Source organism: Theropithecus gelada, chromosome 3 (genome assembly GCF_003255815.1).
Source record: "Theropithecus gelada isolate Dixy chromosome 3, Tgel_1.0, whole genome shotgun sequence".
Lineage (NCBI taxonomy): Eukaryota > Metazoa > Chordata > Mammalia > Primates > Cercopithecidae > Theropithecus > Theropithecus gelada.
Window position 1 is genome coordinate 49,379,688 of NC_037670.1, and position 140,604 is coordinate 49,520,291.

The window sequence follows — 140,604 nt, forward strand, 5'->3', positions numbered from 1 at the left end:
GCCGCCGCGGGCGTCCTGCGGATTTCGGCAGGTGCTGTTCCCATCCGTGTTAGCTTAACACAAACTATGATGCCCCTTTTGCTCCTTCAAAACCCGGAAATTACATATGAGTGTTTTTATTTGTGATATTAATTTCCAAGTAGACTTTTTTTTTTTTTTTTTTTGAGATGGAGTCTCACTCTTGTCACCCAGGCTGGAGTGCAGTGGTGCGATCTCGGCTCACTGCAACCTCCGCCTCCCGGGTTCAAGCCATTCTCCTGCCTCAGCCTCCCAAGTAGCTGGGATTACAGGTGCCCGTCACCACGCCTGGCTAATTTTTTGGAATTTTAGTAGAGACAGGGTTTCACCATGTTGGTCAGGCTGGTCTCAGACTCCTGACCTCGTGATCCGCCCACCTCGGCCTCCTGAAGTCCTGGGATTACAGGCGTGAGCCACCGTGCCCGGCCCAGGTAGAAATATTTTTAAAGTCAGTTTTTGTTTCGTTATACCACACTGTGTCTACGAACAAGCTGTAGACTGTGCGTGTGTGTGTAGACGCCGTGACAGCCTCTAGATTATCTGCCTTTTGGAATTTCTTGATATTTTTAGGACGAGCAAAATGTGGTCAGTTTTTGTGGATACTCCATGTGTAATAGAATGTGAATCCTGTATGTGAGGGATACCAAATAAAGTCAAGATTTACATTGTTTTATTCTTGTGTTTTCAGCTTCTTGATCTGTTGCTTTTAATGAAAACAAATGAGTTATCTTTTCAGAGACCCTCAGACTGTGGATGGGGAATGGGTAGCCCAGGAGTCCAGCGTCGGGGCGGACTGGCCGGCCGGCCAGCGACAGCAGCCAGAGGGACCAGCGCCACCCTGCCCAGCCACCCCGCGTCCCTCGAACCCAGCCCAGCAGATGCAGAGCTCACATTTCTCCTGCTAGCAGCTCTCCCGACTCCCCTGTGAGCCCCGATAGCCAGGCCCATTCCCTGTCAGCACCTGCAGCCAAGCGGGAGGCCTGGGGACGGAGGAATATTGTCCTGTTCTGGCTTCGCCAGGCCAGGATTAGAACTGCATGCAGTGCAGCATCTGACGCTCGCTGGACGCTCAGGAAGGACGAGACGGCCCTCCTCCTCCTGCCACCCAGAGCCCCAGCCTCCTCCCAGCCCCCCCGGGCTCCCAGAATAGCCTGCGGCCAGAGCTGGCCTGTGGTAAACAGCTCCAGAGCCTCTGGGTAGGTCTTGGATGAATAATCCTTAGCAAAACATCGTGGGATCCAGAAAGGTGCAGGTGCCAGGCCTGAACTGTGTGGGCCCCTCCAGCGCCCCCACCCGGACCCTCCGCTGGGCCACTCCAGGCCAGGCGTGAGTAGAGGCACAGGCGGTGCTCCCCTCTGTCCCATCCCAGGAGGGCATCCAGGAGGCTGGGACGTCCCCCATCCATGTGGGAAGGAAAACCCGCCATCCTGTTGCTGATGGGGCCTCAGGGCGTTGTGGGGGGCCCCTGGGAGGAGGTGGGAGGCACATAAAACTCCATCTGCGGGTGGACTGCACACCCCTCTGGCCACAGCCCCCAGGAGGCTTTCTCCTCCACGCCATCACACACCCCAAACTTTGTGGCCCAGCATCTCTCTCCCACCCTTGTCCATACATTGTGGTGCACCCTTCGCAGATGAGCACTGTGTGAGTTCCTTCAGTTCTCTTCCAACATCCCCTGCGCAGCCATTCAGACAGGCTTCCTTCTCTCCCCTTCTTACCCAAGTGGCACGGCTCTGCGCTTCCTCTCACACCTCACTACTTACGCACAGCGGCCTCCTTCTCCTGGGTCAGCCAGGCCAGCTGGCTGCTCAGGGCTCAGGCGTTGGCTCCTCTGAGGAGTCCTGGGCTCCGACCAGCTGCTGGGCAACGCCGGGACGACAGCCTCTCCTGTCTTAAAGGGCAGGAGGTACTGCGGCTTCTTCCCCTGCCACAGCCCCAGGGACCCGACGGGGACACTCTGCCTCTGCCTCTGTGCGGGGTCATGCTCTGCCTGGAAAGCTCCTCCTTCCTTCCTGGCCCATTGGAAAATCGCCATGTGTCCTCTGGCCAGTCCCAGCACCCCCAGGTGGGACCCTAGCAACCCTGCACCTCCCACTGCAGCCCTGTCTCCCTCCTCCTCGCAGGGCAGCTGCCAAGCCTCGCCCAGTCCAGGTCTCCCCAGGCAGGATCCCTTGGGGGAAACCTGAGGAGGCAGCTGTTTCCCCCACCCCGCAAGTGTCCTCAGAGAACCCCTTCCAGACCCCAAAGTCCAGAGCTCAGCCTCAGGTTCCCTCACTCGGGTCTGGGAACTGGAAGCCGGTCCTGCTCCCCTCCCCAGCCTCTGCCCCATTTTTCTGTTCGCTTCCATGTAGAGCAGACCAGAATATGCCACCCCAAAATATGCCTCTTTGGCATAAGCATTATTTTGAGCTGCTTATTTTGAGAAACTGCAGCCACAGGAGAAACTCTGCAAGCAAGCATGGAAGCTGCTCTTCTGTGAGAGAAAGTCATATCCGTACAGGAGGTGCCTCCCTCCCTGAGCCAGAAGGCCGGCTGAAGTCACCAGAGATGCTCATCCACGGAGAAGGCCTGACCCCAGTTTGGGGTAATTTCTTGGGCCCCTCCCCATACCCTTTCTCTGTTTCCGTTGAACATGGTATTTAAGCCTGAGCTCCAAGCCACGTCTCTGAGACATAGTCTGTCCCCTGAGTACGTCCCGTGCAGACCAAGGTGTACATGCTATTAAGCTTCTGTTTGTTTTTCTCCTCTTATCTGTCTTGCATTACAGGGGTCTGTCCCAACTTCAAGGCCTGTGAAGGCTGCAGAGAGAATTGCTTTTCCACCTTGCAGCACGAAGCCTCCCCCCGGGATCCTCCACACCCCTAGCTGCTCCAAGACTTTCAATTACGAGCACCCGTGCCCTCCTGGAGTCTGGTGGTGCGGGAGGGGCGGGCCTGGTCCTCAGCCCTCGGGTCTTCTGGCCCTTCATTCCTGGGGAGCCCGTCTGTCCCCCTCATTCCTGGGGAACCCGTCTGTCCCCTCATTCCTGGGGAGCTCGTCTGACCTCTCATCCCTGGGGACCCCGTCTGTCCCCCTCATTTCTGGGGGCTCCGTCTGTCCCCCTCATTCCTGGGAGACCCCGTCTGTCCCCTCATCCCTGAGGACCCCATCTGTCCCCCTCATTCCTGGGGAGCCCATCTGTCCCCCTCATTCTTGGGGAGCCCATCTGTCTCTCTCATTCCTGGGGACCCCATCTGTCCCCCTCATCCCTGAGGACCCCATCCGTCCCCCTCATCCCTGGGGACCCCGTCTGTCCCTCTCATCCCTGGGGAGCTCGTCTGTCTCTCTCATTCCTGGGGACCCCGTCTGTCCCTCTCATCCCTGGGGACCCCGTCTGTCCCTCTCATCCCTGGGGAGCTCGTCTGTCTTTCTCATTCCTGGGGACCCCATCTGTCTCTCTCATTCCTGGGGAGCTCGTCTGACCCCTCATTCCTGGGGACCCCATCTGTCCCCCTCATTCCTGGGGAGCTTGTCTGTCCCCCTCATTCCTGGGGACCCCATCTGTCCCCTCATTCCTGGGGAGACCTTCCCATCTGTCCCCTCATCCCTGGGGACCCCATCTGTCCCCCTCATCCCTGGGGACCGCATCTGCCCCCCCTCATTCCTGGGGACCCCATCCGTCCCCTCATTCCTGGGGACCCATCTGTCCCCCCCTCATCCCTGGGGACCCCGTCCGTCCCCTCATTCCTGGGGACCCCATCTGTCCCCCCCTCATCCTGGGGAGCCCATCTGTCCCAGAGCTTTGCACACTGAGGCCTCGGAATCCACAAGCTTTTTCCTAATTCCCAACACATCCACATGACAGCAGCCCGTCCGGGGCTCCGGCTGGACCTCCCTCCGTCCTCACCACACAGTTGCTCTCCCTGCCCCACCCTCAGCCCTCCTCAGACCCACCCACCCGGACCCTAGGTGAGCCTCTCCCGACCCAAGCCCCAGGGTCATCCCTCTGTCCCCAGCCCCCCCACGGCCCCTCACTCGGGACACAACCCACAGCCTGGCCCCACCTGCGGACCTTACAGAGGCTACTTGGGCCCTCACCCAATGCCCACCTCACAGGACTTCTCTCCCCGCAGAGGGTCAAACATGCCCCTGCCCCAGCCTTGGCACCTCCAGCCCCACAGGCCTCCAAGGGGCTGAGCCCTCAGGTACAAGCTTCTGTGCAAAGCCATGCCCGGAGGCCTTCCCAGACCACACGGTCTAAGACAGCAATCCCCTCACGCCCAGGGCAGGCGGCCCTCCCTGTCCAGCCCCAGTGTTATTTACCTACGTCACTCCTGTCACCACCTGGCACTCACCTTGGCTAACCGGAGCTCCAGCCCCTTTGGAAGAAAAGTGTTCCCAGAGCCACTCCCTGGTCTCTGACGGGGCCACGTGTCCTCCCCAGGTGCCCTCCCCGACAGCCAGCCCCTCTGCCTCCGCACAAGGGAGGGCCCAGGGAGGCTCAGGACCTGTGTGGCTGTGTGTGTCTACGTGAGTGTCTGTGTGTTTCTGTGTATCTATGTGTGTATCTGAATGTGTGTGTATCTGTCCATGTATCTATGTGTATATCTGTGTCTATGTGTGTGTGTCTGTGTGTATATGTGTCTGTGTGTATATATCTGTGTATATGTGTGTATATCTGTGTGTACCTGTGTCTTTGTATGTTTATGTGAGTATTGGTGTGTGTCTGTGTCTGTCATGCATTGACGTGTATCTGTGTTTTTGTGTGCATCTATATGTATCTGCGTGTATGTCTTTGTGTATCTATAGATCGGTGTCTATGTGTAGATTATCTGTGTGTCCATCTGCGTATTGTATGTCCATGTGTGTCTACGCGTGTATCTGTGTGTCCGTGTGTGTGTGTGTCCATGTATCTGTGTCTATGCAGGTATCATCTGTGTGTCTATGTGTATTGTGTGTCCATGCATATATCTGTATCTACGTGTATGTCTATGTGTGTGTCCATGTGTTTCTGTATCTACGTATCTGTGTCTACGTATCTGTGTCTATGTGTGTATCATCTGTGTCCACATGTATCTGTGTGTATCTGTGCGTATCTGTGTTTCTGTGTGTGTCTATGTCTGTATCTGTGTGTCCACATGTGTATATCTGTGTTTCTGTGTATTTCTATGTGTGTATCTGTGTTTCTGTGCGTATCTGTGTGTATCTGTGTTTCTGTGTGTCTATGTGTGTATCTGTGTGTGTTTCTGTGTGTCTATGTGTGTATCTGTGTGTCCACATGTGTATATCTGTGTGTGTTTCTGTGTGTATCTATGTGTGTATCTGTGTGTTTCTGTGTGTATCTATGTATCTGTGTGTTTCTGTATCTATGTGTGTATCTGTGTGTTTCCGTGTGTATCTATGTATCTCTGTGTTTCTGTATCTATGTGTGTATCTGTGTTTCTGTGTGTATCTATGTGTGTATCTGTGTGTTTCTGTGTGTGTCTATGTATCTGTGTTTCTATATGTGTCTATGTGTGTATCTGTGTGTTTCTGTGTGTCTATGTGTGTATCTGTGTGTCCACATGTGTATATCTGTGTTTCTGTGTGTATGTGTGTATCTGTGTGTGTTTCTGTATCTATGTGTGTATCTGTGTGTGTTTCTGTGTGTATCTATGTGTGTATCAGTGTGTGTCTGTTTTCTCTTTGTTTTCACAGTGTCCACAGACGGGCAGACTGAACCACCAAATTCCTCCTCAGAGCCCAGTAAAGGCACCAGGCAGAAGGGTCCGGCCGAGGGCTGGCCACTGTCTCCTCACTCCTCAGTGGGGTCCTGTCTTCCGACTTTTGTCACGTGCTGCCGCAGCCTGTGGACGCCTGGTCCCCACGTGGAGACGGGCTTGTGGTCCCTCCTCTGAGAGCCTGCTTTGTGCCCGGCCCCGGGCCGAACTTTGAACGAGGCTCCTGTCTTACTCGAGTGCTTATGTTTTGGGGAGATAAACAATAAACAGGAACAGAAGAAAGTGTCCTCAGACCACGGTGGGTGCTGTTGGGAAAACAGTGGTGGGGCAGGGAGGGGCGCTTCTGAAGGATCTGGCGAGGTCAAGGTCAGTGTTCTGAGGGGGCGACAGACGAGCTGAACTAGGATCCTGTGCAAGGGAGGGAGGCGTCCAGTGGTGCAAACGGGTGCAGATAACAGCCGGGCTCCTGAAGAACCTACTCTGGGGAGGGGTGGGGGGCAGGAGGCGAGTGGAGGTAAGTGCCCAGGGAATCTCCACGAGGCCCCACACTGGATAATGGTGTTCCATGGGGTCTGGTCACCCCCATATCTGCCCCGAGACACTAGCCACAGCTCTGCGTCGAGGTCCTGCAGGCCATGGGAGAGATGGGGGGCAGGAGCCTACAGAACCCCAAGTCCAAGGGAGACCCTTGCTGGGCTGGGAGAACACAGGCCAAGACCTTCCTTCCTGCCACAGGCTTCTGTCCCTGCTGTCCGCTCCCCCGGGACTCTCCCTGCACCCGGGATCTTCCCCCTCACCCTCCTTGGCCTCTCTCGGTGACCCTATCTACACACAGATGTGCTGTCCATGTGAGTGGAAGGAAGGATGAAGTCCACTCACAGGGATGAGGCTGTCTCCCCGGGGGGGGGCGGCCCACCTCCAGGTCACACCGCCCCACCCAACACAGCCTCCAGTCCAGCTCCAGGTGGGCGGCACCCAGCCCTTCACTCACTTCAGATGGCCCGAGAGACATGGATTCCACTGACCAGCCCCACTTCTCCCCTTATAAGTATCTAGTGGGTGCCCACGGAATGCCAGGCATTGGGTCAGGCTCAGAGATGAGTGAGTCCTCAGGAACAACGAGCTCAATGTCCTGAATTCACATAAAGGAAACTGAGGCTCAGAGAGGGCAGGGTGGGCCCAGGTAACAAGCCAGCGAGTGAAAGAAAGAAGGGGGGCCCAGGCCCTGCTCCCAGCCCACAGGCCTGGACTTGCTGCAGAGGCTGCTGGCCCAGGCAATCTGGGCACTGGGGAAGCAGCTGGCTTGGGGGACAGGGGGTGTGGCCTCCTCCCACACACTTACCTCCCTGACTAGGATCTTAGGCTGACATCCACCTCCCCTTATATTCCCTACTGGGGGCTGGGGGGCCAGAAGCTGCTGCTTGCAGAAGCCACGTTGTACAAGCACCGCTGCCCTGGGTGTGGGTGACAGATGAGATGCACTCGCGTGCACACACATGCATGTGCACGCACATACAAACACACACGCACGCACACACACACACTCATGCACATGCACACACACACACTCATGCACACGCACACACACAAACACACACTCATGCACACGCACACTCATGCACACGCACAAACACGCACACGCACACACACGCACACGCCTGCACTCACACACCCCGTCGGCCCCAAGCAGGAAGGCGCCCCCCGCACACCAGCCCCTCTCTGCGCCCCCAGCGGGCCCGGAGTCCGGAGGGTTAAGGCGGGCGCGTCCCCCGGGCGAGGCCGGTGCCGGGAGCTCCACTGCCCTGGCGTCCCCTGGGTCCGGGCCCAGTCGCTCCCCGGGTCTCCCGCGAGGCCGCCTCCGCCTCCTCTTGCCGAGACGGGCGTGGGGCACGGGGTCGCCGCCCGGCGGGGAGCTCATCCGGCGGCGCAGACGCCCCGCGGCTCCGGGGAGGGACTTGGCCCGGGCCCCGGCCCCGGGCTCCTCCGGGGAGGAGCCGAGAGGCTGCAGCTGGCGGCGGCGGCGGCGGCCCTGGGCGGGCGGGGGTCCCGGGAAGCGGCCAGGCCGGAGCCCCCCACTGGGCCGCAGCTGCTGGCCCGGCCGGAACCGAGCGCGCCCCCACCCGGCCTCCGCCGCTTCCCTCTGCAAACCGCGGGCCGGAGGCGCCCTCCCTCAGCGGGCCCGGAGCTGCAGCGGCGTCGCGGGGCGCGGCCGAGGGGAGGAGGAAGGAGAGCGCAGCGCAGCCGGCCCGGGCCCAGCAGTGACTCGCGGGGCGGCGGCTCCGCCAATCTGCGGGCGCTGACGCGGGGGGCGGCTCCGCGGCGCTCGATATCTGCCCGCCCGGGGCGCGGGGCGCCGAGAGGCTCGGCCAGGCGGGAGCTGCTCTCGGGGCGGACGCTGCACCTGCCCGGGACCCCGCCGGCCGCTCCGCGCCCACCCTTCCGCCCTTCGCCCTCCCAGCCCCGGTCTCCCGGGCGCGGCGTGAGAGCAGAGCCCGGCCCGGAGGAGCCGCCCCTTCCCCGCCCGCCCGTCCGGCGCCTGGAGCGGACCGCGCTGAGGATCGGGTCGCCTGCGGCCGCCGCCACCGCCCAGGCCCGTCGCGCCCCGGCCGGGATGGACCCGCGCGCCCGATGAGCCCCGCGCCGGCCGCTGCGAGCGCCGAGCCTCCCCCTGCTGCGGCCCCCGCCGCCCCCTGCGCGCCCGGCCCCGCGGACCAGGACCCCTGCGCTCCCCGGCTGAGGGCGCGGCCGCTCCGGAGAGGCCGAGCGGGGACGGCCCCGAGATGGCGCGGGGACCCAGCGCTTTGGCGGCGGGCGCCCTGCACACGGTCCGGGCCCGGGCACAGCCCCGGAGCTGGTAGCCGCCCGGCGCCGATGGACCTTGACCCGCGAGGCGGCGCCGCGCTCGTGCCCAGCCGCAGCTAGAGGGGCGCGAGGGGAACGCGCTCCAGGCCCGGGCCGGCCGCGCGGCCATGAAGATGATCCTGGTGCGCCGGTTCCGCGTGCTCATCCTCATGGTCTTCCTGGTGGCCTGCGCGCTGCACATCGCCCTGGACCTGCTGCCCCGGCTGGAGCGGCGCGGCGCGCGGCCCTCGGGGGAGCCCGGCTGTTCGTGCGCGCAGCCCGCGGCCGAAGTGGCCGCGCCCGGCTGGGCCCAGGTTCGGGGCCGCCCCGGGGAGCCCCCGGCCGCCTCCTCCGCCGCCGCCGACGCGGGCTGGCCCAACAAGCACACGCTCCGCATCCTGCAGGACTTCAGCTCTGACCCCTCCTCCAACCTCTCGTCCCACTCGCTGGAGAAACTGCCGCCCGCGGCGGAGCCGGCCGAGCGCGCCTTGCGGGGGCGGGACCCCGGTGCCCGGAGACCCCACGACCCCGCGCACCGGCCGCTGCTGCGAGACCCCGGCCCGCGTCAGTCCGAGCCGCCGCCCGGCCCCGGCGGAGACACCTCGCTCCTGGCCAGGCTGTTCGAGCACCCGCTTTACCGGGTGGCGGTTCCGCCGCTCACGGAGGACGACGTCCTGTTCAATGTGAACAGCGACAGCAGGCTCAGCCCCAAAGCGGTGGAAAGCCCGGACTGGTGAGTGGGGGCTGGCAGGTGCCCACCACCAGCACGGGAGCCGTGAGCCCAAGGCACGGCGGAGAGAGGTTCAGGGGCCCCGAGAGGCCGCCCCCCAGGGAAGAGGCCGGGCAGGGAGTGTGGTGTGGGAGGAGGCAGCCGCCCAGCTCAGGGCACTGCCTTTGTCTCCAGAATAACCTTCTCCTTGGGAGGGGCTGCCGGGTGGTGGGAGCTGTGCCCCTGTGGCTGCTGGTGAGGAAGCCAGACCCTGCGCCCTTTAGAAGCGCGTCCTGGCCATCAGCTTGGGAAATGGGGGTCAGGCAATGAATGAATGGGTTGGTGAGGAAAGGAGAATGGCCTTTCCCAGGGAAGGGGCCAGGCTGCTGCTTGGCTTTCAGACACTTGGCGAGGGTGCTCTGGGTGGGCACCTTGGAGAAGGTCTGGATGTGCCTATTGAGTCTTTTAAACCCAGTGGCTGGGGCAGAATGATCAGAGGGGTTTGCTGGCAGCCATGGGGTGCAAAAGGGGCCCACCCAACAAGGGCGGGGGTGTGCTGGTTGCAAAGAGAGGATGGCTGGATAAAGGGCGAGAAGCCACGCAGGGAACATCTCTTTAAACTGTCCTGGCTGAGTCCTTTCCCCACCCCCCAGCCCTTCCCTCCGCCACGCAGATCAAAACAAGCAGATGCTACAACCCGAGGCAGTGGAACATTAACCACGGCAAGGCCGGATAAGTAACTCCCTGCAGAAGGTTACCCCAGCGGCAGAGGGGAGACCAGCCTCCCAAAAGATCTCACTGCAAATCCCTTCTCCCCTGAAGTGTGACCAGGCCCAGTGCCTTCTGTCTGGACACACTGGCTGTTTGGAAGCCTCTGAGCCCTGCCTGCTGGTCAGGTTCAAGGAAATGCTTGGAAATTTGAGAACCAGAGCAGCGGCCTGGGCTGTGGCTCTCGGCAGGGCAGGGAGAGACGGCCACCCAGAGCAGTGAGTGGCCAGGAAGTGGATCCTAGCCCCCCTCCCACGTCCACCGCAGGACAGAGCTTGGGCAGAAACCTTCTCCGCTTTAGGTGAATTCGAGCTAGGACAAGTTCCACATTTCCCTCCAGCCCAGCAGGCAGACGGAGGGTCTGTCCTTCCTCCAGTACCGTCCCTTGACCCCAGAGATGTGAGGACAGGCTGCGTGGGCGGCGGGTCATCCATGGGAGCCTGGGCTGGAGAGAGTGCTGCCTCTTTCCTCTCTCCCCACCCAAACTACTCTCATTAAAATCAAATTTAGCCTCTTGCATCATTCTGCCCCTGGTTGTTGGAACAAAAGCAGAGAGCCGGGGAAGGTTCCTGACAGACTGGGCGTGTCTGTGATTTTCATGCAGTCTGCGGTCAATGGTAGGTTCTCCCCTCTACTCCAAGGGAGAGCCAGCAGCCCCTGGTACCCCCAGCTGACATCATGGTGGGGCCATTTCAGTGACCCCGGGACAGACGTGGCGGGGACGGCAGGGCAGTGCTGACGTCCTGGGATTAGTCTTGCTGTAGTTATAGCTGTCTGTGGCATCTCCAGAGGGTGAATAAGAATTACAGGCCTTTCACCGTGTTATTAGCTGGCAGCAGAGCAGCCACAGAAGAAAGTGCAGACATTGCAGGGCCCTCTTTAAGCAGAGGCACCTTCCACAACATCTGCACTGACTTGAACCCAGAGTTAAAAACATTGGCGTCGGTGGCCTCTCCCCCGTCATCCGGCTCACGGGCCTGTTCCTTCTGTGCTGATGTTCATCCCCGCTGCTCCCTGCAGGCCGCATGTGGGTGCTGAAGGTGCAGAATTCCTCTCCACCGGGGAGGCAGCCGCGGACTCCTATCCCAACTGGCTCAAGTTCCACATTGGCATCAACCGGTACGAGCTGTACTCCAGACACAACCCAGCCATCGAGGCCCTGCTGCACGACCTCAGCTCCCAGAGGATCACCAGCGTGGGTAGGTGTCCTTGGGCGCACTTGAGGGCCATCTGTGTGCCGGCTGGGGCTGGCGTCAGGGCTGCCGGGGCAGGCTGTGCGTTAGAGAGGTCTGGGAGGCCGTTGTTCGTTGTTCGTTACCGCAGCATTAACCTCCTGCAGCGATCTGCACGGGAAGCGCGGAGGGACAGAAGGCTCACGTCTGGTGTGCTCTCACACCGGATGTGCCCCTGATCTGCTGCACGATGAGCTGGGAGATGCCTGGACAGCCTGTCCGCTGTGCTCTGCCTCCTCACCTGGGTGGTCCTTGGGGTGCCAACTGAACAACAGCGTCTTTCCCTCCTGGGGTAGAAGACTAGAGGGGCATCCTCGGCGGCGGTGACCCCTCCACCGAGATCGTGTGCGTGGGACTCTCCTGCTTTTCTGCACACGACCCTGGCTGGGTGGGGAGATAGCCTTGAGCCTGCTTCTTGTGGTTTTGAAGCCGTCCTTCGTCAGAGCTCAGCAAGGCGCTGTGCGATTTCATACTGAGGAGAGGTAGGCAGGGCTCAGGATGGAGGCCTGGGCCTCCCAGATGGAGGAGTTTGAAGGCAATGTCTCCAGGTAGTTTGGGATCTGCTGAATTGGACAAAAAAGGGCATCGGGTTGCTGATTTCAGGAAAATGTACCACTGCAGCTTCTGAGCGTGGAGGTTTGGTGCCGTTGTTCTCAGCTTGTAGGCAATTGTTTGTGAAGCTCCCGTTTGTCACCAGGGCTTGGAGAGGCAGTGAGGGCAGGGCTGAGGCCCTTTGGTGGGAGCGGCTGCTCCCCAGGGATTGCAGGGAGTGGGCCTGGGTGCACACAGTGGGCAGGTGCAGAGGCTGGGAGAGCCTGAAGGCAGGGCTTTCTTTGCGCTGTGTGATGAGGCCAGCCGTCCCCGCATTAGCTGCGTGTGTGTCTCAGAAGCAGCCCTGGGGCTGAAAGGGTCCTGGCAGCCTGGGGTTCTGTCCAGTTGCTGACACAGGACTTAGGTGTCGCCTTTCAGGCTGGCAGGTGGGTTTTCCAGAGCCCTGCAGGGCTGTTCCTGACTGTCTCTGCCCGGTGCCGAGTTGTTCGCTGGGCATTCACCTGGTCATGGGAAGAGAACTTGCAGCTTTCTCCCCACTCCGTGATCAGCTCACCTCATAAGAGAGATCAGCTGGACAAGCTGGGGGTCCTCTTCCCTCCATGCCTGGGAGGAACCTGAACACCTCCCCCTCCCTCGAGGCCCCCCTCCTTGAAAACTCTGCCTTTCTCCTGCCCTGCAGGGGTCTGAGGGCTTCGAGCTGCGCTGGGGAGCAGTCCTGTAGACAGCCACAGCCGGAACGTCCCTTCTGCCCCCGAAAGTGAGCGTGGCCATTAAGGAACTATCCGATGCATTGATCAATGTGTGGGTCCATCCAGCAGATTTTACCGGCACCTCCTGCATGTCAGGCCCCGTTTCTGGATGGTGGGGAGTTGAGGATGAGTTCAGCCTCAAGGAGATCCACTGCCTCTGTGGACCGGACGGCCCCCGGAAGAGACGCACACACAGTGCCCGGTCCTGAGAAGGAACGAGCACTTCAGAGCCACACACGCTAGGCAGGGCGTGTGGAGAGGAGGGGGCTCCACTGGGAGGGGCTGAGGACCTTCCACGGGGTCCGTCGGGCGGCTCACCTTCCAGGTGGGGTCCGTCGTGGCAGGGAGAGGAATGCAAGAGCATTGCACACCAGCCAGGGCGTTCGGGAGGCGCAGCACTCACGTTTGGAAGCCTCCCATGCCGCTGTCCATGTGAGCTTCTCTCCAGCTCATTTTCCCCGTCTGTCCAGCGGGGTCTCCCCACGTAGGATCGATGCAAGGATAGGATGAGATGGTGCATGTGAGCAAGCTTGTAAAATATTAACTAGTACTTCGTGCGTGGCCTTCCACAACAGCCCCCTCGTGTGCACAGGCAGGGTCTGGGCAGAGGGAGCGCTTGGTGGATTCCAAAGGCCACTACGCCCTTGGCGGGCACTGCAGCTCGCCGCATCCCTCAGGGACCAGTCAGCTTTCCAACACCAACACTGCAGAGGTGCGGGAGTTCTGTGCCCAGGAGCTCCTAGAGCGGCTTCAGGGAGAGTGCGGGGCCTCTGGGACCTGGGGCAGCTTTGCCCACCTTAGGAGCCCTTTGTCCATCTGGACAGGCTAGCCCTAGGTCACTGCTACCCCCTTTGGTCCAGCTGCCCCAGGGCAGTGGTGCCCAGGCTGCCTGACATTGCGGTAGTGTGGACAAAGCCTTTGCCAGGGAATCCCTGGCCCAGGGTTCTGGTGTGGCCTCCTCCTGGGTGTGCCCTGGTAAGTCCTGTGCCTACTGAAGGGCTGCCCGAGCTGATCTCGCTCGCCCGCCTCCTAGACCACGTTGGCCACACTGGTTCTAATCCTGTCTTCTTGGGTGGGGGCCCATCTGAGGACAGGCTTGGTGCTGACAGTCATTCTGCAGGGCCTGCAAGGAGGGCGAGTGGACACAGCCCCGTCACCCAGGCGGGACAGCAGGCTCTGGCCCAAGAGATCTGGGGGTGAATCCTGGCTCTGCCGGCCACTAGCCAGAGCGGAACTGGGCAAATGGATTAACCCCTCCAGCACCTGGCTTCTCGCTGAGAACATAGAGACAGTTATAATCCGGACCCCATAACCTCTGACTTACAAATCTGAATGCCAAACAAAACCCATTCATTAGCAAAACCTGACTCAAGCTGAACGGATTTGGGGGCAGAACACCGAGGCTAGTTAAAAATCCTTATTTTTCTCTCTTACAGTGAATATTCACATGTTCCTCTGAGGAACATGAGTGTGTTTGATTGTGGGGTTCTGCCCCAGAGCCGTGTGGGCATGCCACGAGCGGCAGCCACGTACCACCTGTGCTTTCGTCATCGAAATACTCGCAGTCCCCAAATACTTCTGCCCCCAAAGATGTTGAAGGAGAGCCCGGACCTGTGGTGCCGGCTTCACGAGGTTGTTCAGGCTTAAATGTGCAAATACGAGTAAAGACATGAGAGCAGAGCCTGACAGCTCACCTGCTGGGTGGGGTCTCTGTGTGGCAGCAGCATTTCGGGGCAGCTCACCTGCTGGGTGGGGTCTCCAACACTGCAGTAGTATTTGGGGGCAGCTCACCTGCTGGGTGGGGTCTCCAACATTGCAGTAGTATTTGGGGGCAGCTCACCTGCTGGGTGGGGTCTTTGTATGGCAGCAGCATTTCAAGGCGGGCTGATCCTTCTTCTCTGGGGAAGCCAGAGCTGGGCAGGTGCCTGAGCCTCGTGAGGGTCTCGGACTGGATGCTGGGCCCTGTACTCCCCCTGCCTTGGGCTTGGAGATGCTCACAGGTGAGTTCTCATTTTTGAAGAGGTCTGTCTTCCTAGGAAGCAGAGATCCCTCACCTGGGAACCAAGCGTCCCACTGGAGTTGCTCCATGCCCAGGCCCAGGTCTCCTGGTCTGCAGGGCACGGCACAAGGAGGCTGGCCTAGGCCAGGCCAAGTGTCCCTGGAGGATGTACTCTGTCCCAGAAGGGGCCTGACCTGCTTGCTGACCCCGCTTGCTGCTGCCTGGCTGACCTGACTCAGCCACGGCTGTTCTGAGGGCCCTTCTGAGTACGAACTCCCAGTTGGAGGTTCTGGGTGAAGACCAAATAGCTTGAGATAGCAGCCTCTGGCTGGGCCCTTGGCATCGCCAAGCCAGTCAGGCAGGTGTAGAGCCTGATGCCCCTAGACAGGTCCTGCAACCAAGAACAGGGGTAGCCTTCAAAGGCCAGCCCTGCCTTCCAACCACCGCTCCACAGCGAGGGAAACCCAGGCTCTAAAAGCAGGAGGTTTGTCCAAGATTAGCACCTGCGTGCTCCAGGCTCTGAGTTCTGTCCCCTCAGCTGTCTGGCCCCTGGGTGCTCGCTTTCATTTCAAGTCACTCATCTTGCTATTAAACATGAGCCCAGAAATATTGTTGTAATGGAGAACGAGGCCTGAGAGTCCCTCAGAATGGTTGCATGAAATCTCCCCTGCTCAGAACCACCCAGTCGAATTCATGGTGCTCCACGTGGCCTGCAGGACGGCTGGTTAGAGCTGGCAGAGGTTTATTTATAGCCGGGCTCCTGGCTGCCTGGTAACGGGCCACTGCCACCTTTAAAGAATCTTGGGATATTATCTACCTCTATTCAGCTTGAAATCCGGCATGCGGTGCCTTCGGCTGGCGCTGGTGATAATTAAACTGCCATCATGCACAATTATGGATGCAAATAATAAATGACATAATTAACGACTCTGAGCTGGGCGCGGTGGCTCAAGCCTGTAATCCCAGCACTTTGGGAGGCCGAGACGGGGGGATCACGAGGTCAGGAGATAGAGACCATCCTGGCTAACACGGTGAAACCCCATCTCTACTAAAAAATACAAAAAACTAGCCGGGCGAGGTGGTGGGTGCCTGTAGTCCCAGCTACTCGGGAGGCTGAGGCAGGAGAATGGCGTAAACCCAGGAGGCGGAGCTTGCAGTGAGCTGAGATCCGGCCACTGCACTCCAGCCTGGGCGACAGAGAGAGACTCTGTCTCAAAAAAAAAAAAAAACGACTCTGTACTTGGAATTACTTTTTTAAAAAGTCATCCCACTGGCGTGTGAGGATTTGGGCAGCTTCTGGACTGAAATACAGAATTGCTCCATCCGGATTGGGTCAAAGCCTGTGGTTGGGAGAACATGCCTGCACAAGGAAAACTGACCCCACGGGACGAAAGTCCTTGACACGAACTGATCTGCCGAAAGGGGAAGAATGGGTCTAGCTAGAATCCAGGACTAACCGGCCGGTGAGCTTCGAGGAACAAAGGGCCTTCCGCTGGGTCAGCCCACAAGAGGGAGCTGCCTGCAGGTGCCCGGGAGGGCACGGCCACCCTGTCTGTCCATTGGGAGCAGAACTCCTTGGAAGGCAGCACCAGCTCCAGAAAGGTCACCGTCCCCCCCGTCCTGCCCACCGCAGGTGGCAACTGCCTCTGCAGGTCACAGTCCCAGAGCGTGGCTCGGCCGACCTGGAGGAGAAAAGGGAAGATGCCCAATTAGCTGGAGGCCCATGGCCTCAGGGCTGGGGGACCGTGGGTCATCCTGAAAGAAGGACAATGACCGCCTGGAAAGGACGATTTCGGGTGGAGCCTGGAGGAGGCGGCCAATAGCTCAGTCCGCACTCAACTCCCTTCCCAGCCGTCTGATGGAAGGCGAGGAGCTAAAGCTCATGCTGCTGAGGCCTGGGGTCTCCCAGGCACCGGCCTCCACACGCCCAGCAGAGACAGCAGCCGCCTAACTGCAGGAGTGTGCCCCGACGTGCTCCTGCCGACGTTCCTTCTAATGGCAGACGTGGTCCCCACTGGGGCAAGGCTGCAGTTTTCTTTTAAAAAAACAGATCTTTCAAAATAAAAGGGGCCTTGAAGAAAATCGGGAAATAAGTAACAGTCTGGGCTGGAGGCAATTCTGGCGAAAGTGTCCCAAGGGTGGTGTGTGATGGACGGGACTTGCAGGGCTGACGTGGCCTTGCCTGTCACTTGAAGCCTCCAGGAGAGTCGAGGACTGGCAGACCCAGGCCCGGAGCAGGTGCGGGCTCTCAGCTCTTCCGGCCCCTTACCTTGCAGTGGGGGCCCACAGTTCTCGCCTCCTTGATGCCAGCCCCAGAGTGCTCACTGCTGGCCAACTCTTTCCTTTTCCGTCTTTTCCTCAGAACCGGCTCCTTCGGTGCCCACGGTGAGTGGGTATATGAGGCTGTGTGTGGGCACCTGGGGTCTGGGACACCCAGCAGACCTCTCTGGCTTGGAGATGTGTGGCGTGGGAAGAACAGGGTGACCTGAACCCTCCTGGTGTCACATTCTTCACATCTGAGCCCTCCTTGGGTGAGGCCCTGCTTCCAGCACACACAGCTGACCCCGTTCGTCTTCAGGCATAACTGCTTCACTCTGACACTTGAAGCCAGACGGTGGCTGTGAACAGCAGGGGCCTGTGAACAGCCTGGCTGTGACCCCCAAGGATGACGCTGGCCCTCTTCACAGACGAGATGACCCGGGCCAAGGGCAGCAGCATGGTGGCCCACACCGACTGCAGCATCTCACACCTGGATGTGTTTGTGTGATCCACAGGCCTGTAGGAGGTGGAACTGGTTCATTTAGTCAGGTTGAGGATCTTGTTAGAAAGGGTTCCTGCTCCCACCCGAAACCAAGGCTGAGTGGTGGTTGCACCCGGTCTCCATTCCCGTGAGCATCAAGCGGGGTGTGGGGACCCCCAGCCCCGGGCCACACACCTCTTTCCTTCGGGGCCGTCTCTCCCTCTCTCTCACCAGAGCTGCTCTGGGTTCTTCCTTACAGAACTTCCCAGCGGGTTGCCGGAGCTGTCTGGGGTTACGTGGCTTGCCCGGGGCCACACTGACTGGGGCCAGGCACCGAAGTCCATTCGTATTTCCGTGACAGCAGCCATCTTTCTATATATTTCTTATTTCATAGGAGATGCCAGCGTCTCCTGGAGTCCTTCTGAGGAGACACCTGCATACTGACATCGCCTCACCCAGGGAGAGACCATGGGCAAAACCTAGTGATGTCCGAGGGTCTTTGTGGCGCTGAGCTCTTAGTGCTGACAGCAACTTGAAATAATGAAAGCACAGGGCACTCTGTGAGTGGCTATTAACTTGTGTAACTAGTGGATGTTAATCACGTTAACTAGCCATGTTACCTAGTGATGTAGATTAATATCATTAATCAATATGAATGAATCACATACACTGACGGGTATCTGGGCGATGGGATTCTTCAGGGAGGCCAGGGAAGAAGCGGACCTGTCACCTTTGGTCTAAAGGTGGTGAGTTCAGTGGTGGGAGGTGCTCAGGGCAGGTGGGTCGCAAGGGGAGAGTGTTCCAGATGGGAAGAAACTATTCGAAAGGCAGTGGACATCTTCCCGTGTGCACAGAGAGGACGGGTGGCCGCTGGGTGAGATTGTACTGGGGAATTGGGGGGCTAGTGGACATCTTCCCGTGTGCACCGAGGACGGGTGGCCGCTGGGTGGGACTGCACTAGGGACTGGGGCCTGTGGAAATCTTCCCGTGTGCACAGAGAGGACGGGTGGCCGCTGGGTGAGATTGTACTGGGGAATGGGGGGCCCTGTGGACATCTTCCCGTGTGCATAGAGAGGATGGGTGGCTGCTGGGTGGGAATTGGGAGAACTGGGTGGGGAGGCCCTGTGGATATTGTCCTGTGTGCTTAGAGAGGACGGGTGGCCGCTGGGTGGGAATTGGGAGAACTGGGTTGGGGGGCTGGTGGATATTGTCCTGTGTGCATAGAGAGGACAGGTGGCCACTGGGTGGGAATTGGGAGAACTGGGGAATGGGGGGACCCATGGACATCTTCCTGTGTGCACAGAGAGGACGGGTGGCCATTGGAGCAGTGCAGACGGGACCTGCTTCCAGAAGAAGGACTGAACTGACCAGATTTGCATGTTTTTATTGCCCTGGGAATTGGGGCTTGGAGGCCTTCTGGGGTCCAGTTGTGCTGTTGGTTTGACAATGGCCTGTATTTGGGGGGGGTGGCTACAGAGGGAGATGGAGGGAAGGTGGTCGGTGGGAGGGGGCTTAGCAGGTGAGTCTCTGAGACTTGTCCACGGTGCGGGGTGACTCTGGGGTCTGTGCCAGGACGCCCCCGTCTCAGCCAGCTTCACGGGCATCAGAGGGATCAGCTCTCAGTGGGCCCCTCCCCAGGCTGGGGCTGGGCAGGCTCTGACTGACCCCTGTCCACTGGGGGCACAGGAGGCTGCATCAGGGAAGGCGTCTCCGTCAGTCCCGTCCCCAGGGCCTGTGCCCATGCTCCTGGGCTTCTCCTACCAATGAGGTGAGATTTCCAAGCGTCGTGAACCTTGGTCTGTCTTTAAGAAAACCCAGAATGGCACCTTTTCGTTGAGGCCTGCCCTGCGTCCTGGCTCTGCCACCTGCTGACCCCTTCCTGGGTGTGAGGGCAGGATGACCCGTTCAGTGACAGGAGGGTGGACGTCTGCACCTCCCAGCCATCCCAATGTGCGCCGAAGGCCTGAGACGCCGGGCGGCTCGTGTGCTGGTCTTTGTGGGGAGATCATATCTGATTTTAGAGCGGAATTCTAAACATCCTCCAGCAGAAGACCCACTTGGTAGACTGAATGGTGGGCTCAGGTGGGCGGCACGGCCCACGGTCCACAGGCAGCGGAGTCCTCAGTCTTGTGAGATCTTCATGCCCTTTAATTTCTAATCGTTTATTTGCTCCGTGGGGAGGAGCTCGCCTCACAGCTGAGCACAAGGGCCAGGGAGACCAGACCGGCTTCCGGAAGAAGAAGGACGGAACCGACCAGATTCAGATAATATGGTTTCTGTTTGTTTGTTTGCTTGTTTGTTCCTGAGACGGAGTCTCGCTCTGTCACCCAGGCTGGAGTGAGTGGCACGATCTCAGCTCACTGCAAGCTCTGCCTCCCGGGTTCACGTCATTCTCCTGCCTCCAGAGTAGCTGGGACTACAGGCGCCCGCCACCGCGCCCGGCTAATTTTTTGTATTTTTAGTAGAGATGGTGTTTCACCGTGTGAGCCAGGATGGTCTCGATCTCCTGATCCTGTGATCTATAGGCCTCGGCCTCGCAGAGTGCTGGGATTACAGACGTGAGCCACCGCGCCCAGCCAATATGTTATTTTAAAAAGCAGGGTTACGAGCCCTGGAAGGAGCTGATACACCTGGTATAGGAAGGAACCCTTAAATCCTGTGACCCCAGTTACTAAATGGAAATGGGAACGTCCAATGGAGCTTAATCCAGCCGCTAATTTTTTAATCGTCACTTCTTTTTTTCTTACTAAAAACTGTACTCCCTATTCGTTGTGGAAATTAGAAACACAGTTAAGGAAAAAAATGGAAAACTAAAATCAACCACAGTTTTACTTTTGGGAGAAAACTACCCAGCTTCAGGTGCCCATCCAGGCATCCCAGTTTTAAAAATCCGTGCACTGTATTCAGAAGAAAATGGTTATGGAGTCTAAGTTTTTAATGGGCTGCCTTGATTATTGGTAAAATCATACGCTGTTTGCTGTCATTGAAAACCCCCGTGCCCAGTAAGAAGCCGGGATGGAGCCCGTCCCGGTGCCCAGTGAGAAGTTGGTCGGAGCCCGTCCCGGTGCCTGGTGAGAAATCGGATGGAGCCCGTCCCGGTGCCCGGTGAGAAGCTGGGACGGAGCCTGTCCCGGTGCCCGGTGAGAAGCCGGATGGAGCCCGTCCCGGTGCCCGGTGTGAAGCTGGATGGAGCCCGTCCTGGTGCCTGGTGAGAAGCCGGATGGAGCCCATCTACGGTGCCCGGTGAGAAGCTGGATGGAGCCCGTCCCGGTGCCTGGTGAGAAGCCGGGATGGAGCCTGTCCCAGTGCCCGGTGAGAAGCTGGATGGAGCCCGTCTACGGTGCCCGGTGAGAAGCCAGGATGGAGCCCGTCCTGGTGCCCGGTGAGAAGCCGGGATGGAGCCCGTCCTGGTGCCCGGTGAGAAGCCGGGATGGAGCCCGTCTACGGTGCCCGGTGAGAAGCCGGATGGAGCCCGTCCTGGTGCTCGGTGAGAAGCCGGATGGAGCCCATCCCGGTGCCTGGTGAGAAGCCGGGACGGAGCCCATCTGCGGTGCCCGGTGAGAAGCCGGGATGGAGCCCGTCCTGGTGCCCGGTGAGAAGCCGGGATGGAGCCCGTCCTGGTGCATGGTGAGAAGCCGGATGGAGCCCGTCCCGGTGCCTGGTGAGAAGCCGGGACGGAGCCCATCTGCGGTGCCCGGTGAGAAGCTGGGATGGAACCCGTCTATGGAACCTTGAGCTGCTGGCCCGCCTGAGGCCGGCGTTCAGATTCTGTGCAGTGTTTTGGAGAGAAATGAGATTTGTTGCTGCTTCCTTCACCTGCGGAGGGCACGGCCTCAGACAGTTTCATTGACAGACCTGACTGCACAGTGGTCCAGGGCGCTGAGCCCAGCCCCAGTCTTGACCATGGCCTGTCAGTCGTGGTTCCTGACAGGGCAGTGGCTGGAGCAGACGCTGCCTGGAGGGAATGAGCACGTGACCTGGCCAGGCCGGGGTGTGAGCTGTGAGCTCAGGGGCAGCAAGAGCATCAGAAATGGGGAGGGCACATGGCACCTGAGTGGCCATTGCGGTGGCGAGCCCCCACTGCTGCTGCTCTCACACTCAGGGAAGAGACGTGGCACTCACGCAACCTTTGCCGTGTAGAGTGCCCACGTCGTCGCTGTTTTTGGTGCTCAGGGAGGGGCCGTGGCACTCATGTGGCCTTTGCTATGGTGAGTCCCCACATTGCCACTGTTCTCAATGCTCAGGGAAGGACGTGGCGTCTCGTGGCCTTTGCCGTGGTGAGCGCCTACGCCATTGCTGTTCTCCGTGCTCAGGGAGGGGACGCGGCACCTGTGTGGCCCTGGCCATGTTGAGTCCCCACGCTGCCACTGTTGTCAGTGCTCAGGAAGGGCACGTGGCACTCATGGCCTTTGCCGTGGTGAGCACCCACACCGTTGCTGTTCTCTGTGCTGGGGGGAGACGTGGCACCTGTGTGGCCCTGGCTGTGGTGAGTCCCCACACTGCCGCTATTGTCAGTGCTCAGGGAGGGGCTGTGGCACTCATGTGGCCTTTGCTGTGGTGAGTCCCCGTGCGTGCTCTTGCTGTTCTCAGTTCTCGGGGAGGGGACGTGGCACTCGTGTGGCCCTCGCCACGGTGAGTCCCCGCACGGCTGCTGTTCTGACCACTCATAGCACTGTCCCCACGTAGTCCTAAGGGTGGTCCTGGATGAGGCGTGTCACCCCCATTCTACAGGAGCAGCCGAGGTTCTGGCAGGTCACATGAGGCACCAGCCAACTCACCAGGACCCTGGAAAGGAGGCGGGACAGGTGTCCGTGTCCTGAGCCCCATTGTTTTGTAGAAACGGGGTCTCTGTTGCCCAAGCTGATCTTGAGCCCCTGGCCTCAATCTTCCCACGTCAGCCTCCCGCGTAGCTGGGACAGACACACACCACCACACCGTCAGCCTCCCGCGTAGCTGGGACAGACACACACCACCACACCATCAGCCTCCCGCGTAGCTGGGACAGACACACACCACCACACCAGTTAATTTTTAAAGTTTTTGTAGAGATGGGGTCTTGCTATATTGCCCAGGCTGGTCTCAAACTCTCCGCCTCAAGCAAGCCTCCTGCCTCGGCCTCCCAAAGTGCTTGGATTTCAGGCGTGAGCCGCCACACTCGGGCACTGGGCCCTATTTACAGGAGGGAAAACTGAGGAGAGGGAAGTGCAGACCTCTCAGAGACACCTGGCCGCAGGAAGCCGAGCACACTGCCCTGAGGGCGCATCGGAGGCCATTGACTGTTTCTGTGTCTGTGCTGGGCTCGGGCTCTGTCTCCCTTCTGCCTGGGGCCGGTGCCAGCTCCTCCCTTGTGCCCAAAGTGACATCCCGTGGATGGTGGGGACTCTGCTTTCTAGTCCATGCTCCCCAGTGCCCCTGGCCTTCCTGGAGGATTCAGTGTCCTCGGGAAGCATCCACGGCACCCTCAGTCCCTCCCCGAAGCCCGCTGTCCTCACGCTGACCCTCCCTCCCAGCCAGCCGCCACCTGAGACCTCGGTTCCTCTGGGGCAGTTCTTCCTGTCTGAAGGGACTGTCTTGAGCTCTCTTCCACCAAAGCTACAAACCCATCTGCAGGCGGCTCCTCCGTCCCACCATCCCCTGCAGGGCTAGGCCCTCCCCGAGTTCCACGCCCTCAGCACACGCATGTGCCCTCCAGCCATGTGGAGGAACCGTGAGGTCCCTGGAGCGTCTCCATCATCCGGGGCTGGCTGGGTTCGGTCTTCCGTCCACGCCATTCCTTCTCTGGCCGTCTCCCTGCTCCATATCCCACGTCACTCCACCAGATACCTTTCAGATCCTCAGATATTTCTTGGATTTTTCCATTTTTCCATCTTTATCTTCAACCAAACCGCCACCGTCTCCTGCAGCTGCTGCAGCCCCAGCCTCCCCCACCTCCAGCGTCCACCGTTGGTTCCGGGTCAGCAACAGCAGCCAGGGACAGCATCTGCACCGGCCCCTCAGCCCTGCTGCCCCGCGCCGGCCGCCCTTACCTTCTTCTGGGAACCCCTGTGACCTGCTGGCTCACCAGCCCCCATCCCACCTTTTCACCCTCCCGTCCACTGTGATGCGTTGGCCGTGGCCCCCTCAGCCCTGCTGCCCCACGCCGGCCGCCCTTACCTTCCCCGGGACCCCCTGAGACATGCCTGGTTCACCCACCCCCATCCCACCTTTGCACCCTCCTGTCCACTGTGATGTGTTGGCCCTGGACCCCCTCAGCCCTGCTGCCCCGCGCCGGCCGCCCTTACCTTCCCCGGGACCCCCTGAGACCTGCTGGCTCACCGGCCCCCATCCCACCTTTGCACCCTCCCGTCCACTGTGATGTGTCAGTCATGGCCCCCTCAGCCCTGCACACGTGCTCACTGTCTCCTTCAGGGACTGCACTTGCTCTGCCTCTCTGGGGTTGTGCGGTCCCCTGTGGGGCCAGGGCCAGCCCTGCCCCTCGCTCCGAAGGCAGCTCAAATGTTAGTTCCCCAGGGAGGCTGATCCTGAACCGTGCCCAGGGCCCCGTCCCACTTCCCTCTTCACCTTTGCACGCGAGCACTCGCATGCCACCCCACCACGTTCTGTTTACGTCTCTCCCGGCAGGGACGCCCGGCTCCTGTTCACGCCCTTGATGTTAGCATGTGGCCAGTGCCTGGTGTGGCCCCGTGAGGCCCCTCACACTGGACAATCCCCCGTGTGGCCAGGACCTGGCCAGTCCACACCGTGTGATGACCCCCCGTCTCGGGCGGCCTGGAGGCCCTCGCTGTGGCCAACTTAGCTCCCAGGGTGCCCCAGGCTGAGGCCAGCCCCTTCCCTGCTGTGGGAAGCCCCCAGTAGCCTCCTTCCTTCTCCGTCAGCAAAAAGAAAATCCCAAAGTGGTTAAAGGAGGGTTTTATTGGGAGTTCTTGAGCCTCCTGGACTGGTGAGGTGGCCAAAGCTGGAGGAGGCTTCTGGAGGCTTCCACACCCCCACCGAGTCCTTGCAGAGCTGCAGGAGCTGCCTCCAGTGAGACAGGTGCTTTCAACCCCAGGTCTCCCCAAAGTCACCCTGCTCAGGCTCCTTGTAGCTCCCCAGAAACGTGGGCGGGAGGCGCCACTCCCCGTTCTTAGGCAGGTGCAGGGGATGCAGGGTGTGTGTGGGTGTCTGCGGGGGTGTGAGTGGCTGTGTGTGGTTGTGCAGGTGTATGTAGGGGTGTGTGGGGGGTGTCTGTGGGTGTGTAAAGGTATGTCGGTGTTTGTTGGTGTGCAGGTGTGTGCAGGTGTGAGTGGGTGTGTGAGGTGTTGCAGGCAGGTAAGCACACCTGGCTGTCCCTTCTGGGGTCAGGCCCTGTGTCTGTGGGTGTGTAGGTGTGTGGTGTGTAGTGTATGGGTGTGGTGTGTGTGGTGTGTGAGAGTATGTACATGGCTGTGTCTGTGGGTGTGTACGTGTGTGTGGTGTGTAGTGTATGGGTGTGGTGTGTGTGGGTATATACATGGCTGTGTGTGGGGGTGTGTACGTGTGTGTATACGTGTGTGTCCAGGTAAGCACAGCCGGCCATCCCTTCTGGGGTCAGGCCCTGTGTCTGTGGGTGCATGTGTGTGTGTAGGTGTGTGGTGTATAGTGAGTGGGTGTGGTGTGTGTACCTGAGTGTGAGTGTGTACATGGCTGTGTGTGTGTGTATGTGTGTGTCCAGGTAAGCACACCCGGCCATCCCTTCTGGGGTCAAGCACTGTGTCTGTGGGTGTGTAGCTGTGTGTGGTGTGTAGTGTACGGGTGTGGTGTGTGTGGGTATGTACATGGCTGTGTGTGGGGGTGTGTACATGTGTGTATATGTGTGTGTCCAGGTAAGCACACCTGGTCGTCCCTTCTGGGGTCAGGCCCTGTGTCTGTAGTCAGCAAGGAGAGATCTGCCCCAGTGCTTAACCCTGAATATCAGGCAGGGAATCCATCAGCCAGGTGAGAGCTTCACTGTAGAAAACTGAAACTTCCCAGGCGGAATGGGACGCCTGGACCGTGCCCAGAGGACCTGGCTGGCCTGTGTGTGTGGATTGCAGCCAACAGCCCTCGTCCGCCCAGGAGAAGAAGGGGCGTGCGGCCAGAGAGTGACCCTGTTTCTCTCCCTCCTTCCTGCAGCCATGAAGTCGGGGGGCACGCAGCTGAAGCTCATCATGACCTTCCAGAATTACGGGCAGGCGCTGTTCAAACCCATGAAGTAAGTGCCGAGGCCTGTGGACCGGGCTTTTGCCGGGGGGCCGTGTCTTCTCCCAGGGTGTTTTGGGGAGACGGTGGGTGACCACTCTCCACTCTCCCCCATCGTGGCAAACGAGGAACAGAGGTGGCCTCATTTTCTCTCCTCTCCCACGGCCTCCCCACCTCATCCCTTTTTATAGGACCGAAAACCTACTGCTGGTGTTTCTTACCCTGTGAGAATGAGCATTTGTATTTTAAACAAGTAACCTGGGATGTGGACACCAAAGAATGCCTCTCTGAACGGGGTGACGTCCGCGCCCTCCCAGCACGCCTCCGCAGCCCGTATACCTTTCCCACAAAGGGCCGGACGCAGCTGTTTCAGGCTTTGCAGGTGCATGGTCTCTCCCCAGTATTCAGAGGGTGTTCCCAGCCCCAGAGCAGCCACACGCAGTCCGTGGCGACAGGGGAGGCCGAGTTCTAATAAGTCTTCATTTATGCAACAAAACGGGCTGGATGTGGTCCAGTGAACAGTGCGCCCTGTTCTGGATAAAATAGAAACCATGTCACCAAAACCAGTACCACAGTGCTCCGTGGCACGTGACACCTCGTGGCGAGGGGTGTTTGGACACCTGGCCACCCCAGGAGGTTCAGTGAAGTGGCTATGGTGTGGGTCTCGGGCTTACTACCTCCAGTGGGCCAAGGTTGTCCTGCGATCTTCTGTTAGTCCCAAACGAGGCCATTTATGCACTGGCAAGAGAGATTCACTGTGTTTCAGGCACAAATGCCCTGAGGGACGTGCAGGTCATGCCAGGGAGGCTGCTGGGCTGGGTGCAGCCTGTGGCAGGCCGAGGGGTGTGCGTCCCACAGGAAGGGGTCAGCGGCCTGTCGGTTCACCAGACCTTGGCCATCTGGCCTGATTTCTAACTTTCCAGAGAAGCTAGAAATATGAATTTTTTTAATTGTTTAATCTTAGTAGTAACTAATTCAGAAGCTCGTAATATGCTTTGCAGGTCAAACAAAATATAGCTGCCTGCTTGCAAGTTGTGGCTGGAGGCAGATGTTTGCAGTTGGGCTTGGTTTCTGGGCCCCTCATTTCTCTGGACAGAGGTTCTGGAGGGACTTGACAGAGGGAAGTGGCCCTGCTCCGGGCTTCCCCCAAGACCCACAAGACTGGCCTCAGACCCAGGGCTGCCTGGAGCCGGTGGGTGAGTCACAGTCCCGTGCCCGAGCCTGGGGCCAAGGGCATCCCCGCTCACCCAGGGCCGAGGAGCAGCCGTTCACCAAAATTACACAGGGGCTATCAGAGCTCAGGGCCTGAAGCTAAGGGCTGCTGCCAGGGGTGGGATGAACACGTGGGAACTGACCCCCTGCCCCCACGGGTCTCACGGCCAGCCCTGCGTGGGGCCTGAGATCACAGGTGCTTCCTTCGCCGTTTCTGTGCATGGATGTGAAACAGCCTCCTCGGGCCTCTCATGGCCTCTGACCCCGTTGAGGAGGCTCAGCTGGGAGAGACGGCATCGCCCGGAGACCTGAAGATCTCCTGGGTTACGTGAAGGAGCTGTTTGAAGACCCCTCCTTTCAGGGTGCTGTGGTGTGGAGTGGCGGGTGGGCAGGAGACAACAGAGCCTGGGCGGCTGCTGCTGGGTGGACCCTCCCCCTGGCAGTAACGGGAGCAGAACAGCCACCGAATGGCAGCGTCCGGCGTCTTCATCTCCCTTGAGCTGGCTTCGAGCCGCAGGCGTGGTTCCCACCCGTGGGTGCGTTTTCCAGCCTAGCAAATGTTTCCAGGTTCATTCAGGAGCGTCCCCTGGAGGGGTGGCCTCGTCACCCTGAGCTACGGGACCTCGGGGTGCTGTGCTCCGGCCACGGAGAGAGTGTTCCTGGGCGCCGGCTTGCCCGGCCCCTATTTCATGGTTTGTGTGAATCCCTGAGGCCCCATTTCTCATCTCTGAGGAGGTGGAAAGTCCAGCTGTGGCTGGCAGCAAAACAGTGACATTTGCGGGGCCACTGCTCTGCGCCAGGCCCCGCAGTAACCAGCGTCTCGGGCACTCGGCGGCTGTGGGCCCGGCCTGTGCTTGGGGCTTATGTACAGAAGCCTTTATGTTTGTCCATCCTCACGTGTGAGTTGTAGGAGGTGGCGTTTACTGCCATTCCCAGAGCTGAGGGAACTGGGGTTTGGAGAAGGAAAGTAGAGACCAGGATCCAGTGTCCCCTTAAGCCCAGGGTGCCCGACCTACCCTCCACCCCCCCCCGCCTTCTCCCTTCCTCCTCCCCCGTCAGCCTCCCCTGGGCCTCCTCCCAGCCTCCCCCCAGCCTCCCCCAACCTCCCCCAGCCTCCCCTCAGACCTTCCTGTGTCTCCTCCCAGCCTCCCCCTACCCTCTCCCAACCTCCCCCAGCCTCCCCCAACCTCCCCCATCCTCCCCTCAGACCTTCCCATGCCTCCTCCCAGCCTCCCCCAACCCTCTCCCAACCTCCCCCAGCCTCCTCCAACCTCCCAGCCACCCCCGAACCTCCCCTTGGACATCTCCCCACCTCCTACCACAGTCCCTGCAACCTCCCGAAGCCTCTCCCAGACCTGCCCCAGCCTCTTCCAACCTCCTGGCCTGCCCCCAACCTTCCACCTCACCTCCCCCACCTCTTCCTCCTCAGGCCTCCCTAAACCTCCCCAGCCCCCCACCATGGTGGGCACCCACGTCCCCAGCGTGGCCACATGTGGGCTGACTGTAGAGGTCAGGAGACCTCCCATGGTCCTGCAGCGGGCAGAGGTGGTGCCAGGCTCCCGAGCCGCCTCCCCAGGACTCTCAGCCCCCAGCCGGTTTGTCGGGGCCCTGCCATCCCAGCTTGCCTGAAGGCCAAGGCCACTGACCGATGGGCAGGGCAGGGCTGTGCTGTCACCTGGGGAGGCCGGTGTGGCGCATGGGCTGAGCGGGGAGGTGGGGGCCGGGTTAGAGCATAACCAGGAAACAGGCCTGGGAAGCTGCAGTTGGGGAAACTGAGGCCCGGAAAGGGACAGGATGTGTCCAAGACTGTGGCGTCCAGAAGCTGGTCCGGGACTCGGTCTTCCCACAGGGCACGTGGTGGGCGGAGGCAGGGACCCCACACCTCAGGCGGGCGTGTGCGAACCTTTTGCAAACCTCCCAGCTCGGTCCTCTCACCACCACCCCCAGGTCAGGTCAGGGCGTTGCTGGTGCCTGACCTGCTTTGCCGACCAGGGCCTGGGTCTGCCGTTGATCGAGGTCCTGCAGCCAGTCGTGCCCCTGATGACCTATGGGGGCTGTGCCCAGGGCCTGGGGGATGCACGTTTTTCTTCCCCAAAGGCTGTAGTTTAAATACGAAAGCAGCTGTGGTTCATGACCGCGGCATGAATGAATTAAGATCCATGATTAATAGGTCTCTTTAAAGGCCGGGCACAGCGGCTCGCAGCTGGAATCCCAGCACTTTGAGAGGCCAAGGCAGGCGGATCACTTGAGTCCAGGAGTTCCAGGGCAGCCTGGCCAACATGGTGAAACCCTGTCTCTACTAAAAATATAAAAAGTAGCTGGGCATGGTGGTTTGCGCCTGTAATCCCAGCTACTCAGGAGGCTGAAGCAGGAGAATCGCTTGAACCCGGGAGGTGGAGGTTGCAGTGAGCCAAGATCACGCCCCTGGACTCCAGCCTGGGGGACAGAACAAGACTCCGTCTCAAAAAAAAAAAAAAATAGTTTTCTTTAATAAAGGAATTTGCTCTGTGCACTCATCATGGCTTGGTGAGTTCTCAGTACAACGTCTGAATTAGTTAGATGGACGCAGTGTTGCTCCTCTGAGCTGCTAGACGTAAGGTGAGAGGGTGTAGACGAGGGGCCGGTGAGGTGGGGGCCAGGCCTGGGTGCTGCACCGTGTACGTGGGGCGGGGTAACCAGTGGAAGTTTCAGGGTCTCCATTTCTGATAGACCCTGGAAAGCACACGTGGCCGGCACATTAGCCCAAGAGCTCCCGGGTGCGTTTACTTTAGGGTTACATGAAGGTATTTAAGTTCTTTGTCTAAAGTCAGCTTTACTGAGATATAATTCACATGCCAGGCAGTTCTTAAAGTCTGCAGCTCAGTGGCGTTTAGCTCAGAATTGTGCATATTCATCCCCACAGTCGATTTTAGCCCATTTTCCATGACTGCACAAAGAAATCCTTCGCCCTTCTGTCATCGCTCCTCAGCCCCTTTGTCCCCCTCCAGCCCCTGTCAGACACTAGCCTCCTTTGTGCTTCTTGATATTAGTAAGTTACTTATTCTGGATTTTCATACAAATGGAATCACGCATTGCGTATTCCTTTGTGAGTGACACATTTCCAAGGCTCTGGAATCCTGCAGTGTGTATTCCCTTGTGACTGACATGGGGGGCTCTGGAGTCGTGCACTGCGTAGTGTTTTGTGAGTGACACGTTTCCAAGGCTTGACTCCTACAGTGTGTATTCCCTTGTGACTGACATGGAGGGCTCTGGAGTTGTGCATTGCGTAGTCCTTTGTGAGTGACACGTTTCCAAGGCTCTGGAATCCTGCAGTGTGTATTCCCTTGTGACTGACATGGGGGGCTCTGGAGTCGTGCACTGCGTAGTGTTTTGTGAGTGACACGTTTCCAAGGCTTGACTCCTACAGTGTGTATTCCCTTGTGACTGACATGGAGGGCTCTGGAGTTGTGCATTGCGTAGTCCTTTGTGAGTGACACGTTTCCAAGGCTCTGGAATCCTGCAGTGTGTATTCCCTTGTGACTGACATGGGGGGCTCTGGAGTCGTGCATTGCGTATTCCTTTGTGAGTGACACGTTTCCAAGGCTCGAATCCTGCAGTGTGTATTCCCTTGTGACTGACATGGGGGGCTCTGGAGTCATGCACTGCGTAGCGTTTTGTGAGTAACACGTTTCCAAGGCTCTGGGGTCGGTCGCCGTGCAGTCCTTTGTGAGTGACACGTGGTTCCATCGCCCATCGGTGCTGCAGCACGGGTAGGTGCCTCGCTGTTTTTCATGGCTGAGTAATATTCCACGGTGTGGCTGTTCATTTGTTCCTCTGTTGACGGGCATTGTTTCTGCTTTTTGACACTCGAAGCTAATGTTGCTTTGGACGGCTGTGTGTGAGTTTCTGCGAGGGCAGGTGTTTTCTGCTCTCTTGGATATATTCCTGGGAGCAGCTGCCAGCTCACGTGATAACTGTGTTTAGCGGTTTGGGGAACTGGCTGTCCGTTTTCCGCAGCGGCTGCACTGTCTTGTAACCCTGCCAGCTCGTTCCCGGGTTCCAGTTTCTCCACTTTCTCGTCAGTGTGTGCTGTTGTCTGTCTTTTTGATGACCCGTCCCGGCGGGGGTGGAGAAGTGGTTCGTGGTGGTTTTGACTCACGCTTCGCAGTGACTAACACTGGAGCGTCTGTCCATGTGGGCACGGGCCATTTACGTGTCTTCTTTGAAGAAATGTCTATTCAGAGCTTTTGCCATTTTGTTCAGTTAGGTTGTCTTTTTGTTATTAAGTTTTAAGACATCTGGGCCGGGCACAGTGCCTCACGCCTGGAATCCCAGTACTTTGGGAGGCCGAGGCAGGCAGATCATCTGAGGTCGGGAGATCGAGACCAGCCTGACCCACAAGGTGAAACCCCGTCTCTACTGAAAATACAAAATTAGCCGGGGCGTGGTGGTGCACGCCTGTAGTCCCAGCTACTCAGGAGGCTGAGGCAGGAGAATCGCTTGAACTGGGGAGGTGGAGGTTGCCATGAGCCAAGATCACGCCATTGCACTCTGGCCTGGGCAACAAGAGTGAAATGCAGTCTCAAAAAAAACAGAAAAGAAAAGAAAAAGACATCTTTATATGCTCTGAATACAAGACTCTTACCACATACACAGTATCCTTTGAAGGACAAGCTTAATTTTAGGATGTCCAATGTAGCTACTTTTGTTGTTGCTGGTGCTTTTGGTGTAATGATGTTTGAATGTTGAAAACAGGTATGTTAGGTAAGGAGGGGTGTAGGAGGTGACACCTGGACCTGGCACAGTCAGCGGGACAGGTGCAGCTTTAGGAAATGCCATGTCGCCACAGAGCGATGGGCCTGGTGTAGCCACTGTTGCTGTCTGACCTGGCTGAGTGCCCTCCCCTTCTGGGACTCGGCGTACCTGTCTGTCAACAAGGGCGTTGGAAGAAGAGGTCTCAGACGCTTGCAGGGCTGAACCCTTTTGACCTGGCCTAGGAGACCGGGCACTGACTTTCCAGCTTGGAGAAGCGGGGGACTGAGCATGGGTTTGAGGCCGGTGGACACACCAAGCCGGCTGTTGGCTGCAAATTCCATCTTGCGTCCCGGAAAGAACCTTCCAGGCGTGTGGTGGCTGCCCATGACGCTGGCTGTGACCGCCTCCAGGTGGAAATACTTATTTCGTCATCCCGCAAACACGGAGTGCCTGGGCCTGGCCTCCCGCCAAGCCCTGGGAACACAGACATGACTCAGACTCGATGCCTGCAGGGGGTCTGACCTTGAGGTGGGGAGGCCCCAGCCACAGGTGCTGCCTAAACACTCCTCATCACTATGCGCTCCTAGGCTCTGGGGGAGATAGGCAGCTACATGTGTCCGTGTGTCCAGCCTCCCAGCGTGGCCCAGGAGGACAGGGCATGGTTAACAGTGGGAGCCCTGTACTGAGGGAAAGGAGAAATGTACAAAAGAGGCAGAGTGAGCGAGTGAGCACCGTGCCGTATAGTTCAGAGGCTCCAGCTGGGTGGGGAGCAGGGCCCACGGTGGTGTGGAGAGGATGGGCTGGGTGGGGGGACCAGGGCCTGTGGTGGTGTGGAGAGGATGGGCTGGGAGGGGACCAGGGCCCGTGGTGGTGTGGAGAGGATGGGCTGGGTGGGGAGCAGGACCCATGGTGGTGTGGAGAGGATGGGGCTGGTGGGGGAGCAGGGCCCGTGGTGGTGTAGAGAGGATGGGGCTGGGTGGGGACCAGGGCCCGTGGTGGTGTGGAGAGGATGGAGATGAGTAGGAGGAGCATGAGTGACTGGGTAGTTATGTGGCTGTGAGCATTTGGGGGCTATTGGTGGCTGGGTGGCTGTGGGTCATTGGATGGCTGTGAGCGGTTGAGTGTCTGTAGGTAGCTGGGTGCCTGTGGATGGTTGGGGGCCATGGCAGTTGAGGGGCTGTAGGTAGCTGGGTGACTGTGGATGGTTGGGGGCCGTGGCGGTTGAGGGNTGGGGACCGTGGCGGTTGGGGGGCTGTAGGTGGCCGGGTGACTGTGGGTGGTTGGGGACCGTGGCGGTTGGGGGGCTGCGGGCAGTTGGGTGGCTCTGAGCAGTTTGGGGACTGGATAATTGGGTGGTGGTGGGCAGTCGAGGAGCTTTGGGTAGCTGGGTGGCTGTGGGCAGGGGACAGAGCTCACCAGCACCCCTTTGTCATTGACGTTTAGGGGCATTCAGGTGGAGGTGTGGTTTTATTTTCAAGTCCCATTCACAGAGGAGGAAACTGAGGCCCAGGAAGTTTGAACACAGTGCGCCGGTGGTGGGCCCGGGCGTTGAGTCCAGGTCCTGACTGTACATTCCCAGCCTGTGGGGTGACATCTCGCTGAGGAAAGGCCAGCTGGGAGCCCTGGTCCTTGATGCTGGCCCGGGAGCCTTTTCTCCGGAGGCTTCTGCCTTCCCTGCTCTTTCCAGCCGGGGAATTTCTGGCCGTCGCCGCCTGGTGATGGGGCTTAGCCATTCAGATGTGTCTCGTGTTTGCCAGGCTGGGTTTACGGTGTCGGGGGCGAGGTTCCTGCCCACGGCATCCCTTTCCCTTCATGTCCCAGTCCTGCTGTCCGTGCCGGGGCTCAGCGTCGGGGCCTGATGCTCCGTGGTGGATCTCAGGGCTTGCAGCCCTTCTCTGTTACAGTCTGCTTTTCTTTCCTTTTGCAAAGAACAGAAACACGTATGCGTGTGTGTGAGTGTGTGTGTGTCTACATCTCCCAGAGAAACTGTCTGCAAACAGCTGTCCCCAGGCCCAGGAATTCCTCCCAACCAAGATATAGGAACAGAAGCAGTTGCAGAAAGGCTTGCGGACTGAAACTTCAGCCCTCCTTCCGGGCTCTGACAACACATGGCCCGCCAGGGCCTGTCTCCGGGCAGCAGAGCGTGAGCAGTGAAGAAGAATTAAAGGCAGGAGGGGACCCACTCTGAACGGCCCCATCCCACGCAGCATCGTGCTGGTGTGAAGAGGCCCCGTGTCCTGTCTGACTGGCTTCCTGTGACCCAGGCACAGCACCAGGGCCAAAGCCAGATGACTCTTTTACCGAGCGAAGGGACCCAGGGGAGGATGGCCACCAGCAGCCCCCTGGGGTGAGCAGGTGCGGCTTGGACAAGCCTTTCCCAGCTGTCCTGGGGCTGCCGACCACCCGAGGCCTGTGGGGGAGGCGGACACAGCCTTGGCCTCAGCCTTGCACCTGCGTGGGGCATTCTGCGTGGCCTGTGTCCAGTGCGGGTGTTACTGGGGTCAGAGAATTGCCCAGGCCCCTCCTGGGGTCGTCGTCCCTGGCTCCTGTCGCCTCCTCTAGGTTGGGACATGGTGGTCACAGACTGGCTGTGGGTGAGCTCCAGCCCCTCCCAGTGCCCCCCTTTAGGGCAGAGCTGCATCTGGCTTTTTGTGTATCAAGGGGGTAATGTGCACCTGGACCTGGGGGAGTTTCGGGGCCGTCCTGGGAGACGCTGCTGAGATGGTGGCCTTGGGTTCGGCTTGAGGTTAAGTGTGTCCAGGTCCTGACTGTAGATTGGGTGGCAGACAGCAGCCTGGCACAGGGCAGCCCTGTAGAGGTGCCGGCTTCCCCTGAAGCTGCTCCCGGGGCCTCCCTCTCGCAGCTGTGCCTCAGGGCCTGGCAGAGGTGCCCTCGGGGTTCTCCACAGTCCCACGTGGCCACGTCCAGGGAGGGCAGCACAGATGCAATTTTAATAAGAAAGACAGCAGAACGATGACCCGGGGCCCATGCGTCCCTGCAAAGCGTGTGCGGATTCCTTCCACTCTCCGTTTGTATGAGGAGGGGACTGAGAGGTTCGATGAGCACGTGGCTGGGGATGGCCGCAGTGGCCACCCTCAGAGGAAGAGGGGCCTGGCTGACGGTCCTCGGTCCTCATTGGCTGGGCGAGAGGAGGCAGCTGCTCTTTAATTGACGTTCTGTCGACGTTCCTGTTCGATAAGCCACCTGGGGTCCTGTACAGCGGGCCGAGGGCTGCCCGTCCCCGTCGGCCCCGGGATGCTTCGTTGGGAGGACGTGTGAGGCCAGGAGCGGTGGGGTAGGGGTTGGACGCTCAGGCCTGCCACCTGTGGGCTGGCTCTCGAACTTCCCTGGCCTCAGTCTCCTCATCTGTGAAATGGGGTCACACGAGCTGCCAGGCAGGCCACAGCGTTCACTGGGTAGCTCAAGCCCAGCCACAAAACCACACTGGCTGCTTTTCTCAGTGAAGCACGGAGTCTACCACGTGGCTAGGGCCTTTCTAGCAGCTCCTCACCCTGCAGGCCTGGGCTCGGCACTTCCCGGCGGCTGGGGCCCCTTTCCGGCGCTCCCGTCCTGGAGGGCTCCTTCCGTGTGCCCTGTGGGGCCTCCGTCCAGCGCCGGGCCACGTGCTGCCACCTCAGTTCACCCGCACTGACTCCCAGGCGCGGCCCCTCTGACGCAAGTGCATGAGCTGCTCAGCGTCCTGGTAAGCTCGTGGCCAACCCGGAGCCGAAGAGAGGCTGGGACGCCAAGCTCCAAGCCTGGTCAGAGGGAGGGCAGGGCAGGGTCTGAGTGATGAGTGTGGGGGCGTCGTTGTGCGGCTTCACCGCCGCGCTCTGACCCCTCCTGGCTCTCTGGACGTGACCCGTGTCCACCGCGTGGCCCAGCCGAGGGACAGGGCTGGTCACTCCTCCATCCCACGGCTCACTCAGCCAACGCTTATTGATTGGTATAGATTGGGAAACTGAGGTGGGAGAGGTGACGGGAGCTGACACGGGCCCAGGACAGGCAGATCACTCCAGTCCAGCCCAAACCCAGTGGCATGGACGGGACTCACTCAGAACCTCTTAGCGGCTCAGACGGGACATACAGTGAGGGTTCCCCAGTGCTCCCCACCGCACAGAGGCTGCAGAGGACAAGGCACCCCGCCTCTGGGCACCATGGGTGGTCGTGGCGTTTGGAGGCATGGTTGCGTCTCCTCGGTTCTTATCCTTTCTCTGTGACGCAGGAAGCCAGGCTCCACCTGGGGCGAGGTTTGAGGGGAATGTGTGACTTCGTTGTCCAGGGCTGGGCAGGTGAACAGGTGGAGAATGGGGGGAGGGGCTGGGGTCACTGTATGAACCCCACCGTGGATGTGCATAGTCCACACTTGCTGAGTGCATGGATAAAAAGTGAAGGACGCCCAGCCCAGGACAGCATCGGCCAGCCCAGGACAGCAACAGCTAGCCCAGGACAGCAACGGCCAGCCCAGGACAGCATTGGCCAGCCCAGGACAGCAACAGCTAGCCCAGGACAGCATTGGCCAGCCCAGGACAGCATCGGCCAGCCCAGGACAGCAATGACCAGTCCAGGAGAGCAACAGCCAGCCGGGACTGTCAGCGGTGTCTGAGGGAGGCAGGTTCCCTCTGAGAGTGTGGGCTTGGTTTCGAATCCGGTACCTGAAGCAGCAGGAGGTGCCTGGGCCATGGCTGTGCAGACCCTCCTGAGGCTTTGGCCGAAGGCCTTGGGACCCACAGGAAAAGCAGATCTGGCCAAGAGGACTGTCCGGCAGTCAGCCCAGGGTGTCCTGCAGAGACTCTGGGGTGAATCCCGCCCAGGCAGGGTCCATGCCTCCAGGGCCGGGGTGAGGACGGGGAGGGCAGGGGAGCTGGGCTCACGCTGGCTCCTCTCCTAGAGTCTGCGGGAGCTTGGACTACCAAGGCGGGGCCTCGCCTGTGCCTGACGCGGGGTGGGCAGTGGGGCTGCCTCTGAGCTGGGAGCTCCTGCGGGCAGGGCTTGGGCTGATGTAGTCCACTGGGGGCCCGAGGGAGACACGGGTGGTTCCTGCCAGGGGCCCTGCAGCGCCTCAGTCCCCTCAGGGGTCCCAGGGCATGAGTTTCCCATTCCCAAAAGAGGGCCGCTGGCCGGCCTGGAGCTGAGGGGATCCCCGGAATTCAAGATAGACACTTCTGGCCAGCCAGCCTCAGACCCCGGGCTCCATGGAGGGGGAGGTGGCAGCCGCAGGGGAGAGGGGGTCAAGCGCCGGGCACCGCAGGGGAGAGGGGGCCGAGCGCCGGGGTGCCGCAGGGAGAGGGGGCCGAGCGCCGGGTGCCGCAGGGGAGAGAACTGAGCGCTGGGTGCTGCAGGGGAGAGGGGGCCGAGCGCCGGGCACCGCAGGGGAGAGGGGGCCAAGCGCCGGGTGCCACAGGGGAGAGGGGGCCGAGCACCAGGTGCGCAGGGGAGAGGGGGTGAAGTGCCAGGTACCACGCAGCAGCCTTTGCTGGCCCTCCCTGCCCCACCCTTGGTGACGTGTGGGTGTCCAGCCTAGGTGTGGAAGGGCTGAGGACAGGCAGCGCAGGAACCCTTGGCTGCTGCAGGGCTGTCCAAGGAGCTGGGTGTGGAGCACAAGGTGGCAAGCGTCAGGCCCTGCTCCACACCGGCCAGTCCCCATCAGAAGGACCGGAGTGGACATAGATGGCACAGATCAGAGGTCAGAGCCTGTGCAGAGTCCAGCCTGGCGTGGCCCAGATCCCCTAACACCACTACCTCTGGCAGAGATGCAGGACAGCGCCTGTGAATAGCCGGAGACCCTGGGGCGCCCCTGGGCAGCTGGTGTCTCTCCTCCCTGGGCTCCAGTGGGGTCTGGAGATGCAGCGGGACAAAGAGGTCTGTATTTCCACAAGGCCTCCTGCTCCGAGTGCATCCAGGGCAGTGGAGAACCCTGAGAAATTGCACAGCCTGCCAGAGCCGCAAAGAATAAATCCTCCTGGCAGGGGACAAAGCTGGCCATGGACTTGGGAAACGGAGGTGGGGGACTGACAGGAGCCTCGCCATTATCTGTGGGCTTTGCCGTGCTGGACCAGATGCCAACCTGGAGAGCATTGGTGGGCGCTGACGGAGCATGGCCGAGACCCGCCGGCATGGACCCCCTTGGTGGCCCACGAGGGCCCCAGAGAAATCGAAGCCGAGACCCTGAGGGTGAAACTGGGGAGTGTGAATGAGCCCTTGGGGTGGGGGGGATGCCTGGAGACCAACCTTGCCAGGGGATGGTCCCCTGATTGTCAGGAGAACCTGGGGATGGTGCCTGCTCTGTGCTCACTGGGCTGGGCCCTCAGGGTTGGGCAGACGCAGCCCTGGGAGTGAGAGCTCAGGCTGATGGGTCTGCAACCCCTGCAGACATCAGGACCCTTTGCTGAGGGCTGTGCAAGGCGGTAGGAAGAATGGAAGGGGGTCTCTGCTCCTGAGCAAACTCTGGGGAAGACTTTTGAGTGTCTGCGGGGTGGACGGGAGGCCCTCAGATGTCTGTCAGGTGGACGGGAGGCCCTCAGGTGTCTGTCGAGTGGACAGGAGGCCCTCGGTGTCTGTCGGGTGGACAGGAGACCCTTCAGTGTCCGCGGGGTGGACGGGAGGCCCTCGGGTGTCCGCGGGGTGGACGGGAGGCCCTCGGGTGTCTGCGGGGTGGACGGGAGGCCCTCGGGTGTCTGTCGGGTGGACGGGAGGCCCTCGGGTGTCTGTCGGGTGGACGGGAGGCCCTCGGGTGTCTGCGGGTTGGACAGGAGTTCTCCAGGGACACCCAGCTTGGGAAACCTTCCAGGCACACGCCCCCCCCAAACTAAGGCTTGGGGAAACAAAATGGTCTTGAGGACCAGTGAGGGATCGGTCTGCAATTTCGAAGGATTTTCTGTTCTGGTGTTAAAAATTCATGTTTCTCTCCCCTGTGGCCTCGCCGGCTCCAAAGGCAAACAGATTGCCCAATGGGCTGCGTGGGTGTGGACCCAGCAGAGGCCTGGACCTGACCAGACCTGGACAAGGACCCCTTTGTGTCCACACTCGGTGTGGGCCGGCCTCCAAGCCTGCTCCTCACCCTGGGTCTGGCCAGGCAGAACTGCCTGGCGCTCAGGAGCCCCTGCTGGCTCCCTGCAGGAAGCTAAGCCAGGGTCCCTTGCAGGAGTATTGATCGACTTCGTCGGAAGCTGCTGGGACCCCCACATGCCGTCCTCACTGCTGTGCCCAGGGGGTCCCTGTGCTCAGAGCTGCTGGCTCCTGGCGTGCCAGTGGCCTCCTGGGTCCTGCCTGAGAGGCTGTCCCTCACAAATCTCCGGCAGTTAGGCCCTCGAGCAGAGGCCAAGTCCCTTCTCCTCTCACCCCTGCCCTGCCCAGCAGGGCCGCTGGGCCACCACTGGGCACCTGCTGTGGCTGGGAGATGCTGCTCATGCAGGACCCCACCTCGAGTGGAGCCTAAATGCCTAGGGGCATGGGCAACGCACATGTGAACAGATACGCAGGAACGTTTCAGAGAGGGGTGACGCGTGGAGGGACTGAAACGAAGGAGTGTGGCAGAGACAGGCTTGGCGAGGGGGGCATCGTTCCACTGACCTTCTGGGGTCTCTCCCACAGATTAAGTTAAGCATGGCCTCTGTGTAGGCACCGCCTGGGGAAGTCCTAGGAGGCCGCGTTGGAGCTGAGACCTGAACAGCAAGGTCGGCGGCATGGGGAGGTCTGGAGCGGAACATTCCTGCAAGGGCCTGCGCTGGCCGCGTGTGCAGCGGGGAGAGGCCCGAGGGAGGGCGGGACACCTGCGCACAGGGAGCTCCACGTGGTGTGCAGGTCATGTGGTGCTGGAGCGCAGGAGGCCTGGGCCGTCGGCTGCATTTTCCCTGGGCACCCAACTCTCACGCCCTGGGAGCGAGGACAGGAGGCCTCCCATGCCTGGGAAGTGAGAGCCCGGAGGGTGGGCCTGGGGCACGGGGCGGAGCCTCGTCTCTAGCAGGGCAGGGAGCTGCATGAGCCCTTCTTAGCATCCGGGCACTCGGGAGGGAGGGGCCTGCGCAGGGCCGGAGCTGCACAAGTCAGGAGACAGGGCAGGGCTGGGGCCACACAGGGGTGTCAGGAGGTCCAGGGCAGCTGTGCTGTTGTATTTTGTTTCTCAGAAAGCGTGTGTTTGAGTGTGCAACGCTCGTGTGGTGGGTGGGTGTGCAGGTGGGCATGCCTGTGCGTGCGTGTGTGCCTGTTCAGGGCTAGTGGGCACGAATGTGTGTGAGCATGGGGGTGCGTTCCTGTGGGGTGGAAGTGCACATGTATGTACATGTTTGTGTGCACGTGTAGCACTGCAAATGTGCTCATATATTTGTGTGGTGGGTGAGTGTACGTATGTGTACATGTGTGCTTGTGCGGGTCCGTGTTTGGACGTGCATGTGTGGGCATGTGTACACACGTGTGTATGAGTGTGTAAGGGTATGTATGTGTATGCATGCATGTGCTTTTGTGGGTGCATGTGTGGGCCTGTGTACACACATGTGCATATGTGTAAGGGTGTGTGTGTGCATGCCTGTGCTTGTGTGGGTGCACGTTTGGGTGTGCATGTGTGGCATGTGTACATGTGTACACACGTGTGTAAGGGTTTGCATGTGTGTGCATGCATGTGCTTTTGTGGGTGCATGTGTAGGCATGTGTACATGTGTGTGCCTGTGCGTGTGTACGTGAGGGCGTGTGTGCACACGTGTGTGTGTGCATAGTTTGCACACCCATGCGCGTGTAGGCTTATGTGGATGTGGGGGAGTGTGCACATGTGTATGGATGAACCCGTATGTGTTCCTATGAAGGGCAGTTAGGACCAGGGCTGGTCCCCAGTTCTCAGGGAGAGGCCCTGGGGCAGGCTCCCTTTCGTCTGAAGCCTGAAGTGTGGGTATGTAAACTCGTCCCAGCCTCACAGGGACGGGGACTTGGGGATTTGTGTTGTCGGATCGTCCACGGAGCGACAGGCTCCACGGGGGGTGGGTGCTGAGTCTTCACTTAGCTCGACATTGTGTCCCCAGCACAAGCCACACGGCAGGTGCTCAGTGTGTGGTTCTGAGCAAGCGAATGAGCACAGAGCCTGCGGGGTAGAGGCCGAGGAGCCTGTCTCGCCCTCCAGGGCTGTCCTCGCGGCCATGGGCCCGGCAGAGGCAGCAGCTGCAGGTGATGCAGGAGGAGAAGGGGACAGGCGGGCGCGTGGGGCAGGTGTCGTGGGGGTGGACGCGTCCCTGCAAGTGACGTCTGCAGCCGGCTTGTCTATGTGGGGGGCGTCCCAGCCGCTGCCCCGAGCCCCGTGGGGACGGCACCTGGTACCTGCAGAGGGGTCACCCTCAGCCCCTGTCGCAGGGAGAGGCCCTTCTGTGGACGCCACAGGTGATCCCGGCAGTGGCCTTGCCAGCCCCAGGTAGAGGACTTTCGCGTTGCTTCCCATTTCATGGCTTATTTTTATAATCAGAAGAAAAATAAACTTTCTTCATTTGAAGAACAATCCTGAAATGAGCTTTTGAGAGACTTTGGTGCCCCTCCCCCCCAGGCATCTCAGAAGCATGGAAGGATAAGGAGGCTGAATGGGGGCCGCCCCTGAGGGGCACCTGGGACCCCTGAGCCTGCCCAGCCCTCCACCCCAGGATCATCCTGTGTCTGCCCCGGGCTCCTGGCCCGCGGGGACCATCACGGGGTCGCACGGCGGCTGTCTGCCTGAGCCTTCTCAATTCACAGAATGGCACCCTCACGGGGTGGCACGGCGGCTGTCCGCCTGAGCCTTCTCAATTCACAGAACGGCACCCTCACGGGGTCGCACGGCGGCTGTCCGCCTGAGCCTTGTCATTGCATGGAACACCCTGGGTTTCACTGAGCTCCGTGAGACCAGATGGGAGGAGAAGCAGGGATGATCTTGGGGGCAGACGCCGGGGCTCACCCTGACTTGCCAGGGTCTGTGGCCTGGAGTGCGATGGAGGCCTTTGGAGAAGGAGCTTAACCTCCCAAACCCGCTGGGTTCAGCCTGCGCCCACTGCAGGCCGCCCTCTTGGTGTCCACGTGGCCGTTGTCCCACCATAGAGCATGCATTCCCTTCCTCTGCCTCGTGACGGGTTGAGCTCTCTGAGTCCCAGGAGAAGGCCGACTAGGAGGGGCCCTGAAGGGTCACAGTGCGGGGAGTGGAAAGTTTGAAAACAAAACCAACGTGAACGGCGTGTCTCCTGCATGGGCTGACTCAGACGGGCGTGCTACAAGGCCTCGGCACCCTCACAAGAGCTCCAGCACTGACCAGCCAAGGACAAGGGCCCAAGGCTCAGGGAGGAGGGAGTCGCTGTCCCGCAGCCACAGGGCCGCCCAGCTGGGCCTCTCAGGTGACCCTGTGTGCCCCCCGGTCATGGCCCTGACACCAGGTGGTGACTCCACCCTCTCGCAGGTCTGTGGGGACAGGCACAGGCGGCCGCTCCACCCCAGTGCCCACCACAGGCCCAAGTCCGCCAGGGCTGGAGCCTCTGGCTGCTGAGGTCACTCTGGCTTGTCCAGACTCCCCGGTGATTTACTGGTGGCCAAAGTTACATCACCTGAGGCTGGCCACAGAAGGTGGCTGTATTCTGCCCTCGCCTGGCAACTGGACATTTCTTTGCTTAATAAGTAAAAGGAAATTATTAACAATCAGGTAACCATTTCAGAGAATCGGATGGGGAAATAAATAAATGGTAAAAACAGCAAAACCCTCAGAAGGTGCGGTTCTAGGCCCTGCACCCACTTGACAGATGGGGAAACTGAGGCCTGTCCCTCCAGCCGTCCAAGCCCGCACTGGCTCCCTCCCCTCGGCTGTTCCGATTAGACCTTCTCAACCTCCCCAGGCCGTCCGACTCTGGCCGACTGAGGGCGCGTGTTTCCGTGGGGCTCCTGGAAAAGCTGATCCCCTTTGTTGAAAATCAAAGAAAGTCATTTTTTTCCCCAAAAACATTCCCCTGAACGGCAATATCGAGGGTCTTTTTGTATTTTCTCCAGTTATGACAGTCGCCGGGGGTGCCGCGAGCGTGTGGGCTGTCGTTCTAATTGTCGAGAAAGGGAGGGAAGATGAAAAGGATGGGAAAGAAAATACGGCCTTCATTTTCCCTGTACTGGGGACGAAAATGGAAGCCAGGGGATTTCGTTCAAAAGCAGTTTGATCGGGGCTGGTTGCTTTTAATGCCCCAAAAGGAAACTGCAGATTTAAGATCTCCTTAAACATGCAGAGAACAGGCTCAAACACAAACCCCTAACTATGGATTTAGTTTATTTTTTTTAACTGATGTTTTTTTAAACATCGAGGGCTCCATGGAGGAAAAACAAGATTATAACAGTAACCTTGGTGCTAAATATTTAATCCTGGTTGAGTAGTTAGTAGCAACTTACCCTTTTATTACTTTGAAATGAAAGGAAGAATCACAGGGGCTTCTGTAAGAAACACGTGTGCACCTGTGTTTTCAGGGCTCCCGGAGAGTCCGCGTTCCTTTCCACTCTAATCCAGCTCCCCTGAGTCCTGTCCATGAATACTGGATGAGCCGACAGCAGCGTATTTAAAAATATAGTAGGGCTGAAACTTTCAAGCAATTCTTCTTCCCTGTTTGCTTTTGAAATAAAGTCTAAACCATCACGATTATTTTTAAGTGGGAATGACTTTAGAGTTTCTTCACAGTTACAAATCATTGAATGATTTTGAAACGGGTTTTCATTAAGTTGACCGCTTAAGAGGTTGAAGAGCCTCTTCTGAGATGATTTTCCAGCCAGAGAAATGATTTTCTCCCTCTTCTGTGTCTCATGTTGAAGAGCTGGTACAGAGGTTTCCTGCAGACCGGGGAGGGGTACGTGGGGCCAGTTAGGAGGGTCCTGGGGTTCACCGGAATGGTTCGGGAGCCCTCGCCGTGCCACACTGACCCGTCAGAGCTGGTGGGGGACGCCAGGCACGGCCAGGTGCACAGGCCTTAACGAAGCACCAGGAGGAACACCCATCCCCCTGGCACGGCTGTGATGAGGTCCGTGGCCAATCAGAGAGATTCTGAGAAAATGAAAGATAGGTCAGTCGGCAACCCCTGCCCTGGGCAGGGTCTTGGCTCGGTGCTGCCTGCCCCCGTGGGTTCTGAAGAAGGCGGGTTCGTTGGAAAGGCTCGGAAATCTCTAGTCCTTAGATCGTAGGGGCTCTCGTCGGTGTGGCTGTCTCAGACTGTGAGGACTCAGGCCCTCAAGCCCCTCTGCTGGGTTGAGGAGACCCCCAGAGACTGGCCACCCAGGGGGCTGGTGTCACGGCTCAGTGTGGGTTCAACAAGCCAGGTCCATGTCCCTGTCCCTCCCCTGTGAGAGGCTGACACTGCCATGGGGGCCGTGGAGGATGGAAGGGGAGACACCCGCTGCCTTCACCTCCAGCTCTCCACTGAGGGCGGCATTTCCCCCGAGCCGGTGTGAGCCGGGGAAGGACGTGTCCCAACAAGAAGCTCAGGTTTGGACGATGGGTGCTCGGAGCTGAGGTCCTTAGCATCTCGGCACAGCCTCCAGCCTCCGCGGCACCTGTGGGTCCATCCCACGTCCTCCACCAAGGGTGACCTCACTGAACAGCCGCCACGACTCTCAGCTCCCGCTGACGGCATGAGCGGGGTCCTGGGCAGCCTCCTCAACGTGACTGTGGTCCTGACCTGGAACAACTGCAGGGCGGTTCGAGGGTGCCACGCTGGGGGTTCCTTCTCCTGGAACTCAGCACTGGGAGCCACTTCCAAGCCCGCCCACCAAGTATCTCGTTCATGGATGGGGATCACAGCCAGGACCCAGGGTCAGGCCACACCGTGCCCCACCCATGCACCCACCACCCCCACCTCCGAGATGCCTCCCTGTCAGCCTCACGGAGGCCACTCTAGGACCAGAAGCCGGGAAATGTCCCACCCAGGAGGGGCCCTTCACATCCGGACGAGGTCTTGGCACAACCTTCAGCACCTCCAGGTTCGTGTGAAACAGGAGGACTGTCTGGGCTCCGACGCGTGGGGAGTTAGTTCGCTTCCACATGCACAGGAGGCAGCCCCCTTTGCTGTAAGGAATGCGTTTTCTGGGAAGTTTCCTGCAATGTGTTCTGGCTGGTGTGTAAATAATTGTGCACATCGCCGCCCTCCAGTCCTTCCTGGGCCCTGTGCCCTTCCCATTCCCAGTTCTCCTGACTCGTACACGGCAGCCAAAAAAGAACCCCTGTGTTGAGCGGGGATGCCCTCGGCTGCAGCTGGTCCAGGTCACAGCCGGGCCCAGCCGTGCCCCTCCTGCCTGCGGCCCTGTTGCTGGAGAACTCGCCGTCCTCACGCAAACAGTCCAGACCACAGCGGTGGCGCATCGTGAGAATGACAGATGGGGGATGAGCAGGTGCCAGGGGTTTTAAATAAGACGGCTGTGTTTTGCCAAACGGCTCCCCCACGGGGCTGGAACAAGTGACACTGAAATGGGCAGGAAGTGTGGACCGCGGACTCGGGGACCCAAAGGTCAGGCTGGAGTCACTGCCAGGGAGAACCCCTTGCCTTCCAGAGCTCTGCCGGCTGAAAGCCTGGCATTAAACAGCTTAATATATCTCGTTCATGACAGGTGGTGGTTTTCTGCTGTGTGAGTGATGAGAAGATTACCCAGGATAGAAAGGCTAATTTTTGCCTCCGTGCCTTCATTTAGTAAGTCAGGGATCTATTGTGTGTTTGGAGGAATAGAAAGTGTCTGTCTTATCTAGTTTTTGGACTCCCTGAGTTTGGCCCTGGGGAAGGGAATACAAGAGAAATGGGATAGAAAGATGGGGCGGGGGGTGGGGAAGGACCGGCTTGTGGCTTCTATGACTCTGAGATGCCCCGAGCATCTCAGGCCCTAGCCGTGGAACCTGTAAACGTCACCTTCTTTGAAAAGGAGTCTTTGGAGATGTGATTAAATTAAAGACTTCAAGATGAGCACTTTCCCTGGGCCCGAAATGCATTCCCCTGTGCTTAGAAGAAGGAGGTGGAGGGAGATTAAACGCAGAGGAGGAGACCAAGGGAAGCGGTTGCAGGGATGTGGTCACAGCCCAGGAGCTCCTGGAGCCCCTGAGCTGGGAGAGGCAGGAAGGATCCGCCCTGCAGTCTCCACAGGGAGCTTGGCCCCGCCCACACCTCAGCCTTGGATTTCTGGTCCCCAGGACAGGGGAGAACAGATCCCCGTGGCTTCAAGTGCCCCTGTCTGTGGTTATTTACTACGTTGGAGCCTTGTGGCCTCTGTGTCCCAGCGTTCGGAACACCAGGAGCCCTTCACGAGGCTCACGTGGGGCTGTGGGTGGACGGAGGGTGGCCGGGCCGTCTGGTCCGCATGCCTCACCCTGGCCGGCGACCTCAGACAGGTCCCTGGTGTCTCCCCAACTCAGTGTTCCCATCTGTAGAATGGGTAGAAAAACACCTGCCCCGTAAAGCTTGGTATCCGATGAGTCGCGACGTAGGAAGCTCTGAGGACAGAGCCTGGCACGTGGAAAGTCCTGTGTGTTTACTGCTCTCAGTAATATACTGAAGAAAACCCACTGGTGAATACAGGGAAAAGCAGCACATCCACCTGGCTTCCGTGTGGACCCACTGCTGCACCCTGGTGGGTCCTGTAGCCCCAGCTGCTCGGGAGGCTGAGGTGGGGGGTTCGCTTGAGCCCAGGAAGTTGAGGCTGCAGTGAGTGATGAAAGAAAAGCCGGCGAGGGAGATGATGCTGGAGGACACAGACCAGGGTGGTCCCGGCCAGGGCAGCCAGTGCAGAGGCAGGAGCAGCAGCCCCAGCAGGACCCTCCCATCCGAGCAGCAGGACGGTGCTGACCCCAACCGTCACGCAGACGGGAGACAGGAGTGGGTGCACTGGGGGGTCTGTTCCAGGGCAGCCAAGACTCCTGGAGGGCAGAGCGGGAGCAGCAGCAGTGTGTGCCGGGAGCCCGGGGTGGTCGGGGCTGGGGATGGCGACTGACACATGGGTAGTGGTGGATGACACGCATCGGCAGGGCCCCATGGGAGGAGGGTCCCGGCATCAATGAGGCCCCGTGGGAGGAGGGTCCCGGCATCAGTGGGGCCCCGTGGGAGGAGGGTCCGAGCACCAAGGGCCCGTGGGAGGAGGGTCCCGGCATCAGTGGGGCCCCATGGGGGGAGGGTCCCGGCATCAGTGGGGCCCCGTGGGAGGAGGGTCCCGGCACCGAGGGCCCATGGGAGGAGGGTCCCAGCATCAGTGAGGCCCCGTGGGAGAAGGGTCCGGGCATCGAGGGCCCCATGGGAGGAGGGTCCCGGCATCGAGGGCCCCGTGGGAGGAGGGTCCCGGCACCGAGGGCCCTGTAGGAGGAGGGTCCCAGCTGAGGTCATCCAGCAGCCGCACCGTGTGGCCTGGGCTGGAAATGGTGCTCTTGGTAAAGCCCAAGCGTGGTCAGGAGGCTGCCTGCCTGTGTCCAGGTGGGTGAGCAGGAGGCCTGAGGCCCAGAGGAGCACCTGTGAGGTGCGCGTGCGTCTGGCTGGGTGGGCACCTGGCGGTGTGTGCAGCCTTCCCGGCTCCCACGGCCTCTCAGGTACCGGGTCTTTTTCTGCCTGTCTGGCAGGGTTTGGAAGACGGTGGTTTTACATAATGCGTGAGAGGTTGGTGTTTGGCCCACCCCTCTTTGGGCCTCAGTTTCCCATCTGTGCCCAGGGGCCTGGGGTGTTCCTCGGTGCTGAACAGGACACCCAAGGACTCCACCCTCCAGCCCCAGCAGCCGCCGCCACCCAGGGTTCTGCCTCAGGCTTTGCTGTCGGTCTCTGCCACGGACCCGACATCCGTTCCATCAGCCTCGTTGGGCTGTCCCTGCTTTGTGGAACGCGCTGACCCGGGGAAGGCATCTGGCTCCCCCATCAGACCGGACGCCCCTTTCCCTGCTCGGCGGCCGGACTGGCTGGGTAGCAGCGGGAACAAGGAAGGACAGCGGCTCTTTGCTTTAGGGGAGGTGACGCCCTGAGCTGCCTCCTCTGCAGTGCTTCTTGGAGAAACCCTGGGGCACACCCCACTCCCCATCCACCTGGAGAGGGTGGGAGTCGGGGGCCCTGCACCAGCAGACCTTGCCTGCCCGTCTGTTCTCCCACGTGTCCAGTGGAGAGAAGACAGCCGAGCCTCCCACCTCTCAGACCCCATCCAGGGACATCCCATGGCTCCACAGAGCCGTCTCTCCCTGGACAGAGCAACCCTCACACCTCACACGTGGCCCTGGATCAGGGCCACGGTGCTCCCGGGTCACCACCTGCACTGACCGTCTCCGGGACTGCAGAGAAGAATGTCCCAAAGGTTTTTCGAATCAACTCACTCAAACTGCTTAGCACAGCGCTCAGTGCAGAGTGAGAGTCACGTAACTGTTGGCTTCTTGTCCCTTACCGGCCTTGGTAATAAGCTGCCAGTTTCCTCTATTTTTAACCAAAGCAAACGTTTTCTATTTTCCCACAAACTGAAGAGCATTGAAATGTTTGTTAGCGGCAACAGTGGGAACCGTTCTATGAGAAAGTGACACGTGGTCCTGCCGGCGGTTGGAGGGGCCAGCTCCGGGAAGGCCTAGCGCCACAGCTGACCCGGCCCCTCGGCCGTGTGCGTTGCGGGATGGAGCACCCGGCATGGTGTCCCTCTCGCTGAAGCCACAGTTGTTAAGGAGCCCTGGATTTTGGAGACACAACAGATCCTCTTGGAGCCAGGACCTCTCCAGGGATGGGTTGTGGAGCCAGACCGCTGGGCCTGCAGCCCCAGCCTTCCTGGGCCCGAGGAGGCCGGTGCTCAGAGGGGCCCAGATCCAGGAGGAAACACGGATGTTCAGAATGGCAGGAGCCTGTGTGTGATTTCTGGAGGGCCCTGAAGCAAAGAGCACAGGCCTGAGTCAGAGACTCCTGGTTCCCGTCCAAGCTGTGCCATGTTCTAGCTGTGCAGTTCTGTAGATGCTTCTGTCTCCTTCCAGACCTCGGTTTCCTTGTCTTTAAAATGGGGGCAGCCGTGAGAGCCGTGGGGGTTCCTGTGAGGACGCGTCGCCCGGCCCAGGGATGCACGTGTGGCGTTTGTCACCCTCTCTCTGGCTCCTTCGTGAACAGCGGTGCCTTCTCCCGATCATTCCGTGTCGTTTCCTAAGTGTCACGAGCCTTAGCAGTGATGGCCTGACCGGATTTGGAGGAAACAGGTCGGAGTTTTATAACCTTTTCAGCTAGGGCTAAATCACCGTGTCCATCTGCCCTGCCTTCATGTGGCCGGGGGTCCTGTATTCCCCTCCTTGGCTGCTGGAACAAATCACCGCAAACGCAGTGTCTTCACACAACACAAGCGCCCTCTTCTCAGCCAGAATGCAGGAGTCCGAAAGGACGTGAAGGCTGAGCTCCCCCGGGAGGCTCAGGGCGGAGCTGTGTGCCGGCCCTTCCAGCTCCTGGAGGCTCCTGCATTCAAGGCTGGGGTCCTTCCTCCACCCTGAGACCCGGCCACACAGCGTCTTCCTCAGTCGGGTCTTCCTCGGCCCCTCCTGCAGGGACCCCGTGGTCTCTCCTTCCTCAGAGCCTTAGCCACATCTGCACAGTGCCTCCCGCCACGCGAGGCAGCAGTCACAGGTCCTGGGGTTCGGACGCGGACAACTTTGGGGCACCATTACTCTGCCCGCTGCAGAAAGCCTGGGAGAGGTCAGCTCAATCTTCATTCTCACTTTAGAGTGAATAACCACAATTGGTACACCTCCTGTGGCTTTTATCAGAGCTGAGGGAAGCCTTGTCGCAGGTGCTGTGTCCCCCCGGGAGCTGCCTTCCTGTGCCTGCCTTTCCGGTGCCCTTTGAGGCCCAGGGAGGCCGTCCTGACAGGTGGAGGGGTGACCTCTGTGGGGCCTTCCTCAGTGAGGAGGAGCGCATGAGAGCCTTCCTGGGTTCGGCCACCAGAATTTCACCCGGTTCTGCCGAGTCCCCCTCCTTGTGCCCTCATTGGAACCCTGACCTCAGAGCTGCGGCCTCTTTCCTCTGCTGGGCTTTTACAAGGGCGACAAGCCCGGTCAGAGGTTTTGAAGTCGGCCTTTAAAACTTGTCACTGCTGCCCAGGATTGAGGGTGGTTGTGACCAGGTGCAGCTTGATCTGGCCTCACAGGTGGCGGGCCAAGGGCAGGGCTGGCGTGGCAGGACCGGGACTCCTCCTGACCCCTGGTCCTCTGGGGCCACAGGCTGTGGCTGTCTCTCATGTCTGACGCAGGGGGCTTTGCCGAGAAGGTTCTTGGGGAGGAGGAGCTGCTGCATGGGGTCTGCGGCCCCCGGCACTATCGGGGCATCCCTGGGCCCGGTGTCTGCCCTCAGCATGTGGCATCCCTGGGCCCGGTGTCTGCCCTCAGCATGTCGCTCCTTCGTGCACAGTTCAGTAAGTGACCTAGGAAGAACAGAAAGGCGGGTGTTGAAACTCTGCCCTGTCCTTCCCACTCTGAGGCTGTCCTGGCAGAGTCATGTGGAAGGTCTGGGACGGACAGCCCGGCCCAGGCCCTCCCTCTGTGGGTCAGCGAGCTCCCGTCCCTGCTGTTTCTCCAAGATGAGTCCCAAGAAGCCCACGGCGCTGGATGTCTCATGGGGACCTCGGCACCCGCTTCCCGGGAGCCCCCAGACCAGCACCCCCATCAGGTGCATTGCAACACAGCAGCTAGGCAGGCAGGGTGGGGCGAGGCAGGGAATGGGCCACGGTCATGCCAGGGATGGGCCACGGGCCACTTGCTTCTCGGAAGTTCCCTGTGTGTTGAAAATGAGAGAAATGTCACATCACGTTAGCCCAGGCTGTGGCATTTTCAAACTGTTTACACTGAGCCCAGGCTGCGGCATTTTCAAACTGTTTACACTGAGCCCAGGCTATGCCATTTTCAACTGTTTACACTGAGCATGCCGGTGTCTCCTGTCCCCATGGTCCGGGGTATCGGGCGCCTTCTCAAATGCCAGACGCACAGGCAGTGCCGATCTGTGAGCTCAACCCTGCAGCCTGGTGAGCCCCTGACATGAGTGTGAGTTGCAGTAACCGGACCTACGTCCACGTGAGGGGCAGCGGGTGTGAGTCTCAGGACGGCTGGGCAGGGCGTTCTGTTCCACCCTGCACGCAGTTGGCCTGTTTGTTTTTACTGACTTCCTTCTTTGAATGATGGGTTTTTTTTTTTTTTTTAATCATCTCATAAAAAGCAAAACCAGACCCCCTCCCTGAGCCCTGCCGAGGAGGCCCTGGGTAGCTGGCCCTTCCCTGAGAGCAGCGCTGTTTCCTTCCGCTCGGGTGGGGCCAGTGGCATTGGAGTTGCTGGAGCGGCCAGTCAGCTCAGCTTTTGCTGCTGGGAGGGACACTTTGTCTGGCCTGAGTTGCGTGGAGGGTCAGTGGCGGATGGAGCTGCACACCTGTCCCACTCGCTGGCAGTTTCCTGGCACGCTGACCAAGCTGGTGAGGACCGTGACTTCTGGGCCTGGGCCCAGGGCTCCCGGCATGCTTTGGACTGACTGTTCCTGTTCCAGGAAGCTTTCGGGCGACTGCCCTGCCTCTCCCCCAGCCATGGCACGCTCTGCTTCTCGGCCAACCCCGCTGGATCTGATAACATCTTTCCACATTTCAAACCCCGACTCCTGGACAAGCAGACCGTGCCTGTCACTGCTCTCCTCACCTGGTACACCTTCTGTCAGGGCGCCCAGGAGGAAGGAGAGGCTGCCAGGTGACCGCCTCGGCCGAGTTCGTCCCCTTCCGTGCAGCGGGTTCAGTACTTTTCCAAAACCTTTTTCCTGGGGGCTGTATCCGCAGCACCCCTCCGAGGTGAGAGGCTGAGCGTCTCCTGGCCGAGGTGAGAGGCTGAGCGTCTCCTGGCCGAGGTGAGAGGCTGAGTGCCTCCTGGCCGAGGTGAGAGGCTGAGCGCCTCCTGGCTAAGGTGAGAGCGGGCCTGCTGGTCTCCGCCGAGGCTGCCCCTCTCCTCTCAACCTTGCAGGTGTGGAGAGAAAAATCCCAGTCTTCCCAGGTTGCCCAGCACTGCTGGCTTCTGGCAACCCTTGAGGTGTCCTTTGCAGCTCCTGTGAGCCACCTGGCTCTGAGAAGCCTGCATGGCAAGGCCAGGGGATTGAAGCCACAGATGCCTCCTGCTGTCACCAGTAGACCTGATCTCAGGTTTTTATTGGCTGCAAAAACATCCCCCCTTCCCCTCTCCCTCACCTGGAGACCCCCTGGGATCGTCTTGCTCCCACTTCGTACTCTGCAGAAAGGGAAACTGAGGCCTAGGGCCACCCAGCAAGCACTCTTTCTGCTCCCCTCATGGGTCAGGGGACGTCTCACCAGGGCACAGCAGAGCACTTGATGGTGCTGATGATGATACAGATGGTTGATGGTTGGGGTTTCATGTGGAGATGAGGCAGGGTGCCCTGGAGTCTGCAGACCCAGTGGCTGTCGGGCTCATCTGGATGTGTGGTCAGAGGGCAGAAGACTCCAGGAGCATTTCAGAGCCTCTTCCAGGAGTGGAGCCTGGACAGAAAGCGTGTCATCACCACTTCCCTGAACTTCCTGGACTGTTCTAGGAAAAGGGGCCATTCAGAAGCCAGGGACAGCCCGGAGGTGGCCCATGGGGCAGATTGTCTTGGCCTGCATGTCAAAGCTGTGAGGATCCCGGAGCAGGCTGCCTCGGGGCTGGGAACAGAGCTGCTTGTTCTGTGAACAGCCAGGGTCATCGGAAACCCCCAGATATGATATGTAGGGATCAGGAACCGTGCTAGAACCAGATTGGCCTCAAGGCAGGGCCTGGTCCCTTCTCAGTGCAGCAGGGCTTGGAGCCACCTGGATTCCACGTGCATGAACTGCTCAGAAGAGTAGGCAGGGGCAAGGAGAGAGGGACAAAGGCCAAATCATTGGCAGAGAGAGAAGCTCACATTTTAGCATCACATCCGTTGTCACCGCACCTCAGGTGATAACAGCTCAGGGTGCACTCACAGCAGCAGTGGTGGAGATGCTGGTGATGACGGTGCTGATGGTGATTGTGATGATGTTGACAGTGATGATGGAGATAATGTTGATGGTGATGATGAAAATAATGACGATTATGATGGTGGTGGTGACCATGGTAGAAGTGATGGTGACAGTGATGATGGTGATGGAGGTAATGGTGACAGTGATGGTGATGGTGGAGGTGATGGTGATGATGGTGGTGGAGGTGACGGTGACGATGGTGGTGGAGGTGATGCTGATGATGGTGATGGAGGTAATGGTGATGGTGGTGATGATGGTGGAGGTGATGGTGGAGGTGATGGTGATGATGATGGTGGAGGTGATGGTGATGATGATGGTGGAGGTGATGGTGATGGAGGTGGAGGTGGTGGTGATGATGGTGTTGGAGGTGATGGTGATGATGGTGATAGTGATGGTGGTGATGATGGTGGAGGTGATGGTGGTGATGATGGTGGAGGTGATGGTGATGATGATGGTGGAGGTAATGGTGATGATGGTGGTGATGATGGTGGAGGTGATGGTGGTGATGATGGTGGAGGTGATGATGATGATAGTGGTGATGATGGTGGAGGTGATGGTGGTGATGGTGGTGATGATGGTGATGATGGTGGAGGTGATGGTGATGATGGTGGAGGTGATGGTGATGATGGTGATAGTGATGGTGGTGATGATGGTGGAGGTGATGGTGACGATGGTGATGATGGTGGAGGCGATGGTGATGATGGTGATAGTGATGGTGGTGATGATGGTGGAGGTGATGGTGGTGATGGTGGAGGTGGTGGTGATGATGGTGGAGGTGATGGTGTTGATGGTGGAGGTGATGATGATGGTGGAGGTGATGGTGATGATGGTGGAGGTGATGGTGGTGATGGTGATAGTGATGGTGGTGATGGTGGAGGTGATGATGATGATGGTGATAGTGATCATGATGGTAATAAGGATAATAATGATGGTGAAGGTGATGACCATGGTGGCAAAGATGATGATAGAGGTGATGGTGGAGGTGATGATGATGTGGAGGTGATGGTGATGTGGAGGTGATGGTGATGGTGGTGATGGTGGTAGAGGTGACACTGATAGAAATGGAAGGAATGAGATGACAAGAGCTCGAGGCTGCAGATAGATCTAGACCTCTCTGGACAATTCTTTGACTGAGTCCTCATTCATTCATTTGTTTATGAAACGCCTGTTCGGAAACAAGCACTTGGCCAGGCATGTGATCCAGAAAACAGAACACTCTTGCCCTGGGGCCCTCCCCCTTGGGTCCAGCGAACAATGCCATCCAGTGTAGCCAGGGCCAAGCCACCTTCTGCCTCAGGCTCCAGGAAAACCCCACAGAGGGGCTGAGACAGACCATGGCAGGGCTGGCAGGGGGCACGTGCAAAGGCAGCGGACGGGGGGCTGCAAGCTTGAGTCTGGCTTCCTGAGCACATCCTCCCTGAGCAGGGGGCGGAGGGGAAGGAGAGGAGGGGCAGGTGCTGGAGAGCTGACTCGTATTCTAGAGGGAACTGGTGAGGGTTCTCCAGTGATTGGAAAAACCCCAAGTGGGGCCAGGGCTTAACGGGTGGGGTGAGCTTCGAGGGTGAATTGTCCTGAAGGGGTGGTTTGTTGGAAGCTACTTTCTTCCTTACCCCTGGGGCTGCTCCCTCCCTGCTTCCTCCTGCTGGGGGCACCTGGGTCTGGCCCCTTCCCTGGGACTTTCAGCCCGGCTGTGGCCTCGGGAGCGGAGCCCAGAGTAGAATTCACTGCCCGCTGCCCTCTGCCCGGGAGTGGAATGCAGGGTCAGGTGGGAGCCGCCAGATGGGATGTGCTGTAATGACAGGATTTGTGCAGGTGACTCAAGTCGGCAAGTCATTCGTCTTCTGCGTGAACTTTGTCTCTTTGCAGTGAGGAGATCAGACTCCACCTTCACTAAATGCGCTTTCCCAGCCCCTCTGCAAGGCTGTGCCGGGGACAGATCGTTGGAGCCGGGTCCTAATCCCCATCTCGCCAAGAACCCTCTGACAGCCCTGTTCTGTGGGGGTTGTGTGTGTGTGTGCACTCCTGTGAGTGTGCATATCTGTGAACGCACACACGTGCACTTGTGAGTGTGTAAGCGTATGGATGCACGTGTGCATGAATGTGTGTACGCACATGTATCTGCACATACGTATGTGTGTGCACATGTGTTAATGTGCATCCATCGTGAGTGCCTGTGTGTGCGTTTGTGAGTGTGCAGGTGTGTGTGTGTGCATGAGTGGGTTTGTGTGTGCATGTGTGTTTGTGCATGCGTGCGCGTACTGCAGTGGGTGGTCAGAACTAAACCACCCAGCATCCGGGCCCAGCCCCATGCTGATGCTCACTGGACACTGCCTGGGCCTGCCCCTCCCTGGGCCTCAGTTTCCCCAGAGGCCCCCTGAGCTCTGGCAGGCCTGGAGAGCTCTGCGTGGATGTCCCATTATATTTCACCTGCTACTGAGATGTCCACATCACCACGCAGTGAGCTCCTACAGTATACCAGGAGTGTATGCCCGTCCCACAACAGCCCTGGCAGGCAGCTGCTCTTATTCTCCCTCTGGGGTTTGGAATCCGGACTGGCGAGAGTCAGTGACAGCAGCAAGAGGAGCCGCCAGACCTGGAGATGTGCCGCCTGTGGGCCTGGGGACGCAGATCTGACAAACGCCCTTCTGCAGGCCTCGTGTGTACAGGACAAGGGGCGTCTGCAGGACCGAACGATTGCAGAGGGTCTTCCCGGAGGCGACGGCTAGGACAGTCCTGACTGAGGAAGCAGGAGGAGGAGGATGGGAAGGGAGGGCAGGCGGGGCAGTGGGCCAGGGAGGCAGTGCTGTTCAGTGCACTGGGGGCAGGGCCGGTGTGCTGGGGGAGGGGGTGGACTCGGCTCCCTCCATCCTGGCCAGGGCACGGGACGGACGGTGAGCAGACACCAGAGGCCTCAGAAGGCCCCATTTTCAGGGCCCCACTGCGCACTGCTAGCTGGTGTGCCCATTAGATTTAAGATAAAATCAGATTTAAAACTTAGATCCTGGAGGCTCTGGTCACATTTCGAGTGTCCCACAGCCACGTGTGGCCAGTGGCTGCCGAGTTGGACAGCACAGAAGCTCACGTCCAATTTCGAGTGTCCCACAGCCACGTGTGGCCAGGGGCTGCCGAGCTGGACAGCACAGAAGCTCACGTCCATCACCGAGGAAGCACCAGTGGACAGGCGGGCTGGGGGTGAGAAGGTGACCCCAGGCACCCACACCAACGGGCAGGCTCAGAGGGACATGGAGTGGCTGTGTGTCCAGGGGACCTGGCCTGGGTGAGAACAGCTGCCCCCACGAGACAGTACCTAAAAGAAACCTGTGCCAGCCGGGAGACCTGTGCCAGTCGGGACACCTGGGCCCCAAGAGACCTGTGCCAGCTGGGAGACCTGGGCCCCAAGAGACCTGTGCCACCCAGGAGACCTGTGCCAACCGGGAGACCTGTGCCACCCGGGAGACCTGTGCCAGCCGGGAGACCTGTGCCAGCTGGGAGACCTGGGCCCCAAGAGACCTGTGCCACCCAGGAGACCTGTGCCAGCTGGGAGACCTGTGCCAGCCGGGAGACCTGGGCCCCAAGAGACCTGTGCCAGCTGGGAGAGCTGTGCCACCCGGGAGACCTGTGCCAGCTGGGAGACCTGGGCCCCAAGAGACCTGTGCCAGCTGGGAGACCTGTGCCAGCCGGGAGACCTGTGCCACCTGGGAGACCTGTGCCAGCCGAGAGACCTGGGCCCCAAGAGACCTGTGCCACCCGGGAGACCTGGGCCCCGAGAGACCTATGCCAGCCGGGAGATCTGTGCCACCTGGGAGACCTATGCCACCCAGGAGACCTGTGCCAGCCGGGACACCTGGGCCCCAAGAGACCTGTGCCAGCCGGGAGACCTGTGCCACCCGGGAGACCTGTGCCAGCCAGGAGACCTGGGCCCCAAGAGACCTGTGCCAGCTGGGAGACCTGGGCCCCAAGAGACCTGTGCCACCCGGGAGACCTGTGCCACCCAGGAGACCCGTGCCAGCCCGGAGACCTGTGCCACCCTGGAGACCTGGGCCCCAAGAGACCTGTGCCAGCCGGGAGACCTGTGCCAGCCGGGATACCTGGGCGCTGCCTCTGCAGTGGATGTTCTAGGAGCTCACAGTTTCCTAACTGCTTTATCAGGCACCCTGTGGTGCAGGGCTTTGCCCCAAGGACCTACAGTGAATTCTAACTGCCCAACTAATGAGTCGCTGAGGATTTTCTAAAGAAAATAAAAATAATAATAATGATGATTATTTTTTGGAGACAGGGTCTCACTGTGTCATCCCGGCTGGATTGCAGTGGTCCCTGCAACCTTGACCTCCTGGGCTCAAGTGATCCTCCCATCTCAGCCTCCCGTGTAGCTGGGACCACAGGTCCACCATGCCCAGCTAATTTTTTTATTTTCTGTAGAGATGGGGTCTCGCTGTGTTTCCCAGGCTGGCTGTGAACTCCTGGACTCATGCTGGGCCGTTCCGGGGAGTCACTGTGCAGACATAAGGCTCGAAGTTTATGGAAAAGAAATCTCGCCTGCATCTGGATTTCTCTTTTTCCAGCTAAAAGTTACTAAAATCTAGTAGAACTCGTGTTCTGTGGAACGAGTTTTGCTCAAAGCCAATCCTTCCAAGTTGAATACGACGACGGCCTTTTAACCTTAAAAATACCCAACACTCCAGCAGCTACCAGCCCTGGAACTGCGGGCTGACTGCAGCGGACCGTTTGTTCTGACCTTTAGTGTTTTAGAAAAATGAAATCCATTTGTCAGCACTTAAAAATCAGGAGATTCCACAAGGTCTAGACTCTTTCTCTTGAACCTCAGGATCCCGGCCAGCCTGGGCCTCGGCTCTGCAGGGCGACCCTGTGGGCAGCGCGTTCAGTTTGCCGCCGCACCTGCCCCCGCCCTGCCCCACAGGCCGACCCGCCTTTGCCGCTGGTGTGCACAGAGACGGCGACGACCACAGACCCGCGGGGTCGTGAAGCAAATGTGTCCTTCAGGCGCCAGCCCACCATCCCCGTTTTATTTTAAGTAGCTCCTGGAATCCCCATCTGGCCTCGCGCCTACTCGGGGCCCTGTCAAGGCAAATGTTACGTGGGATCGTGGAAACTGATCTGTTCCGTTTCTAGCAGCCCAGACTAGTTCTTAGAAAGGCCATGCGTGGTACAAATCCTTAACCCCCAGCAAGAAACATTCAGGAAATGTGGAGAATTGTGGCCACAGCTGTCTGAGAACAGTGTGGGAGGAAGGGAGCCCGGGCAGCCTGTGACCCAGACGTGGTCTCCCCCAAGGGATGTGGACGTCCCACTCAGGACCTGAGCCCCGCCCTGCTGTTCGTGCAGTGATGATGTCGGCCCGTGGCAGGGCCAGGAGGCTCCCAGGAGTCAGGCGGACCGCCGCTGTGTATATGGAGGGAAGGACCCGGCCGGGGAAGCCAAGGGTTGGGAAGGTTAACGGCGTCTGCAGTCTGCATTGCTGGAGTGCTGGAGCCCAGAAGGAACGCCGTCAGCCCTGAGTGGGAGGTGTGGGCCGCAGGGCGTGTGAGCTGAGGATTCCCGCTGGCTCTGTTCCCAGCACCTGGAAAGGTCACCAGCGTTTGATTCTGGTAAATTCTTCCTGGGTGGGGGGCTGAGTTCCCTCTCTGGGCCTGGCCTGGGAGGACGCCCTGGGACGGGCTCTCCCTCTGGTGGAGGCAGCGGCCAGCCTTGGTGGAGGAAGCATGCTTCCCCTCAGACATGATCTTGACAATTGGTCAACATTTCCACTATGATCACATCGGTCAAACACTTGCGTGGACAGGCACAGCACAGGGCCCTGCGGCTCGGCCCCCCTTCCCCTGGAGTGTTGGCCTGAGACACAGGAGCCCTGTCGTGTTTACAGAACGGCACTAACCTTTCCTAAGCAACCCCACCTGTGGCCTCGTGTCCCTTGGCCAGGGTGGAGGGACAGGGCGGTGCCCACATTGCCCTTCTTGGCCTCTTACTGTGGGAGGTGTTGACAGCAGAGCCAAAGGGTCCTGGAGGCTGTGGGGGAGACTCGGAAACGGGGGGGTGGGAGGTGACAGGGTGCACACAGCAAACCGGGGCTAAGCCCGGCCTGGGACACTGAGCCCAGCCTCTCCCCCGCGGTGTGACTGTGGGTCCAGGGTGGGTGTGCCGGGGCCCCCCAGCCAGTGCAGGAGAGGCCTTTGAGCTGCTTAACTGAGAAGGGGCCACTGGGAGCTGGGACCCCGGGCCTTCATCGCGTGGGCCTGGGCTGCTCTGAGGGCCCATCCGCATCTGGGTCCCCATGGTCCTGAAGACTCAGGGTGGCCCTGAGAAGGCTGGAGCTTCACCCCACTTTTCAGATGAGAAAACTGCAACAGACGGCGTTTGTGTCGCTGTAGGGGGCGGGGGAGGCACACGGGGTCTCGGGTCGTGGCAGTAGGTTGAAGAGCAGCCTGTGAATCTGAGTAAGACCCAAGTAAGAGCGTGCACCTAGGGCTGACTGGACCCAAATCCGTGGGTGGGCGCGTGAGTGTTCTGAGGCACTTGGTGAGGAGATGTGCTCTGAGACTGCGTCTACTGGCCTTGTTTCCTGATTAAAAACTAGTGTCGTGCTCCCTGGGTGCTGGGCCGGCTGCCGCCCTGCTCACCCTCACAGACAGTCACAGGCCTGCCTGACACCCCCAGCCTGCGTCCTGCTGTGCTCTGGAGCCTCTGCCCTGCTTCTCCGAGGGGCCGAGCAGGGCTGGGCGGTGGTCAGGGGCCCAGCTCCAGGCTTGGTCTCAGGTGTCCTGGCTCCCCCAGCCCCAGGCTCCCACCACGTGCAGAGCAGAGCCCCTGGCACTGCCCAGGCTTGGTCTCAGGTGTCCTGGCTCCCCCAGCCCCAGGCTCCCACCATGTGCAGAGCAGAGCCCCTGGCACTGGGACAGGAATGGGGAGTTCGTGGAGCCCAGGAGGCTCCTTCGACCCGGGCTGTTCACATGGAGACTGGACCTCCTGCCCCCGGCCCGGGCCCCCTCTCTGCCCAAGGCCAGAACAGTGCTTGAGTGTACTAAGCGTAGTCGCTCTACTGCCTGAATTAATGAATGAATGAACAAGTGAATGGACGGGACCCAGGAGCCCTGGGCTGAGCCACCGACGCTGGCCCCTAAGGCAGTCACTCACTCTCTGGGTTCCGTGTGCTCATCTGTAAGTGGGTGAGCATGTGACCTCCAGGTCTCCCTCGTCACGGGAGAGCCCCACAGATTCCAGGCCTGGGTGACAGCAGCAAGGGAGTCCCACTGAGCAGCAGCCAGGTCCTGTGGGGAGCCAGCACCCCCGAGAGCAGCTAACAGGGTCCCTGTTCCCCTCAGGGCATCTGCCTGCCCCTCGACTTAGCAACCCAGACCCAGGCCTCATGCTGCTGGGAGGGCCCCTGACAACCCCAACGTCCACTGGGTCCTGGAGAAGCCAGGCTGGGAGTTAGGTGGACCTGGTGCTGGGCCATCCAGGTGTTCTTTACCCCACCCTGCTCCTTCACCCCACCCTGCTTTAGGGGCAGGCTCAAAGCAGCCTGTCCTGGGCCTGGGGCACTTAGGCAGCATTAAATCCCCACGGTCAGCATCCACCAGCCCCTCACTTTCCATGTAGAGAAACGGGGACAGCGAGGGGGCAGCTGCTGACCAGCGTCCACTGCGGGCGAGGTGGCTGGCGGCCGCTGGTGCCCCGCCTGGGGCAGCGGAAGTTCCAGCAGCGTTCGCCTCTGCTCACTGGGCTGGGGGTGCTTGTAGGGGGCAGAAGCTCATCCTTGCTGCGGCATCTGGGAAGGTTTTGTGGAGTTTGCCTTTGAGCCGGGCCTTGAAAATGACTTGCACTTAAAGCTTCAACCAACAGACCTCAAAAGTACAGGGTGTGGGAACATGCCGTACACACACAGAATGAGTTCCACAGTCCATGTAGGGCTGGACACCGTGGGGCGGGCGGGAGGAACTACTGCCCAAACTCCAGCCTTCTCTGACCGATGACTTCTTGAGTGCTGAGAAGTTGAGGCCCTGCCGTCTGTAAGACACTCGTTAGGAAATGCTAACAGCCGTCTGGAGACGTGAAAGGAAGGTCGTCCCAGGAGGGCGGAACAGCGTGCACAAAGACAGGAGTGTGGAGGGCCAGGAGACAAGCGTGGGAAGCAGCTGACAGCCATGACCCCAGCTCAAGAGATGGGAAGCAGCTCAGTGGGAACTGAGGCCGACCGGCGGGTCCTGCAGGCCGGGGTGCCCTGCAGGGCGGGAAGGAGGGAGACAATGGAAAAGGGGTCAGGTCACCTCTTCCAGGCTTCAGAAAGAGGACCCACGGCAGCCCCCAGAAATCTCCCAGCCTCCCTCACGTCCCTTCCTGAGAGCTGGTGGGCAGCGGAGGCAGGTGTGAGGGGCAGCCGGTCCGACCTGACCCTGGCCTCCGGGCCCACACCGGGGGAAGTCCGTCTCGTTTGTTGAGGGGGCTCCTCTTGTACCAGGGCCTGCCCCTCCCCGTGTGTGGGCCCACGCGGCCCACGGTCTGCCTGAATCTCTGGGCTCCAGGCAAGAGCGGCTTCTCAGGAGAATCCGTTTGGCTGGTGGTGTGGACCTGGGGTGGGCTGTAAATATTTAATAACCAGCTCCCCGGGCGGAATAAGCCTGATCTGCAGTTTGCCCGTTTCCGTGGTGTGAGAACTGCCCCCCGGGCTGATTTCGAGGTCACCAGCGTGGAGTTGGGAGCACGCGGGGTGCTGCTGCTAGAGGGGACTTTGGCTCTCGGCTGCAAGAGACAGAAACCCCTAATCAGGAAGGGACGAGACCCTGGTGCCTGTCGCTTCTGAAAGGAATGTGTTTAACGTAAGTTGATATCGTTTAAGTTTTAATGATGATTGTGTTTCTTGACAGTTAGCAACACCCTTAGAAAGAGAACAGTGGGCTCTGGAGGGCCGGACCCAGCACGTCCCGCCTCCTCCGGCACCCGGAGGTTTTCTCGGTGACAAACCGTTTCCGTTTCTGTCCTGTTTTCGCAGACAAACGAGGGAGCAGGAGACGCCCCCTGACTTTTTTTATTTCTCTGACTATGAGAGGCACAACGCGGAGATTGCAGCCTTCCACCTGGACAGGTGAGCCCTTCCTCTGTCCACGCTCCCGTGCGCTCAGACCCACCGATCAGCCGGGCCATCCTGCGCTGAACACAGCAGGATGTCATCGTCACCTTGGTCACCATCAGGCAGCGCTGGTGCCTGCTCTCCCCCTACCCTGAGTGCTGCCCTGACCAGGCCCTGTGTGTTCCCGTAGCCCACACAACACGTGGTAGGGAGACCCTTTCATATCCCCCCTCACAGACGAGAAACGGAGGCAGTGAGAGGCGATTTGCCCAGATCCCCGTGCTCCTAACCGTCCCTCTGTCACGGAGGGAGAGGGTGCCCTCAGGGAGCCTTAATCCAGATGGGCCCCTCAGGCACCCCCACCGTTAGGGCAGACAGGAGGCGCAGTAGCTGCTGTGCGGTCCGTAATAGAGGAAAAGGCAAGAGGGAAGGAGGCAGGGAGGGAAGGGGGAGTATTTAGTGCCACGAATCTTAACACGGAGAGTCACAGGGCGCAGACGTCTCCGGGAGACCAAAGTAGGCTTCCCGAGGAGGAGGAAGCCACGTTCGCAATGAGGGGGCCCGGGAGGCCCCGCGGTCGCCTGTCTCTGCTGCCCCAGCCCATCAGAAAGTGAACCCGTCGTGAGGGTCAGCTTGGCCCTGCTGCTGGGGAAGTGAGGGGGTCCGTGTTCAGTACCCTCCAGGGGCAGTTCACGGGCCTGGCCCTGGGTCCAGAGGGGCCCCGTGAATTGAGGGACCTTGCCCTGGTGCAGTAGAGGGAGGAGGCGCCACCCTCAGCCCCCTAGAGCCTCCTTGTCTGCCCTGCAGGGCCCTGACACGTCCTAGCCCGGGGTGCGGCCCCAGAGCCGGCAGCACTGGCATTGCCCTGGGCCAGTTGGAATGCAGAGTCCTGGGCTCCACCCAGACCTGGGACCAGAATCTGCATTTTCACAAGATCCCTAGTGACGTGGGCGCACGTTGGAATTTAAAGGGCTTTTTTTTTTTTTTTTTTTTTTTTTTGAGACGGAGTCTCGCTCTGTCACCCAGGCTGGAGTGCAATGGCTGGATCTCAGCTCACTACAAGCTCTGCCTCCCGCGTTTACGCCATTCTCCTGCCTCAGCCTCCCGAGTAGCTGGGACTACAGGTGCCGCCATCACGCACAGCTAATTTTTTGTATTTTTTAGTAGAGACGGGGTTTCACTGTGTTAGCCAGGATGGTCTCGATCTCCTGACCTCGTGATCCACGCGCCTCGGCCTCCCAAAGTGCTGGGATTACAGGCTTGAGCCACCGCGCCCAGCCTAAAGGGCTTTTTAAAGGATCAAAGTCTTCTGTGGTGACTACAGAAATCGCCAGAAGCCCGATTTTCAACCATTTCAGCTATCTAGAACAGCCTGAACTCATAAAAGGGCTTTTCTATGAAAAGAAAGACAGTGGCCACCAAGCCAGGGAGGGTCACTCGTTAGGAAACAGCTCCCCTCGGATCAACGTGTTTATAAAGCAGGACACAAAGCCCGGTGCCCAGGCGAGCCGTCTGACAGGTGGAGGGGGCAGGTACTCCACACAGAGGCACGGTCAGGCCCTGGGCCCCGGGTCGGCGCTGGCAGACGGCCCACGTTCCTCCACACCTGGTCATCTCGCCTCACAGGATAATCACCACGTCCTCCATCAGCAAGAAAAGCTCTCGCCCTGCATTCTCCACTTAATTAAGCAAGTGGGAGCCTGCGGTGTGGTTCAGAGAGAGTTCCATTAAAAGTGGTGCCTTTAATTTAATTTTGTTTTAAATTTAGCCCTGGAATGAGGGCAGGCTTTAGCTATGTGGGCAGTTGGCGGTGTGTGCCCATCAGCGAGGCGATGCCAGCCCCGGTCCCTCAGGGGCCTCTCCCGCCCCCATCACTGCAGGGCCAGGCAGAGCCCCTGGGCCTAGGGCTGGGTTTATTCGGAGGCAGGGAGACAGAGGCCGGCTCAGCCGCACAGAGCACAGAACCTCCCATGCCCCTTTCTTGCCAGGATCCTGGACTTCCGCCGGGTTCCTCCCGTGGCCGGCAGGATGGTCAACATGACCAAGGAGATCCGGGATGTCACACGGGACAAGAAGCTCTGGAGGACCTTCTTCATCTCTCCAGGTAGCCTGGCACGGGGGGCCCACATTCATCTCTCCAGGTAGCCTGGCATGGGGGGCCCACATTCATCTCTCCAGGTAGCCTGGTACGGGGGGCCCACACCGAACCCACAGTGACGGGGCTTGAGTACCTCTAACTAAAAGAAACCACGTGCAGTGCCGTTCCCAACCCACCTCCCACGTAGGGTGCCCTGTGCCCCCTTCCACACCGGGTGCCGAACCACAGACAGCTTCAAGGTGGCACCATCACCATTTAACCGACGTCCTGCTGTGCACAGAGAGGCTGTTTCTTCTTCCATTTGTTTGTTTATTTTAACTGGTGAAACAATTCACTTTCGGGAGGTCCTAGCGTCTCCAGGGAGCCTTCTCCAGGTGGCCCAGCCGGCAGACCTCTCTGGGACCTGCCCACCCAGATTTAAACACACCCAGCAGAACCCCCGTCCTATAGCAACAGGGTGGGCGGCCTCCCTGGCCTCGGTGAAGCAGCTGGACTGTGAGCAGGGCTGGCCCCGGTCCCCAGTCCCTGGTGCCCTTGAGGGGATACAGGATGGCCTGAATGTCAGGTGGGATTAGATGTCTCTGTTGGTGCTGAGGTTTATAAAACCTTCAAGACTGTACGTGATAAGTACAGTGCACACATAAACACACTATTTTCTACTTAATTATCTACCCAGGTTGCTTTAACCCTGACATTTGCGCTGGGTGTGGTGGCTCATGCCTGTAATCTCAGCATTTGGGGATGCCAAGGGGGGAGGGTCACTTGATTTCAGGAGTTTGAGGCCAGACTGGGCAACATGGCCAGACCCCTGTCTACAGGAAGTAAATAAATTAGCAGCCGTGGTGGTGCTTGTCTGTGGTCACAGCTACTCAGGAGGCTGAGGCAGGAGGATTGCTTGAGCCCAGGAGTGGAGGCTGCCATGAGTGGGGATCGCGCCAGTGCCCTCCAGCCTGGGCAACAGAGTGAGACCCTGTCTCAAAAAAAAAAAAAAAAGAAAAGAAAAGAAACTGGCATTAGCGGCTCTGCCGAGGGCTCAGTCCTCCCCTCCGAGCGCCTCCCTTGCGCCAGGCACCTGCTTCACAGCCTGTTCCCATTTCCACCGCTCACCTGCCGAGCTCTGGGACACTCCCCTGCCTGTCCTGAACTCGGTCCCCTACGTTTCCATCTTGAAGGTCAAGAGTGGTCCCAGCGGTGGTGGGTACTGCGGAATGAAGGCACCCAGTGGTCACCCCAGGATACCCTGCAGAGCAAGGACCTCGCTGGGGAGGGGCCCTCCGGGTTGGAGGCTCTCGCTGTCGGGGGCCTCAGCCGCTCTCCTGGCCCATCTGTTTAATTCATGCAGATAAAATCCAATTAGGGCCCCTGATTAGCTGCGTCTTCGGATTTGCTGGCACATAAAACCTTGACCTGAAAGCTCATTTTCTGCAGATGTTTCGGATCAATGTGCGGACTCTGCACTTTCTCTTAACTGCATTCATGAATTTGTCAGAACCAGGCCTCTGAATCCATGATTTAATTAAGTTTCGTTCCATCAGCCGGGGCTCACCGAAATCCTCATTTGTTTTCTTCCTCTCAAAGCCCATTAATAAGAGAAAAATAGGACAGAAAGCTCCACAGAGGCAGGAAGAAGGGCTCCCTTCCCTGGCCCAGTGGTGCCTGGCCTCACACACCAGGAATCGGGGCAGAGGCAGAGCCTGAGTGTGGGGGTCTTTGAGGGCTCCCTGGTCTGCTGTGCCTGAGCCAGGCACACCCCAGTGATGGGGAACACATTGGCTCACAGATAATTCAGTCCCTGTTTGGATGGCTCGAGCTGTCCATATTTTCTAAGGGGCTGAAACTCGCCTCCCCACCCTGGGAGTCCAGGGCTTCCTAAGCACGACTGAGCTCCGGCCACTGTCAGCCGTTGGGTGGACCCTGACTGCACCGTCTGGGCACCGCCTCCTGCCCCACCGTTCACAGGACTGACCGCCCTGCAGCCCGCCATGCACACCCTGGTGCCCACTGAGGCTGGGCTCCACCCCGGTGATGCCTGGATGCCTGACTGCTTCTTATCCACGTCTTTTTACAATTTTTTATTGCAACTTTTACAGTGATGTATTCCAAAGGTTCCAAAGACTGACATTCTCCATCCTCAGGTGCCAGCACCCTGTGCAGCGACGGCGGGAATTCCTCCAGCTTAGGCTCGATTCTCTGCATTGCAGACCAGGCTGTCAGTTCAGGACCGACTGAAAGAGATGGTCACAGGGTTAGTTCAGGACCGACTGAAAGAGACCGTCACAGGGTCGCGCAGGGAGGGGTCAAGGACGCCCATCAATGCTGAGAACGTACCCTGCCTGGCCCTGCTCCGAGCAGCATCTCCAGAACTCCTCACTTCACTGTAAAACGAGCCTGTGGGGGCAGGTTGCTCCCTCCCCATTTTTAAGGTTTTACTGAGTGACTGGGCACAGAGGCTCACGCCTGTAATCCCAGCACTGGGAGGATCACTTGAGCCCAGGAGTTCCAGCTCAGCCTGGGCAACAGAGCGAGACCCCATCTCTACAAAAAACGAAAAAAATCAGCCAGGTCTGGTGGCGTGCACCTGCGAGTCCAGCAACTCAAGAGGCTGAGGCAGGAGGATGGCTTGAGCCCAGGAGGTCAAGGCTGCAGTGAGCTATGATCGCGTACCACTGCTCTCCAGCCTGGGTGACAGAGTGAGACCCCATCAGAAAAAAAAAAAAAGAAGAAGACTGAGTTGATTATCAGTCCAAGCAGGTGTATTAAGTCACTTCTACGTCCCATGTTGGCTGACGCTTGGAATCCCCAGGTCCTCAGCAGGCCAGGGACGGTGGTCACCGGAGCACCCCTAGCTCTGCACTGCAAGCCGGCCGTCGACCACCTTTGCTGCCATTGCTGGAATCCCTTCTCACGTCTCCCCGGAGCCACCACTTTGATTACGCGTTCTGGCAGCTTCCCTGGCCACTCCTGGTTTCCGGATATTAGTTGCGTTTTCCAGGGCAGCGCAAGTTTCTCCCCTAGAATCCCAAGATGTCCTCGGCCGCCGGAGGCCCCAACAGTTCCGTCTCCCTGCCCGGACAGACGAGTCCTTGAATCTTCCACAGCAGCCGGGCCCAGCATTGCCGGGTGCCTCGGAACGCAGCCCCCGGGACCCTGCTGCTGCCATTCCGGCCACTCTGCCCTGTCAGTCCGATTTCTTCCAGAAGCCTCTATGAGCACTTGGCTTTCTCTAAAGCAGCAGGGAGCGGCGCAGGAGCCAGCCTGGATTCCTCTTCCAGGGAACAAAATCTGTTCCAATTCGTTTGCTCCACTTTGCTTTGCGTACGTCTCCCGACCGCGGATACCAGGTGACCTCAGAGGCTCTGCAGGAGCCCCGGGCACCTCGGAGGGCTGAGCCCACTGCAGACACCCCCTCGGCCCCCTTGGCCTGAATGACCCTCCCGTGGGGTCAGTGAGAAAAGGGAAAATCCCATCAGCCAGGGCAAAGTGAGGGAACGAGAGGCAGCCCGGACTAGTGCTTGGGGAAGGTGGGCTCTGGGAGGGGGAAGCAGGAGGGTGAGCCCTAAGCAGCCCCCTGCCCCGCGTAGGGATTGTGGAGCTCAGGTTCGGAGAGGGCAGTTAGGATCCCAGCACCGCACAGCCGTGTAGGGGCCTGGCCGCAGTCAGAGCCTACCTCTCCTAAGCCCCAAATGCTCACGGAACTCCCTCCCCGACTTCTCATGTAAGTTACCATCTGCACGTTGCACACATCCCAGAGGTGCACAGGTCGTCCACGCACAGCTTTGCATTTCTGCAAGGTGAGCGCCCCCAGGACCAGGCCCAGGTGCCCCACAGCTCTAGAAGCCACTCAGCCCGACACAGCCTGGACAGAAGGGTTTGCCATCACTCGCTTTGACTTTTTTCCTGCCACGGTGGCCTGGGCTTGGCAGAGTGGTCATCAGGACTCTCTCCAGTGCTGTGTCTAGCTTAAACGCACGTTGAAGGTGGCAGGTTTCCAGCTATGGACCCACTTCGCGCAGTCAGAGCCGCTGCCCTAAATAACAGTGTCCGCTGGGCCCACAGCTGTCCAGGGTGGCAGGTGGCAGACGTCCGCCTTGCAAAACTCTCCTCCTGCCGGGCCAGCCCCCCGACACAGTCAGAGATAGGAATGGTCAGAGATGCTCCAACCGCAGGGTGAAGGGGCCGCCTTGGTCCTTGTCAGGAGCCACACTCTTGCCCGGCTTGCTCTCCAGGAGGCCAACCGTGACGCCATTTTCGGGCGACTGGAGGAGGCAGGATCTCTCCTGGGTGTGTCCAGGACCCTGGCTTCCTCCTTGCTGTTTGTGTCTTTTATTATTTACTAAAATGGAAAAGGACTCACACTCCTTCCTCCCAGAAAGCCCAGCCCTCCAAGTGCAGGGCAGCCTGCGTTACCTTGACAGCTGCCTTCCCGCGTCTTCCTTGTGTGATTCCCAGCCCGGGATGCAGGCGTTGCTGGGTCCCCCGCTTCCTGGGCGAGGGGCTGGGCACGGAGCAGGGAGGCACTCGCCCGAGGTCACACAGCTCAGGGCCCTTCTAACCCCACCCGGGAGGCCCCTTTAATACCCAACTTGGATCTGCAAAGAGGAATGGCCGGGGGCCCGAGAAATGCCTTTCTCTTTTAACCTGCTACCATCTGAAACCGGCTTAGCCGAGGACGGCAGACGCATTTTAAGCCTCCAGCCAATGAGTGCTCAGATGAAGATTTTGCTCCTGAAATGGAGCTCCTGCCCCGGGGGGCTGCCTCGTCTGACTGTGGGCTGCTGATTAATCTGTATCAACACGCGACAGGATTGCAGCTGGTCTTTCTTTGATCGTTCTTACAGTAATTACCCAGCGTTGGCACCGGGGAGAGGGGACGCGGGAAGGAGGGGGCAGGCAGGTGATCGGGGCGTTGGGGCCAGACCAGCCGGGACCTGCCGGGTGCGTGGGGTGTGGTGGGGACCAGGGGGGCCTGGGACTCACCCCATTTCCTCTCAGAACCTCAACTTACTCAGCTAAAAAAGGGCAGCCCATACCGGCCACCCTCCTGTTCACTCCGCTGGGAAGTGCCCTGCCGAGTCTGTCTTCAGATCTCACGGGGAGTCTGCCCTGCAGCCTGGAGGCTCCAGGAACACCCCAAGAGACCCTTGGAATCACTCAGCCCGGCTGCATGGCTCAAGGAGGGACCCCTTTGGCTGAGACGTCAGCCGTGTGCTCAAATGGCAGAAATGCTGGGACTGGGGGTGCTGTGAGTGAGGTTCGAGGCTCTGGCCCCGACAAAACCACGTCCTCACCTACAGCCCCAGACTCTCCAGCGTTTCTCCACACACAAATAAAGCATGAAAAACGATTCAGTCAGCAAATAAAGTCAGGAATAGCGCCGTCGGCCGGGCCTCCAGCGTCAGAGCAGTGAACCCCCACTGCTAGCGGGCCTGGACAGCTCTTGCATTTTTCTCATTACTTTTTATTTATTAAGGTATAATTCATGCACCATGAAAATTTACCACTTAAAAGCGTACAGTTCCGTGGCTTTTAGTATATTCACAATGGTGTGCCACCATCACCACTGTCTGAATCCAGAATTTTGGGGTCTTCCCAACCCCAAAAAGGAGCCCCGTTTCTGTGAACAGACCATCTCCATTCTTCGCCCCACAGCCCTCAGCGGCCAGTCCCTCCCCCAGTCTGTCTGGATTTGCCTATTCCGGGCGTTCTGTATCAAGAGGGTCGTAGGACGTGTGGCCTCCTCTGTCTGGCCTCCTTCTTGGAGCACAGGGTCCTCGGGTTTAGTGAGGGCTTCGTTCCTTCTCTCGTTTCATTTCGTTTCGTTTCATCATGCGGATGGAACACGTTCACCCCGCCTGTCCACTTCTCTCTTGATGGACATTTGGGTCGATTCTCTCTTTTTCGGCCGTGGTGAGCAGTGCTGCTGTGAGCATTCGTGCCTGAGTTTTTGTGTGGAAATGTCTTTTCTGCTCTTACGGGTTTACGTAGGCGGGGAGTTCCTGAGTCACACAGGGACGCTGTGTTGAATCCATCAGGGGTGCAGACCATTTCTGCCACGGCTGCACCGTGTGCGCCCCGCCTGCCAGCAGTGCACAGAGGCAGCAGCTCCCCATCCCAGCCAGCAGCTGCTGTCCTCTGCTCTTTTGATGGAAGCCCTCTCAGCAGAGAGGAGGTGGTGCCTCACTGTGGTTTTGATTTGCATCTCCCTGGTGACTCACGATGGCACCCGTCTCTTCTCATGCTTGTCAGCCATCGGCGTCGTCTTTGGAGAATCATCTGTTCAAGCCCTCCACCCGTGTATTAGTTGGCGTTTCGTCTTTTTGTGATTGAGTGATGAGAGTCCTTCATACCCCCTCGATGCTAGATCCTCAGATGTGTGGTTTGCGAACATTTTCTCCCGTTCTGGGGATTGCATCTTCACTTTCTTGACAATACAAATGCATTTTTAAGCAACTAAACGTCAGCCCTAGGATGTCCATAGACCAACCCCTGATTTTCGAGGGGTCAAGCCAGGTTCTGCCTCTGGGGAGCTGTGTGGCCTCAGGAAGTCAGCTCTGTGGGTTCACTTTTCCATACTGTGCGGTGGAGGTGTTTGCTGGGATTGATGGGGGAGTTGTGGGTGAGTCCTGCCCGTGAGAAGCACCAGGCAGAGCCCGGCCCGGCCTTGGGGGCCGTGAGACCACAGGTGAGGACACGGCCCCGTGTGGCCCGGTTAACTGGTAGCATGAGACCACAGGTGAGGACGCGGCCCCGTGTGGCCCGGGTAACCTGCAGCCTGTCCCTCCCCAGCCAACAACATCTGCTTCTACGGCGAGTGCTCCTACTACTGCTCCACAGAGCACGCCCTGTGCGGGAAGCCGGACCAGATCGAGGGCTCACTGGCAGCCTTCTTGCCCGACCTGTCCCTGGCCAAGAGGAAGACCTGGCGGAACCCTTGGCGGCGCTCCTACCACAAGCGCAAGAAGGCCGAGTGAGTGTGGGGCCAGGGGCTGGCTCCTGGCCGCCCGACAGCAGAGGGAGCTGGGCCTGGGTGGGCGTGGGACGGTCGGCGGCCACAGGGGTGGCAGAGATGGGTGCAGAGCCTGCTGTGCGATGCTGGCCTGTGTGAGACGACCGCTTCCTGACAAGACAGTGACAAAGGGCTTCCTTACTGCAGTAATTCCATGCACTTCCCTGACCTGGGCTGGTCTGCCCAGCAGGTCCCTCAAATTAGGGCCTCTCAGCGTTTGAGCTCTGCTCTCCCCGCTGCCCCTCTCCTCCCTCCTGCGGGAGAAACGGCCCCTGTTCTTTCCGCCCCGTGCTGTCCTCGTGAGTGTGGTGTCCAGGTCCTGTTTCCCCACAGAGACCCTGCAAAAAACAAGGGGCCCAGAGCTAAAGGCAGCTCCAGGTGGGGTCACCCTGGGACAGGGCAGAGCGACCCCGTCCCCTCCCACACCCATGCTCCCGCTGATGCAGCCTCAGCACTGCGGCCGAGGCAGGTCCATCTGCAGACGCCAGGGTCCCTGCCCCAGTGTTTCTCCTATGCTCCTCATGGCGCACCGGGCTCCCCGTCTGCACAGCAGAGCCCGGCCGTCTCACGCTGGCTCCCTGCAGGTGGGAGGTGGACCCTGACTACTGCGAGGAGGTGAAGCAGACACCGCCCTACGACAGCAGCCACCGCATCCTGGATGTCATGGACATGACAATCTTCGACTTCCTCATGGGTACGTCCCGCAGGGGAATAGGGTCCCCGTGTCACCCACCCTGCATGGAGTGGATGCACCCAGGGCTCTGCAGGGCACGGTCTGTGGCATGGCCCAGCTGCGGTCCCGTGGCCTGGGGAGGGGTCAGATTGCTTAGAGGTCACGCTGGGAGGAGGAGACGCCGCTCTGCAGGGCACAGAGGCCTCTGAGCTACGCAGCCCGGCTTCCCACAAGCTGTGATGGTTTGATGGTTTCTGCTTCTTTCCACAGGAAACATGGACCGTCACCACTACGAGACGTTTGAGAAGTTTGGGAATGAAACGTTCATCATCCACTTAGACAATGGAAGAGGGTGAGCCTGTCCTTGCCCTGCACACCTGGGGAAGGGGCAGCCGCCTCCTGGCCCAGCTACCTGCAGCCCAGCCGAGACGCCGGGAAGTGGGGAACAGACCCTCCAGTGGAGGGATGGGAATGCCACAAAGGCCCATCTTGGAGCCACATGCAGGGGGTAGCCCCGGGCCCCAACCGGGACGGAGGGCCGCCCCAGGAGCGGGACCTCCGAGGCACAGGAACGCTGCAAACCAAGTCCTAGCAGACCTGGTGTTACCTGGGAAACAGAGGCTGGGAGAGGCTGCTGGTAGGAAGAGCAGGACTGTGCCGAATAGACGGGCCTCTGCCCGCACGTGGGACCTGGAGCCAGCCTACCGGGGATAGATGGCCTCTGCGTCCCCCTGCGGCTGCTGCTGGCCTGCCACGGGTGGTCTTGGGCGGCACGATGAGACCCTGGTGACCAGGTAGGGTGACCCCTAATAAAGCACGAGGCGAGCAATTCGGGCAGGAGGACATCCATTCCCAGGCTTGGAGGTAATTCGGGCAGGAGGACGTCCATTCCCAGGCTTGGAGGCCTCAGAGAGATGGGCTTTGGGCCCCAATAGCTTGTGTGTGTGGCTGCAAAGACAGCTCCACGGCTAAGCTGTGGGCTGATGCTCCCTGGAGCCATCTCAACTCGGCTGCCCGGGACCCTTCCCCAGGCCAGAGGCCAGGACCCCACATACGGGGCTGGAGACAGGCGGGGTGGACCCACTGCCTGGGGTGCTGGAGACCGACGGGGTGGACCCACTGCCTGGGGTGCTGGAGATGGGCAGGATGGACCCACTGCCTGGGGTGTCGGGGACAGCCAGGGTGGACCCCTGTCCCGGCTCCCAGCCCTGCAGCCTGTTAGGAGCCTTGTACAGAGGCCCTTGACAATCCTGCTTTTGTTCTGGAAGGTTTGGGAAGTATTCGCACGATGAACTGTCCATCCTGGTGCCGCTACAGCAATGCTGCAGGTACAGCCCCTGCCGGAGCCGGCTCCAGCTCCACCCTCCTCCCCCCTACGCAGGAGACAGAGGAGGCCACGGCCTTCCCCACCCCACCCCGGCCATTACACTGGGAGAGGAAAGTATGATTCCTCTTGAATTCAACCACAGCCCCGAATTCAACCCACACCCTCACTCTGCTGCCTGGAGGCGCAGACCTCACCTGCCCACCCCCACAGGCCCATCCAGCACGTCTGTGTCCATCCTGCCACCCCAGTTACAGAGAGGACTTGAGGCTAGGGCAGACTCTGACTGAGACACAGAGACCTTGCTCCCCCGCGCGGCTGCCAGACTCTGCCATTGCCACTGCCACCTTCTACCAGGGTTCAGACCCCCTTTCCCCCCTCTCATGGCTGGGGACGCAGCCTACAGGGCAAATGCTTTGTCCTTCTCTAACGAGGCATCAGAGCACCCGTGTTGGGCAAATGCGCCGAGTTGGGGTCAGTCTCCTGGGTGAGCAGGCCATCCTCCTCACTCCCCATCCTCCTGCCGGACCCCTCTGGGAAGTACGCCGGCCACCACATCCTGCAAGGGCACCCTCATCCCTTGTGCAGATGAGAGGCCGCAGATCACCCTGGAGCAGATCACACAGCCCAGTGACTGACGAGGCGTCAGATCGCAGGCCCCTCTCTCGTGGTCTCTCTCATCTCTGCTGTCTCTGTCTGTCTCTCTGTCTGTCTCAGTCTGCCTGTCTCTGTGTCTCTTTCTGTCTGTCTCTCTGTCTCTGTCTCTCTCCCTTTCTCTCTCCCTGCTTTCTCTCTCTGTCTCTTTCTGTGTCTGTCTTTCTCTGTGTATGTCTCTTTCTCTCTCTTTCCGTCTCTGTCCCCCTCTTTCTCTCTCTGTCTCTTCCCACTCACTCTCTCGATCTCCCTCTCACTGCCTCTCACTGTCCCTCACTGTCCCATGGCCAGGCATCTCCCCTGTCCCGTGCCAGGCCTGACACCCCTCTCCTCCCCAGGATCCGGAAGTCCACCTACCTGCGTCTGCAGCTCCTGGCCAAGGAAGAGTACAAGCTGAGCCTGCTGATGGCCGAGTCTCTGCGGGGGGACCAGGTGGCACCTGTGCTGTACCAGCCGCACCTGGAGGCCCTGGACCGGCGGCTCCGTGTCGTGCTGCAGGCCGTCCGGGACTGCGTGGAGAGGGACGGGCTCCGCAGCGTGGTGGAGGATGACCTGGACACTGAGCACAGAGCCGCCTCGGCGAGGTAGTGTCCACCAGCCGCCGCGCTGCCCGGGACGGAGCCAGAGGGGCCGGGCCTCCCAAAAAGCGCACGTGCCCGCGCCCGTCGTGAATTCAGTGAATTCAGAGGCAGGACGAGATCAGCGGAGTCGGGAGCTGCTGCCTCAGGAGGCGAGGCTCCCCAGGTCTAACAGGACACGTTTTGTCAGTGTTCGACCAGAAAAGGTTGGGAAGGAGGTGCTGTCTGTGCTCACGGACAGAGGCGGCCGGCGCCCGAGGCATTCCATCCTTTCTGTAGGGAAAGGAGCCTTTATTTACTATTTTGTATTTATATATGATGAATAAGTATATAAACAGAAACGTGTACACAGACTCCGATCACCTACCACACCAAACACGAGGGCCGCCCTCCTCAGTTCTGGGGGCCCCTCAAGGCCACGTTCAACCCTCAAGTGCTCTCACACTCGGGACCTGTTTCAAGTCAAAACTCTTTCTCCTTCCTGGGGCCTCGGCTTCTGGAGGGCTGGAGGGTCTCGTCTGAGGATGGGAGGAGGCTCTCGCTGGACGTCTGGCCTGTGCGCTGGTGGACGGATGCCCACGTGATTTTGGAGGACCTGATGACCAGGCGTCCTGCGAGTCCGCCCGCTGGCCCACTGTGCCCATCTGGGACTTGACTGCAGATGATTGGTGCAAGCGTGTCCTGCAGGGCTGGCTATGCGCAGCTGTGGGTTGACCTTTGCAGAGTTTTGTGGAATCGTTTGCAATGTGATAAAAGTGCAATAAAGGTACAGCAGATGTGTGTCGGCCTCACGGGGCGGGTCCCTCACACCCTGGTGCGTGGCTGCCTGTTCACCCGCTCTCCAAAAAGCCAGTCCTGGAACCAGGCACGGCCGAGAGTCAGCATTCAAGGTGGCCTGGACCCAAGGCCTGCTGGAGCTGGAGGGAGCTGCCTGTCAAGCCCTGGTGCAAACAGGCCAGGTGAGGCCCCGCCTCCAAGACAGGGTGGTCGGTCCTGGACTGCTCTCAGGGGATGGGGCCGCCACCCAAAGCCGTGGCGGCCCCGAGGGCACCCCCTGTCAGTAGCCCTGGCAAGGTGTGACTCCTGGTGTTCCAGCAGGACTGGGCAGCCATGGCTGGGTGCGGCGGGGCAGCTGCTCCAGGGCTGTGGCGAGCGAGGAGTGATGTGAAGGGTGCCAGCCCCTTCCCACTGCAGGCCTCTGCCCTGGGAGCCCCTGGGAGGCCCCTGGGGAGACTCTGGGCTCCTTCCAACAAGCCCCAGGAAGGCCCAGCCCCAGAGGGAGCAAGGAGAGCTTGTGGGCCAAGGGCGCCGAGAGTCCTGGAGGTGAGAGTGTGGGAGTCACAGCTCCTGGGGGCAGGGCCCCCGCTCCTGAGCCGTTTCGTCACGGTCCGCTTCCCGAGCCGCTTCCTCGTGGCCACTCCTCACCATGTGGCCGCCGTTCTCTGTGCTGCACGCCCACCAAGCCATCAAGGTCAATCGTTACTCGTCTCTGAAGCAAAACCGCAAGGTTGATTTTATTTTTCTGGTTTTACAGATGGAAAAACTAAGTCTCAGAGAGGGAAAGCCTCCCAGTCCCTACATCAATTTAGGTTCCTGGAACAGCCCACCCAGTGTCTGAAGCCCCATGAGCTGGGAAGAGGTACAGAGGCCCCACCTGGACCCCCGAGTGTCCTGGGGCTGAGTTGAGGGTGGGGCAGGCTCCCCCGACGGCCAGACTCGCAGAGGACTGCAGACCCCTCAAAGGAAACAAGCGGACGACGTGAGGAAGCCCTCCAGCAGGTTCCCCAGCCTCCCTGCCTCAGTGCAGGGCCCAGCCCTCCCTGGAGCTCAGCCTTCCTTCCATAACCGTCCCACACGTCGCCTGGCCCCAGCTTCACAGCTGCACTTGCCACACACTCAGCTCTGGCCTCTTGCCATTTTCTCCTAGCCGAGGGACTCAGCCGACCCTCGCCTCTTCTTCTCCCTGCCCTGAGGACCCCCAGAAGCTGAGAGGAGTAAGGTGGGGGCTGCAGAGATGGGACTGGGCTCCCGGGTCAGAGTCTCCTTTGCTGGCACTGTGTGAGGGGCAGAGGCAGGAGCCGCCATCCTGGCTGCCACCTGCCCAGGGTCACATGGCCCAGGAGCCCCAAGAAATCAGCTGTGGGGCCGGTCACTGTGGCCCCCTCTTCTAAGAGTCTCTGCATACACTCACCTGTCCATTCCACAAAGTCCCTGACACCCATTGAAGCTGTGCCAGGCTGGGTGCAGCACGGCCTGAGAGGCTCAACTCTGTCCTCATCACCATCGCCTTGCAGAGCAGTGGGAGATGCACAGTAAATGCACTGACGGGTCACAAACAGGACCCTGCACACGGCAAGGAAGGCGGTGAGGGCAGAGGATGAGCCGGGCAGACACTGTGTGTGGGGCAGCCAGGGAGGCACTGTGGCCCCATCATTCAGTGGCTGGAGGTGGCCCCACCATGTCTCTGCTTGGGACTGAACCAAAAGAGGTGATTAAGTGGCATGAGGGTTTGGGTGGCCCCAGTCCAATCTGACGAGGGTCCTTATGAGAAGACCAGGACACACACAGAGGGATGGCCCCGTGAGGACATGGAGAGGATGACGTCCATGAGCTACGGAGAGGCCTGGAGGAACCAGCCCTGCCACGCAGTGACCTCGGACTCCAGCCTCCGGGACCGTCTGTGGTTGAAGCTGCCCCGTCCATGGTGCTGTCACAGCGTCCTGAGTAGAGTCACGCAGCCTCCAGGAGGGGCTTCAAGGGGCCTGAAGGAAGGGAGGCAGTGATGCCAGGAGCAGGGCCGGGGGCACAGGTGGAGAAACGCAGTGGCTGTGCCCACCCTGCCATGTGGGGCTGGTCCAGAAATGCTAATGTCAGGACCCACGACCATGATAGAATTAAGTTAGTGTTTAAACAGACATGCCTCTGGACTGATAGAGGGGAGTGCTCCACACAGAAGCAGCGGTCGCCGTCATCCGGCCACCACCGCCAGGGTAGCAACCACAGGGGAGGGAAGGTGCGCAGATTCCAGGGCCCGGGAGAGACCAGCAGGACCTGCTATGGGACTGGAGGCGGGCAGAAGAGAAGGAGAAAGTGTGACCTCCAGGACCTGACTTCGGCCAGGGCATGGGGCACCCTTCACTGTGGGGTGTTGGGGGAAGACCCAGAGGGGCAGAGGAGAGGCGTGAGGAGTCCCCGCAGGCACCAGATGACAGCAGGGCTGGGTATAAAACGTGGTGCTGCCAGCACAGAGTCAGAACACTGAGGAGGGCGGCACGAGGCCCATGACAGCTCATGCACTGCTGGAGTCTGGGTAAGTGGAGGGACAGCAAGGGTGGAGCTGATGGTCCAGACAGAGTGGCCGGCCCTTGCTGTCCACTATGGAAAGACACACAAGCACCATCACACGTGTGAGAGCCTTTGGCATGAGAGACACAAAACCACAGGGAAACATGTGGCGTGGAGACTGTGCTGAGAGCAGAGATGTGGAGACAGCAGAGATGAGGAGATAGCAGAGAGTGGACGAACGAGGAGGGTGTGGGGTGGCTGGGGACAGCGTGAGGTCCAGGGAACAGGAGGGGCTCTCATGCACCAGCATGGGTGGAGAAATGAAACAGGATGAAGCCTGGACAGAAGGAACAGGAGACGAGACTGAGGAAGGTACCAGAGAGCAGCGAGGGAGACCAGCGGCTGGAAAATGAGAAAACAAATCCAGAGGCCCCAGCAGCAGCCGCAGTGCTGACCAGCAGGGGGCACACGGCAGAGGCGTGGAAGCCACAGCAGTCCCAGTGCTAACCAGCAGGGGGCACACGGCGGTGGCGTGGAAGCCACAGCAGCCCCAGTGCTGACCAGCAGGGGGCACACGGCGGAGGCGCGGAAGCCACAGCAGCCCCAGTGCTGACCAGCAGGGGGCACACGGCAGAGAAGAGGAAGCCACAGCAGCCCCAGTGCTGACCAGCAGGGGGCACACGGCAGAGAAGAGGAAGTGAGGAAACGGAAAAAGAGGGTTGACCTGAGCTGAAGGACATGAACTTCCAGATGAAATAGTCCCAGGGCTGGGCATGGTGGCTCAGGCCTGTAATCCCAGCACTTTGGGAGGCTGAGGCAGGAGGATTCCTTGAGTCCAGGAGTTCGAGACCAGCCTGGGCAACCCAGTGAGACTCCCCCATCTGTACAAAAAAAATACAAAAATTAGCCAGACACAGTGGCTCACACCTGTAATCCCAGCTGCCCCAGAGGCTAAAGCAGGAGGATCACTTGAGTGCAGGAGGTCGAGGCTGCTGTGAGCTATGATTGCACCACTGCACTCCAGCCTGGGCGACAGAGTGAGACTGTGTCTCAGAAAAAGAAAAAAGAAAAAACTAATAATTAAAAGTAAATAAATAATCCCGGTTTCAAACAGAATAAAAGGAAGGTCAGCAGAAAGGCCAGGACGGCCTGAAGGAACTTCAGTGCTCTGGCATGGGAAGTTCCCAGGTGAGGAGAGCCTAGTTCCAGCTCCGGAACTGGAGCACTTCTGCTTCCCCCACGGGAGGGCTGGGGCTTCGAGGCGGAGCCATCACTTCTGGACACCGGGCCAACAGACCTCCCTGCAGAAGCACAGAGGTGAGGGCATGAAGTCACGTTCCACACACAGGATCTAGACACGGCTTGTGGCCTACGCACCGGAAACCAGGATGTGCGTCAGGGAGGAGGAGGAATGGGGCACAGTAGGGGGACAGAGGCCCTGAGTTGCTGACAAGAGGACCCCCGAGGGGAACATGGAGACAGGAGCAAGAGGATCCTGCAGAGAGGGGTGGGCGCCCACCCAGAAAAACAAGCCGGGGAAGAGGTGAGGCTCCTGGTACGGTCGGGACGCCGTGGCTCAGCCATGAGTGCGGCCACAGATGCATCATAACAGGAGCAGCCAACGTCATTTTTCCATAAAGAAGGTGATATCACCGTATTGGGGAAGGGAATGTTTGAGTGGGGAGATGTTGAGCTGTGACATAAGCCTGTTATTTGGAAACACGGAGGTAAATACAAAAATCAAACACATCCAGCAAAACAAAGAAGGTGATTTTCTCTGGGTCCTTGCCAGGGGCAGGAGGGGCAGGGCCTGGTATGTTTCATGATTGCGGTGCCATTTCAGACTTTTTAAACACTATTCACTGGCGTGGTGCTATTTCAGACTTTTTAAGCACTATTCACTGGTTTGATACAAGGTCAGAATGCAGTTTGACACACCCACCATCTGGGTCAGAGCTGACGGCCTCCCGGGGAGGGGTCAGCTCGGCCCCACGGCAGCCCTAGTGCACGCCCATAGTGAGGCCTGAGTTCATCTTAACTGCTTTGCTCCTCACAGTTACTCAGGGGTAGGAATCGTGGCCCCGTGTGCCCACGTCACAGCTGTGTAAACCGGGGCTCAGACGGTGGAACGACTTTCTGAAGCTCAACACGGACAGTGCCTGCGTGTGGACCCTGCCCTGACAGCCCTCCTCTTCCCACGTACCCGAAACACCTACGCCACACACAGAGCCACCCACCCGCAGAATCAGGTGGTACAGAGAGGGGACGGGGGCACGAGACCGAGGGCTGAGGAACAAAATGAAGAAAAAGGGCTTTCAATTAAGTTCTTTCCCTTGGTGCGGGCTGCTTCCCATGGAGCACTAAGCTGCCGCTTTGTCCGCAAGTAGGACAGTGTCTTGCCAGAGGGATCAACAAGAAGCGTGGGGGTTGAAATTCAAACATGATTTTTTACAAACCAGGGGAAAACCTGGGATTTCACTCCATAGAATTGAGGGTCAGAAAGGGGGTGGCTCACAAGGGGGCTTCTGCCTGGCGCTGGGATCCCCGCCCCTGAGCCGCTGGGGCCATGCACCTGGCAGAGACCACGGGGCTGAAGGTGGGCACCACTTTTCTCTGAATTAAAGTAAATGAATGAAGAAATAAATAAATACATGGATGGGGGCTCGTGTGTGGCCCGGCCCTCCAGGGCTACAGGACAAGACCTGAAGAATAGGCTGCCGGGGAATGCAGGTGGTGAGCACAGCCCAGCCCGGATGCAGAAGCCTGCTCTGAACACTGAGGACATTACCCACCCCAGCCCACAGCCCACAGCCCAGCCCGGCTGCCGAAGCCTGCTCTGGATACACAGAGGACACCGCCCATCCCAGCCCCCAGCCCACAGCCCACAGCCCAGCCCAGCTGCAGAAGCCGTTCTGGACACACAGAGGACACCACCCACCCCAGCCCACAGCCCAGTCTGGTTGCAGAAGCCTGCTGTGGACACAGAGGCCACTGCCTGGCCTGAGGCCACGTCAGAGAAGGGCAGGGTTCTCGGCCTGCCCAGGGAGCTCCCTGGAGGCACCTGCACCATCCTCACCTGGGAGTGAGTTCCATATGCAGATTTCCGGGCCAGATCCCGAAGCCCAAATGCAGAGGTCGAGGGCAGAGGCCTTCAGCCGGCTACCCAGGGGTCCTGGACGCAGGGGCTCCCAGGCTGTCCTTTTGGGACTCACTGTTCAGTCCTTCCCCACCCGCTGGGGGGTCCTCCCCAGAGTAGCCCCTGACTGCACAGACACCCTCGGCACACCTGGCCTGCAGCCAGTCCGTTCCACAGAACCCCCACGCCACTGTCCCCCAGGAGGGCCTTCACTAGGGCAGATGACAAGAGAAGGCTCCAGAAGCCTCTGCCTGCCCAGGTGGGCCTGAGAGGGGCGAGGAAGATGGATCGGCCCAGACCAAGCTGTTGTCTGAGGAGCAGAGTTCCAGTTCCCAGTGTATGGAGGATGCGGACATCTTCCTGTGCACAGAGGGCTCTGCTGACCCGTTCAGTGGGCGGGAGGGAAGGTCACCTGCATTTGGAAGAAGGGGCTTGTGGCTGGCTGCCTGCTGGGAGGGCGTCCTCCAGAAGGGAAGGCATTTGCTCCCACCCTAGCAGCTTGTCCTGAAGTAGCCCCTGGGAAGAGTGGGAGATGAATTAGGAGAGCCCCAGAGCTGCTGCTGTGTGGGGTCTGGGCGTGACGGTGCCTGCTGGGCCCATATCAGCCATACCCCTAGCCCAGGTTGCCCAGGTCGGGGACCCAGCTAGGCTTCTGTGGGGGGCTCCAGCCAGCCAGCCCCTTCCCAGAGCGCCTGCCCCTCTCGTCTCTGTGGGTCCCAGGGCTCGGCCGTCCTGTGAGCTGGAGGGACCCGCAGGTCCGCAGGTGAGCTCAGGCTCCTGGGACACCTGCTCATGTCTGGTCCGCGTGCTCCATCTAGAGGACAGCCGGGGGAAAGCAAGAACCGGCGTCCGTGTGAGGGGCGGCCCCAGCTGAGAAGCAGGTGTCTGTCTCATCCTCAGAGCCCAGGGTCAGCGTGGCTCCACCGCCTCCCTCAGCCCAGCCCAGAGCCCAGACCGCAGGAAGCCTGTGAGTCGCCCGCTCCCGCCTCCCCAGGACCCAGCTCAGTCCTGGCAACTCCATAACTTCCTGCCAGGTAACTGGGTTCTTCTTCAGTATGTCCATTCTGAATGAACATTGGGCAAGTTCAGTACCCTGCACACCAACACGCCTACGACAGCCTGCCTTAAAACGTGGAACCGGAAGCCTGCAATTGCCCTGGAGGGCAGCGGGAGCTGTTGCAGGCCCCCGGCCTTCCGGGGCCTCTGAAACCTCCCGCACGCATGGAGCCTTGGGGCCTTGGCATGGCTGCCCACTGGAGCTCTGCCCCTGCCCAACCCCTTCACTTCGTTAATTCGTATCCTGACACAGCTCAGACGTTTCATCTAGGAGGATAGTTCAGGCGCACACCACCACACCCAGCCAATTTTAAAATTTTTCATAGAGATGGAGTCTTTCTATGTTGCCCAGGTTGGTTGTCTCAAACTCCTGGCTTCAAGTGATCCTCCTGCCTCAGCCTCCCCAAAATGCTGGGATTCCAAGCATGAGCCACCGTGTCCAGCCCTGTTTTCTAAATAAGATCACATTCTGAGGTTCTGGGAGGACATAAATATCGGGGGCACACATTTAACTCACTACTACCTTCCAATCCAGATGAATTTTCTCTCTTGTTCATAGCTCAGACCATTTTGTTTTCAAGCGTGCTGAGATTCTTAACGAGGATAGCAAGTGCCACTCCCCATTCAGAGTAAACCATCATCTCATTTAGAAAAGACAGAGTACATTAGATACAAAAACTCAAAGATGTTTAGATGTGAATGTGGCAGGGACACAAATTAACTGCAAATTGCAGCTGTCATCCAGGGCAGACTTCCCAAAGAGACGCTCCCTGTCTAAACGGTAAGAAACATTTATTAGAACTCATGGCTATGGTGACTTCCAGATTTGGGGGAAGTAAAAGGCCATGATTGGTGTCCCGCGAGGCACAGAAATCCTTATTTCTGAAGAAAAGCTGCACACCAGCCAGGGTGGCTGAGAACCCTGTCCTGAAGAACAAATCAAACTTTCCCATCAGTTGCGCCTCAAAGAATATGAACATAAATAGAGTCTCACTCCCTACATCCCAGGCCAAAGGCCGCAGCTCAAACCTGCACAGTCCTGAGTTCTGCCTAGCCCAGTGTTTATGTATTGGCCACATGCGGAGATTCTGAGATGAATGAGAGACACATCTGTGTGTCTATAAACTCAACGCGTGTTTGCTGAGTGTCTACTGTGTTACAGGAAGTGCCCTTGATGCTGGGACGGAATGGGGAGCAAGACAGGCTCTGTCCTCAGAGGCCGCCATCCTGGGACACACCAGCAGGTCAGGGCAAGTGCATGAAGGCCATGGGCTTCGGACTTTATCGGCGACAACCGGGACCGCTGGAGGATATTCGGTAAGTCTCTGGAGTGCACACAACGGAGGTTCTCCTCCTGTCTCCTTTACACTTTCCTGGCCACTGGAGGATGGCTCAGTGGGCCCTGAATCCCTGTAGTTAGGGCAGACCATTGACTTTGGTGTCTCGGCCTCAATTCATGAGACTGCTGAGTCCAAGATGTGACTCAAAGCTCTGCCCTTGCCCCTGGACTCAGTCGCTCCCTCCTAAGACTTAGGCTGCAGGGGGCTTCTCCATTCTCCGCCCTCCTTCCCTGTCCCCAGCTTGCTTCGCTGGTGGGAAAGGCAGGGAGGGGGCCGGGGTGCTGAGTAGAACCTTGAAGCTGCCTCCGCGGTCCGGTCCAGCAGTGCATGAAGACCCTCCTCTCATTTGGGGTCATCTTCTCCTCTGTCTGGTCCTGGAGGGGTTTGGGGACCCTCCTTTCTCCTGAAGTCATTTCCTCCTCGGTCTGGTTCCGGAGGTTTCTGGAGACCCTCTTTTCTCCTGTGGTCATGTTCTAGCTCTTTGCACCTCTCCTCTCCCCAGGGGCTCACAGAAACCCCCTCCATTCCTGGTGGCCGTGGAAGCCCCATCTTAGCCCGGGGGGCCCAGAGCTCACCCTTGGCCTCTCGCCGCTGGCCACTCTCCTGGGCCTCTCCTGTCCTTCCTCTCCTATACGGCATCCATGGGAAACACTCGCCCAGTAGCTGCCCGGGGAGCCTGCGAGGGGCAGCCGTGGCAAAGCCACCCTCTCCTCACCCACCTTTCTTTCTTTTTATTTACTTATTTATTTTTTGAGACAGAGTCTTCCCCTGTTGCCCAGGCACAATCTCCAGTGGCACAATCTCAGCTCACTGCAACCTCCACCTCCCGGGTTCAAACAATTCTCCTGCTTCAGCCTCCCAAGTAGCTGGGATTACAGGCACCTGCCACCACACCCAGATAATTTTTTGTAGCTTTAGTACAGATGGGGTTTCACCATGCTGTTCAGACTGGTCTCGAACTCCTGACCTCATGATCCACCCACCTTGGCCTCCCAAAGTGCTGGGATTACAGGCATGAGCCACTGCGCCTGGCCTCGCCCACCTTTCTTAGCTGTAAGTCAGGGCCTCTGGGCCTGATCCCCACAAGGACCAGGGGTGAGCACAAGGACACCCACGGTGGTACCCGGGTCACTCAGATCCTCAAGGATATCTCTCAGACCTCCTGCCAGCTCCAGCTGGCCAAGGGGCCCAGAGTCTTGGTCTGGTCTTCTAAACACCCTTTGTGAGATCCTCATGGGGTGAGGCTGGGGCGTCTGCCTCCCAGGCACTCAAGAAGTTCCCACTGTGTAATCTGGGGCCTGTCAGAAGTTTCTGTAAGGAGGCGAGACCTCTGCCTTCCCCAAGGAGCTGGCAGAATGGACGAGGACATCTTCCCCCATCTCCAGCCTCCCCAACCCCAGCAGCCTCTCCTGCCCTCTGGCCCAGAGGCAGAACCTCCCACGGCCGCCCAGGCTGGCCAGCAGCCACTCTCATTCCCACAGACCTGCGCCACAATTCCTCAAGGTCCGCTCAGCCTGGGCGAAATTCGTTTGTTCTTTAATTCCCTTCAGGGAAAGTTTGAAAGTCTGCAAATTGAGTTTCCTGCTTCAAGAACAAAGAACAACAACAAAACACACACACACTAAGTTGGGGGCGTGTTTTAGATTAGAGAAGAACAAGTTGATGGAACAATCAGTGCAATATGTGATCTGTGAATACTTGGATCTAAAACTAGATAATAACTTTCACAGGCAGAGGCAGGAGGATCGCTTGAGACCAGGAGTTGGAGACCAGCCTGGGCAACATAGCAAGACCCCCATCTCCTCAAAAAATTAGAAGATTAGCCATGCATGGTGGTGCGCAGCTGTGGTCCCAGCTACTGAGGAGGCTGAGGTGGGAGGAGCCCCTGAGCCTGGGAGTTGGAGGCTGCTGTGAGCTATGATTGCACCACTGCACTCCAGCCTGGGGTGACCCCGTCTCAAAATATTAAAAATAAATAAATAAATAAACAGAAGGATATTTCAAAGGACATCTTGGAAACAACTGGACAAATTTGCCTGTGGGCTATACGTCAGTGATAGGACTGTGTTGACGTCCCATTTCCTGGGCTTGGCGCTGTGTCCATGGAGGAGACTGTACTTGTCCTTGGGAGAGGCAGGCTGAGGTCTTCAGGATGAAATGTAAAGACATGTGCAACTCACTTTGAAATGTTTCAGCAAAAAATACTCACCAGGAGTTCAAGAAGATGACTAAATTCAGCTCGGGGATGAAATTTCACCCACAGAGTATAATTAGAAAAAAAAAATACATTTTATGCAAACTACGTTTTTCTGTCAAGTAAGTGAGTCAAGATGTTCACGACTGGCGGATTTAGGAGCTGAAGCATTTGTGGGTGTTCCCTGCATGGTTCTTTACACTTTTTGGTGGGTATAAGAGAGTGTGCACCATCTTCATGAATTGTCTGGAGAAAAAGGTGTGTAGGCACAACTCAGGGCCCTGTTTAGGGACAGGAGTCAGCTCCTGCCCTCCCATTCTCCTCTCTTGCCAGGCAGAGGCTGAGGATGTGGAGGAGGGGCCGCACCTCAGGCCCCTGCAGGGAGGATCGGGGAGGGAGCACGGCTGAGGATGTGGAGGAGGGGCAGCATCTCAGACCCCTGCAGGGAGGAGCGGGGAGGGAGCACGGCTGAGGATGTGGAGGAGGGGCGGCATCTCAGGCCCCTGCAGGGAGGAGCGGGGAGGGAGCACTCAAGAAATACTTCCCAAGTCCACGTTCCTGCATCCCAGATTTCCTCTCGCGGGGATGGCTGTTGGACATCCCAAATTCCACCAAAGCTGATCCCGCACTCTTCCCCTACAAAAGGTTCTCCCCACGCAGCCCTCCCTCATCATCAATAACAACTCCCCGGACTCGTCTCCTCCCCCAACACCCCTCATGCGCTCAGCTCCACTTCTGGGGATGAAAGGTCCACATCACCCCTCCCTCCAGGCCCCCACCCTGCACGTTCCTGGACACTGAAATCACCTCCTAGTTTTGAATCCCAGCAGCCTGCACAGTGACCTTCACAAGAGCATCTCCTCGGCACATAGTCCAAGGGATCTGTAAATGTGTGAGCAGATCACACCTCCTTCTGCTTCAGGCACCATCCCTGTCCCACACGAGGCAGAGTCCTCACAAAGGCCTTCGGGGTCCTCTGCAAGTGGCCTCAGTCCACTTGCTAAGATCATCCTGCATCTCTTCCTGTCACCGGTTCTCCTTCAGCCCCAGGCCCAGCTGCTTCTCGGTCAGTGGGTGTTCACCCACACAGCCCCTCTGCCCTAACGCCTCCCCCAGCCTCGCATGGCTGGTGCATCACCTCTTTCGGGTCTGTGCACAGATGTCATCTCACAGGGAGCCTACTGTGGCCAGCCCATGACCACACACACACCCATGCGTGCACACACACACCCAGGCACACAGGGAGCCTACTGTGGCCAGTCCATGACGACACACGCACCCATGGGTGCACACACACACCCAGGCACACAGGGAGCCTACTGTGGCCAGCCCATGACCACACACACACCCATGGGTGCACACACACACCCAGGCACACACACCCTGGACCCCTGATCCTATTATATTTCTTTCCCCATAGTACTTTTCTCACCTAGATTATCATTTTAGTCACCTTTTGGTCAGTAATTTTTCTCCTCCAATAGAACCTAAGCCCATGAAGATGAAGACAGGGCAGGATTTTTACTACCAGCATTGTTCGCTGGCATAGCCCAACCACGTCGACCACATTGTAAGCTCTTGATAAAAAATAAAAATTACTCAACACGACAAAAAGAGCCACCATGTGGTCAGAAGGGACCAAACCACAGACCCACTCAGGTCGCGGGGCATTTCTCTTTCTGCTTTCAGGACTCGATGGCCTTTGACAACTTCATGAGGATCTCTGAGTTCACCTTCCTTGGAATTCACTGAGCTTCTTGGATGTGTAGAGTCATGTATTTCATCACATTTGTGACTTTTTGGTCATTATTTCTTCAGCTATCCTCTGTCCTTCCTCACTCTCCTCTCCTTCTGGGTCTCCTATTATGCACAGTTAGTGGCTTGTGGGGCCCACAGGTATCTCCAGCTTTGCTCATTTTTCTGTATTCTTTTTTCTTTCTGACCCTCAAACTGGATAATCTCAATTGACCTGTCTTCAAGTCACTGATTCTCTTTTTCTGCCTGCTCAAATCTGCCACTGAACCTCTCTAGTGAAATTTTCATCTCGGTTATCTTAGTTTTCATCTCTAAAAGTTGTTTGGGTAATTTTCATAATTTCTGTCTCTTTATTGAAATTCTCTATTTGTTCAAACATATTCTCCTGGTTTTCTTTCTTTGCCCATGTTAAACCCAACTAAATATGGCCTCAGAAGGACTCTGTACTTCTATATTTGAGTCCTTGTGGACGAACTGCAATCTAGCTTAATAGGTAGACAAGATTGAAAACCTAACTTAGGAATCTGCACCCGTAACAATAGCTGAGTCTTGTCCAATCCCAGCAGCTATAGTTCAACCATTCATACACTGCTGAGTGTTAAACTGTGTTCAAATAAGGCAAACACCGAGCTGTAACCAACCCAGCTGTTCTGTACCTCACTTCTGATTTCTGTACATCACTTTCCTTTTTTTGTCTGTAAATCTTCTTCCACCACATGGTTGCACTGGAGTCTCTTTGAGTCTGTGGTGATTCTGGGGGCTGCCTGATTCACGAATCTTTCATTGTTCAATTAAACTCTTTAAATTTAATTCAGCTGAAGTTTTTTTATTTCCACCCACTGTTTCCTTTAGCTCCTAAACATACTTTAAATAGTTGATTAAAGTCTTTGTCTAGTAAGGCACATCAAAGTCTCTGCTTCTTCAGAGAGAGATTCAGTTGGTCTTTTTTTTTCCCCCCTTTACCATCTATGGGCCATATTTTCTTGTTTCTTTGCATGCCTTGTAATTTTTTGCTGAAAAGTAGACATTTGGAATGTTATAATGTAGCAGCTATGAAAATTTCCTCTCTCCCCAGATTTGGAGTAGGGAACTCCAAAATCCATCTGTTCACAAAAGCAATGAATAAACTGACAAAAACAATCAGAACCAACTCATTGCTGCTTATTTAGGTTTTTTTTTTTGTTTTAGTTTATTTTGTTGCTGCTTATTTTTAGTATGTGTCTGTTTATTTAGTAACTTTTCTGAGCTAATTTTATGAAGTCTGTGTTCTATGCTGTATGTGGTCAGTGAAGTTTCTGTTCTGTGAGTTCAGTCTCAGCTAATGATTCTACAGAGTGAGGACTAAGCTCTGGCTTTTTCTTATCTTGCCCTTCTATCTAAGGGGTCTGGGGAGTCATGCCCTACGAACCATAAATTCTCATCAGATGGGTTTTATTTAACCTTGTGTATTGTGACTTACTTTCCAATCTGTCTCTGGCATAACATTACGTGACAAAGAAGAAAATAAAATCAGTTTTCCTGAAGACATGTTTCTTTGCCATATTCTGAAATGGCCCTGCAAAGCCATCCTTTGTGGGGAAAAACTTGCATCTGTAAAGAATCTCTAGTAACATAGCTAGATCTTTTTCTTCCAGGCCCTCCCAATCCTGAAGAGATTAACTGAGAGTCTAGCACCTTGTAAAGCTCTGAATAGGAAACATTTGTCATTGATTGTCTCTAAGGGCAGCCATTATGAGACTCCAAAAGAACCGTGGTCTCCAAAATCTTTTATCTTAACCTGAATATTTCCTTTCTATTGATCCCAGGTCTTTAGACAATCTCAACCAACTGTCAACCAGAAAATGTTTAAATTTACCTATAACCTGGAAGCCCCAGAGGCCCCCCTTTGAATTGTCCTCCCTTTCTGGCCAAACCAATATATTTCTTAAGTGTATTTGATTGGTGTCTCATGCCTCCCTAAAATGTATAAAACCAAGTGTTAGGGAATCTTTGGGGTTTCAGTTTTCTTCCCAGACACCCCTGTGGCTGGTGGCACCTTTGCTGAGGTCTTGTCCTGCATCCAGGAAGAATGAGGTATGCAGACAAGTGGAGGGTGAACAAAATGAAGAGGAGGTTTACTGAGTGTTACATCAGCTCAGAGGAGCCCCTCAGTGGGTAGCTCCTGTCCATAGGCGGGTCATCCCCTCAAGTGCTCAGCTTTCATCAGAGACGAGGCCCTGGAGAGGGTAGCTCCTCTCTGTAAGCAGATCATCCCCTCAAGTGCTCAGCTCTCATCAGAGACGAGGCCCTGGGGAGGGTAGCTCCTCTCTGTAGGCAGGTCATCCCCTCAAGTGCTCAGCTTTCATCAGAGATGAGGCCCTGGAGAGGGTAGCTCCTATCTGTAGGCAGGTCATCCACTGAGTATTCAGTTCTCAGCAGAGAGGAGGCCCTGGGGTAGTTTCTCTCTGCAACTGGTCACCCTGATGTCTGCATCTCTTAGTGGAGAAGAGGCCCTGGAGAGGATGGTTCCTCTCTGCCAGCAGGTCGTCTCTGTAGCTCTCAGCAGAAAGAGTAACTCCTCCCTGCCAGCAGGTCATCTCTGCAGCCCTCAGGAGAGAGAGTAGCTCCTCTCTGCATCTGGTTGTCGCACAGTCTCTCTGCCCTCTGTCCTCTGGTCATCCTCTGCCCTGCTCTGGCTAAACCTAGGGCTTTTATGAACCTCAGAGGGGAGGGAGTATATGATGATTGGTCTATGGGTGGCCATGGGTGGGCCTGGAAGAAGCACTATGGATCCCCTCTCCAGTCCGGGGGACGCAGTCTAGCCTCCAGCCTTCAGGGTCTCCCTGGCTGAAGGTGGGGCCTTACTGAGAACCTGCCCCTTCCACCCAGGAATCAATCTGCCTCCTGCTGCCATTCATGGCCCCTGGGGCTCAGCCTCAACCCCACTGTGAGATCAGAACAGGCACCCGGAGCAGAGACAGGCCAGGCAGTGGAATCTGATCCTGGAGCCTGCAGGGACCATGACTGCAGACCTGGGCCTCCCACTCTACAGAGCAGGCAAGAGCCAGGGACAAGCAGGTCCTGCCGCTTCTGAGAGGGTGGGGCAAGAGCTCCCTAGGTGCAGCTGCAGCCGCCCTCCAAGGCACAGGACCCGGGCATCCCTGCAGCCTGCACCCCCAGGGGCCCAAGAAGGCTCCCTCCCTCCCACTGCACCCAGGCAGGCAGGTCCTGATGGCTCCTGGCCTTTCCAAGAGAACAGGGAGGCTCAGAATCACAGCTGCCATTTGGGTGGGTGTAGCCCCGCCCAGGAGGGCAAGGCTCCCACCAGCTACATGGAGCGTGCAGCCCAGCCATGCCTCCCAGCTGCAGCCAGTGTGATGGAACAGCCCATGGGGCGTGTGGCCCAGCCGTGCCTCCCAGCTGCAGCTGGTGTGATGGAGCAGCCCATGGGGCGTGCGGCCCAGCCGTGCCTCCCTGCTACAGCTGGTGTGATGGAGCAGCCACTCACCTTGGGTACATGATCACCTTGGGTACATGTTCTCAGGACCTCCAGAGGGCTGTGTCATGGGCCACGGTCACTCGTATTTGGCTCAGAATAAATGTCTTCAAATATTTTACAGAGGTTTCTGTAAAATTTCATTGACAAGAGGTTTCCTTAAACACTTGAAACATAGCACACACGGGCAAAATATCTCCCAGTCTTTGAAGGGCGGGGGGCTCTGTGTGTGTTCAGGGGCACGCCTTCAACATGGAGGCAATTTTCAACTCTGCCTTAGCCTTCATTTCCTGCTTGCACAGACGCTGAAGGTCAGCCAGAGGTGAGCACGCAGAGCCGTCTTAGGTCTTTTCTACATTTGTACACACTCCTGGGTATGCGCCTGGACTTCTAGATTCCAAAGAATATGCAGAAACCCTCAAAATCTGTACCTTCCAAAGCATCTCAGTCCCCAGTCTTTCCTCCCAATCTTTATGGTTCATCTATTGTTTGCCCCAACGGTTATCCCTTGCCCCAGGCAGCAGTGACTAATACACTTGACTTTTAAATGTTTCAACAAATGCCTATAGGGAGACACCTAAGAGTTCCAAGTTATGTGAAAGAAAGGCAAGCCCTTTGAGCCTGTCCATCCAGGGGCCACAATTGTCAGGGGCATTTGAGCCAGAGCAACTCCATCTTGAACAGGAGCTGGCTAAAATGAGGCTGAGACCTACTGGGCTGCATTCCTAGATGGTTAAGGCCTTCGAAATCACAGGATGAGATGGGAGGTCGGCACAAGACACAGGTCATAAAGACCTTGCTGATAAAACAGGTTGCAGTGAAGGAGCCGGCCAAAACCCACCAAAACCAAGATGGCGATGAGAGGGACCTCTGGTCGTCCTCACTGCTACACTCCCACCAGCACCATGACAGTTTACAAATGCTGTGGCAATGTCAGGAAGTTGCTCTAAAGAGTCGAAAACAGGGAGGCATGAATAATCCACCCCTTGTTCAGCATACCATCAAGAAATAACCATAAAAATGGGCAGCCAGTGGCCCTCGGGGCTGCTCTGTCTATAGAGTAGCCATTATTTTCTTAATCAACTTTACTTTCCTAATAAACTTGCTTTCAGTTTACTCTATGGGTCTGCCCTGAATTTTTTTCTTGCATGAGATCCAAGAACCTTCTGTGGGGGTCTGGATCAGGACCCCTCTCCTGCCACACAACCACATGCTAAGGTCTGTCCCCTCCTCTGCCGGTGCTAGACTCCTGTGCTAGGAATGTGTGCTGTTGTCTTCGAGGCCTCAAGCTGGCGAGTGGTGGATGGGTCCAGGGTAAGTGAAAAGGCCACAAAGCTTCCTTACTGAGATTCCTGATGACGCACTCCCCTGGTGGCTGCAAGCTTTGATTAGTGTGCAGAGTTCTAAGAAACTTGATTCTAATCATTTTTGCTGGTTTGTTCACTGCTTTTCTAGACAGATGGATCCGGGGTTCCCTACTCCAGCTTCTTCACTGATGTCTCCGTGGTTGGGTTTGGAAAGTTCTTCATGCGTTCTAGATACAAGTCCCTTATCAGATATGTGCTCACAAAGATTTTCTCCCTGTTTATGGCTTGTCTTTTCCTTCTTTTCACAGTGTCTTTTGAAAGCAGAAGTTTTAAATTTTAACGAAATCCAATTTATCAATGAATTGTTTTATGGGTGGTGTTCCTTCTCCTACCCCACTGCCCAAATTCTCTTATTTTATTGTACGTGTTGTGATTTTCTTTTCACCCCCAAATTAGATATTTGATTCATTTACTGGTTCTCTGGATTTTAAAAAGTATTGGTTTTTGCTCTGGCCTTTTTTTCTTCCTTTCTGTTTTCCTAAAGGTTGGTGTTTGAATTATAAATAAAAACATGTGTCTATGCATGTGCACTTATGTTAGTTCAATGTTTAATTAGTTCAATATAATATTTTTATTTAATAATGAAAACATTTAAGAATCTTGATTGACCTTTGCTACACTTAGAATATTCATTAAAAAGCCTAAAATTACATCTTAATTAGCTCCTTAATCCAACTGTTGTTTAGCCAAGGGCTTCTTAATTTCTAGTGGATGAGGCATTTTCACACCAGGTCTACTCTGATTGCACTCTACTTTTAAGAGGTAGAATGCGTGATGTTTGCATTTGAGATAACCGAGGTTTGCTTGGTTTTGGTCTTTTTGGTTATTTTAGCCTAGTACATCATTTAATATTATATAAGAAATGTGCTATTTATAGGTGACAAAGTTTTCTGTATACTTATTTATTCAAATGTTTTAATTATTCAAATACTTCAACAGTAGAGCCTACTTGTCTTAATTTAGTGCATCCCTGAAAGACTGAGAAATACATTAAGCTTTCTTCACCATAAGTGCCTTCTGTTGATGTCTCCCTTTATTTCTAATCATTTTTGCTTTATATTTTTGAGAACTAAGTAATTCAGAAAAAGTATGTGATGTTTTCACTGAAGAGTATCTATTTTATGAATATAAAACGACTCCTTTATTTAATATTTTTACTTTAATTTTATACTGATGTTAAGATCAGCACTTTGATTTTTCTTTATTTACATTTGCCTGGTAACCCTTCAGTCATTCTTTTGTACATGTGTATAACTTTTCTCTTCCTATTTTCGTGAGGAATCTAAAACACTTATATTTATTATCAAAACTGAGAGGTTTGGCTTTATATATATATATTGCTTTATAGTTTCACATTTTGTGTTTCTTTGTAGTTTTGTTTCTTTTTGTCTCTTTGCTTTACATAATAATTTCTATTTGCACTTATTTCCTGTACCAATTTGACAGGTAGCAATTCAGTTCTTCTATAGCTGTTGCTGTTGAATTTGTTCATCACATCCTGACACAGTCCCACCATTGTCAGAGTCAAGAACAGGCCCTCACCCAAGACCACACACCTTCTCCTCCAAATTCAGGATTGGAGCAATAAAATAAAGGAAATCTTCAAAAGCCAAACCATTATGGAAGCCTCTTCCTTGTGAGACACAGGATGATAATGCTCCCTTTCCCTCCTAAGGCAGGAGAAAGTCCAGGGCCCTTGTCAGTTCTGAGCTGCCCAGAAGTGGGGCCTGGGTGGACATCCACTCACACCCCTGGGATGAGCCAGGGGGGCGGGGGTGGCCCAGCTTCGAAGAACTTGGGTTCCAGGATCACAAAGACCAACCAGCAAGGCCTCAAGTCCTAACCCCTCCTACGTGTTGTGCAAACTTGGGCAAATTATTTCACTGCTCATGCCTCAGTTTCCCCAATATAAGATGGGATAACAATAGTTCCTCCTTATGGAGTTGCTGCAAAAATTAGATGAGATTGTGTCAGAAATGCCAGCAATTGTTATAATTTCTTATTATTACTATATGCAAAGAGCTGGTGGGTCTTGGTGAGGATCTAGAAAATGGGCAGGGGTATGTTCCTGGGGGTGCGTCAGGCTGGGTTTTCAAGACGGCCCCAAAGACATCCACAGAACATGTCTGGCAACTTTATTTGCTCAGCCTTCCCCCTTCCCCACCGCCCAAAATGTCCGATTTCTGTGGGATCCCGCACCACTCATTAAATATTGGAAGATTTTCCTCCGAGGAGGTGGGAATGCCACTCACGTGACTTCCATTTGACATTGTACTGGTGCTCTAGCTATCCACTGTTGTGCTAAACCACCCCGCAAACCTAGTCCAGTCCTGTGCTAAACCACCCCACAAACCTAGTCCACTGCTGTGCTAGACCACCCTGAAAACCTAGTCCACTGCTGTACTAATCCACCCCACAAACCTAGTCCACTGCTGTGCTAAACCACCCTGCACACCTAGTCCACTGCTGTGCTAGACCACCCCGCACACCTAGTCCACTGCTGTGCTAATCCACCCCGCACACCTAGTCCGCTGCTGTGCTAGACCACCCCGCAAACCTAGTCCGCTGCTGTGCTAGACCACCCCGCACACCTAGTCCGCTGCTGTGCTAGACCACCCCGCACACCTAGTCCACTGCTGTGCTAATCCACCCCGGACACCTAGTCCACTGCTGTGCTAGACCACCCTGAAAACCTAGTCCACTCCTGTGCTAGACCACAGCAAACCTAGTTCACTCCTGTGCTAGACCACCCCGCAAACCTAGTCCACTGCTGTGCTAATCCACCCCGCAAACCTAGTCCACTGCTGTGCTAGACCACAGCAAACCTAGTGACTCAAGTCTAGAGCCATCGCCTATTTCCCTCTGAAACTACAGCTTGGCTGGGGCTCAGGAGGTGCATTGCTCCACGATGGCATCAGCTGGGACAATGGAGCTGGTTGTGTACCCAGCTAGTGAGCATCTATGGCTGGGAGCCCAGCAGGAACGTCAAGGAGGCCCTGTTCCTCACGGATGTCATGTCCACTCTAACTCTCTGGTAATATTAAATCCACTTGTTAGTAAATTTCCTTCTGTGTGTTCTGTTCATCCTGTGACAACCAGAGTCAGTTCCTCTCATGTTGAAATTGCTACCTCTCTTCCTGGACACCACATCCCTCAAATGTTTGATGTTCTCAATGGAACAGAAAGGAGAACCCAGAAATAAAGCCACACCCCTACAGCCATCTGATCTTGAGGAAGTCGACAAAAAATAAGCAATGGGAAAAGGACTCCCTATTCAATAAATGGTGCTGGGATTGCTGGCTAGCTGTACACAGAAGATTGAAGCTGTATCCCTACCTTTCATCATATACGAAACTTAAGGCTGATTAAGGATTTCAGTGTGGGACCTCAAACTATAAGAATTCTAGAAGGAAACTTGGGTGGGACCCCATTAAACTAAAGGGCTTCTGCACAGCAAAAGAGACTATCAACAGAGTAAACAGACAACCTAGAGAATGGGAGAAAATATTCACAAACTATGCATCCAGCAAGGGTCTAATATCCAGAGTCTACAAGAAACGTAAAAAATTCAACAAGCAAAAAACAACCCCGTTAAAATGTGAGCAAAAGACTCAAAGACTTCTCAAAAGAAGACATACAAGAAACCAACAAACATACGAAAAAATGCTCAATATCCCTACTCATTAGAAATGCAAAATCACAATGAGCGGCCATCTCACACCAGCCAGAACGGTTATTATTAAAAAGTCAAAAAACAACAGATGCTGGTAATGCTGTGGAGAAAAGGGAACATTGGAACACTGTTGGTGGGAATGTAAATTACTTTAGCCACAGTGGAAAGCAGCTTGAAGATTTCTCAAAGAACGTAATACAGAGCTACCGTTCAACCCACAATCCTATTACTGGGTATACACCGAAAAGAAAATAAATCCTTCTACCACAAAGACACACGCACTCATGTGTTCATCTCAGCACTATTCACAAGAGCAAAGACATGGAATCCACCTAGGTGCCCATTGATGGTGGACTGGATGAAGAAAATGAAGAAAACGTACACACGTGTGTGTACACCGTGGAATACCACGAAGTCATAAAAAGAATGAAATCACGTCCTCTGCAGCAACATGGATGGAGCTGTCGGCTGTCTCTTTAAGCAAATTAACACAGGAACAGGCACTTTGGGAGACCAAGGCTGGTGGATCATGAGGTCAAGAGATCAAGACCATCCTGGCCAACACAGTGAAACCCCGTCTCTACTAAAAATACAAAAAATTAGCCGGGCGAGGTGGCGGCGCCGGTCCCAGCTACTCGGGAGGCTGAGGCAGGAGAATGGCATGAACCTGGGAGGCGGAGCTTGCAGTGAGCCGAGATCGTGCCACTGCACTCCAGCCTGGGCAACAGAGCGAGACTCCGTCTCAAAAAAAAAAAAAAAAGAAAAGAAAAGAAAAACAGGAACAGAAAAACAAACACCGCATATCCTCACTAATATGCAGGAGCTAAGCATCAGGTACTAGTGGACATAAAGACGGAAACAGTGGACACTGGGGACTCCCAGGGCAGGGAACGAGGGGTGAGGGTTAAACAGTGGACACTGGGGACTCCCAGAGCAGGGAACGAGGGGTGAGGGTTAAACAGGGGACACTGGGGACTCCCAGGGCAGGGAAGGAGGCGTGAGAGTTAAACAGCGGACACTGGGGACTCCCAGGGCAGGGAAGGAGGGGCAAGGGTTTAACAGTGGACACTGGGGACTCCCAGAGCAGGAAAGGAGGGGGTGAGGGTTAAACAGTGGACACTGGGGACTCCCAGAGCAGGGAACGAGGGGTGAGGGTTAAACAGGGGACACTGGGGACTCCCAGAGCAGGGAAGGAGGGGGCGAGGGTTGAGTGTGCATTTAAATATGCTTACTGTGTAGTCGAGGATCCTGGAAGAGTAAATGTTTTTAACTTTCTCCATTCTTTCTAAAGACTCAGTAAGGCAAGGAACTTGGCAGCAGAGGCCGACTCCGACGCCTGGACGCTCCAGCCAGAGCGACTCTACCCACATTCCTCTCCCAGAGCTGCCTGAGAGAAGTGCTCAACTATTTAGGTTCAGAAAACATTTGCTTTAGACTGAGGCAAGGCTCTGTAAATACTTTTCTCTCTCTGGAAGCTTGGATAGACGGATTGTGCTCCCTGAGCCGACGGCCGTGTTGCCCTCTCAAAGGGGCAGTCACAGCTACCAGCGTCATTAATATATAATATGTGAGCTATGGATTATGTCATCAACATATACACCAAGGTGAGGTCGTCATCCCCTAATCAAATTACACAATCTCTGGACTCAGCAGCCCCGTAGAAGTGTGGTAGAAATGAGGAGGAACTGTGAACGAATACACCAGGCTCACTGAATTTACGTCCTCTGGCAGATCAGGGAAAATGTTAGGAGAATCGGTAGGAAAACGGTCAGCTTTGCTGGGGAGCCTGTTCCTGCTTCCTTTTTTTTTTCCTTTTTTTTTTTTTGTCCTTCTCTGAACTAGATGGCTCCTAGGGAAGCATGAATTTTCTTTCTCTCTCTTTCTTTCTTTCTTTCTTTCTTTCTTTCTTTCTTTCTTTCTTTCTTTCTCTTTCTTTCTTTTCTTTTCTTTCTTTCTCTTTCTTTCTTTTTCTTTTCTTTCTTTTCTTTCTCTCTCTCTCTCTTTCTTTCTTTTTTCTTTCTTTCTTTCTTTCTTTCTTTCTTTCTTTCTTTCTTTCTTTCTTTCTTTCTTTCTTTCTTTCTTCTCTCTCTCTCCTTCCTTCCTTCCTTCCTTCCTTCCTTCCTTCCTTCCTTCCCTCCTTCCTTCCTTCCTTTCCTTCCTTCCTTTCTTTTTGAGACAGAGTTTCGCTCTTGTCAGCCAGGCTGGAGTGCAGTGGCGTGATCTCAGTTCGCTGCAACCTCTGCCTCCCGGGTTCAAGTGATTCTGCTGCCTCAGCCTCCTAAGTACTTGGGACTACAGGTGCCGACCACCACACCCAGTTAATTTTGTATTTTTAGTAGAGACGGGATTTCACCATGTTAGCCAGGCTGGTCTCGAACTCCTGACCTCAAGTGATCCGCCCGCCTCGGCCTCCCAAAGTGCTGGGATAACAGGCGTGAGCCACCGCGCCCGGCCGAATTTTCTAAAATAAAATAAAACATCAGTTCCCAGAAAACAGTTTCTCACTTTGAATTACGTGGTTTCCGCATTTCAGCTGATTACAGCTATACTTGCACATCTCAAAAATTCTCCAAAGAAATAAGTCTAATGCCAGCGATTTTTATAAATGTGCGCTCATGGCTGCCTTTTCTTCAGCAGGAGGGAAACCTCACCAAGCGATTTCAATGATATTCCACCCCTGGGAGATCAGGGCCACCACCTGCCAGCCCAGCTCACCCAAGCCTTGAGTTTATTCTGCCTGCCTGAGTTGGAGTTCGCCCTCCCTCCCTTCTGGGGCGAGTGGAGGGGATGCCAGTCATTGTGCGGTTTCCCGAATGCTTACTGTGGGCTACGCAGTGTTAGACGCTTCATGTTGGAGTCAGACAACCCGGCTGAGACACCTGGTTAATAATTACACAGGTCGGGCCGGGTGCAGTGGCTCACGCCTGTAATCCCAGCACTTTGGGAGGCTGAGGCGGGTGGATCACGAGGTCAGGAGATCGAGACCATCCTGGCTAACACGGTGAAACCCCGTCTCTACTACAAATACAAAAAATTAGCCGGGCGTGGTGGTGGGTGCCTGTAGTCCCAGCTACTCGGGAGACTGAGGCAGGAGAATGGCGTGAACCCCGGAGGTGGAGCTTGCAGTGAGCCAAGATCGCGCCACTGCACTCTAGCCTGGGTGACAGAGCGAGACTCCACCTCAAAAAAAAAAAAAATAATAATAATAATAATTACACAGGTCTGATTACACGTAATTAGACCCGTCACAGAGAAGAGGATGTTGAGGCTCTGGAACCTGGTGGTGGGGGGGTCGCCGTGGGCCACCTTGCAAGCAGTGGGCATTGTGTGGTCTCTGCGAGGCCCCTTTGCTCTGAGGCTCGGGAGCACGGTGCTGTGGGGGTCCTCGTGGACCACCCTGTGAGCGCTCTGCATTGTGTGGTCTCTGCGAGGCCCCTTTGCTCTGCACGCAGCTGGCCCTGGAGAGGAACCCTGGAAGGGAAGGTGGGCAAGGCCCCGGGCTCCGTCTAGGGTGCTGGCTCCTTCAGAACCAGGGAACAGGCCAGCACACATCCTGGTTTTGCAGCCCGGTCCCAGCGTGGGGACAGAAAGGGGCAGGGACTCTCCTCACCTTTCTCTGGGCCAAAGCATGCTTAGTGGGGTCTCCAGGCAGGTCTCCAAATACGTCCCGGTGATGAAGCAGTCAGGGGAAATTCCTCCTGGACTTCGGCCTTATTTCATTTTCTTCCCCACCCCTGGGGCTGTGGTTGGGATTTATTGTGTTTATTTTCCGAAGTGCAGCTTTTATGATCTGGGGTCTGCTGAGGGGGGCTCAGACATGACCCTAAGCTGGGTCAGGTCACACGATGCCACTCACTCTGCTCTGCCCACATGCGCGGCCCAGGAGGAGCGCCCTGAGTCACAGGCGTGGAAAGCAACGATGCCACTCGCTATCTACAAGAGCCTCTTTCCCTAGGAGAGGATAAGGTCCCTCCCCTAAAAGTTCTCAAAAGAAACAAGTCTAACGCTGGCAGTTTTTGTAAATGTGTACTCATGGCTCTTTCTTTAGCAGGAGAGAAACTTCCACAGTTTATTTCACTGTGGTGGACATGGCTGTTTTGGGGCACCCAGATTCTGTTCCCTCTTTCTGTTAACAGACCCCTGACTCTTAGATGGGGCCACCGCCTTCCCGCCTCAGTCCTCAGGGTCTGGGTAGGGCTGACCTCCCTTTCGGGCACCAACCTGGCACTTCCAGAGGCAGAACCCTAACCTCCTGGCGGGAGTGACTGACCGAGGGGCGAGGGTGACTCTCCCAGGCCAGCGAGAGGTGAGGGCACTCACTGGGCCATCGGGAAAGCCGTTCTCAGCAGAAGGACCTTGTGTGAGATGCTGGTGGCAGGTGAAAGGGTGAACCGGCCCCATTTCGAGGGCAGAGTTGATGTCGTGGGCTGTGCTCTCTCTTTTTTTTTTGAGATGGAGTCTTGCTCATCGCCCAGGCTGGAGTGTGGTGGCGCGATCTCAGCTCACTGCAAGCTCCTCCTCCCGGGTTCACGCCATTCTCCTGCCTCAGCCTCCCGAGTAGCTGGGACTACAGGCGCCACCACCACGCTCGCCTAATTTTTTGTACTTTTAGTAGAGACGGGGTTTCACCGTGTTAGCCAGGATGGTCTCGATTTCCTGACCTCGTGATCCACTCCCTCGACCTCCCAAAGTGCTGGGATTACAGGCGTGAGCCACCACGCCCGGCCGGAATGTGCTCTTTCTTTAGCGGCTCTTGACACCAAAATGCAGGGTTCTGTAGAGAATTTTTGAAGCCTGAGACATTGTAAACACTGCGTTGTGCCTCTGATGTTAAAGCAGCAGCGACTGGGTGCCAAGGAGAACCTCAGGATGCTGATTTCCTCATCTGTGCTGGTTGCCGGGAGCGTGATCAATGCAGGGACGCAAACGTGTTCCCACGCCAGCTAGGCTGGGCTGCAAAAATGACGTGCATCTCATTTCTGTTTCTCCCTGAGCCCCTCCACGCATCAGGCCTGCCTGAGGCAGAAGCAGAAGAGACAGGCTCCTTCCTCGCTCTGAGGAGTTCCAGCAGCACCGATGGGAGAAGACCAGGCTGACCCAAGGTCCAGGTGGCCGTCAGGTGGGAAGGGCAGCTCACAAGGTCAGAGGCTGGTGGGCGCTCAGATGAGCAAACCTCGAAGGCTTCTATTGTTTCTATTAAAATGTTTGTTTTTTTTGTTTTGTTTTGTTTTTTTTTTTTTTAGAAAGATAGGGTCCTGCTCTGTCGCCCAGGCTGGAGTGCAGGGTTGTGATCATGGCTCACTGCAGCCTCGACCTCCTAGGCTCACCCCATCCTCCCGCCTCAGCCTCCCAAAAGTTGGGACTACAGGCATTTGCCACCATACGTGTCCCAGGCTTCTATTCTCAAAAAATAAAATAAAAAATCAATTCCTAGAAAATAGTTCCTCACTTTGAATTATGTGACTTCAGAAGATGAGCTGATTTTATTTTTGAGAATTTCGCCTCCCTAGTAACTGTCTAGTTCAGAGAATGACTAAAAAATACTGAAGGAAGAGCAAGCACCCAGAAAAGCAGACACTTCTCCTAAGGATTTTCCTAATGTTCTTTTTAAAAATTGTGTCTGATGGCCGGGGGCGGTGGCTCACGCCTGTAATCCCAGCACTTTGGGAGGCCGAGGCGGGTGGATCACGAGGTCAGGAGATCAAGACCATCCTGGCTAACACGGTGAAACCCCGTCTCTACTAAAAATACCAAAAATTAGCCAGGCGTGGTGGCGGGCGCCTGTAGTCCCAGCTACTTGGGAGGCTGAGGCAGGAGAATGGCGTAAACCCAGGAGGCGGAGCTTGCAGTGAGCTGAGACCGTGCCACTGCGCTCCAGCCTGGGTGAGAGAGCGAGACTCCGTCTCAAAATAAATAAATAAATAAATATAAATAAATAAATAAAAACTGTGTCTGATGTCGAAGGAAATTCAGCACTCACAAATCTATAGTTAGAAGTTGGCAGGCGATTATTCATATTATGAGGTTCCTGACATTACGTGCTCCCCAGATACATTTAAAGATGTTCGATACCCTGCCTCTACTAAAAAATACAAAAAACTAGCTGGGCGAGGTGGCGGGCGCCTGTAGTCCCAGCTACTCGGGAGGCTGAGGCAGGAGAATGGCATAAACCCGGGAGGCGGAGCTTGCAGTGAGCTGAGATCCGGCCACTGCACTCCAGCCTGGGCGACACAGCGAGACTCCGTCTCAAAAAAAAAAAAAAAAAAAAAAAAGATGTTCGATAAACGAATTCTGACACATTCAACAGTTCATAGACATCAGAAATCAAGCTTTTGAACCATATTCTATGATGGCAGTTCACAAACAGCACTCACTCCAGAATTAGAAACACGAACTTCACAGTGTGAGCTGCGGCCAGCTTGGAATGACGGAGTTCTAGGAGATGTTTTATACCTCCCTCTATTTTATAAGCTTTCTGCAACAAAAACTGCTTTTAATTAAAAACTACAAGTAACATATAACCTGGCCAGGTGTGGTGGCTCATGCCTGTAATCCCAGCACTTTGGGAGGCCAAGGCAGGCGGATCACTTGAGGTCAGGACTTCAAGACCAGCCTAGCCAAATGGTGAAACCCCGTCTCTACTAAAAATATAACACTGAGCCGGGTGCGGTGGCGGGTGCCTGTAGTCCCAGCTACTCTGGAGGCTGAGGCGGGAGAATCGCTTGAACTCAGGAGGCGGAGGCTGCAGTGAGCCAAGATCGCGCCATTGCATTCCAGCCCAGGTGATAAGGGCGAAACTCTGTCTCAAAAAAAAAGACATAACCAGATATCACAGAAATAACCCTAAAGTCCCCCAGGTTCCCCACCAGTTCCATCCTTCTCTGTCCCCCTCTAGGCCAAATGCAAGCATAGATTTGGTGTTTATCAAGATTACAATTTATATTTTTGCCATGTAGATATGCATCAGAAACAACCTAAGTCACTGTTCTGTTTTTGGGGTTGATTAATGGTGTCTTATTACACGTGTTGTCTAGAACGCACGCATTTCGCTGGATGTGTCTGAGAGCCGCTGGATTCGTGAGATTCACTGCTGGTCTTTGTGAACGTCCCCAAAACAGGCTGCAGCTCCCCACTGGCTGATGGCCTGCTCTCTGCTTCCCTTGCACGTGTGGGTGGGGGATGCCCCTCCCGCCGTGTTCTGAGGGTTGGGATTTGCTGGCTGGGTGTGCCCCTTGCTAGAGTTGGGAGCCAGGGTGCCCAGGTGGGACCCACCTCACAGCCACAGGCGGTGAGACAGCAGGCGGAGGGGTCGGCCTCTTCCCCAGAGACACTGGATGGTTCACGGATGGTCACGGGCCAGGCGACGTGGAGGTCCTGGAGCTCGGCTGACACTTGGTGCGTGTACGTTCGCCGCTGGCATGTTGTCATTGTCATCGCTCTTGTTCTTATTATAATTGGTGTTTTAGGCAATTTTGGGCTAAGCGTTACAGAAGCCCTTCCTGTCACTGCCAGGCCCCAAATAAATCAAGAGGTTATTTTAGAAGTAAAGAAAGCAAATGTTTCAGAACACTACGAAACCCAAATTCATAGCGACAGCAAAAAGTTTTCTAACCAACCAAACTTTATTTTCTATTCAACAAAATAAGTAGACAACATATGTTGCTTTTTTTCCACCATCTGTTTTTAAGGTTTACTCATCTCCTGCTTCAAATCCCCTCCCCTCGGCCAGGGCCCCCTTTCCGGCAGCCCCATGTGAGGAGACAGACAAAGGGAGAGATCTCAGGGTGGACAACACTGGCCTTCAGCTCACGCGTTTCTGGTTCAGCGGTGCACGGTGAACGGGCTTCTCCTGATGGCTGACGACAGCCACACAAGGTAAAAGCTGGCGAACATTCTCAGGACATCATGTAAGATGCCAAAGACGTCGGTTCTTTGTTCAACTCTCTGGATCTGCTGAGCCAGCTGGTGACAACGGAGAAAAGCGTCACACAAAGCAGAAAGCGTCACACAAAGGCCCAGGCGAGTTCAGCGGCTCCTGCAGGGTGGCCCAGGGGCCCTGGCACCCCCTCCCTGGGCAGCAGTCACCATCTTCGGTTTCGGGGTTCCCTTTCAGAGGTGAGGGCTCCCGTTTCGGGTGATGACACAGACGGCCTTCTTCTTCCAGCGACCAGTGCTGTCCCCAGGCCACGGTGCCTCTCTTGGGCTGGAATCCAGAGGCCTGTAGCAGCCACAGTCTCTGTCCCTGCCGCGTGTTCATGATTCTGGTCCTAGAGGTTGTTGACGACGTTCAAGGTGGCTGTGTTTTTCCTTAATTCTAAAGGTTTGCGCAGACACGCGGCGAAAAGCGTGAACTCAACACCCTGCCTTCACTGCAAGTTCTCCTTACTCATGAAAACAGAGAAACACACTTTTACATCTTACACAGGAACGTCCCCCAGCATTGCTCTCATGTAAGGAGACTTAATTAAACCACCAAGGTCCAGCTCCTTTCTGGATTGTAAGAGTACCTGATGCTGTTTGATCCACTAAACATACTCCTTTTATTAAACTTTGATGCCTTTGGAAATCTACCTGTGGTTTATCGGACGGCTTCAGGATTTCTCTTCCGCAGTTTTGAGATCGGAGACAGGACTGGATTCTGGAGGTGAGGCTCATACACTGGACCAAACAGAGGACTGGATAGAACACAACCAGGACAAAGCAGGTTCCCATAAGCCACGCCCACCAGAGCCCCGTGGGTTTACGTTGCTGTGGCAACGACAGGTGTTACCACCCCTTCCAAGGCAATGATTCGGCCACCCAAGAGCTACCATCCCTTCTCTGGACGTCTCTGCACGCACTGCCCCTTAATCTAAGTGGGTATAAGCATGGCTGCAGAACTGCCCGAGCCGCTGCTCTCTGCCTGCCGCTAGCCCTGCTCTTCTGGGGCAGTCACGGAGCCGTAACACAGCCGCTTTGATACAGCTGTTTTCTTCCCTCTACCGCCAGCTGGCCCTTGACTTCCTTCCTGGTGAAGCCAAGAACCCTTGCAGGCTAGGCCCCAGTTTGGGGTTCACCTGCCCTGCATCAGCTTCATTCTGATGCCTGGATGTGTGGGTGGATGGATCCTCTTCCTCCTGCTCAGTGCGCAGGCGCCCTTCAGATCAAAGAACCTCTGCTTTCCTTCATATTTCCTTCCTACTTTGAAAAATCCCTGGTCCTCATTCCAGTGCTTCCCTGCCACACCTTCTCCACAGCCTCTCCACCTGCCCTTCTTGTCTCTCAACTGCTCTGTCAGCTGCTTTTGTGTCTCTGGGTCTTGGTGCTGCTGTGTTCTTCAGTTTTATATTCCAATATCCTTTTTTTTTTTTTTTTTTTTTTTTTGAGAGGGAGTCTTGTGCTGTTGCCCAGGCTAGAGTGCAGTGGCGTGATCTCAGCTCACTGCAAGCTCCTTCATGCCTTTCTGCTGCCTCAGCCTCCAGAGTAGCTGGGACTACAGGAGTCTGCCACCACGCCTGGCTAATTTTTTTTGTATTTTTAGTAGAGACAGGGTTTCACGGTGTAGCCAGGATGGTCTCGATCTCCTGACGTCGTGATCCTCCCACCTTGGCCTCCCAAAGTGCTGGGATTACAGATGAGCCACTGCACCTGGCCATTCCAATTTCCTAATTATATCTTCAATGGCATCTGGTCTACTTTGCTTAGTGGCTATTTTTCATCTTTAAGATCATCAAAGTGGTTTTTAAAATAAGATATAACCTGGATACTGTGAAATCCATGCTTCTTAGTGTACAGCTGGGCAAGTTTTGACAAGTGCATTTCGCCATGCAGTCAACACTACAGCCAAGACAAGAACGGGTCCATTGCCCAGAACCTGTCTCCTCCCATCCCCAGCCCCTGGCAACTGCTGATACATTTTCAGTTCCCATGGTTTTGTCTTGCACCATGTTGTGTAAGTGGAATTATTCAGTAAGAACCTTTGACCACATTGCTTTCATTCAGCATAATGCATTGGGGTTCAGCCTTGCACACCTCAGTGGTTTTCCTTTTTCATGGCTGCATAGTATTCCAGCACATGGCGATACCACAGCTCATTTGCTCACCAGAATATTTGAGTTGTTTCCAGTTTTTAGGGAAAACAAATAAAGCCACTATAAACCCTCATACACTCATAAACAGGTTTTTCTATACCAGTTAGCATTTGACTTGTCAAACACCTAGAACAAGGATGGCTGGGGCATGGAATAAATATGTATATGTAACTGCAAGAAACTGCCAGGCTAGAGTCCCAAATGGCTGAGCCACTTTGGATGCCCACCAGGAACAAGTGAGAGTTCCAGTTGCTGTGTCTCCTCTCCACTACTTGGTATTTGGAGATGGTTTTCGTTGGTTGTTGTATTAGTCAGGGTTCTCCAGAAACATAGAATCAACAGGGGTGTGTGTGCATGCGTGTGTGCACACGTGTGTGCACATGTGTGTACACATCTGTGTAGCAGGCACTGGGAGGGGAGAGACAATTTAAGGAGTTGATTCATGTGACTGTGGAAGCCTGGCAAAATCGGATGGCATAGGTCCACAGACTACGCCTGTGGACTCAAGAAGGAATCTGAAGGCATCTGCTGCAGAATCCTTGTGGCTTGGGGAGCTCAGTCTTTGTTCTTTTGAGGTCTTTGACTGATTGGATGAGTCCACTCAATCCTGGAGCGCTGTCTGCATTACTTAAAGTCCACTGATTTCAATGTCAATCTCATCCAAAAGACACCTTCACAGAAACATCCGGAATAATGTTTGACTAAATATTTGAGCGTGGTGGCCCAGTCAAGTTGACACATAAAATGAACCATCACAGTTTTGTTCTCTTTTTCCTCTTAGCTGCACTAACAGATGTGTGGAGGTGTCTTGTTGTGGTTTTAATGTACATTTCCCTGATGGATGACAACATGGGGCAAATTTTCATGTGCTGTATGTTCTTTGGTGAAGTGCCATCTTAAAAACTGGGCTGTTTGCTTTGCAAATATTTTCTCCTAGTTTGCAGCTTGTCTTGTAATTCTCCTGTCTTTTAAGAGTAGAAGTTCTCAATTTAAAGTGCAAGTAATGCATTTTTTTGTTTATAGATCATGTTTTTGGTGTCAGATTAAAGAAATCTTTGCCTAACCAAAGATCATAAAGATATTCATCTTGCCGGGTGCAGTGGCTCACGCCTGTAATCCCAGCACTGTGGGAGGCCGAGGCGGGTGGATTATGAGGTCAGGAGATCGAGACCATCCTGGCTAACACGGTGAAACCCCGTCTCTACTCATCTGTACTAAAAATTAAAAAAAAATTAGCCAGGCATGGTGGCGGGCGCCTGTAGTCCCAGCTACTTGGGAGGCTGAGGCAGGAGAACAGCTGGAACCTGGGAGGCGGAGCTTACAATGAGCTGAGATTGCACCACTGCACTCCAGCCTGGGCAACAGGGCAAGATTCTGTGTCAAAAAAAAAAAAAAAAAAAAGATATTCATCTATGTTTTTGTCTACAAGCTTTATAGTTTGATGTTTTACAGTTAGGTCTATGATGCATTTTGAGTTAATTTTTGTTTATTTATTTACTTTTGAGACAGGGTGTCACTCCATCTCCCAAGCTGGAGTACAGTGGCTCAATCTTGACTCACTGCAACCTCCACCTCCCAGGTTCAAATGATTCTCCTGCCTCAGCCTCCCATGTAGCTGTGATTACAGGCACACACCACCGTACCCAGCTAATTTTTGTATTTTTAGTAGAGATGGGGTTTCCCTATGTTGGCCAGGCTGGTCTCGAACTCCTGACCTCAAATGATCGGCCCACCTTGGCCTCCCTAAGGGTGGGGATTACAGGCATGAGCTGCTGCTCCCACCCTACCCCAAACGTTTTCATCATCCCCAACATAAGCTCTGTGCATGTTAAAGAACAAAGCCTCCCTCCCTTCTCCTCCAGGCCCCCATAACTGGTGGTCCACTTTCTGTCCCTATGAATTTGACTACTCCGGGGACCTCAAACTAGTGGAACCACACAGCATTTATCCTTTTGTGTCAGGCTTATTCCACTAAGCGTGATGTTTTCAAGTCCATCCGTGTTGTAGCACATATCAAAACTTCACCCTTTTTTTGGGGTGAATCATTTCGCTCTTAGAAAAACAATTGGTGAAGATCTTCATGACGTTGGATTTGACAAATCCATGAATGTGTATGACAGCGAAAGTACAGGCAATAAAGAGAAATCGGTAAACTGGACTTCATTAAAATTAAGAACTTTTGTGCACGAAAGGACACCGTGAAGAAAACCCGTGGAATGGGAGAATGGGAGACAGTATTCGCAAGTCGTTTATCTGACAGGGAATCAGCATCTTTATTTTAAGGCATCAGATTTTGGTCCAACTGCTCCACAAAGTTTATCTGATCACGAGTGGATTCCTTTTCCAGTTGTGGACTTGGGTGGCCGCCTTTCTTTAGATTTCCATGGGCGTCTTGCAATTTGGGTGCACAGGCTCACTTAGTGGAAGAGTCTTGGTTCTTCCTATTCTCTGTCTCCCTTGCTCTCCGGTTCCGGCCCTCTTTGTGGTGGGCTGTGTTTTCCAGAGGTGGCTGCATGACTCTGTGATCCCACCTGTTCTTCGCACTCTCATGTAAGGGGGATTATGTCGTCTGGAGCCTCTACAAGCTGCTTTTCACACAGTTGGGATTCACCGAGACCATGGCATACATTCATGGTTTGTTCCTTTTTGTTGCAGAGCCGTAACCCACAGCGTGGATGTACCACAGTTTATTTAACCGTTCACCTTTTGACGGACATCTGGCTTGCTTCCAGTTCGGGGCTATTAGACAGAAAGCTGCTATAAACGTTAATTAGCAGGGTTTTGTGTGACCATAACCGGGGTTGCACTCTGGGAATAGATGGTCACCAGTGTAACTTCTGGATCATGGTGGCTACATGGTCAGGATTTAAAGAAACTCAAACTGTTTTGGAGAGGGGCTGTACCATTTTACCTTTCCTCCTTCCCACATATTTAGTTTTGACATCTGATTAAGGGGACAATACAGAGTCACTGAGTGTGTTCGAGCCTGAGTGTGACTCGGATCCCGAACGAGGCCAGGCAGCCATAGTGCCCACCCCAGAAGGGGGAGTTGCACGTGCCCACCCCCATGTGCCAGGTTTCTCCTCCAAGGGGGACCCCCGGGGTGCTGAACCCGCCTGCAGACTTGGCTTTACCAAGGGCAGCGACAGTTCCAGGCACCCCTGGGGCCAACTGGGTGCAAGCAGTATAAGTCACCTCATATTTTAACAAGTTCATTCATTCATTTATTTTTTATAGAGACTGCGGTCTCACTCTGTGGCTGAGGCTGGTCTCTAACTCCTGGCTTCAAGCGATCCTCCCACATCGGGCTCCCACAGAGCTGGGGTTTCAAGTATGAGCCCCCATGCCCCGCCGTCTGGGTCGTTTCAGAGCTGAAGGTGCTGCTGTGAAGGCGACATTTCCTGGAAGAAGACTGTGTCTATCCAGGGCTTTCTGGCCTCAGACCGACTCACAGACACGGCTCTCGGTCAGAATTCTGCAGATTATTCCTGGAAATACTATTCAGTCTCATGCCTACCGTGAAACAAAGCCCCCTACTCCCGTAGGATCCCGCCTCTCTACTTTTCTGCAGAATTTCCTAACCCAGATGGCTTCTCTTCTCTTCCCTCTGCGTGCACCTAAAACGGAGCTTCAGCCCAGAGGGGACCCGTGAAGCGGCGATTCTGCGATGGGGAGTCCACCTCTCTCGGGGCCCCGGCGGGGACTCACTTCCAGGTACTGAGAGACCGCGGGGCGGGAGCACCGGGCGCTGCAGAAAGCGCTGGGACCTGCGTTTCTGGCTTAGCTGACCCACTGACCAAGGCCAGGAGACGGCCGCCGGGCACCACGGATTTGGCCTGGACCCCCGGCCGCTCTGGCGTGGAGAGCAGCTGACAGCGCAGGTGGCGGAGGGGGCCACAGTCCTGGTCTCCGACACCGACTCCGGGCTGTGCTCTCTGCTGAGACCCAAGTGTCCACCGGGGGATCCCGACGCCCAGAAAGCACCACCGAGTCTCAGGCGCCCCCAGGGCGCACGAGAACGGGGCGCACCAGACCGGGGCGCACGGGACCGGGGTGCACGGGACCGGGGCGCACGAGACCGGGGCGCACGGGACCAGGGCGCTCCGAAGAGACTTCCGTCAGTGCAGGGAGGCTGCGAGGACACCCCAGGCTACCTCCAGGGACGGGGACGGAGCGAGCCCTGCCCTGAGCTCCCGGGGAAAGGAGCGGGGGCCGCCCCGCCCGTCGGACCACCCAGCGCGCCGCCTCCTACTCCCTCCCCCCGCAGAGGTCAGAGGGTCACCGAGACGCCCCGCTCCGCTCCCCTCGGCCGCTTTACGGGTGGCTGGGGCCTCCCCCGCGCCGGGATTGGATGCGAGAGGACGGGGTGGGGGCAGGCGGGGGACCCCAGAAACCCAGGTTCCGGCTCCGGCGGAGAGAAGCCCACAGTGCAGTAGCTGCTGGGCCGCGTGGAGACGGCTCTGCGCGAAGCCGGCGGACGGCGCGGAGGAGGCGGCAGCTGCAGCTGGGGCGCACCAGGATGTTTGACAGCTCGCAGTATCCCTACAACTGCTTCAATTACGACGCCGACGACTACCCCGCCGGCAGCTCCGACGAAGACAAGAGGCTCACGCGGCCCGCGTACAGGTGACTGCGGGGGTGGCGGCGGGGGTTTGGGGAACAGGGACCCCCCCTGCAGGGGCCCCAGGTAGCCGGGACCTGCCTGGGACGAAGGAAGAATGAGGGGGCTTTCTTCTCTCCGACGGAGCTCAGAGAAAGGAGGCATTTGTCCCTACTTTGGGGAGAGCCAGGGAACGTTCTTGGCTTCCCGGGGAGGGACCTTTCCAGCCCGGGGAAGAGCTTCTGGGGTCCGGGTGGCGCCGGGGGCCGCGAGCTGCGGGGGACACTTTCCCCAACACCGCCTCACTCCTCCGCCTCTGCGCCCCACGGCGCCCTGCGGGACCGGGAGAAGGACGCGCCGTGGGGAGGGCTGCCCCGTGGAGACCCCGCCTGACCCCCGGGCTCCGCAGCTACATCGCCTTGATCGCCATGGCCATTCAGCAGAGCCCCGCGGGGAGGGTGACCCTGTCCGGCATCTACGACTTCATCATGCGCAAGTTCCCCTATTACCGCGCCAACCAGCGCGCCTGGCAGAACTCCATCCGCCACAACCTGTCCCTCAACAGCTGCTTCGTCAAGGTGAGCGCCGCCCCCGACGGGCCCCGGGTGTCCCCGCGTGGCGACCCCTGCGCCAGGGCCTCGGTGACGGGGAAGGGAGGGCACCGCTGCGGCTGCGGGGAGGTCCGTCCTCAGCCCACGGGGCCGCCTCCACCTGCGCAGTGCGCCACCCTCGCCCGGGTCCAGGGCGCCCCGAGGGGACAAGGCGGGCCGGCGCGCAGCCCAGCGGAGCCGCTCCCAGCCCCTCCCTCCGCGCGCGCAGGTGCCGCGGTCCGAGGGCCACGAGAAGGGCAAAGGCAACTACTGGACGTTCGCGGGCGGCTGCGAGTCGCTGCTGGACCTCTTCGAGAACGGCAACTACCGGCGGCGGCGGCGGCAGCGCGGGCCCAAGCGCGAGGGGCTGAGGGGTCCGCGTGCGGGGGGCGCCCAGGGGCCCCCGGGTCCGCCCGAGCCGGCCGCCGGGCAGGGGTCCCTGGCACCGGACAGCGCTGGCGAGGGCGCCCCGGGACGGGACCCCCATGCCAGCCCCGCCAGCCCCGCCCCCCAGGGAAAGGAGCACCCCCGGGACCTCAAGTTCAGCATCGACTACATCCTGTCCTCCCCAGACCCCTTCCCCGGACTCAAGCCGCCCTGCCTCGCACAGGAGGGCAGATATACCCGGCTGGAGAACGTGGGCCTCCACTTTTGGACAATGTGATGTGGGGCCACCCGGGAGGCCGCTGCAGTTCAGTCTGGGGTCTTCCCCAGACCCTCCCTGGAAAGACGAGTCCAGCCTCACCTTGAGTCAGGAAGCCAGAGTTCAGCAAATCCTACGATTTCTCCTGCAGACTGAAGGTCAGGTGCCACACTAGGCCTGGATTGGGAGGACAGGCGGAGGTGGTGCTCCTTAAAGGTACAAACTGTGAGGCTGTGACTTTACCTGTTCGGAAAACAGTTGTCTTACAGGGAAAACCCCACTGGGTTCCAGTTTTACCTGAGGGTTTGCTCTGGACTGGCCTAGTGCTCTTGCTCTGAGGAATAAACACAGGTTCATGTTCCCTAGAGTTGGGAAACATTTCATTCCTTGGTCACTTGAGGGTGAGCTTTCTAGACAGCCACATCCCAAAAGCCACAAGTGCCCAGTGTGCGGTCAGTGGGCTGGTTGACGTCGTCCCCGTGGTTAAAATAATAGTGGTAAGGCACAAACTGTGAAGAGGGATGGCAATTGGCCCCATGAATTAGTCACCCCGAGGCTTATGATGGTGTCCGTGCTAGGGGTGACATGATCGGAAGTGACAAATGTATCTTGTTGGGTCAGCCGAGTATTTTGGTGACAGTTTAAGAAATCAGTTGTGCTTTTTACACCACAAGGGAGAAATGCAAGGTGGGAAGGTGGGGCCCAAATTTGGGATGATACTGGGGCAAAGTTCAAATTTCTTGATTCTTCTGAGCAGGGAGTAAGCCCTGATTCAGGCACCTTCTGTCAACTGGTTTCCCAAAAAATCAGGTGCTCAAGAGAGCAGGCTGTGGATAAAATTCCTGCAACACCTCACAGGGCACGGTCACAAGCATCTGAGGTGGGCGCACTCCACTTGAAATGTAAATGATTTAATTACTGTGTAGAGATGGGCATTCTGAAAAACACAGTTATGCACAGTGAAACTATTTGACCAGCCTTATCGTTTTTCACCAGTCCATTTTTGCAGAGTTAATTGCTTTCAGTGACTTAATTGGAACATTAGTATGGATTACACCTAATCCGATTCGCTGGGTGACAACGATTGGCTAATTTTGTGAACAGCAAAAACGCACCCAACGAGGCTGGCTGTCTGGTTTGGGAATTACATAGTCTTGCTTTATCGGACCCTTAAAAACAGGGACTGGGCGGCCGTGAAGGTAGGCGGGCTGCAGAGACAGATCAGAACATGCAAAAGATGCTTGGCCCTGGCTTCATCTCTGTTCGGAAAAATCCAAGCATTCCCCCACTCACCTGCCCTGTAAATAGATTTGATGTGTTTGGTTCATTGTTTTGAGAAGAGGGAGGAAGGCCATTGCTGACAGATGCTGTGAACGCCTGGCCCCGTGGAGATACGCCCACTCCCCAGCCTCCTGGCTCAGACAACCACAGCCTCTGCCTACAAGGGTACCCTTCGCCCAGGGAGAACGAGCCGGAGCCCAGCTTCAAATGCCTGTTCCTGGAAGTGGAAATGAGGCTTGCAATGTGGACACCTCTCCTTTGCAAATGTCAGCTTCTGGTTTCCAGAACTCTCTGCTGGGAGAGCAGCCAGCATTTCCGGCGCTCCCACCGCCCACCAGGTGTAGGATCCCAGGAGATGGGTGCTGCGGCTCTCACGCTCGTTTCACGGATGGGACCGTGCATCGCAGGCATGCAGCTCCAGTTTGGCTCCTCACCCTCTCCATGCTGGCTTGTACAGGCTATCAGCATGGTGTGTACACGTGTGTGTGCGTGTGTATTGTGGTGTGTGCCCTGTGTCTGTCTGCACTCTTGTTATTTATATCCCTTTGCTGGTTGTGCTAAAAGCCTAGATTTAAATCATACAAGATGTAATTTAGACGGTCATAAGAGGCAGATGCTCCCATACGTAAGTATATGGCAAAGAAAGTATCCGAAGATATATTTTTCTGCTGCCAACAGAGGAAATAAAATTTACATTTTATCTTTTGAGTTCCTGCACTTTGTTCTGGTAAGCAAAGCCTGACTTGAAACAACAACAAAACCCCTTTTCCTAAACAGGACGCTCCTGGGGGGGCCTCAGAATAAGTCAAGGTCTTTATAGCTTATCCCCTCTGAGAATGTATTTGTGGCCAAATGCAGACTCTATGCCCGGGAGAGGCAAGGGCGGCACTGGGGGAAATCTGTGTACGATGAGGTGTAGCATTTGTTTTGCAAAGGGTATCAATCATATTTTTAAAAGCAAAGGGACATTTTCAATTTGCCAGTGTGTGATACCCTGCAACTTCAGAAAGGTTCCCAGCCCTTAGAGTGAATGGCATTTAATATAACAGGGTGAGGGCTGGCTGTGACCTACTCAAATGTCGCCGCCACCACGCAGACTTGCCCCACACAATTATAATTAAATACTTTATGCCTTTCTTGCAAATCCGCTGATTGATCATCGATATGTACATTACCACCGCATTACCCCCGAGCAGATGTCTGCCACATGCAGGTTACGGATCACCGGGCTTCCATTAACAAAGTAGGGAGGTGCTGCTGGGCGGACGTTCAGCGGCGTGCAAATGACTGTGTGCAAATGACTGTGCTTGGGACGAAAGTTCCCAGGCTGGGTGGCACCTGGGCCCTGACCTCCTTTTCCTGAGACTTCAGGGCGCCCCTTCTCGCAGAAGCTGGGCAGAGGCTCCTCCACCAAATGTCACAGGAGTGAGGGGATGGCCCATGGTGGCTCCTGGAGGATGGAGAATCCCAGGAATCCCACATTTATCCCTCCCTCCCACAGATGGAAGCGGGAGAGCGGCAGATTTGAGAGCAACCACCAGGTCCCTGAGTGCAAACTGACCACAGATGAGACCCTCCCCCGCACTGCTGACTGGTTGGGCCTAGTGTAGCAGCACCCCTCCAGAGAGGCCTCCTTGGCTGACACCTGCCCTTTGCACCCAGCTGAAGTAGGACTCTTGGAATCTGCTGTACATTGGCCCCTGGTCTGCCTCCTGGGGAAGAAGAGAAAAGCCTTTTCTTCAAATTCCTTCCGTCCTTGATTGAGCAGGGTGGGAGCTGTTTGTTTATTCACTAGCAAACATTCTCGAGCCCTGAGCTAGGAGTTGGGGCACAACCATGAACCCAAGAGGCCTAGACTGCAGCCCCACAGCACACGCGTGAAGTAGACAGACAGCTCCGCGTGTGTGCAGAGCCCTGCACCGGGATGTGTCAGGAAGGGAGCCCACAAGGCGCTGAGCAGAGGATGAGTGCTGCAAAGTGCATGGCCAGGTCAGGCTCTCAGGAGCCGAGGCCGTGACGGTGACGGTGAGCTGGAACAACAAGCTAGGAGGAAAGTGCCTTCTAGGTAGGGGGGCAACCTGTGCCAAGCCCTGTGCCGGGGACCAGAGGCCAGTGTGACTGGAGGGAGGTGCAGCCAGTGAACCACGCATGGGAAGACCCCAACCACACCCACCAGCCCCCACATCCGGGCCAGACTTACCATCTCTTTAGCCTTTGAAATGCAGCTCCTGCATCCACCTCCATTTGTCCCTGTTCTTTCTGATATATGGAACACCTGCACAGCTCAGAAGGACAGTCACCTCCCATGGTCTGGGTGTTTGGCCTTGGTTAATGTAGCCTCGGCATGCACCACACACTACTCTTGCTCCTGTCCCCAAGCGTTTCTTCCTGGCCAGTTCCATCCTGTGCTCATAGAAGGTGAGGATGGTGTACAGAGGGTGGGGGTCTCCGTGAGCTCCCTCCTCAGTGTCGCCCAGCCAGGACAGCTGCCCTGAAGGTCTGCGGTGGCGCTGGCTTCCCTGGGACAGAGGAGCACTGGTCTGGGAGTCGTGCCTCTGTGGGTCCACAGCAGGGTCTTCTGCCCACTGGAGTCCAAGGCTCCTCGCCCGTGGCATGGGCTGTGCACAGCATCACCCAGGGCTTAGGCGAGAGGCTGTCAGCTGGACCCATGGGCCCTGGCCCAGCTCTGCTCCCATCTCACGCCCCTGTGCATCTGCCTGGCCCTGGGACACAGAGAGGGAAGGGACCAGCTCCCTGGGGTATAAAGGGCTGAGCTGGGGGTCCCCGTGGAACCTGGCTCCCCGCAGTCCCCAGGCCAAGGGGGCTCTCTGGGCACCTCCCTACCAGGAAGCAGGCCCTGGACTCCCTGCCTCTTTCCTGGGACCCTGTGGTCTGCCCCAGGCACTGTCAGCTTCCTCATGGCCACCTCCCATCCGACTGGCAGGCCGGGGACAAAAACTTCCTCAGGATGACACCAGGGCAGTGAGGGGCCAGTGAGGGGCCAGAGGACACAGCCCTCAGTGGGCTGGGACTGGCACGAGGACACAGCTGGGCATTTCCCGCCTGGATTCTTCTGAGCAGCCTCCACTGGCCTCCACGCAGGGGTCGGGTGGCCCCCTCCTCTGTCTTGGTTTCTTCTGTGATTCTGACCGGATTTGGGGAACAAGGGTGCCCCCACTCCCACCACTCCAGGCTGTGACAGGGCTGGGCTCTTGAAATTCCTCAGTTCTAACCTTCCGGTTCCCAGCCCTGCCCCAGGGCCAGGCCAAGTCCATCTCCATGCTGAGGGCCTCGGAGTCTCTCCATGTGCACTTTCCAGAGGAGGAACCCAAACAGGCCGTTTCTCACCAAAATGTGAAACTCAAAACAAGCACAGGGCCTGCCTGAGGCTGCTGGCGGCCTGGGGACTGAGGGTCCGACTTTGCCCCCTCCTGGCACCGCCTGACCACCCCTACAGCCCCCAGGCTCCCCTTGGCCCCGCCAGGTCCCATCTTGCACTCCCACATCCCTCTCCCAGGTCCTGCCCAGCCCCTCCTGTGCCCTCAGCCCTGCCTGGTCCTTCTGACCCCTCTGGCTCCCTTTGGTCCCTCCTGGCACCCCCTGGTCCTCCTGGGTCTTTTCTGCCTCCCAGCCCCTCCCATTCTCCCCCCAACCCCTCTCTACCCCCAACTCTTACTGGCCCTGTAGCACCCCCAGGTTCCCAGGCCGCTTCTGGACCCCCAGCCCTTCCAGGCTTCTCCTCTGACCCTTGAACTCCCCAACTCACCTGGCTCCTCAAGCCCCTCCTGGCCCTGCCTGGTCCCTCCTGCCCCCCAGCCCTCCCCACCCTCCCCCAGCACAGCTGGCCCCCGGCTGCCAGGAGTCTGGGGAACACCAGCGGCTTCCTCAAACAGGAGACTGTGCTTTACACTCAGGCCACTGCACCTGAAACAGCTGCACGTGTCCAGTGCCTCAGGCCATCCTGGGACTAGACTGAGAGTCTTATTGACAAAGCTCTGCTAAAGATGGGACTCAGAGGGGCAAGGTTTTGAGAGTCTTTGGTCAGGCTGAGGTCCCACAGTGAGCATCTACCCAGAATGCCTGTCCCAGTGTGGATGATGGGACTCGGGGCTCCGGGGTGGGGGGAGGAGGTGCTGGGAGGGAGTGGACGGGTGGATGATGGGACACGGGGCTGCGGGGTGGACGGAGAGGTGCTGAGAGGGAGTGGACGAGTGGATGATGGGATGCGGGGCTGCGGGGTGGACGGAGAGGTGCTGGGAGGGAGTGGACGGGTGGATGATGGGACGCGGGGCTGCGGGGTGGAGGGAGAAGGTGCTGGGAGGGAGTGAACGCGTGGATGATGGGACCAAGGGCTGCGGGGTGGAGGGAGGAGGTGTGGCAGAGAGTGAACGCGTGGATGATGGGACACGGGGCTGCCGGGCTGCAGGAGGAGGTGCTGGGAGGGAGTGGGAGCGTGGATGATGGGACGCGGGGCTGCAGGGTGGAGGGAGGAAGTGCTGGGAGGCAGTGGACGGAGCACATTCAATCTTCAGAATTCCTACACGTGGGTCACTTCCTCTCCTGCACACAGTAGGCGCCCTGCACACAGATGATGAATAGATTCACGGGGTCCGAGGAGGAAGCTTCTCTGAGGGGAGGAGATGGATGGGGAAGTTATATCATTCACAACGACTCTGCCACATCCCAGCAAACCCAGGCCCAGTGTCCCCAGGGTCAGCCCAGGAGGGCATCCGAATCCTGGTAGAAACAGGGGCTGGTGTTTGCTGAGGGCTCTCCATGTGCTGGGCACGGTTCTGAGAACACTCACCCCCCAGGACCCCATGGAGACAGTAACACTCATCCCCCAGGGCACCGGTGAAGCCTGGAGAGGGTCACGTGCCTGGTCAGTGTGCAAAGGGGTCTGAGCTCAGAGGTCAGCAAATTGTCTGGAGTGACCCACAGGGTCAGTGTCGGGGCCCTGAGAGTGGCCGATGGCATTTGGAGGAGGGGAGACAGGTCTTCCAAGCCCAGGTGCAGGTCCAAGGGCCCAGGGTCTCCACACACCCAAGCCTCCGGGGCGTGCCGCCACCTCACAGGGCCCCCAGCTCTCCCCACTGAAAGGGAACGATGTAATGACAGTCCAAGAGAGAACGGAGGTGCCGTCCGCTGCAGTGTAAGGCTTGGGGCTGTGGGCGGTGGACCTCTTGGCGGGATGCTAGGGGCCCCACTCTCATCTCCTCGGAGGTGCAGTTCCCACTCCAGCAGGTGCAGAGGGAACCTCAGTCCAAGTTCATAGGTAAAGAAGCTCGGTTCTCCTCAGAGGTGCGGTCCCCACTCCAGCAGGTGCAGCGGGAACCTCAGTCCAAGTTGATATGTAAAGAAGCTCGGTTCTCATAGCTCTGCTCTCCCACAGGGATCCCACCCTCCCGCCAGCCCCAGCAGCCCTGTAAGAAGAGCACGGGGCAGACTCCACAGCTCCATGACCCAGAGCAGGAAACTGAGGCTCAGAGGGGCCTCTCAGAGCTTGCTGGGGTAGAGGCCAGACTTGCCTGATCCCAGGAGCCCAGGATGCCCGGCCAAGGGCAGCATGACATCCTCTAACCTGGAAGTTAACGGGCACAGGCTTGAGGCCTCCTCCATCCCTTAGCCGTGATTCTGTTCAACTCCTGAGCAAGTGTCAGAGACGGTGGGAACATTCTGGATCCCAGGGGTCCCACATCGGGGTGGGGCCGCCACTCCACGCACAGCCTGACCTCCCCCAGCTCTGGAATGTGGCTGGCCAGGACTCACTGCTGCGAGGCGCTTCTGGGGGGACACCCCTCCCATTTCCACCAAGAGGGGCCTGGTGTGCCGCGCTTGCCGTAATTACAAAAGAAACCCAGGAAAGGGGAAGTGCACACAACCTATTACCTGTAATTTGATTTTGCTATTCAGCCAAATTAACAACCTATAAACATTTGCAAAATTACATGTTTTCATCCTGTGAAAAATACCAAGTGCCTCTTATGCAAATGTGCCGGGTCCTCGCGCTCTGCCGTGCCAGAGAACGGCTCCTCAGAACCCAGCGCGGGGCTTGTCAAGCCAGGCCGTGCATCGTGGATTGCAAATTAACAGGCCTCACATGCTTGTGTACAATTACATTCCCACCAGCTTTAGGCAACTGTAGACCCAGATTCCAAATAAGATGTGAGTTCACTCAACTGAAACTCGCGGTATTAGATTTATAATAAACAAAGGGAGGTCACACGGCGATGCCATTTTTTTTTAAAAGAAAAGGAAATTGAATGACAGCCCCTGAACTTGGTTCAACTTCCCCTCTGCATCAGAGCGACTTCAGCGCACACCACACACTACACCTGCTCTATATGGGTTTGCAGTGGTACCCCGGTGGACCCGGTGTCAAGCGAGACATGTTCGGCTTCCCCTGCACTCTGTGTGGAGTGAGGCAACAGAGGAGTATGGAGCCTTCGACAGCCAATGGAGGCACCACAGCCGCACACCTGATGCCTGCCCACTGCACCCTCCCAGGCACCTGCCCCGAGCCAGGGCCGAGAGGACCTTGAGGTGTCTGCACTGATGGCTTCCAACATCCACACTGCTCGCCAAGGAAACCCATCCAACACTTTGGGACCGGCTAACAGGTCCTTCCACACCCCCCAGCAAGCCTATGTCCAGAAACTCACCCACAATTGCTAATTCTCACCCAGGGACACCACCTCTGGATCCTCCAACTAAACTCAGCTCCTGCAAAGTGAGGTCAGGTAGCAAGAAACGCTGCATTCTTCGTTCCCGAGTTTGGGGTAGGAAGAAGAGAGGGTTTGGACCAGCCCCCTCTTAAGACAGTTACCTGAATCAATTTGGTTCCAGAGAGCGAGAAAAATCTGCCCACTCGTGCAATTCATTGCTTAACATCTGTTAACAGATGTGATGCTGCTTCACAGGTTAGCGTGGAGCCACAGGCCCTTCCTTCTGTGCAACGCCGCTCCATCCTGGGGCCGCGTACAGGGCTGGACAAACAGCAACGGACATGGTCAGAGTGACGCCTGCAAGGGCCCTGCCACATGAGGGCACCCTGTGCAGTTCTGAGGCTCCTCACGCTCTCTCGATAGGTGCTTTTGGCCAACAGTAACAGAAATCCTGGGCGATGACAGCGTCGACAAACACAGGCATGGCTTAGCTCCCCCAGCAAGAAGTCTGGGGTGGGGCATACGGCTCCTTCCTGGGGCAGTTTAATGTCTGAACCCAACAGAAGGGATGAGGGCAGCCCCAGCCACAGATCCTGGGCCTTGTCCACACAGGGAAGGCCAGCTGCTTTAGCCAGAGAAAGACGGCACAGGAGAAAAGGCTGGTGTATGTGGGGGAGAGGAAGAGGGGAGATGGGTTGCCCCCTTCAAAGACACTGCATCTGGGCCGAGGGCTCGGACAAGTCAGGGCCTTGAGGAAGTTCTGTGAACCATTTTGCCCACAGCCTCCTTTGTTTCTAGTGCCCAGGGAAGGTGCATCCAGGCAGCAGAAGCCAGCATGCCGCAGGCTGGTGAGCCCGTTGATGGGAAGTTCTGGTGTTGAAAGTGAGTCTTGTGTATCATCCCGGGTGAGGTTCTGCAGAGGAGACTCCCAACAGCCGTCACCTTATCACCCTGGGAGGGTGCAGGGCAGAGAACACTCTCCTCTGACAAATGGGGAAACTGAGGCTTGAGAGGACCCACAGCTTTAAAGCAGCCAAACCCAGGAATAAATCCAGCCCTTCAGATTCCCACCCCAGGCTGTTTCAGACAGAGGAGGAAGAAATGGTTTATTTCACCCAGTTCTCCCGCTTGTCCCTAGAGTCAGCAGGTCCCCTCCCTAGTGTCCTGAAGCCTCCTTGCACCTGAGGCTGACCAAGTGCAGATGTGCCTGGCTGTCTACTGGGCCTGCCTTCATAGGCCTGAGATGCAAAGACAGAACATCACATGGACATGCACACACATGAACACACACGCATGTACATAGACATATATGTACACACATGAACACACGCGTGTGCATATACATATACACACATGAACACACGCTTGTACATAGACATATATACACGCATGTACATAGACATATGTGCACACACATGCACACCAACATAGGCACACACGTGAACATGCATGCACATACACAGACATATCCACACACATGCACATGCATGCACACTAACATAGGCACACACACATACATGTGTGAGCACACAAACATGTACATAGACATGCATGCACCTGCACATGTGCACACTAACATAGGCACACACACGTGAACATGCATGCATATACACAGACATATCCACATACACACATGCGCACACACGCCTGTATGCTCAAGCACACACACATATAGCCACACACATGTGCATGCACAATGCACAGCATGTGAAATGCCCATGGCTATGCTTGGGCACAGTGAGAATGTTCCTCTCTCTGTCTACAGGATGGGAGAGAAAATGGGTCCTGCTGAGCTGAGACTGCTGGCTCCATCTGACCTGCCACGGTCACGCTTCCATGCCCTCACACACGTGGTTTCCTCCCTCTGCAATGCCTTTTTCATCTTTGTAGCCTCGTAAAAACCCACTTGGCTTTCAAGGCCTGGTGCAAAATGTCCTCCTCTGCCCAGCCCCCAGGCAGAGCGGTTTGGGTGCACACTCCCAGGCCGAGAGGTGAGGAGGCATCTCATAGTTAACGGACACATCTCATCTCCTCCCCGTGTCACAGATGAGGAAACTGAGGCACAGAGCCCTGCCTAGGGCCGTGTGGTTTGAGGTGGGGTAAGGATTTGCACAAGTCATGCTGGTTCCAGGGTCCCTGCTGCCCACCCGAAGGAGGCCGGAGGTCCTCACGCTTGTACCCCCAGCCCTGCCTCCCGAGGCTCCTGTGCCTCCCGGCTTCCCGGCCTGCAGTTGACCTCACACACAGTAGGTGCTGCGATGTGTTTCTTGGCCATGCTCCTGCCTCCCGTAAAGCGTTGGCTCACAGAGCAGGCACGTATGTGGCTCAGCCATCCCAAACACAGAGACGAGGAGCCACGTGTGTCTGGCGTTTCTGAAAAGCTGGGAACAATTTCTGAAAAGCTGGGAACAATTTTTCCCACTGTTTTCTTTGTAGAGGAACTGATTCGGCCAGATGTGGGCCAGGAAAACCCTGGCTCGAGGTGTCTCCCTCAGCACGGAGGAGGCTGGCAGCTCGGTCCCAGAAACCTCAGGCTTCCCTGCTTGCAAGGGGCACACGCCTCCCCTCCGTGGGCCCGGGTGGATGGGGGGACCCCGGGCTATGCTGGGCCTGGCCTGAGGATCCTGGGATCCCCAAGGGTGTCTGCCCAGCTGGGCCTGGGAGATATACTCTCTCTGCCTGTGACTTCTGGGGACTGCCTGGGCCACAGCTTCCCTGTGTCAGCACTGTGCGCTGGGGAGCCTGCTATCCTGGGCCTGAGCTGGGGGACCCCATGGGCCTCCAGAAGCAACAGCCCTCCCAGGCTCAGTCCTCAGCACCCGGCAGCATTTTCAGCCTTCAGCACAGCTCCCTGAAAGGTTGGGTAGGTGGATTTGGTCCCTTTCTGTAGATGGGGGGACTGAGGCCTGCAGCAGACAGGTTCTGTGACCCCCCAATGGCCCAGGGTCAGGTATGGCCTCCTGTCGGCCATGGACCCAACGGCCATCCGTCCCAGGGTCAGGTGTGGCCTCCTGCCGGCCACGGACCAGGCACAGTGGGGCTAGGAGCCGCTGGAGTCTTTCTGTCCACACTGGTTTGCTTCAACCGGGCTAAGGGAGGTTTTCACTTTGGTCCTATCATGCCTGGGCCGTGGGAGCCTCTTGCTGGGAGCATGAGGACAGAGAGGGTCCTGTCTGTAACCATCCATTTAGAGTCACCTTTCATGGGGTTTCCTCTAGGAAGTGGCCCCTGCCCGCTGGTTAGGGTGGGGGTGACCTCCTTCATCCTGGTATTTTTTTTTGAGACGGAGTCTCACTCTGTCGCTCAGGCTGGAGTGCAGTGGCGCGATCTCGGCTCACTGCAAGCTCCGCCTCCCAAGTTCACGCCATTCTCCTGCCTCAGCCTCCCGTGTAGCTGGGACTACAGGTGCCCACCACCGCACCCGGCTAATTTTTTGTGTTTTTAGTAGAGACGGGGTTTCACCGTGTTAGCCAGGATTTTTTTTTTTTTTTTTTTTAGACAAGGTTTGGCTCTGTCACCCAGGCTGGAATGCAATGGCGTGATCTTGGCTCTCTGCCACCTCCGCCTCCCAGGCTCAAGCAATCCTCCCACCTCAGCCTCCCCAGAAGCTGAGACGACAGGTGTGCACCACCATGCCTGGATAATTTTTGTGTTTTTTATAGAGATGGGGTTTCACTTTGTTGCACAGGCTGGTCTTTTGAACTCCTAAGCTCAAATGATCTGCCCTCCTCCCAAAGTGCTAGGGTTACAGGCATGAGAGCCACCACACCTGGCCCACTATCAACCTTGAGTGGACCCCTGATCCAGGCCTCACCAGCTGACCCCTTCCCCTCGGCCGCAGAGACTGGGGTGGAGGCATCACATGACCCAAACGCAAGGAATGGACCCCAGCCCTGGGCTTCTGCTGGAATGGATGGGGAGGGAGGGTCCACACAGTGGAATGTGGTCTGGGACTGTCGGTGCCACCTGCAGCCATCCAGGGAAAGCCTGTGGGAGGATGGACTCCACAGCAGAATGCAGAACCAAAAGGCAGGAGAGGCAGGTTCCTGAGGGCTTGTTTCCAGCACCTGGATCCAGCCACGCCTGAAGCCCAGTGTTGCCTTCCAGTCACCTAAGCCAATCATTCTCCACTGGGCTCAGGGCGGTTTGGTGACAGTTGGACAGTTGCAATGGAAGGAATCCTGATTTATACAAAAGCAGTTCAATATATGTTTAATAATGGGGGATAAGTACTTTGGTCCAAGAAACAAAATATCCCTAATGGTGGAATCCTGACTGATGAGACGGACACAGCAGCCTCAGGTCCCGGGGGAGGTGTGGCCTAGTAGCCACACCTAGGCTGCCTGGGTACTGCCTGTGAGAACTGCCTGGGAGGTCTGATGCAAATGCAGGTTCTCCCACAGGTTCTGAGCTGCTGCAGCTGAGGCGGGGCTGGAGTCTGCATCCCCAGAAGCTGCTGAGGCCCAGGAGAGTCTGAGAGCTGCAGTCCTGGCCTCTCTGCTGCTGGGGACGGTTGTGAGGGGCGTGCCCTCTGGGTGGTCAGGACCGAGGGCTGGGGACTTGGTCAGCAAGGGGACAGCTCTGCAAAGGCCTTCGAGAAGAAGAGGGGACGGCAGGGGCACTGACCACTTCACCATTTGTTCCCTGCTGTCCCGTCTGTCCCCATCCAGGGCTGGGCTCAGCCTAGGGCCCCTACACAATGCCCGTGACTCTCAGGGTTCCCAGTGCACTGAGCCCCAGGTGCCTGGGCCACAACCTGCCCTTTTACCTGCACTGGCTGCCTTCCCTTCCCTGTCTCCCTTCCCCACCATCTCCTGGAACCCAAAACACACTGTTGTCCCACGTCCGGCTGTGGAACCGCCTGGATCATCCGGCCTGACCACCTCCGTCCAGATGTGAGTTGAAGTCCCGTCCTGCACAGGCGCCCCGGGGTGAAGAGGGTGCTGGGGCGTCTCTTCCATTGGTTCAGCCATCCGCATGTTCTGTGTGCGAGTGGGCATCGGGTGTGTGCCCACGTGTACACGTCTGCTGGGTGTGCCAGTGTGTGTTTGAGTGGGAGTGAGTCTGTGTCCCTGGATGAGTGTGAGTGAGCATGTGTGTGTATGTGAGTGTGTATGTGTGTGTGTGAGTATGTGAGTGCATATGAGTGTGTATGTGAGTGTGTGTGAGTGTGCATGTGAGTAAGCGTGCATGTGCATGAGTGTGCAGTGTGGATGTCAGTGAGCACACATGTGCTTGTGCCAAGTGAGTCTGCCCATTAGCGTGTGCACACAAGTGTGTGGTGTGGGTTTCTGTGCACTCGTGGGGTGGGGCTGTGACGGGGCAGCTGTGGGAGGCTGCAGACATGTGAGGGAGTCTCTGGGAACCCATACCCCTGTCTGTCAGCTGCACAGTCTCACAGCCCCACAACCGCTCACATCAACACAGAGTTGGCAGTCACCGTCTTTTTCAACGCCGTTTGCGCAGAGAAAGGAGTGCACAGAGCCGTGGACCTGCAGCTCCCGGAGCTTCCTGGAGCCTGTCCTCCAGTGGAGGTGCTGGGGATGGCCAGGACGCAGCCTCGGCCTTCGTGCACCAACCTGGGGTCTCCACGAGCAAGCTCCGTGTTACAGGAGGCACTCGGCCTGGGGACGCGGTGGGAAGAGCTTTGGGAGGAGCCCCTCGGAGCTGCCTCAGCGCAGCTGATGAAAGCAATCAGCGCCCGCCTGCGCTGGATGTAAAGGTTAATACATAAATCAAAGGGAAATGTCAGATGCCTTTTAACACTGATTGAGATGTAATTGGGCGGGGGCCATGCACCAGGCACCCGCGCTCACGGAACCACGGCAGGCCGCGGAAGAAATTATGTGGCTTGTTTGTTTGTGTGTCTGCAATAGCATCAAGACCGATGGGACCTCGGCTCTGGACAGACACCCCCCGGCCTTCTGAGGATGCGAATATTCATGGCCTGGCGCCAGGTCCAGGGCTGGCTGGCGTTGCTGGGCACTGAGGATGCACACGCACATGGAGTCCAGGCTGTGAGAACCTTCCAGATGTCCCCAAAGAGACCCCCTCATCTGCAGTCATCCCTGCGATCACTGGGCAGACTCGAGACAGAATGACCCAACCCCTTGCAGGTGCAGACCTCCCATACAGCCTGTGCCCTGCACCCTCCAGCCCGGGCCTCTGCCCTCTCTGTCCCGGCCCTGGGCACCCTCTGGCCAGGTGGCTCCCAGCCCCAGGGAGGGGCTCCAAACAGAACTGAGTGCCCGTCCAGGGCAGCCTTGCTGTTTCCCACAGCCACTTCCCAGCCCAGGGTCTCACAGGTCCAGAGGTAAGGGGCTCCAAGCCTCACCTATGTGAGGGCTGCAGACAAGGACGCTTTATATGAGATGAGATTGCACACAGGCGTGTGTGACAGAGAAATGTGTCAAATCACTAAAAGTAAACATTTAAACAAAAATTTAAAAAGGTATAGCTCTGTTTGGCCACTTGTCCCATTTTTGAAAATAATCCCCTCCCCCCCCCGTTTTTTTTTTTAAGACAGGGTCTCATTTTGTTGCACGGGCTGGAGTACAGTGGCATAATCACAGCTCACTGCAACCTCGACCTCCTGGACTCAGGTGATCCTACCACCTCAGCCTCCCGAGTAGCTGCCACCACGCCCAGCTAATTTTGTGTGTGTGTGTGTGTGTGTGTGTGTGTGTGTGTGTGTGTGTGTGTGGACGGGGTTTTCCTATGTTGCCCAGGCTGTTGTCAAATCCCTGGGCTCAAGTGATCCACCGACCTTGGCCTCACAAAGTGCTGAGATTACAAGCCACCACGCCCGGCCTATTCTGTATTTTTTTTTAACATTCCTGTGACTGCAGTAAATACAAGTGGCCTTGTTCCCTCTCTGCCTGGAGAGACCCTGACCACACCCTGCTCCCCCACCCAGAACGGGCACCCTCAGCTCTCCCAGTCATGCCTGCCTTCCTTGTTAGTTCTCTATCAGCCTCCGGAGATGCTCTCTGCCATGTTTTTTGTCTGCTAAAAAACAAAACGTTAGCTCCTCTGCTTAGGAGGGCATCTTTCCCCCTCTCAGCTCAGCTAACCCCTATTTGTGCCCTGAGATGCAGCTCCCAGGCTGCCTCCTCCAGGAAGTCTTTCCTGATTACCCCTCCTCTGCAGGTGGGGTTGGAGACACCTGCCCCAGTGTTTCTGACTTTCAAGCACCAATTTCTGTCTATTTCGATCACAGCACCTCCTAGAAGGGCCCTGATGTTCACGAGGAAGAATGCCAACCTCCCCTTTATTCCTCTTGGTGCAGAGCCCACCGGGCACTGGGGCCCTGCCTGCCTGGCCTCCACCTCACCTGCCATGTGGATCCTGATCTGTCACCAATGGCTTTGGACTGTCATCTGCTAGAAAATTGGCATAAAAAATACACACGCGTATAGGGTCTACAGTGTGAGTGGTACTTTTTGATTGTGCAGTACACAACCTGTACAACTATACTCAGCAGCCCTGCAAAGTCTCGTCTGTTACTACATCCACCTCCTCGTCCAGTGCCTCTGGGTAATATTCACTCATAACCTCTGTTGACAACCAATGTCCTAAAATGTAAAGGTTAAACCCCACCACACTACCCATATCAGGGTCTCTCAACCTTGGCACTGTTGACTATGGACATTTAGGGCTGGATTATTCATTGTGGTGGGGACTGTAGGGTGTTTGCTGGGATCCTTGCCCTTTCTCAGTGGGAACCCCTCAGTCATGACAACCAAAAATATATCCAGACTTTGCCAAATATGTCCTGGAGGTAAACCACCCCTGCTGAGAGCACCTGCCTGTGCTGCCTGTGCCGAGAGCACTGCCTGTGCGGGATGGGGCAGCAGGAGAGCGAGGGGGAAAAGACCCACAGAGACATCAACTAAAGGCGGCATCACCTCGCCCCTGAAGGCCTTGGGAACGCGCTTGTGTTTTTGGTGGCTGTGATGACTTGGGAGTACACTGACAAGCATTGGGTGTGGACTGAGGTGTTAAACACTCCGCAGTAAACAAGACCACCCCACACAATGAAGAATCGTCCTTCTCAAGATGCCAGCCTGCCCTACTGAGAAACACTGTCCAACGTGGCAGGTGCCAGGCAGGGGTGACGGTGAGGCTCCCAGGGAGAAGCCCCCAGGGCAGGGCCAGGCTTTGTTTCTGGCTGGGCACATTCCGAGTTCAAGTGCCCTAATATTTGTTAATAAGTGTGCTTTCTGCTTAAACTTAGCCAGACCAGATGCGTTGTTTGCAACCAAGTATCGTGACTGATACAAGTTCCAGCTTGTTCTTTTAAACCCCAGATTACTCACTGTTCTTATTGTTTTATGTAGCAAATACCTGGACACATGTTTCCAGATGTTTGCCATTTTCTTCACTCGTAGTTTGTTCCGGGGTCCTACTCCTTTCTTCTGGGATAGATTTCCTTCTTCCTGAATTAGATCCTTAAGTAGTTCTTTCTGTTGGTGGTGATATCTCCGTCTTAGTCTGAAAAGTAATGTCTTCCTCCATCTTTCCCTCCCTCCTTCCTTCTCTTTCTTTCTTTGTTTCGATTCTAAAACAGTATTCCATTATCTCCTGGCATAGACTGTGGTTGTTTTAAAATTTGCTGTCTATCAATTGATCAGTCCTGACCGTTACCACCTCTTGGTATTTCCCACTGACATTTCATTATGAAAATTTCAAGCAGGAAGAATTGCGCAGTGAACAGCCATAGACCCACCAGTTAGATTCTGCAACTGTTACCATTTTGTTACATTTGCTTTATTATATGACATGTATCCATCAAATCTTTTATAAACTTCAAAGTGAGTTGCTCATGTGGGTGCACTTGGCCCCTGAATATTTCAGCATGTGTATAACTAACTAGAGCTCAATACTTGTTTGCAGAGTTTTAGTTTTTTAGGTAAATTGTACCTGGAGTGGAAGGCACCCGTTTTAAAGGTGCCGTTGTGAGTTTGGATAAATGCATGCAGTGGGTGGTCGGACCTGAAGGAAAACAAAGACCATTTCCCTGACTCCAGAAAGTTTCTCTCCTCAGTCAGCCTCACAGGCAAACCTATTCTGATGTTTTTCTCCACAGATGAGTTTTGTGTGTCGTAGAACTTCATACAACAGCTCCTTCCCGAGACAAGGCTTTGAGACTTGCCTGTGTCTTGCGTGCATCCGTGCTCCGTTCCTTTCCATTGCTGAATAGGGCGTTTGGCTTATTTATGTCGGCATTTCCTCTTTTTCATATTTGAGTTGTAGGACTTCTTTGTACGCTCCTGAGAAAGTCCTACGGGTTTCGGACGACTTTTTCTCCCAGTCTGTGTTTAGCCTATTTATTTTCTTCATGGAATATTGACAAAAATAATTTTTAATTTGATAAACTCTGATGTGTCAAAAAAAATTTTTTCTCTGCCTTAAGAAACCTTCCCTATACCCAGGTTATAATTTTGTCTAGAGGCTTTACAGTTTTCTGTTTCACATTTGGTAATACGCTCCACCTAAAATCAAGTTTTGGGTAACAGTGTCAGATAAGTTTTTTCTCCATACGATCATCCTGGCACCGTTTGTTGAAAAGATTTTGTTTCCCCAATGAGATTGTTTTGATGTCTTTGCCGAAATCAATTACCTATGTGTGTGAGGGTCTATTTCTAAACTCTCTGTTCTGTTCCATTGATCTATTTGCCTCTCTTAACATAAACACCACGGTGTTGATAACTGTAGCTTCCCAATACATATTGAAATCAGGTCATGAGAGTCTTACAGCTTTTCTTTTTCAAAGTTATTTGGGTTATGCTAGGTTCTCTGCAATTCCAAAATAAATTGTATAATCAGTTTGTCAATTTATATGAGAAAACCTGCTGGAATGATGATTAGGACTGTGTTGAAGCCAAAAATCTGTTGTGGAAAAGTTGACATCTTAGCAAGTTCGACTTTTTATAGGACTCTACACGGCAGTTTTAAATTTTCCATTTCTGATTACTTCTCAGTATGCAGATATGAAATTAATTTTTGTCTGTTGATTTTATATTCTTCCATCTCACTAAACCCATTTATCGGTTGTAATTGCTTTTTATAGATTCCGTAAGATTCTCTACGTACAGCCTGTCTTCTCTGAATACAGGTTTACTGTCTCATGTCCAGTCTGGATGCTTTTCACTTACTTTCTTGCTTTACTGCACTGGCTGGAGCCTCCAGGACCCTGTTGAATAGTAGGAGCGAGAGTAGACATCCTTACCTTGCTCCTGGCGTTACGAGGGAAGCGTTCCATCTTTATACCGGTTATAAAGTTTATAGGCCACAGGTTTTTAAACATAGATACCCTTTATCAGGTTGAGTAACTTTCCTTCTATTCCTAGTTTGCTGAGAGTTTTTATTGGGAATGGATGTGAGATTTTGTCAAATGATTTTTCTGCATTGACTGAGATAATTATAAGGATATTCTTTTCTGCTTTACTAATATGCTTCATTACATTGATTGTTTTGCAAATATTAAATCATCCCTGAATTCCTGGAATGAACTCCATTTGGCAATTATACGTATACATACATGTATGTGTTTTTAGAAACAATGTTTTACTCTGTCATCCGGGCTGGAGTGCAGAGTACAGGGGCACAATCATGGCTCAGCATAGCCTTGAACTCCTGGACTCAGAAGGTCCTCCCACCTCAGCCTCCCCAGTAGCTAGGGCTACAGGCTTGTGCCACCATGCCTTGTTAATTTTTTTAAATAATTCTTTTCAAGACAGGTCTCCCTGTGGGGCTCAGACTGGTCTCGAACACCTGGCCTCAAAGTGGTTCTCCTCCATCAGCTTCCTGAGTAGCTGGGATTACAGGTGTGAGCCTGGCCCGGCTCTAGTAGACTTTTTATATGAGGAATGTTAATCTTTAGTTTTCTTTTCTTCTAATGACTGTAACCTGTTTGGGTATTAAGATAATGATGACTTTATAGAATGAGCTAAGAAGTATTCCCAGCTTTTCAATTTTCTGGAAGAATTGGTGTAGAATTAAAATTCTGGTAGAATTCACCAGTCAAAGCCATGTGAGTTTTCTGTGTAGGAAGGGTTTTAATTGCCAATTTGATTTCTTTAACAAATATAGAGCTATTCAGGTTATCAATTTCTTCTTCAGTAAGTTTGGTGATTTGTGATTTTTAAGGAATGAGTCCATTTCCTATAAATTGCTAAACTTACTGGCACAAAAAAGTTCATAATATCTTATTAGTCTTTTAATAGTCATCGACTCTGCTAGGATGCCACCTCTCTCATTCCTCGTACTAACTGGCATTTTTCTGTTTTTTCTGATCAGTCTACCTAAAGGTTTATTTACGTTACTGATTTTTCTGAAGAACACACTTTTAAATTTATTTTTAATGTTTCATTTGTTTCTGCTCTGATATTTATTAGTTCCTTTTTCTACATACATTGAGTTTAATTTGCGCTTATTTTTCTTGCTTCTTAAGGTAGAATCTGAGGTCATTGATTTGAAAACTTTCTTCTTTTACAAAACAAGTTTTGAGAGCTATAAAATTCTCTTTCAATACTGTTTTAGCATCACCCTGCTCATTTTGGTATGATGCTTTTAAAATTTTTGTTCACTTCAAAATACTTTCTAATCTTCCTTTTGATTTCTTCTTTTACTCCTGGATTGTTAAAAGTGTGTTCTTTAGTTTCCAACTGTTTTGTGATTTTTCAAAGATCTTTCTGTTGTCGGTTTCTAATTTAATTCCACTGTGGTCAAAGAATGTATCTTGTATCATCTGAATCCTTTTAAATCTACTGAGATTTGCTTCGTGGCTCAGAACATGGACAACCTGGTCAGTGTTCCATACGCTCTTGAAAAGAATGGATATTCTGCTGCTATGAGAGGAGAGTTCCATAAAAACAACTAGGCTAAGTTGGTAAACAGTGTTGTTCAAATATTCTGCATCCTTAATAATTTTCTGTCTACTTATTTTATCAATTACGGGGAGATGGGTGTTGAAGCCTCCAAACAGAGCAGGAGATTGATCGATGTTGGTGGCAGCCCTATCAGTTATTGATCCCTGTTTTATGACAGCATATTATTAGGGGGATAATTTACTGAGAATTGTTATTTTCTTGTTCGTTGACTCGTTTATCCCTATGACATAACCTTCTGTATCCCTGGTAATCGTGTCCACTCTGAAATTTACTTTTCCTAGTGTTATTACAGCAGCTCCAGCTTTCTTTTGATTAGTATTAGTGCGGTATATCTTTCCCATCCTTTTACTTTTAACCTATTTGCTTCTATATTGAAAAGTGTGTCTCTGCAGCACACAGTGGGTCTTGCTGTTTGTCTCATCTGACAATGTCTGCCTTATACTTGGGGTATTCAGACTATTAACGTTTAATGTGTTTATTGATATGGTTCGAGTCTATCTTCTTGCTGTTTGTCTCATCTGACAATGTCTGCCTTACACTTGGAGTATTTAGACTATTAACCTTTTTTTTTTTTTTGAGACGGATCTGTCTCTGTCACCCAGGCTGGAGTGCAGTGGCGCAATCTCGGCTCACTGCAAGCTCCGCCTCCTGGGTTCAAGTGATTCTCCTGCCTCAGCCTCCCGAGTAGCTGGGACTACAGGCGCCCGCTGCCACACCCGGCTAATTTTTGTATTTTTAGTAGAGACAGGGTTTCACCATGGTGTCGATCTCCTGACCTCGTGATCTGCCTGCCTCGGTCTCCCAAAGTGCTGAGATTACAGGCGTGAGCCACCACGCCCAGTCGACTATTAACCTTTAATGTGTTTATTGATATGGTTTGAGTCTGTCTTCTCGCTGTTTGTTCTCTTTTTGTTTTTTCAGTTCTTTGTTCCCCTCTTTGCTTCCTTTTTTGATTGAATACTTTTTATTATTCCATTTTATTGTCTTTATTGGCTCACTAGCTATAACTCTTTGCTTTATTATTTTAGTGGGTACTTTGGGGTTTATAATATACTTCTTTATCTTATCACAATCTACTTTTAAATAGTATTATATCACCTTTCTTTCAGCATAAGAACCTTACAATGGGGTACTTCTTGGCTTTTGTGTTACTGTTGTGATATAGTTACTTTTACCTACATTATGGTCCCCATGATACACTATTAGTATTTTCTTTCTTTCTTTTATGCTTTCAAAAAAAAAAAAAGAGTCTCACTCTGTCACCCAGGCTGGAGTGCAGGGGCACGATCCTGGCTCACTGCAACCTCTGCCTCCCAGATTCAACTGATCCTCCTGCCTCAGCCTCCCAAGTAACTGGGACTACAGGCGCCCGCCACCACACCTGGCTAATTTTTGTATTTTTAGTAGAGACGGGGTTTCACCATGTTGGCCAGGCTGGTCTCCAACTCCTGACCTTGAGATCCACCCACCTCAGCCTCCCAAAGTGCTGGGATTACAGATGTGAGCCACTGTACCTGGCCTATTATTTTCGTTTAAAGAGTCATTATCTTTTGAAAAGACTTAAATAAGAAAAATCTCATATATTTACTCATGTGTTTACCACTTCTGGTGCTCTTCTTTTCCGCTGAGTAGACTTCTATTTCCAACTGGTAGCATTTTCCTCCCGCCTGAAGGAGATGTTTGCCTGACTTTCTATATCCTCTCTTGGGATCCGGGTTCAGTGGTGGCCAGTTCTTTCAGCTTTTATATTTTCCCTTCATTTTTGAAAGATATGTTTGCTGGGTACAGAGTTGTAAATTGACATTATCATTTTCCTTTTCTTTCTGTACTTTAAAGATGTTTCTCCACGGTCCTCTCACTTGCATTGTTTATGATGATAAGTCTGCAGTCAGCCTTGTCTTTTCTCCTCCCTGTGGAACATGCCTTTTTTTCTCAGGCTACTTATAAAATGCTCCTTTTGCCATTGTTTTTAAACATTTTGATTATTACGTGCCTTGGTGTGGTTTTCTTCATGTTTATCATGCTTGGGGGTTCATCAAGCTTCTTCAGTCTGTGAGTTCATTATTACTGTTACATCAAAATGGGACATTTTTAAGCCATTATTTCTTTAAAAACTTTTGCTGCCCTGCCCCCTGCCTACTTTCAGGCACCCCAGTTGCACATACATTAGTCTCCTCGAAGTTGCTTCTGAACTCACTGATACCCTGGTCATTTTCTCACTCTGTTTTCTCCATGGTTTTACCTTAGATCGTTTCTATTGCTATGGCTGTGAGTCCACTAACCTTTTCTTCCACAATGTCTCATACATTGTTAATCTCAATTGTCTGTTTTTCATCTCAGACATGATAATTTTCATCTCTGGAAGTGCAATGTGTGTTTTTTAGTATCTTCCACTTGACTACTGAACTTTTGGGGGGACACATAAAGGACAGTTATAATAAGTGTTTAACGTCTTTGCCTCTGCTAATTCTAACACCTATTCAATCCAGGCTGGTTTAGATTGATTACATCTTCTCACTCTGGGTCATGTTTTCCTGCTCCTTACATGTGGTCGTCTTTAATTAGATGCTAGACTTTGTGAATTTTTCTTGATTGGATTCCGGGTGTTTTTGTATTTCTATAAATATTCTTGTGCTTTGTTTTGGGAAGCTTCTCAGCCAACATCCCTTCAAATATTTCCTTTCCCTAATTTTCCCTGTGAAACAGCAGTTAGGCATATTACAGCATCTTAATTGAAGTTACTTCGAAACAGTTTGATCCTGAGTGGAAAAGATCAGTGTTGGGTTTAGGGCCAAACAGTCCCCGCTGTGGAAGTAAGGCTCCTCTGTGTTCTCTGTCCCATGAACATGAGGCTTCCGACCTGGCTGGTGAGAACAGGCACTATGCCCTTCTCCGGTGTGGGCACCAGGAACTGGTACCACTAATCCTTTCAGATGGTTCACTCTGCAGCCCTGGGTATTTTCATCACATAAAAATAATGCTGATGAGTATTTAGCTGAATATTCAAGCAGCAGGGGATTCCTCAGCAGATACCAGAACTCGCCCGTGCCCCTCTCCCCTCTCCTTCACTCTGTCCTGTGAGCTGTATCGTCTTGGTTTGTTCTTCCTGAACCCTCAGTTCTGTGTCCTAACTCCAAGAGTTTGCCAGGCTCCCCTGGGTTCCGCTTCCCTGAGCCACGTCCTGAGAACGTTTTCAAGGCAGGAAGCCGGGGTGGTTGTAGGGCTTACCTTGTTGTTCCCGTGGCTCAGGGATCCTTATACTTTGTTATACGATGTATTGTTTCTTGAAAGCTCTCATTTCACGTAGTCTGCCTGGTTTGGGTTATTTTAGGTAGACGGGTAAATCCGGGTCCTGTTACTCCATGTTGGCCAGAAGCAAAGGTCTCCAGTTGCCTTTCTGAATCATCTTTGCCTTTAGTTTTCTTCTCTTTCATTACAACATGCTGTGTGAAAATTCGTTTTGATTTAACCTGCTCAGGACTTAGGATTTTGAATCTGGAGACGCATGACTTCCATCAGTCCTGGAAATCTCTCAGCCACTATCTCTTCAAATGTCTCCCTTCACCAATTTTCCCTGTGGAACTCCAATTAGACACATATTACAACATTGTAATCTATCATGTAGATAGATCTGGGAAAGGAGACATTTAAAGAGATAATGACTGAGAGATTAACTTCCAAAACAATAATTATTTATGTGTCTGTCTCATTCTTGGCAATTTATTCAGATCTATCTTATGAATTCTCAGTAGCTGTATCTAAATTGTTTTAATTTCAGTGACTGTATTTTTCATTTTTAGGAGATTTTTTGTTGTTGTTGTTCTTTTCCAAATTTGCCTGATTTTCTTACCTTGTTTGCTGGTCTTTACTCATTTTTTAAGATATCTTCTTTCCATACTTTTAATTGTTTGAAAAATTTTAATATTGCATATTTGATGACTCTTTTGTCTGGATTTCTTGAAGATGTCATCTTGCCACTGCACTGCTTTGCATATTTTGCATTTCTTCTTTGCAGGGCTTGTAGGTTTCTACTGTGAGTTCACGGTCTATAGTTTTATCCGGAAATGCTGTGTGGCCTCTGTTGAGGATGTGTCCCAGGGTGATTTGCAATTTGCTCCTGCCAGAGGCCCCCAGGGGTTTCCAGGCTCATCCCACTTTTCCCCCAGTTCCTCATTTGGGCATTCCCGGGCCTCCTGGTGGTGCATTTTTTCAACCTGACCACAATGCAGGCAGTTTTATTGTTGTAATTCTTAGCAGAAACTTTCTTCCCACCAGAGCTCAGACTAAAACAAACAAGCTCTGCTAAGGCCTGGGCTCCACCCACGGTCGCGGTTCTCACCCCCAGCGTGTGTGAGTCCAAGGCCTCATCTCTGTTCTGTCGATGGGCATCGAAACACAGGCTCTTCCCAGCTGAGCCTAGTTGCCCACCCCTGGAACGGCTGCACCATCTGCTCACACACCTCCTGCAGCCGTTTTCAGTTTGGATTTTTCCTAGTTTCTGAAAGTGCAGCTCTGCATTTGAAAGGAATCTGCCATGTTTTGGGATCTTTCTTTCTTTCTTTCTTTCTTTTTCTTTTTTTTGAGACGGAGTGTCACTCTCTTGCCCAGGCTGGAGTGCAGTGGTGGTGATCTTGGCTCACTGCAACCTCTGCCTCCCGGGTTCACGCCATTCTCCTGCCTCAGCCTCCCGAGTAACTGGGACCACAGGTGCACACCACCATGCCAGGCTATTTTTTTTTTTTTTTTTTTTGTATTTTTGGTAGAGACAGTGTTTCACCGTGTTAGCCAGGATGGTCTTGATCTCCTGACCTCGTGATCCATCCTCCCAAAGTGCTGGGATTACAGGTGTGAGCCACCGCGCGCAGCCTATTTTGGGATCTTTCTGAGGGATTTACATCATACTAAGTGATTTGTCGGAGGTGCTTTTGGGACAGTTAGTCCACAACATTGCTTATGCCAGATAACCCCATGTTACAGGTAAGCAGACTGAGGCCACAAGCCTTCCTTCCCCAGTGACACAGGCTAACATGTGCAGGGCCTTGGATGACAGGGGAACTTACTCTGGTGGAGACAGCAGAGATGCCTCAGTCAACAGCAGGGAGGCAGGACGCACGCATCCTGAGGGCACATCCTTCCTGTATCTGCACCGGATGAAACCCAGAGAAACTCCCGTAACTTCCAAAACGATAGCTCACCAGGAACCAAGGATTACTGCTACACCTGGCCCACTCTGATACACGCTGAATTTCCTCTGTGCAGATCCCATGACTTCTACATTCCATTTCTGGCATTCTGGGATTCAGCCCGTTGACAAACCTGCCCCCCTGCCAGGCCCAGCCAGGCCGGTCCTGACAACAGGGTGCCACTGTGCCTGCAAACAGCCCACCGTCAGCTGGGAGGGACGGAGAAGCAGCCACCGCACCGGACATCCACCAGGCAGCGTCGACGGCCGCAGGGCACGGGGGCCAGCCAGATGCTCTGAGACAGAATCAGCACCCCTGTTTCTTCTAAGCCTCCTTTTCTCTCTCAAGAATAACAGATTTGGTCTAAGTTTCTTAGATGATGGAGTAAAAGGTGAAAACCCCATTTACCCTCCCTTTGTATGCGTCAGCTCTTGCCACGATAATGCAGGGAGAAAACCACCCTGGCACCCAAGGGCTCCTGCACAGTAACCGCTGGTCAGGGCGGGCACAACAAGTGGCCATTCACAGGCTTGGGCAGCAGTAACCACCGGTCAGGGTAGACACAGCTGGTGTCTGTTCATGGGGAGCTGAGCTGTGCTTCGCCTTGTGGATTGGGCTCAGCCATTTGTGCTTTTTTCTGGGACGCAGGCTCAGGTGGCAGCTACCCAGGGGGACACTTATTCCAGGTGGGTCAGGAGAGGTTCCGGAGTGCAGTTCCCACAACGCACACTGCAGCTCCCACTAAAGCCCCATGTCCGAACAGTTTCCACGCCAAGCCCAGTGTCAGGGAGCCGGGATGTGCCCTCCTTCCACAAGAGGGTGGGGATGAACATATAACAGTTTATAACAGTTTTATCCACCTCACCTGCCTCCCTTCAACCTCAAACCCCAAAGGCAGCTGCCCTGAGCACCAGCACGTGCCCTCTGCACACTCGTTTCTCTGCAGATTCAGACCTCACATTCTAGTTTTTGTCACACAGATTGGATCCCACTCTGTGTGCCATTCTGCCTTTCCCTCCCAGGTATTCGGGTCAATATTTGCCAAGCTCTGTTTCCCCAGCTCTGTGCTTGGGCAGCTACCAAAAAGGGTCCGGCGCAGCCTCTCATCTCTGGAAACGTGCACCCAGGATGCGTCTCTCTGTTTGTCTGATTTGGCTTCTCTGAGAGAGAATCTGAGAGCAGTCTGGGGTAACAGCACCCTCCTGTTTATTGCCTGATACCACATGAGCTCTCAGTCAGCCTGGGAGGTCAGTCCCACAGGTTAGCCCTATTTGGGGTGAGGGCACAGGGATGATAGAGACGTGGCCAAGGTCGCAGAGCAGCTGAGAGGCTAAGCTTAGTCCAGCCCCAGCCGGGGCAGTGGCAGAGCCGTGTTCTTGACCCTTCTCCACGCCCAGGGTTGGATGGTGCTGGAAGCGGATGATCTTCCTGATTCCAGGTGGTTCAGGGAGGGAGAGGGGCAGCCACGAGCACTCGGAAATCAGCAGGGAGAAGGCTGAGGTCACAAGGAGCCCCGGTTATAAGGGTCAGGGGAACTTGGCTCAACATCATAGGTTCTGGGGGAGGGCAAAGGTGGGGCAGGATTGGGGTGGGGGCCTTTGCTAAGGAATGCAGGAGGTGAGAAGAGCAGGAGTGTGGGATGCGTCACCCACAGCCTCCCCCTTCTCCCCACTACCCATCTGTAAGTTATCACTGGCTCACACACAGAGGTTGCAGTGGTGGAGAAAACTCACACCCTGACCAGACAACTGGCCCTTGCTTGAGAGCACTGTTTGCTGAGCACTCGAGAACTTTATGTAGAGCCCAGGTAACTTCAGCCAGAGCGGGAGTGAGATTTAAAATCTGGCCTAGACTCAGCAGTAAAAAGACAAATAATTCAACTTAAAAATGGGCAAAGGATTTGATAGACATTTCTCCATAGAAGATATACAAACGGCCACTAAGCACCTGAAAAGCTCGTCAATGTCACTAAGTTATTAGGGAAACGCAAATCAAATCCACGATGAGACTCCACTCCACACCCACTAGGATGGTTATAAATTTTTTAAACAGGAAATAACAAGAGTTGATGAGGATATGGAGAAACCAGGACCCTCACACACTGCTTGTGGAACGTAAATGGTGCTGCCACTTTGAAAAACAGTTTGGCATTTTCTCAAAAAGGACAACATAATTACCATATGACCCAGCCGTTCCATTCCTGGGTATACACCCGAAGGAACTGAAATACGGACTCAGACAGATACTAGGATACAAATGATCACAGCAGCATCACTCACAATAGCCACAAAGTGGGAGCAACCTACCTGTCCATCAACAGATAGAGAAACAAAGGGTGGTTTGTCCGTGCAGTGGAATATTATTCAGCCATGAAAAGGAAGGAAGCACTGGCCCAGGCTCAACCTGGATGAGCCTCAAAGTCACCTAGATCAGGGGAAGCAAGCCGGGCACAGCAGACCACCGACTGCAGGATTGCATTTGTATGAAATGTGCAGAATGGACAAATCCACTGAGAGAGAGAGCAGATAGGGAATTGCCAGGAGCTAGGGAAGGGACACTTGTGAGAGACAGCTAACAGGTACAAGGTTTCCTTTTAGGGTGATGCAGATGTTCTGGGATTAGGTAGTGGTGATGGCTGTACGATATTGTAAATATACTGTAAACAGCTGGCTTGTGCACCTTAAACTAGTAATTTTCTGTTACAAGAATTGTGTCTTCTTTTGTCTTTTCTTTTCTTTCTTTTTTCTTTTCTTTTTTTTTTTTTTTTTTTGGTCACAGGGTTTTACTGTCGCCAGGCTGGAGTGCAGTGGCACGATCTTGGCTCACTGCAATCTCTGCCTCCTGAGTTCAAGTGATTCTCCTGCCTCAGCCTCCCGAGTAGCTGGGATTACAGGCGCCCACCACACCCAGATAATTTTTTTTTTTTTTTGCATTTTTAGTGGAGACAGGGTTTCACCATGTTGGCCAGGATGGTCTCGATCTCCTGACCCCATGATCCACCCGCCTTGGCCTCCCAAAGTTCTGGGATTACAGGCGTGAGCCACCGCACCCGGTCCTGTGTCTTCGTTTTAAAAGGGCACGCACAGTCTGGCCCAGGATGAATCCTGCAGCCCCTTCCTGCTGGGGAAGCCAAAGCACTTCATCTCTCTCTGAACCTTCAGCTTCCTTGTGCCTGAAATAGGGGCAATAGTGCCTGACTCACTGGCTGTTACACCAATTAAGCGAGATAAGGAGAGAAACACCCAGCACTATTGTGCTGAATTAATGAGATCATGCAAACAGTGTAAACCCGGGATTGAAAATAGGGCCACTTAAAAACGTCACTTGGCCCTGTTCCCGTCACACCTGTGAGTGACTTAGCTTGACACCTGGCAGTGGGCCGTAACCTCCCTGGATCTCTCCCCACAGCAAATCCTTCTGCCTCTGTGCTGAAGTCCTAACAGCCTGGACCTAAGCCCCTTTGCCCAGGACACTCACCTGAAGCCAGCATGTCCCTACCCACTCCAGCCAGGCCTGCAGGTAGGGTGGGACTTGAAGCCACATCATGTCACACTCCTTTTCCCCGCAGCCCCCTTTAGGAAACCTTGCCAGGTACCTAGAATAAAGTCCACCTCTTTATGACCCACGGAGCTCTGGGATCGCCCTCCTCCCCCTGCCCCAGGCCTGGGCAGCAACCGGTTTCATGCATCACTCCACACCCAACCCACCCGGCCAGAGCAGTGCCCACGGGACAAGCCCAGGCTGTGGCCTTCCGGCTTTGCTGTGTTTTCCATTGCACTTCCCGCGTGCTTTCTGATGTTAGGCTGCGTTAATTGCATGACCGTTTTGTGCGCCTGTTTCCTTGTTTGCCCCACAGACTCCATCCACAGACCAGGCGGTGAGTGGTCGATGCACGGGAGGACTGCCCTTGGGAAGCGCAGCCACGGCCTTTCTAGCCTCAGTTTCCCAGCTGGAAAACGAGGGTGGCGGGTCCCTGATGCGCAGCCCCTCCTAGCTCTGGAGGTGCAGCGCGGGGCTCCCCAGCCCAGGTGGTGATGTGCTTGTCACAAGCCCCTCTCCCTGTCTGGGCACGGAAGCCGAGGCGTGACCGGACGCTGAGGAGCCGGCAGCTTCCCCCTCATCCCACCCTCTCCAGATTCCACCCCTGAAGCCGGAGGTCCTTGCCTTCCAGGAGCTCGGTGCACCTGCTGTCCCGCAGGTGAGACCCAGGCTGCACGGCTGCGCCTCGCCACCAGGTGGCAGCAGAGTGCCAGGGATGGGCCGGACCGCGGGCTGGCCAGGCGCAGAGGGCGGTGATCCGGGCCCCGCCCCAACCCCGGCCACGCCCCCCCGAGACCCAGGCCCCCACCCCCGAGACCCAGGCCCCGCCCCCGCTTCCCCGCAGAGCCAGGTCTGGGGTCCGGGTCTGCAGCCCGACGCCCCAAAAGACAGCAGCGCCCTGGACGGAGCGGGGTTGGGGTGGCAGTGGGAGGGCTCCACCAAGAAGGCTGGCTCTGTAAGCCCCTGCCCCACAGCCACCCTGTAAGAGGGGCTGAAACGTGGTGAACGCTTGCAGAGCTGCTGTCCCGGGGCGCAGCTCGATAGTGACCC

General features: G+C 55.9%; 2 protein-coding genes and 1 long non-coding RNA gene across 3 annotated transcripts; all 3 read left to right on the top strand.

Moving 5' to 3' along the window:
- The first annotated feature begins 8,458 nt into the window (after positions 1 to 8,458).
- On the top strand, positions 8,459 to 74,587 carry FAM20C (FAM20C, golgi associated secretory pathway kinase). The gene is made up of 10 exons (XM_025380595.1): positions 8,459 to 9,291; positions 11,056 to 11,234; positions 25,438 to 25,516; positions 61,397 to 61,489; positions 63,463 to 63,578; positions 70,359 to 70,539; positions 71,163 to 71,272; positions 71,522 to 71,603; positions 72,520 to 72,579; positions 73,568 to 74,587. Exons 1-10 carry the CDS (start codon positions 8,687 to 8,689, stop codon positions 73,815 to 73,817), a joined length of 1,755 nt encoding a protein of 584 aa, XP_025236380.1. The 5' UTR covers positions 8,459 to 8,686; the 3' UTR covers positions 73,818 to 74,587.
- A 35,090-nt stretch (positions 74,588 to 109,677) lies between these two features.
- LOC112621589 (forkhead box protein I2-like) lies at positions 109,678 to 110,718 on the top strand (the record flags this gene model as incomplete). The annotated part of the gene is made up of 3 exons (XM_025381046.1): positions 109,678 to 109,784; positions 110,168 to 110,336; positions 110,578 to 110,718. Coding segments are annotated over exons 1-3 (417 nt in total), but the record flags the coding sequence as incomplete, so codon positions are not given.
- Positions 110,719 to 110,738: 20 nt separating this feature from the next.
- On the top strand, positions 110,739 to 113,962 carry LOC112621548. The gene is made up of 2 exons (XR_003118746.1): positions 110,739 to 111,207; positions 113,774 to 113,962. It is a non-coding gene; the product is annotated as an uncharacterized LOC112621548 (long non-coding RNA).
- The last annotated feature ends 26,642 nt before the right edge of the window (positions 113,963 to 140,604 follow it).

Bases quoted from the DNA above. Each gene is read 5' to 3' on its own strand.
- FAM20C (XM_025380595.1), top strand. From the start codon at position 8,687: ATGAAGATGATCCTGGTGCGCCGGTTCCGCGTGCTCATCCTCATGGTC. The intron at 9,292-11,055 runs GTGAGTGGGGGC...TGCTCCCTGCAG, and splicing joins GCGGTGGAAAGCCCGGACTG to GCCGCATGTGGGTGCTGAAG. The intron at 71,604-72,519 runs GTGAGCCTGTCC...TTGTTCTGGAAG, and splicing joins CACTTAGACAATGGAAGAGG to GTTTGGGAAGTATTCGCACG.